Genomic DNA, 144,179 nt, shown 5'->3' with positions numbered 1-144,179 from the left:
AATATGGTCTAATGAGAGGGAGGAACTGAATGAAATCAGTATTTGTAGGGAAATGGTGTTAGGGAAATTGACGGGATTGAAGGCCGATAAATCACCAGGGCCTGTTAATCTACATCCTAGGGTACTTAAGGAAGTGGCCCTAGAAATAGTAGATGCATTGCTGGTCATCTTCCAAAATTCTACCGACTCTGGAACAGTTCCCATAGATTGGATGGTAGCTAATGTTACCCCACTGTTCAAAAAAGGTGGTAGAGAGAAAATGGGGAATTACAGACTGGTAAGCCTGACATCGGTAGTGGGTAAAATGCCAGAGTCCATTATAAAAGATGTAATAGCAGAGCACTTGGAAAACAGTGACAGGATCGGACAAAGTCAACATGGATTTACAAAAGGTAAATCGTGCTTCACTAATCTACTGGAATTTTTTGAGGATTAGGTAAGGGAGAACCAGTGGATGTGATGTATTTGGACTTTCCGAAGGCTTTCGATAAGGTCCCGCCTAAGAGATTAGCGTGTAAAGTTAAGGCATATGGGATTGGGGGCAAGGTACTGACTTGAATAGAGAACTGGTTGGCAGACAGGAAGCAAAGAGTTGGAATAAATGGGTCTTTTTCAGAGTGGCAGGCAGTGACTAGTGGGGTACCGCAGGGATCGGTCCTAGGACTCCTGCTATTCACAATATTTATTAGTGATCCAGACGAGGGAATTAGATGTAATATCTCCAAGTATGCAGATGAAACAAAGCTGGGTGGGCGTGTGTGCTGTGAGGAGGATGCCGAGAAACTCCAGGTTGGGTAATTGGGCAGATGTATGGCAGATGCAGTATAATGTGGATAAATGCGAGGTTATCCACTTTGGTGGCAAAAACAGGGAGGCAGATTATTATCTGAATGGCAATAGATTGGGAGAAGGGGAAGTGCAGCGAGACCTGGGTGTCCTTGTGCACCAGTCGCTGAAGGTACGCATGCAGGTGCAGCAGGCGGTTAAGAAGGCAAATGTTATGTTGGCCTTCGTAGCGAGAGGGTTTGATTACAGGAACAAGGATGTCTTGCAGCAGTTGTACAGGGCCTTGGTGAGACCACACCTTGAGTATTGTGTGCAGTTTTGGTCACCTTATCTGAGGAAGGATGTTCTTGCCATGGAGGGAGTGCAGCAGAGATTCACCAGACTGATACCTGGGATGGCAGGAATGATGTATGAGGAGAGATTGGGTCGATTGGGCTGATACTTGCTGGAGTTTTGAAGAATGAGAGGGGATCTCATTGAAACTTATAAAATTCTAACAGGACTAGACAGACTAGATGCAGGAAGGATGTTCCCGATGGCGGGGGAGTCCAGAACCAGGGGTCACAGTCTAAAGATAAGGGGTAAGCCATTTAGGACAGCGATGAGGAGAAATTTCTTCACCCAGAGAATGGTGAACCTGTGGAATTCTCTACCACAGAAGGCAGTAGAGGCCAATACATTAAATATATTCAAGAAGGAGTTGGATATATTTCTTAAGGCTAAAGGGATCAAGGGGTATGGGGAGAAGGCAGGGACAGGATACTTCTGTTTGGATGATCAGCCATGATCTCATTGAATGGCGGAGCGGGCTTGAGGGGCCGAATGGCCTACTCCTGCTCCTATCTTCTATGTTTCTGTACAGAAATACTATTTGAGACAAATCTAAAAATATATAGATTTATTTAAGAGCCGACATACAGTTAACAGCTTGTGAGTCAATCATGACTTTAACAGTTCAAAATACAAATAGCTTACATTTCTTATTCTCACAGATCCTTATTCTCAAATCTTAACTTCGTACATTTTTACATTTCTTATTATTTCTAATCCAGAATATCCACCAAAATCAAATAAGAGTACCTTTTTGATTCCCGAGACTCAAAGAGTTAAAAACTTACAGAGCTGCCTCTGAAGAGTGAGAGAATCGCTTTGCCCCTTTCAGTGACCTCTGACTTTCCATCTGAAAAGCTCTATTTTTATACCTTTCTTTCGTGGTTTATCGTTTGAAGTTTTCTATTGATATAAGCTAATTATCTCTATTCATTCTCCAATAAATTCTTTTCTATTCTTACTGTCATTTCAAATGCCAACTCTCAGAATCCTGTCTGTTGTTTAGATGTTCAAAACGTATCATAAAAAACGGTTATAACTTATGTATCTATTTGATGCCATTTTTATCGAAGGACTTCCATTCAATTCTAAAATCACCTAGCTGTTTAGAAGCAGACGTCGTGACTCCTATGTGTTCCAAGTTCAACACAAACACAATGTGATTGCTTGGTGTCATCTATTGAAGTCATATTTTTAAATTCATCTGTAGGTATTTTTTATAACATGTAAATCAAAAACACTTCAACCAGGGTGTTCCATGCATTTCTTATTTACTTCAATTGGTTGTATATATAATCATGTTTCCTGTCTTTCATTTGATGTTACTTTTATCAAAGGCACATGGTTTTTGAATATTCTGTGTTTCTGTTCGAAGTGTCGGTTTTTAAAACTTTTCTTGGGCATTGCTATTGTGTTGGTTCCAAACTGCAGACTCCTCGGAAGCTCCCATGGTTTGCTTCAGTAGGGCCATTGTTTTATTGTCAATAACCCATTTCCCATTTCAAAAGCTTGTATGGTGTTTACAGCTTGTGTTAACACTTAATCTTATCTCAGAAGCCTGTATTTCTGTTTACAGCTTGTGTCATTGAGGCTTTTAGATTTTTAACCCCAGTTTATCATGTCTTAATATAGTCAGAATTCTGTTCATAGGATGGTGTATTTTTCTGAATTATGGCTTTTCCTTTACATGCGTAGTCCCAGACCCTCTCAACACAATAAATTCCACGGATCTGGTAGTGCATGATAGGAAGCTCCTGCCCACAGACCCACTGGTACAGGAGACACTGTTAGGTGTCCCACCACCACTCCAGGCCCAGGGAATGGTTTAGTTGTAGTCCCGACTGGGAAAGTTTTATTCCAGGATGTACATTACGCGGCCGCGTCGGTCATCTTAAATTTAACCCGGGTGCAGCTGCCCAAGTGGTGTCCGAAGGAGACTGAGCAGTTTTACAAAGCCCTTGTTAAAGAAATGTTCCGCCAATTTTTCGAGCTCAGCTACGGGGATGTGAGTCGGGTGAAACTGTATGGCATGGATGCGTATGATAGAGGAATTCCGGTTAGACAAAGGCGAGGGACGGTTAATGACATGGCCATGGCTTTTAGCACGGGCACGACCCTCATCAATAGTATGGATGATATCCAGCTGCAAATGCAGATTAATAGTTTAAGGGACCAGCTGCAAAAGATACTGTGGGAAGGGAACGAGGTGGAAGGTTCAGAGTTAAATGAAGACCAGGCGATGACCACTCATTTAAAAGAGGTCATCGCTGAGCTGGAGACACATGCCAAGGTCATCAATGATTTGATACAGGAGGACAGGATTGCCTCGGCCCAGGCAGCCAGAAGTGATGCGTGTGTATTGTCCGGTGCATGGTTGCTAAACGAGGGACGCAGTAATCTGGAGGACTTATAATAAGGTCGCATCCCATCGTGGGTTAGCATCCGGCACCTCACAGCACTCAGCCCGTATCATAATTCGATGAGTCCGTGTCAGCTCCGATTAGCTTCCGAAGCCTACCCAGTCCCAGTTGATTGCGGACGGTCCAACCACACGGTTATGGGGATTGTGCTGTGGATGCCGGTAATGGGCGGGTCACCGCAGCCAGTGCCGGTATACCGGGTTGATAACACTGGCGTCTTGAGGGGCGGGGTGCATGAGCGGTATCATGGGGCCCCACCATTTGTTATAAAGTGGGAGCACACCATGACCAGCATTGACCTCAAGGGGTGCCAGAGCAGAGGTGCACATGTGATAATGTGTCCCCAGTGTAATGATCAGTAACCTGTCATTCTGGAATGGTACACTAGGTGGTGCTGTATGTATATAAGAGTGGGCTACCCACGATGAACTAGGCTACCCACAAGGCAGCATTCAAGATGGAGGCCTCTACAGATACTGTACCTAGTCCACATGTGCTCAATAAAGTGTCTAGCAAAAGCTAGCTGTTCTTAATGGGGCAGTAATTCCTCCCCAAACGCGTGAGTACGGAAGGGGTACTCACGCGTCTGGCCGGAGGAAATGCCGGTTTTCAGCATGCACAGCGCATGCGCTGAAAACCGGCATTTCCTCTCCTCTAACCCAAGAGGTGAAGAGGCTAGCGCGTGCGCTGTAGGGGGCAGCGCGTGCGCCTTGGATTTCCTCTGTTTTGGGGGATTTGCGCATGTGTAAAGGCTTCCGGTCTTTACGCTTGTAAAAAGCACACGTAAGTATTTATTTTTACAGGTAAGTGGTGTTTTAATGCAATTTAGAATTTTTTTCCACAGGTTTATTATTTTAAAGAATCTACAATTAGGTAAGTTTAGTTTTAGACCTTTTTTATTAAATTTATTTTTTTCAAAAAAAAAAATTATTGTTTAAATTATTTTTTTAAACTTATTTATACTTAATTTAATGATTGGGATGTTTTTTAAATTTTTATTTAAAGTTTAAATAGTGTTTTGGGCCCCCGTAGTTTTCGTGAGTTTGACAGTTCTTACTCTCAAACTCATGAATGAACCTTCCCCTCCCCTGATTGGTTGTACAGTGCTCACCTGATCCCAGCTGGCACATCGCAGTAACTACGCCACTGGATCAGGTAAGCATTGTGCACTGACATCTGAACTGACAGGAAATGCAAGCAGGTCCGGGCTTCAGATGTCAGCGCGCAGGGTGAGTGCAGATCGGGGGCTTGCACGCGCGGCAAGCCCCCGACCCTAATTTCAGGGCCAATAAAAATTACTAGTTATTAATGAACATAACATGGTACCAGGATTGGTAAGATCTGCTGAATACTGTGCAACGTGACATGGAGAATTTGAAGCCACCAGAGCGTTTGAAACTCACAGGAAATGTCGACTACAATTGGCAGACTTTTAAACAACAATTCGAACTCTACATTGCTGCCATCGGGTACAGTACGAAGCCAGATGCAAGGATAATAGCATTGCTGCTCATGGTTGCAGGCCCACAGGCGATAGAGGTATTTAATACATTTGTATTTAATCCAGAGGAGAAGAGAGAAAAATTAGACGATGTGATAAAGAAGTTTGATACACATTGTTCTCCCAAAAAGAATGAAACCTATGAGAGGTGCATCTTCCGTTCTCGGACACAGCAGCAAAATGAGACTCTTGATAGCTTTTTGACTGATCTGAAACTGAAAGCACAGACATGTAATTTCTCTGAGCTGAAAGCATCCATGATTCGTGACCAGATTGTGTTTGGTATTCATGATAAAAAAGTCAGGGAACGTCTGTTGAGAGAAACCGAACTAACATTGGAAATTGCTGTGAAAATATGCCAAGCCAGTGAGCTAGCTCGAAAGCACGCGAAGACTTTCAGTGAAATCAATAATGATGCGATTGTAATGAGTGATAATGCTGCTGTTGGTGCTGTGTCCTACAAGGGGAAGAAACGTGGGCAGAACAGGAATGAAAAGCAATCGGAGGATTAAATTTTTAATTGTAAACGCTGTGGTTACAAACACCAGTTAAGACAATGCCCAGCGTTTGAAAAAAATGTGCACAAAGTGTAATGGAAAGAATCACTTTGCCAAACAATGCTTTTCAAAAGTAAAAACAAAGAAAGGGCAACGAGTTAATGTGATTGAGGACACTGATTTAAGTGAGACATGTTTTGTAGGAATGGTGTCATGTGACAATATCAAAAAGGATACAGAAAATGTGCAGCCCTCAGGAATTAACAATGCTGAACATAAAGTTAATGCAGTAAAATAGGACAAATGGATGATCCCACTGCAGGTAAATGGAGCATTAGTTACATTGAAACTAGACACTGGGGCAAAAGCAAACTTAATCAGTATGAGTGACATTAAAAATATGAAAGAACAGCCCAAAATACAGAAAAAGTCAGTACTACTGAAGGACTATAATGGACAGAAAATAGATAGCTTAGGTGTATGCAGACTTAAAGTGACAGTCAAAGACAAAGTGCATCATCTCATGTTTTCTGTTGTGGCTGAAGGACTTGATTCACTACTGGGTGACAAAGCTTGTGGAGACTTAGAACTGGTCAAGAGAGTGTACCGTATAAACTGTGCCATAAACAGACCAGATGACTCAGTGGATTCTGTAGTAAATAATTTCCAGGATGTGTTCAAAGGATTTGGAGTTCTACCATTCACTTACAAGATCCAGCTAAAGGAGGATGCTCAGCCAGTGCATGCTCCACGAAGAGTTCCAGCACCCCTGCGTGACCGGCTCAAGAATGAACTGGACAGAATGACCACACTAGGAGTCATCAGGAAAGTCAAAGAGTCAACAGACTGGGTTAACTCCATGGTATGTGTAAAGAAAAAGAACAATGATCTAAGAATATGCATGGATCCAAAGAACTTAAATGCAAACATAAAACATGAACACTACCAGATTCCCAAGCGAGAAGAAATCACCAGTGAAATGTCAGGTGCCAGATACTTCACAAAGCTCGATGCCTCACAAGGATTTTGGCAACTAAAACTGGATGAAGAGAGCACCAAATACTGTACCTTCAACACACCATTTGGCAGGTATTGTTTCCTCAGAATGCCTTTCAGGATAATATCTGCATCTGAAATCTTTCATAGAGCGATGGAACACATAATTGAAGGTCTGGAAGGAGTTCGGGTCGATGTTGATGACATCATCATCTGGGGCGCCACACTGAAAGAACACAATGAGAGACTGACTAAAGTGCTACAGAGCATACGCCGGAATGGACTGAAGCTCAACAAAGCCAAGTGTCAGTTTGGCATCCAGGAAGTCACTTTCCTAAGAGATAATCTATCTGGTAAAGGAATAGAGCCAGATATGGAAAAAGTAAACGCCATACTCAACATGCCCCGACCCACTGATAAAAAAGGAGTGCTACGCATCATGGGGATGACAAACTTCATTGGAAAGTTCATTCCTAACTTGTCAGCCAAGACAGCCTGTCTGCGAGACCTGCTACGTAAAACAAATGAGTTTGCATGGACAGAAAGACATGAACAAGAGTGGATGAATCTCAAAACAGTGCTGACAACCACACCTGTACTCACCTTCCTTGACCTGACAAAGAGTATCAAAGTGTCAACGGATGCATCAAAAGGTGGCCTAGGCGCGGTCTTGCTACAAGCAGAGGGTGAAGATTGGAAGCCTGTTGCCTATGCCTCCAGGTCTATGACTGATACTGAGTGTCGATACGCCCAGATTGAAAAGGAATGTCTAGGCTTGGTAGTTGGACTAGAAAAGTTTCATGGCTACATATATGGACTTCCCACCTTCACAGTTGAGACAGACCACAGCCCACTGGCTGCCATCGTAAAAAAGAACCTGAATGAGATGTCTCCAAGGATTCAACGACTCATGATGAAGCTGCAAAGACATGACTTTGATCTGATCTACACACCAGGCAAATACATAGTGTTAGCAGATGCACTATCCTGAGCACCCACAATGAGTCATGTGAGCTCTTCTAAAGAAGATGTGGATGTTCATGTGAGTATGGTCACTGCTGCGCTGCCCGTGTCAGACACAAAATCAAAGCAAATAGCAGAAGAAACAGTAAAAGATACAGTATTACAAACAGTAATAGAGAACATTCATCATAGTTGGCCAAAAGGTTCCTGTCCAAAATATTTTCACATAAGGTCAGAATTGAGTGTCGCAAGTGGACTATTACTAAAACAGAACAGAATAGTCATTCCACAGGCTCTACGTCAAGACATGCTCAAAAGGATTCATGAGGGACACCTCGGAATTGAAAAATGCAAAAGGAGAGCAAGAGACACTGGCCTAGAAATTGGGTTCTGGTCTTGCCAGGGCTGCAGCGCCAGAAAGTTTGCGCCAGCGGTAATGCGGCAGCGCCCGACGAAAATTCGGGTGCGCCGGGCCCAGACGGCGGCGGGCGCTAAAACCCTCCTTTAGCGCCTCAAAACGGGCGTGAACTTGGGTTTCCCGGCGCTAATCCCCCGCTGCGGCACCCGATGCGGTGCGGCAGGCGGGGGAACTGCAGGCCTCCTCCTCCTGTTAAGGAGGAGCTGCCTGCAGCCGACAACTGTCCGGCGGATTGACCCGACATCTGAGCCCGGCACCTCGGGGAAGTGCCGGGCTCGCATGAGACACTGATCAGGGCCGCGGGGGGGGAATGCAGGAGTCCGGGAAGGGAGGTGCGGGCAGGCGGCCGCCGGGAACGCGGCCGGCCGCCGCTCCACCTTTATGCGCCGGCGCACACTGGGGGAAGACTCTGTTGCCAGAGTCTTAGTTGCGCCTGCCACGGGCGAGGCGGGCGCAGCTGAATTTCGGCTTGGGGCCGGGTTACCACGGCAACCGGGACGCTGCGCACACCGATGACGTCATCGGTGCCGGCGCAGCGCTACCGGTCTACCGCCGCGGAAGGGCCCCAGGCAATTTAGGAACAGGCGCCAATTGCAGCGCTAGGCCCTCTAGCGCCGCAAAATCGGTGCTAAGGGCACTGAATTTCTAGGCCACTGTTTATTGGCCTGGCATAAATAAGGACATTGAGAACATGATAGGCAAATGTGAAACATGTCAGAAACACCAAAACAAACAAGCAAAGGAACCAATGATAGTAGATGACATACCAACAGCACCTTGGCAAAAGGTTGGTATGGACCTTTTTCATTTAAATGGTAAAGACTATCTAATAGTGATTGACTACTATTCTAACTATCCTGAGATGACGCTGCTCTCAAGCACCACAGCAAGCAGTGTCATAATGCATGTGAAATCCATCTTCGCCAGACATGGACTTCCCAGGATTGCCGTTAGCGACAATGGTCCGTGCTTCAACTGTAAGGAGTGGCAACAGTTTGCAGCACATTATGACTTTCAACACATCACATCCAGTCCTTTGTATGCTCAGTCGAATGGTAAGGCAGAGAAAGGTGTTCAAGTTCTCAAGCAGCTACTGAAGAAAGCGACAGAAAGCAAGTCTGATCCTTATCTCGCCCTGCTGAGCTACCGAGCCTCACCTTTAGACTTTGGTTCTTCACCTGCTGAACTCCTAATGGGTCGCAAGTTGCGTACCACGCAACCCTGCTGTGCAAAAGAAAAGCAGAGTAAGGAACTGAGACAGAGACTTCAACTGTTAAAGCTGAAACAGAAATCATACTATGACAAGTCATCCAAAACGCTGAAACCATTGACAAGGGATGATGTTGTCAGGATTGAGGATCCAGATGCATGGAACAGGAAAGCTACAGTTCTTGAGGAAGTAGGACCAAGGTCGTACACTGTTAGAACTGAGGAAGGACAGATTCTCAGGATGAACCGCCGTTCCCTCCTAAAAACACAAGAGACTATCGAAGAGCAAATCGATGACAATGCCGCAACTGAATCTTGTCACTCACCACCAGAACAATCTAACACAAATACACATACAGGCTCTCATGAAAACACATCAGAATTACCTGTGCTGAGAAGATCCACACGTGAAGTAAAAAAGCCTGATAGACTTAATCTTTGAGTACAAAGAAAACTACATTGAAAATGTATTGACTGTTGAAGATGTTTATGTTGTTATTGATTGATATTGATTGATACTGATTTTGTTTAACCTCAAAGGGGGATGTAATGATCAGTAACCTGTCATTCTGGAATGGTACACTAGGTGGTGCTGTATGTATATAAGAGTGGGCTACCCATGATGCACTAAGCTACCCACAAGGCAGCAGTCAAGATGGAGGCCTCTACAGATACTGTACCTAGTCCACATGTGCTCAATAAAGTGTCTAGCAAAAGCTAGCTGTTCTTAATAAAAACGACTAGTTATTAATGAACATAACACCCAGCACCTGAACGTGTTTGATCAACCAGTGTGTGGGTTTTAATTGGAAAGTGCAGAGCCCATCAATTGCACCATGGAGGTGATGGCCCAGAACCACGTTCCACCTCAGGTAGCATACGCGGGCAACGTTTCGTACTGCTTCATGACAAGCGTGGATCAGTATCGCATTCACAACGACACTTGGTGCCCGGTCACTGATTCGACTTTCCGCTTCAAACTCCACACAGAAGTTCAGGTGGCGCAAGAGCACATCCTTCCCATTTCAGAGCCATCCACAGTACACCTCATGGTAAACAACATGGTACAGAATCTCCAGCAGTATGTTACATGGTTCGTGTATGAGATACAGCCTCTGCCCAAACACCTCACAAAAGTAATAAAAGCCATTGAGCTGTCACAAAAACATTTTTACATAATCGAACAGCAAAACCGTGACACAGGGGAGGAAATTAAAGGGATGATTTCCCCGCCCTGGCGGGACATTGGGTTAAATGTCGAGATACCTCCGTGGATCCAAATGTGTTTGCACGCTCTTGTAATTATACAGAGTTTGGTGGTAATGTACTTGTTATGGCTCTCCTGTAAAAAGCAAAGCAAGGCACTCCGAAGTCGTTGGCAAGCCCTGATTAAAGGGTAACTGGGAGTTTTGTTCTCTGTAAAAAGTTGTATAAGTATGTACTTGTGATTTAAGAACAGAACCTGGGGATTTTTTAAAGGTAATGAATGGCTTATTTGGGGCTCACGATGCTTCTACACAATAGAAGAAGACAAGGATGCTTGATATTCCAGTGGGGACATTGAAATATCAAAGGGGGGTCTGTAAGCATCGAATGCAGGCCCCAAGTTCATTTCAGACTTTTTGAATGATTGTTACCAACAGCCTGTTTGGAGAAGATGGGAGGGGCCCAGGTGTTCGTGAACAGGAGATTCCAGCCAAGCCTACAAACTAATTATGGGAGAATTTCTGGGCAGACAGAATTCTCCGGGAAGACAATGGGTCCGAGTAGGTGACTCACAGTGACGAGCACCTAGATGAGATAGCCTCAAAGGCGGGAACCAGACAAAAGAGGGCCATTGTAAATTAATGGGAAGCCACTTAACCCAGGACCAGGTGAGAAGTGCAGCCCATCATCTGCCATTAACACCAGCACCGAGATGAGATAACCCAAAAAGGTGGGAAACCAGACAAAGAAGACAAAGAAAGGTGATTAAAAACACATCACTGCAACTACACAGACCAGAGTGAACTTTTGGGATATAAAGTAGGCAGATCTGGACATTTTCTCTCTCTCTCTCGCTTGCTCGAAACCATCACGAGCTCTTTGACTGTAGGAACGAACCTCGAAACTGGGACTTGGATACTGCATCGGTGATACGGAACCAGGAGAAATGTTCTACACAGGGGAGCAGCGAGCAAGAAAACGGACAATCGGGGTGAACATTGTCCAAGCCCATGCATCCTTAAGACCACCGGTACTGTGTTATGTGTCCCAACCAAGCCAGAGGGGTTTAGTTGGGAGGGTCTGTGTGTATTTTATACTCTGTATGCAACGCAGTGTGATTTCAGGTGACTTAATACGAGACAGGGGCCTGTTCGACGGGCCAAGTTGTATTGTTGTACTGTTTGCTTCATGCCACCAGGCATTTTACGTAGTGGAGGCGGGTGTTTGTGTTAACCTTATTAAACACCGTACGGTTGAGTCTGAAAAGCTTGTCTGTGTCCCAATCCTGTTCACCGTAATTTCTGTTGTATAGAAACATAGAAACATAGAAGATAGGAGCAGGTGTAGACGATTCGGCCCCTCGAGCCTGCTCCACCATTCAATGAGACCATTGCTGATCATCCACATTCAGTACCCTGTCCCTGCTTTCTCCCCATATCCCTTGATCCCTTTAGCCTTAAGAAATATATCTAACTCCTTCTTGAATATATTTAATGAATTGGCCTCAACTGCCTTCTGTGGTAGAGAATTCCACAGGTTCACCACTCTTTGGGTGAAGAAATTCCTCCTCATCTCTGTCCTAAATGGCTTACCCCTTATCCTTAGACTGTGACCCCTGGTTCTGGGCTCCCCCGCCATCGGGAACATCCTTCCTGCATCTAGTCTGTCCAGTCTTGTTAGAATTTTATAAGTTTCAATGAGATCCCCTCTCATTCTTCTAAACTCAAGCGAGTATAAGCCCAATCGACCCAATCTCTCCTCATACATCATTCCTGCCATCCCAGGTATCAGTCTGGTGAATCTTCACGGCACTCCCTCCATGGCAAGAACATCCTTCCTCAAATAGGGTGAACAAAACTGCACACAATACTCAAGGTGTGGTCTCACCAAGGCCCTGTACAACTGCAGCAAGACAGCCTTGTTCCTGTACTCAAACCCTCTCATTACGATTTGCCTTCTTAACCGCCTGCTGCACCTGCATGCTTACCTTCAGCGACTGGTGCACAAGGACACGCAGGTCTCGTTGCACTTCCCCTTCTCCCAATCAATTGTCATTCAGATAATAATCTGTCTTCCTGTTTTTGCCACCAAAGTGGATAACCTCGCTTTTATCAAATCAAATCAAATCAACTTTTATTGTCATTGTTAGTGCACAAGTGCAGTACAACGAAATGTAGGCTTGCGGCTCCCGAGAGTGTATATTTAGATTAAGACATTTAAACATTCAACATACATTTGGCTTGTAATACATTAACATAAACATAATAAAGTGCATTGGCAGATGTGCAGGCTTTAGAGTTTATTTTTGGAGTTCAGTAGGATGACAGCCCTGGGAAAGAAGCTGTTCCTAAATCTGGTCGTACGGGTGCGAATGCATCTGTAGCATCTCCCAGATGGCAGGAGGGTGAACAGACTGTGGCTGGGGTGGGTAGGGTCTTTGATGATGGACCGTGACCTCCGTAAACAGCGTTTCTGATATATGTGCTCTATGGTCGGTAGCCGGGTGCCGGTAAAGCGTTGGGCAGTTTTGACTACCCGCTGCAGGGCTTTCCGGTCATAGTAGCTACAGCTGCCATACCATACTGTGATACAGTTTGTTAGGATGCTCTCTATTGTGCAGCGGTAAAAGTTAGAGAGGATCAGGGGTGACAGGTTACATCCCTTCAGCCTCCTTAGGAAATATAGGCGCTGCTGGGCCTTCTTCACCAGAGAGGAGGTATTGAGGGACCAGGAGAGGTCTTCCGTGATGTGGACTCCGAGGAACTTAAAGCTGTCCACCCTTTCCACCACAGCCCCATTGATGTGGATGGGGGTGTGACTTCCGCCTTTAGACTTCCTGAAGTCCACAATGATTTCTTTGGTTTTCTTGATGTTAAGGGCCAGGTTGTTATCGGCGCACCACTTCACGAGATGCTGGACCTCCTCCCTGTAGGCTGACTCATCGTTGTTGGTGATCTGGCCTACTACCGTGGTATCATCCGCAAACTTGATGATGGTGTTGGAACCATGAACAGCCACACAGTCGTGGGTGAAGAGGGAGTAGAGGAGGGGGCTCAGCACACATCCTTGTGGGGCACCCGTGTTCAGGGTCGGGGGGGGGAGGTGTGGTTGCCTAATTTGACAGACTGGGGTCTGTTTGTTAGGAAGTCCAGGGTCCAGTTGCAGAGGGAAGTGTTCAGGCCAAGAGTTTGGAGTTTGGTGGCCAGCTTGTTGGCCACCAAATTATACTGCATCTGCCATACATCTGCCCAATCACTCAACCTGTCCAGATCATACTGGAGTTCCTCGGCAACCTCCTCACAGCACACATGCCCAGCCAGCTTTGTGTCACCTGCAAACTTGGAGATATTACATCTAGTTCCCTCATCTAGATCATTAATATATATTGTGAATAGCTGGGGTCCTAGGTAGTCACTGTCTGCAACTTGGAAAAAGACCCGTTTATTCCAACTCTTTGCTTCCTGTCTGCCAACCAGTTCTCTATCCAAGTCAGTACCTTGCCCCCAATCCCATGTGCCTTAACTTTACACGCTAATCTATTATGCGGGACCTTATCAAAAGCCTTCTGAAAGTCCAAATACACCACATCCACTGGTTCTCCCTTATCTATTCTACCAGTTACATCCTCAAAAAATTCCAGTAGATTAGTCAAGCATGATTTACCTTTTGTAAATCCATGTTGACTTTGACCGATCCTGGCACCATTTTCCAAGTGCTCTGCTGTTACATCTTTTATAATGGCCTCTAGCATTTTCCCCACTACCGATATCAGGCTTACCGGTCTATAATTCCCCATTTTCTCTCTACCACCTTTTTTGAATAGTGGGGTAACATTAGCTACCCTCCAATCCATGGGAACTGTTCCAGAGTCTATAGAATTTTGGAAGATGAGAAGATGACCAGCAATGCATCTACTATTTCTGGGGCCACTTCCTTAAGTACCCTAGGATGTAGATTATCAGGCCCTGGGTATTTATCGGCCTTCAATCCCATCAATTTCCCTAACACCATTTCCCTACAAATAATGATTTCATTCAGTTCCTCCCTCTCATTAGAACCTATGTTCCCTGACATCTCTGGGAGGTTACTTGTGTCCTCCTTTGTGAAGACAGAAACAAAGTATGTATTTAATTGGTCTGCCATTTCTTTGTTCCCCATTATAAATTCCCCTGATTCTGACTGCAAGGGACCTATGCTTGACTTCACCAATCTTTTTCTCTTCACATATCTATAGAAGCTTTTACAGTCAGTTTTTAAGTTCCCTGCAAGCTTACTCTCATATGCAATTTCCCCCCTCTTAATTAATCCCTTTGTCCTCCTTTGCTGAATCCTAAACTGCTCCCAATCCTCCAGTTTGCTGCTTTTCCTGGCCAATTTATATGGCCTTTCCTTGGACCTCTGCTATCACTAATTACCCTTGTTAGCCACGGTTGAGTCACCTTTTTTGTTTTATTTTTATGCCAAACGGGGATGAACAAATTCTGTAGTTCATCCATGCGAGCTTTAAATGTTTGCCATTGCCTATTCACCGTCAACCCTTTGAGTAACATTTCCCAATCAATCCTACCAAACTCGCGCCTCATACCATCATAGTTTCCTTTATTTAAATTTATGACCCTAGTCTCTGAGTCAAATACTTCACTCTCCATCTTAATGAAGAATTCTACCATATTATGATTGCTCCGCCCCAAGGGGCCTCGCACAACAAAGTTGCTAATTATTCCTTTCTCATTACATAATACCCAGTCTAAGATGGCCTGATCTCTAGTTGGTTCCTCGACATATTGTCCAGGAAACCATTCTGTATACACTCCAGGAATTCCTCCTCCACAGTATTGTTACTGATTTGGTTAGCCCAATCTATATGTAGATTAAGGTCACCCATGATAACTGCTGTGCCCTTATTGCACGCTTCTCTAATTGCCCTTTTAATGCCATCCCCAACCTTTGATTTACTGTTTGGGGGTCTGTATACAACTCCCACTAACATTTTCTGCCCCTTGGTATTTCTCAGCTCTACCCATACAGATTCTGCATCATCTTCCTTTCAGTTGTGTTAATCTCCTCTTTAACCAGCAATGCTACCCCACCTCCTTTTCCTTTTTGCCTGTCTTTCCTGAATATTGAATACCCCTGGATGTTGAGTTCGCAGCCTTGGTCACCCTGGAGCCATGTTTCCGTAATCCCAATCATATCATATCCGTTTACATCTATTTGCACAGCTATTTCATCCACCTTATTATGCATGCTCCTCACATTAAGACACAAAGCCTGCAGGCTTGTTTTTTTTAACTCTTAGACCTTTTATAATTATTATTTACTGTGGCCATGTTTGATTTAAACCCTTGATTTCTCTGACTGCCACTTTTGCCTTTCTCCTTCCTGTCTTTTGCTTCTATCCTTGCTTCCCTTTCCTCTGTCTCCCTGCACAGGTTCCCAACCCCCTGCCATTTTATTTTAAACCCTCCCCCACAGCACTAGCAAACACTCCCCCTAGGACATTGGTCCTGGTCCTGCCCAGGTGCAAACTGTCCAGTTTGTACTGGTCCCACCTCCCCCAGAACCGTTTTCAATGTCCCAGGAATTTGAATCCCTCCCCCTTGCACCATTCCTCTAGACACGTATTCATCTGAAATATCCTTCTATTTCTACTCTGACTAACACATGGCACTGGTAGCAATCCTGAGATTACTACCTTTGAGGTCCTATTTTTTAATTTACCTCCTAACTCCCTATATTCAGCTTTTAGGACCTCATCCCGGTTTTTACCTATATCGTTGGTACCTATATGCACCACGACAACTGGTTGTTCACCCGCCCCTTCCAAAATGCTCTGCAGCCGCTCCAAGACATCCTTGACCCTTGCATCAGGGAGGCAGCATACCATCCTGGAGTCTCATTTGTGGGCGCAGAAACGCCTATCTATTCCCATTACAATAGAATCCCCTATTACTATAACTCTCCCACTCTTTTTTATCCCGTCCTGTGCAGCAGAACCACCCACGGTGCCAGGAAGTTGGCTGCTGCTGTCTTCCCCCGATAAGCCATCTCCCCCAACAATATCCAAAATGGTATATCTATTTGAGAGGGGGATGGCTACAGGGGACCCCTGCACTACCTGCCTGCACCTACTACTCTGCCTGGCGTTCACCCATTCCCTTCCTACCTGTGCAGCCTTTACCTGCGGTGTGACCAACTCATTAAACATGATATCCATGACGTCCTCAGCATCGCGAATGCTCCAGTATGTATCCATTCGCAGCTCCAGCACTGCAATGCGGTCTGCCAGTTACTGCAGCTGGATACACATCCCGCACACATGGTCATCAGGGACACAGGAAGTGTCCCTGATTTCCCACATAGTGCAGGAGGAGCATACCACAGCGCCGAGCTGTGCTGCCATGAATTACCCTTTAATTAATTCAAGTAAAATTAACTCAAATCAATCCCACCAATTACACTACAATTAAATGATATAATCAAGGGCCCTTGTTTATCAGCAGCCCCCACTACACAACAGAGACCCTAGAAACTATAAACCACAAAATTTAAGTTTGGAAAAAGCGAGAAAGGGAGAAATACTCACCATCCATTCACTTACCTGTTTTCTGGTGACATCACACTTCGATTACTTTTTACTTCTCTCTCCCACTCTCGGCTCTGTTTAAATCAGCCTCTCCCTCTCGGAGCTCTGTGCCTCTCGCAGGTCAGCCTCTCTCGCTCTCAGCTCTGTTTAAATCAGCCTCTCCTGCTCTCGGAGCTCTGTGCCTCTCGCAGGTCAGCCTCTCCCGCTCTCGGAGCTCTGTGCCTCTCGCAGGTCTGCCTCTCCCGCTCTCGGCTCTGTTTAAATCAGCCTCTCCCGCTCTCGGAGCTCTGTAAGCAAACCACCTACACCACCCCCAAGTTGGGTGTCATCAGCAAATTTAGAAATTCTACTCTGTATTCCAATATCCAGGTCATTTACATATATCAAAAAAAGCAGTGGCCAAAATCAACATAAGGAATCTTTGCCTCAAAAGCTGAGATCAAGGCATCGATTCTATTTATGGAGTTGGCCAGATGTTTTGTGCATTTCATCAGGCTTTAATGTAGCATACATTTGCCATGACTGGGAGGTGATTCAATTCACTGTGCATTTCAATGCATAAATGATTTAGTTTTGTGAAGGAAAACATCAAAGATTGATGTGCCACAATCGGAATCAAACCCCAGAACTGTTGAGAACAAACTTTACGTTTACAGTGAAATGAAAAACTGTTTTCTACTAAATAGCATTAAGTTAATTAACATTAACATAATTAATATTGGAGCTGCCAAGTTTATGGGGCAATAAACAGCCACCATGTGCTGAATTATTCATAATGTTTTTACGAGCAGGAGAGTCATTTTCACTGAATAAACTTGGCAGTTCTGATATAGGTTCCCATTATGCTGTATTATTTTATTTTGTGCTTTCCAAAGGGTTTACAGTTCAAAAGTTATAAATAAGTTAATATGTATCTTGTTACAGTATTGTTCTGTTGAGTCTGATTTGTATACCTTTTCAGAGTGAAACTTTGAAGGGTAAGAGTTACAATTTTTAACTTTCCTTATGAACTATGTGATATAAAATTAATTTAAGCTCACCTTTCCAATGGCAAGCATTTAAAATATTCCTTCTGTATATTGGAACTAACTCGGCAGCACTCTGCCATCAACACACATCATTTCAGAGTGCCACAGTGTTTGGAGAATTATCATGGGAGCTTTGCAATAGCTGTGATGGGAGTGATCTAAAATGACACATGATCCTGTGGAAGTGCAGGAGGTGTAGGATGTGCATTGGAATGCAAAAACAAATTAAAATAACAGCTTACTCCACTGGGCTCCTGATTTTTGCTGTGCTGCTTGGAAGCAGTGCCAAGTGCAGGCGAGAGGGAGGAGGAAAGATTGGAGAGTACAGTCAGCCCAGTACTGTTATTTTGCTCCTTTGCTTGGCCAGTTCAGAGCAACATTGCCAGGGGTTGCCTGGCCTCTGAGCTGCAGTTGGTGTGTGGTCGAGGGAGCCCAAGAGGTAATGGGGAGAAGACAGAAGCATTTCATATCTTAAGAGTGGAGAACAAATCTTGTTAGAAAGTTGCGCATAGATTTAATTTGGCATTATTTTACTTGGCAGTTAACAAGGGCGGGTTTACAATTGTGATTTGAGTAAACCTTTTCTCAATCCACAAAAGGTGCTGCACCTCAATATTCTTCTTCAATTCAAAAATAAAATCAGTATAGAGTGCAATAACAAACATTTAAATGTCACGTCTCTTACAGACTTTTGTCTCAGAGGATGCTGGTAGCAGGAACACTTTTGCCCTGTACACAGAAGTTCAAACACAATTAAGCATAACCTTCAGAAACATGATTCAGATTCAGATTCAGATTAGATTTATTTGCCATATGTAACAAGTACAATGGAATGCTTGTTCCCCGTAGGGACGCGTCAGCTATACATACAGCGCTGCGTTCAGAATCAATACAATGGCTTCCCGTGGCAGTGGGAGCACGATGTCCCTCAGCCGCTCCGTCCTCCTCTACACCGCGGCCTCCTCCTCACTGTTGCCGGCTCCACGTGTGGTGGCCTGCTTCTCCCGCTCTGGCCACCATGCCCGGCTCCCCTCCTCCCATCCGGACTGCGAGTTACCCGAAATGGAGCTGCCGGCCGACGTGCTGCAGCGTGTCGTGAGTCTGCTGCTGCTGCTGCTCGTTGCACTGCGCTCCTCCGCCCAACTCGCTGAACACATCGTCGGGATGTGAATGCTCCAATTCGGCCTCCTCTTCACCGTCGCCGGCTCCATGCTCCACGGCCCGGGGCCTACTTCTCTCTCTTCGCGGGTCAGCCTCTGGCCGCCATGCTCGGCTCCCCTCCTCCCAGTCGGAATTCCTTCCCGCCGAGGAGCTGCCGGCCGATGTGCTCCAGCGGGTCGGCTTGGCTGCTGCTGCTGCTCAACGCGCTGCGCTGCCTCTGCCCGACTCGCCGAGCACCTCGCTCCGGATGCAGGAGCGAGCGGCGAGAGCTGGCCGCCCGAAGCAGGGAGAGCGATCTCAGCACCGGACCGTCACGACCGCCATCTTGAGGTGTTCCATCGTGGAATGGCTTTGACCCAAAAGCAATGCTTTCCAAATAAATCCTCAAAACAAAACATACAGGTCCTGATATTAATCTGAAGGTGGCTTCTGAACGGCGGGAGCTGGAATTGCGTGGGCAAAACCCCAAAGTCAGCTCAGCGGGTTGGAATCTGTAATCACAACTCAATTGAAGCAATTAATTTTGACTTTCGGGTTTGGAGTCTCTAAGCTACACAGTGACGCACACCCATATGGCGCAATTTCAGCTGTATTTAAAGATATAATGCACAGATGGAAATTGGAGGTGCACATAGAGCATGGGCAGCACTCAGATTCAATGTCGCATCACTAGAATTACTGCTGGGTGCAGTCAGGAGCCGGAAGAACCTACTTTTCCCCAGCAATGGGAGGTAGAATTATGTGGCTCTCACCAAGAAGACATGATTGGTGGTGGCTGAGGAGGTGAGCAGAGGAGCATTGTGCCACGGTCTTGGATATAATGTGTAAGATAATTCAAATCTAACACCACATATAGTTGCAATGTAAACCTTTTATTGTGTTCGACCAAGTCCAGACACACTCAATGGGCTTGATTTTCATTGGGCCGTTGAAGCGCGATTGGAGGCGTGTAGGGGGTTAAAATCGCGAAATCGGCGGGCACGAACCCATCCCGCCCCCAGCCCGCCTCCACGCCAGTTTCAAAGGAGGCGGATACCCGAACAATGCTGGGAGCCGTCTCTTCCCGAGGTGGGAAGGGGATTAGTGCCAATTAACTGCCTGTTAACAGGTAGTTAACAGGCAGTTTTTAGCCTAATCCCTATTTTTATCCTTGAAGTGTGGGATTCCTGATGGCTCCAAACCACGCCAAGTTAATGAGGCGGACCGTCAGGCTGAAGGGCTTGGAGGGTTTGAGATGTCAGTGATCAGGTGAGTGATGGGTACATGAGTGCAGAGGTAAGTGTGTTTGGTGTGTGTAAAGTGTTCAAATAAGTTTTACTTACCTTTACAGCCTTCCTTCCTTCAGGTCTCGGGAGTCTCTCATCTCACCGGCACAGAAAGCAGAATGGCCACGAGCTGTCAAAAGTTGCAGCATTCAGCTTTCTGTTCTGGAGATATCTCTAAATCAGCCTAAGAGGAAGGAATTAACTTGGAGTACAGATTGTCAGTGTTTGACAGTTTCAAAGAGCTGTCAAACGCTGATATTTCATCTGTCAAAAGCTCTTGATCTTAAAACTATAACTATATACAACCGCCGCCCGTCTCCAGGCGGCCAGGCTAATCCCTGGTCAGACTGCGGCTCGCCGCTACCCCCGGCGTGACCGCACCGTCCTCCACTGTTGGTCCCTCGCAGCCCGAGGCTGCTGGCTGAGGACCTCTGTCCTTGGACCTCTCCCTGGCTTGAGGGGCGGCCCTTGGGAACTGGAGGGCTGGTGACCATGGTTTTCTCAGCTGGGGCGTCCGCGGGGACCTTCTGGGGGCTTTGGCGGGTGGGGCTGTCTTGGCCGCTGGGCCTTTTACCCGAGCCGCTGCTCCCCCGGGCTTGACCCCTCCCGAACCCAGGCTGGGGGCAGGTAACTTTTCACAGCCTGCTGCTGCGAGCTGAGAGTCTCCACCCTCGGGTCCCTTGGCTGGGTCCGGGGCGGGGTTTTCGACCTCAGGTCCCTCCCTCTCTATACCTGGGTTAGGGGTGGGGTTTTTGCCCTCAAGTCCCTCCCCCTCGTCTGGATCCCAGAAGAGTGGGGGCGTGTCCCAATCGATGGGCTGGATGGCCCCTCCCTTCAAGCAAGCCACAGCGCCTGCTTGTGTAGTCTGTGAACTCGCTCGTGCTGCAGGCTGAGGATCTTTATCCTCAGCCCTTACCCCAACTGGCTGTTTTCCCCTTTCAGGCTGAAACAACTTGCACTGGTTGATATGAAACCATTTTGTACACTGGGGCATCTTCATGGCGTACACTATGGGGCTGGCTTTATCTACAATTCTGTAGGGCCCCATGTACAATGGCTCCAAACTACCTACTCGGGCAAAGTCTCTTACCATGACCTGATCTCCTATCTCCCACTTGTGGTGCTTTCTCAGCTCGAGCAGCAATCGGTTACTCTGATGCTGCCTTCCCATGTTCCTGGCCGCCTGCTCATGGACCTGCTTCAGGTGCTCAAAAAGGTTTTGGGCGAACCTGTCCCGGTTTACCTCCCTGAGCTGACCCTCTGTGAGCACCGGCGCTAGTACATGGGTGGGGGTCCGCGTAACCCTGCCAGTCATTAGCTCGTACAGGGAGTACCCCGTGCTTTTAGACTGGCTGGCTCGGATCCCCATCAAAACCAATGGTAGGACTTCGGCCCATTTACAGGGCGAGTCCACCTTTTCCTTTCTTAACCTTTCCTTAAGTGTCCGATTCATGCGTTCTACGATCCCCGATGACTGGGGGTTGTGGGCCACGTGCCATTTCCCCTCGATGCCTAACAGCATGAGGGTGTTCTGCATCACCTGTCCGGTGAAGTGACTCCCTTGGTCGGACTCCACAAACTGTGGTAGTCCCCACCTCGAGAACACTTCCCGGACTAGGATCCTGGCAGTACCCAGAGCTGTGGCAGTTCTGCAGGGAAAAGCCTCTACCCACTTGGTAAACACGTCCACCAGGACTAGGCAGTACTTATAGCCTCACTGGGCGGTGGGCAGGGGCCCGATGTAGTCGACTTGTATCGACTGCCATGGTCACTCTACCCTCCTGACATGTCCCATGGGGACCTTCCTTCTGTGAGTGTCAGGGTTGTTTGCAGTGCACACAAGACAGCCTGCACAGAACTCGCGGACATTTTCCCTGAGTCCCGGCCAACATCCCGCTTGTTCCACCCGTTGCCAGGTAGTTTCAGGCCCGGGGTGTCCCGCTCCTGGACCCCCATGGGCCAGTTGAAGGAATTCCCTCCGGTGCTGCTGCGGTACAACCCACTGTCACCCCCGGAACAGCATACCCTTTTTAGCGGAGAGAGTCGCTGTGCCGTACGGACCTTCTATCTCCTTTCCCTCAGCTATGGCGCTGAAGACTGTTTTGAGGGCGGGTCTTGGGCTTGGACCATCTTAAGGTCCGGGGCTAATGCTACTGCTATCCTCCCTTGGGTCACGTCCCTACCTCTGACCACTGCCATGGGTCTGGACCCAAATGTGTCCCAGAAAGTGCCTGTGCAGGCACCCTCCTTGGCGAGCAAGTCAGCCTGCTGGTTGCCCTGGCCGCGGGGCTCTGTGGAGGAATGGGCCTTCACCTTGTGGATGAAAACCTCCCCTTCCTCCCCCACGGCTGCCAAAATCTTTTCCAGCAGGGGCTTTACTGTGAGGGGTCTCCCGTCAGCGGAAGTATACCCGGGTGGGGGGGACCAGATGGCCAGGTACTCCGTACACGAATTGCACGTAAACATACTGTCCGAGCAAATCGTGTAGGGGGTGGGGAAAATCTTGGAGTGTGTAACGACGTACACCACCGCAGACAGTTCAGCCTGCTGGGCGCTCATGGTGCTGGGGAGCTTGATCGCCAGGGCAATGTTTGCCGCTGGGTCATAAACTCCACACCCCGTGAAATGCTCACCAGCAGATACCGTGCTAGAACCGTCTACATAGATTTCGCGGCCTGTGGGATGTATCCCGGCCCATAAGCCTATGTTTACTTCCCAAACCCCTTCTATGGAACACCGATGGGCTGTTCCAGGATATACTATGTTGGCTGCGAGCTTTGGCTCACAGAGACCCTTTACCTTCAGATCCATCTGTGAGAGGAGCAAGGTCCAGCGGGCAATGCGGGCACTGCTCACTGTCCCATCCTTGATCCTCCCGTCCAGAAGCATCTGGGTGGGTGTGTGATGGGTGAGGAGGGTAATGGGAGAGGTGCCTGTGAAGATCAAAGATCATTTCACAGCCCAATGTGTGGCCAAAAGATGCCGTTCACAATTGGAATAGCTTCTCTCCACATCTGTGAGTATCCTGGAGGAGTAGACCACCAGCCACAGCCAGCCGTGCCTGTTGTGTCGGTACCTTTCTACCTAGACACAATTTAGGACTCAGAACTCAGAGATTCAAACATGAAGTGCTTTATTGGAAGGAAAGAAAGTTCTGGAAAGTTCCGAACAAAGAGAGCTAAACTTAACCGAGAGAACACCCAACAATTTATCTCCTGTGACAGCGCCACCACAGGTGGGAGGAGAACACACAATACATAACATTTCCTCCCCTCTTAAATGGAAGGTCCACATTATTCCTCAACAGGTAAGTTACTTTCAATGCACTCAACGAACCTAGGGTAGAGGTAGACTGCCTCAAACCCTGACTTTACCCTGGGGTTTATTCTGCCCCAGTCTTGTGGGTAAGTCACTAAGCTTCCAGATCCAAGTGTCTTGGAGGCTGCCGCTCTCTGACAGGATACCGGCGGTCATCACTGGCTTCCACAGCAGTAGGCATTGACACAGGCCTGGATGGAGAAGGTGCCTGTGTCAGTTGAAAGTCATGAGTTTGCACAGGTGGAACAGTCTCTTTGACTTCCTGTGTTGGAGAAGAGCACTGTGGCAAAGGATGCTGGTTTGCGGTATCATCCAGAAACAGTTCAGGCCAACCAGCTGTTGGAGCCTCTGTGGCTGTCTCTGCTCCTAGCAACAGTTGATCTGTGTGTCTTATCCAGACGACGTCCTCAGCAGTCTCAACCATGTAAGACACAGGGCCCATCTGCACGATCATCGTAGCAGGAACCATTTCGGTCCAGTGTTGTAGTTTCGAGCTAGGACGTGCTCTCCCGGATGAAACCGTCTCTCCTTGGCTCTTTTCTCTCTCTTTTCAACTTGAGCTTGTTGTTGACGATGGACAACCTGCTCTGCCCTTGGAGGTTTGACTAAGTCAAAACTTGTCTGCAACTGCCTCTTCATCATGAGCGAAGTGGGGGAAGTTTTGGTTGTGGCATGCGGCTTGTTCCCGTAGGACAACAGGAAGCTGTTCAGACGTTGGTGGATTGAGCCCATACCTTGCGATGCGTTCAAGGCGTGCTTCAAAGTTTGCACGTACCTTTCTGCCTGGCCGTTAGTAGAGGGATGATAGGGTGCAGACCTGATGTGTTGGACACCATTCACATGCAGGAAGGTTGCAAACTCCTGTGATGCAAATTGTGGGCCGTTGTCATTTACGAGTTGTTCCGGTGAGCAATAACGGCTGAACATCTCACCAAGTTTCTCAATTGTTTTCTCTGCCATGGTAGACCTCATCACAGCGACCTCTGGCCACTTGCTACGAGCGTCTACAACCACCATAAACATCTTCTCTTCGAAAGGACCGGCGAAGTCCACATGTACTCACTGCCACACTTCTTCAGGCCAATCCCAGGGGTGTAGGGTTGCCAGCTGTGGAACATTCCGGACCCTTTGACATAGGGAACATGTTTTGGCTTTCTCCTCAATATTCCCATCGAGACCTGGCCACCACAAGTAGCTTCTTGCCATTTCCTTCATCCGAACCATCCCACTGTGGCCTGTATGAAGTTGTTGCAGTATAGGTTCCCTCAGAGGTGGCGGAATGATGACACGGCGTCCCCAAAGAAGACAACCTGCCTGGACGGAGAGCTCATTTCTTTTTGAAACGTAAAGTTTCAAACTAGGAGAATCTCCTATAGCTCTCCCTCGAATGACATCGTCCATTACCTCAGACAGGACTGGATCATTGCGGGTGTACCTTCGCACCTGAACTGCAGTGACAGGTGCTCCCTCCACTTGTCTAAAGTAGAAGATGTCTATCTGACGAGGCTCTGGGGGAGTAACAGGCAAGTGTAGCCTCGAGAGACTGTCTGCGTTGCCGTGTAAGTCTGATTTGCGATATTTGATGTCGTATGTGTGTCCTGACAACAGTAAAGCCCACCTTTGCATCCTGCTTGCAGCGAGAGACAGAATTCCGGTGTGGGACCCGAAGATTGAAGTCAAGGGACGGTGGTCCATCAGGAGTGTGAACCTTCTCCCAAACAGTACTGATGAAATTTTCGAATTCCAAAAACGATTCCCAAGGCCTCGCGCTCGATCTGCGCATAGTTACTCTCGGCCTTGTTCAAGGTGCGTGATGCGAAGGCGATTGGTTTCTCTTCACCTGAAGGCATGATGTGGGATATGACTGCTCCCACACCATATGGTGATGCATCACATGCTAGCTGCACGGGTAGCTTTGGGTCGAAGTGTGTCAGGACCTCCGATTTCAGCAATGCTTTCTTTGCTTGGGCGAAAGCTTCGTTGCACAGTTCAGTCCATTTCCATGTTTTGCCTTGACATAGCAACTGATGTAACAGCTTCAGCAATGTTGCTAAGTCTGGAATAAACTTTCCATAGTAGTTAAGTAGCCCCAGAAATGAACGTAACTGGCTCACATTCTGGGGTGCTGGGGCCTCCACGATCGCCTTGACCTTTGACGGCGCCTTATGCAGGCCAGTAGCGTCAATCACATGCCCCAGGTACTCAACTGAAGACTGAAAGAATTCACATTTGTCTTTACGAACTCTGAGTCCGTACTCTTTCAGTTGTTGTAGTGTCGCATCCAAGTTCAGAAGATGATCCTCCTCATTTGTCCCAGTGACAAGGATGTCGTCCAGGTAGCACTGGACTCCTGGCAGTCCACTCAAAATCTGATCCATTGCCCTTTGGAATAGAGCAGGGGCCGACGTAATTCCAAACGAAAGGCGGCAGTACCTGTATAGCCCCTTGTGTGTCACAATTGTCAGCAGCTCCTTTGATTTGTCATCGACATGCATTTGTAGATAAGCCTGGCATAAGTCTATTTTGCTGAATTTTTGCCCTCCGGCCAGGCCCGTAAAAAGATCATCAATGAGGGGAAGAGGGTACTGCTCCGCAGACAGCACCGGGTTAACAGTCACTTTAAAATCCCCGCAGATTCGAACAGATCCATCCTTTTTCAGGACAGGAACAATGGGTGTGGCCCATTTGCTCACGCTCACAGGCTCCAGGATTCCATTCTCGACTAAGGCCTCCAAGTTAGCCTCAACTTTTGGCCTAATTGCATAGGGTACAGGTCGGGCTTTGTGAAACTTCGGCTTGCTGTCAGGTTTAATGTCCAGTCTCACGCTGATCTTTTTCATGCTCCCAAGTTCCCCATTGAAGAGTTCTGCATGTTTGTTTAACACTGCAGTCAGTCCTGACTCCCCTTTTGACATCATGCGGACTGCAGGCCAGTCCAGCGTGATTTTCTCTAGCCACGCACGTCCCAGTAGCGATGGGTAATTTCCCCTTACCACATATAGTGGCAGTTTTGCAGTCTATCCGTTCAATTTAACTGTCACCTCAATGGCGCCTCTCATGGCCACAGGTTCGCCGGTATACGTCGTTAGCACAATGTTTGTTGGCTGAAGGGTAAGATGCTTTAGCATTTTGTTGTAGGCAGTGTCTGAAACAAGGGACACAGCCGCGCCTGTGTCCACCTCCATCCGCACTGATTGTCCCTCCACCAGTGGTGACACCCAGTAGCCATTTGAATCACCTGCAACCATCAGTATGTGCACCTCTTCCTCCTCAGAGGTGTCGCTCCCCTCTGTTTTGCTTGTTCCATCATACTGCACTGAATGAACACTCTTTTTCCTCTTTTGTCCAAATACAGACATTTTGCTTCCATGCTTCCCAGCTCTGTCTGTTCTTTTTTTACCTCTACAGGCGCGTTCAGTGTGACCCTTTTTGCCACAATTTCAGCATTCCAGCTCCGTACATCAGCAGTCATTAGCGTGATGGCCCGTTTTCCCACAACGGTAACATGTGCCGTTCCGTGCACCTTTAGGCTCAGACGACACCTTGTGAACTCTCCCTGTTGAACTCAACTGGTGAGCCTCCTTTTCTGCCATCTCCATGGAGACACTAACTTCAATGGCCTTTTCAAGAGTAAGGTTGTCCTCAGTAAGAAGGCGCTTCTGTGTGGCTGCATTTTGCAGACCACACATGAGTCTGTCTCTAATGGTCATAGAGTCATAGAGTTATACAGCACAGAAAGAGGCCCTTCGGCCCATCATGTCTGCGTCGTCCATCAATCCCTGTCCAGTCTAATCCCATTTTCCAGCATTTGGTCCATAGCCTTGTATGCAATGGCATTTCAAGTGCTCATCCAAATGCTTCTTGAATGTTGTGAGGGTTCCTGCCTCTACCACCCTTTCAGGCAGTGAGTTCCAGATTCCAACCACCCTCTGGGTGAAAAAGTTCCTCCTCAAATCCCCTCTAAACCTCCTGCCCCTTACCTTGAATCTATGCCCCCTTGTTATTGACCCCCCTACTAAGGGGAAGAGTTCCTCTTTATCTACCCTATCTATGCCCCTCATCATTTTGTACACCTCAATCAGGTCCCGCCTCAGCCTTCTTTGCTCCAAGGAAAACAACCCCAGCCTGTTTAGTCTTTCTTCATAGCTGAGGTGCTCCATCCCAGGTAACATCCTGGTGAATCTTCTCTGCACCCTCTCCAAAGCAATCACATCCTTCCTATAGTGAGATGACCAGAACTGCACACAGTACTCCAGCTGTGGCCTCACCAGCGTTTTGTACAGCTCCATCATCACCTCCCTGCTCTTATATTCTATGCCTCGGCTAATGAAGGCAAGTATCCCATATGCCTTTTTAACCACCTTATCTACCTGTTCCGCTGCCTTCAGGGATCTATGTACATGTACACCAAGGTCCCTCTGACCCTCTGTACTTCCTAGGGTCCTACCACTCATTGTGTATTCCCTTGCCTTATTTGTCCGTCCAAAATGCATCACCTCGCACTTTTCAGGGTTAAATTCCATTTGCCACTTTTCCGCCCATCTGACCAATCCTCAAATCCACCAGGATCCCGTGACCTACGATAAAGTCGGATTCCCAGGACCCCTCTTCCACCCTCCACTTCCCAATTCATCAGGGCACATGTCCATTTGGAGCAGAGCGGTCCTATCCGAATGGCGAGCGGGATGGAGACCGAGCCAGCCTGTTCCTTACCCGTGAACCCCGATAGACTGTATGGGACCCCGCTGGAGAGAGGTGAGGTGGTGGGGTTAGCTGAGTAGATCATGGTGCGCGATGCCCCTGTGTCCAACAGATAGGTCCCCGCTACCTTTTCCACCTCCATCTCCAACATGGGTCTCCACCACTCATCATATCGGAGCGAACACAGATACGCAGGCTGTGCCGGCTCTAGTCACGGCTGTGGGTTGGACGGGGCTGACGGGGTGAGAGCACCGGTGGTGGCTGCTACTCTCCCCTGGCCAATCAGTAAGGACCTCATGGCATCCAAAAGCGACTCTAACTCTGCGCAAGGGGTCCCTACCCCTGCCTTTTGGGCTGGGGCTGTGGGATGCTTTCCCTTGTTATCCTTCCAAGGGTTCTTACACTCCTTCCGCCAGTGGCCATCCTTCCCACACCCGTAACAATTGGTTTTTGTGCTGGGGGGGTTACTCCCTTCCTGGTGCCACTCTTTCCTACCTGGTCCGGGTTTTACCTTATGCAGCTTACCCTTGGGTGGGTGTGCATCGGTTCCCCTACCGTTTTTATAGGCCAGAGTGAGCTGCCTAATTACCGTGATCTCTGTGGTTTAGGGATCTTTGGGGTCGAACCAGGCTTCTGCCTTGGCCCGGATCTGTGGCAAGCTGTTCGCCACTAGAAAACGGAGCCAATGCGTCAGAGAATCCCCGTTGAGGAATCCCCGGTCCCGCATCCCCGGGCAAGCTTTCCAATACACCGGCCACAACCGGTCCACAAAAGCCTGCGGGGTCTCCCCTGAGAGCTGTACCGTCTTCTCCACACGGGAGAAAGGACTTCCCTCATCCATCCCCATGGCCTCCAGAGCCAAGTCTCTAAGCTCCTCGTACCCGCTCTGTCCCCTCTTACATTCTTCAGAGAGGGATTGGAGGAGATTACTCTCCAGGGAGAATAGCAGCATCTTGGCCTTCTCAGCGTCATCACAGTCATTGACGCTGGCGGTCTGCTCTATTTCCCTGAAGTGGATCGAGGGGTCTCCCTTGGCGGAAAGCTTCGTGATATGGTTGACCATAACCCTAAGCTGTTGGGTGTTAAAGGGTAATACGAGCTGGTTTTGGAGGGGTCCCTCATCTTTGCCATTGGCGGGTGGGCCGAATCTCCGATGCCGTGCTGGGCACATCGGTTCCGGTTCCGACTTTTCATGCGGGGTTGCTCCACCACCACCTCCACCTCTGGCTCCACTCTGGGTTCCACCCCCCCTTGCTGCCAAACCTCGCTGAAACTTGCCGCTATGGGTGGTGGTCGTGAGGTCTCCTGTCTCTCAATCGGGTCGTCCCTAGGCACTACCGGTGACATTGGAACTGTTCTCCCCTCGATCCCCATAAAATCTGCCTGACCTGCCCTTGGGCTTATGAGGCATACCATGCCTTTTGCCTTCCGGAGGGCCCGGCTCAGATTTTCTATCCTCTCTTTACAGGGGCCGTGATCTGCCTCCTCAAACCGCTGTTCATTCATTAGCTTGTAAGCGGCTTTTACCTCCTGCACTTTCTCTTCCTGTTTCCTAACCTGCCTTGCCATGCGGACATTTTTCTCCCACAACCTTGACTCATTTCCATTGGCCTCGGTGACTTGGCACCGTAGGTATTCCAACTGGGCCTTGTGTTCTCTCACTAGATGCACTCTTTCTTGGTTCAAAGTCTGCAAAGCTACTAACAAATTTTCCCCGGCGAGAGCCTTATCCTGGATCTCCAGGGCTAACTCCCTTAACTTGGTTGCCTGTGCAGCAACGAGCCCGTCTAGTAGCTACATCTGCTTTTTAAAGCACACCAGCCAAACTGCCTTCTCTAAGGACTTCTTTTGTTCCTTTCCCTCTGTCCACTTGGCTGCTGCATCGACCGGACAGAGTGGTGATCCACTTCTTAGTGATATTCACCTTGCTAAACACATAATCAGAAATCCTTTCCTCCATAATGGTTCGCTCATCCGAACCATTGTCTACCATATCGCAACCCTGATGCCGGTGTCCTGCCGCGGTCGCCATTTCTGTAGGGGGTGGCAGGTGTGGCACGTGCGCACAGTCAGTTATGCCCCTGACTGTTTGTGAGAGGTTCGAATCGCTCCCACGCCCCTGGGTTCTTGACACCAGACTTAGGTACAGGCAGCGATACAGAAAACTCGAGTAGAGAGGTGGTTAGGATGCAAACAAAATCCAAGATTTTATTGAACAGGAAAAATTAATACAGTCTTAAAAGAAGTTACCACTATAACCTTACAGGCAACTAGGCTTATACAGGGAATGGGGAACACACGGCACATCGAGGGAAAACAACTATCTTAACAATCTCCTTATCCTTATCCCACCCCCTATACCTAACTAGATTAAGCATTGAGGGGTCAGAATCTATGCTCACCAATCAAAAACAGGGTTTGCTCAATTCAAAACAGCGGTGGGGTTCGGGGTTTGCTCTTGGTGCTCTCTGGAGCCTGCCATCGTCACGTGGTCTCCGGGTGCTGCAAAGGCGTTGTCCAGGTTCGAGTACCCCAAAGCCAAAGTCTCTGTTTGGGTACTTTACCTTGCAGGGATGATTCTTTGTTGACAGCTGCCAGTTTGAATTACTGTGTAGATAAACATAGAAACATAGAAGATAGGAGCAGGAGTAGGCCATTCAGCCCTTTGAGCCTGCTCCGCCATTCAACGAGATCATGGCTGATCATCCAAACCCTAGCACCTGGTCCCTACACTGACAGCCATCCCACCCAAGCCCTATCCCCGTAACCCCACGTATTTAATCCCCCCTAACAATAAGGGTCAATTTTTATCATGGCCAATCAACCTAACCCGCACATCTTTGGACTGTGGGAGGAAACCGGAGCACCCGGAGAAAACCCACGCAAACACGGGGAGAATGTGCAAACTCCACACAGACAGTCACCCGAGGCCGGATTTGAACCCGGGTCCCTGGTGCTGTGAGGCAACAGTGCTAACCACTATGCCACCGTGCTGCCCCTTGAAGGTCGGCCGAAGCTGAAGGCCCGATGATTCGAAGCCTCCCCTCGTTTGATCTTCTCCAGCCGGTCTGCCCCTCGGTGGTTTTCCTTTTTCCCCTCGTCGCGTCCCGTTTCGCCTGGCCTGAATCTGTCCGTGTCTGCCCGACCCGGTGCCGGGGCTGTTCCAGATGGAGTGGGAAAAGGGCACGGGCAGAGGCCAGGACGTAAGCGCGGGGCAGGGAAAGAGCAGCAGCCACGAGGGCGAGCGGCCCGAGGAGCAGCACCAGCACACCAACCAATGAACTCTACGGACCTCCTCCTCTGAACGAACTAGCTGCCCCAACTCAATGCTACCCAGGGCCTTCAATTATACCTTCATCGAAAACCCTTATCTTCGCGCCAAATTAGGTTTGTTCTTTGTTTTAATTTTGGTGGGCGAGTTTAAAATAATGGTAGCAATTCATACTAATGGTTTTTAGATGGCCGGTAATTGCATCTACCGGCCCGAAAATTGACTTGTATTGTCCTGAAAGTTCCTTGACGGGCTTGGCCAACCTCGATGGCTGTGTTAATCTGTTTCGATAATGCATGCAGACTGTTTGATGGCCTTAACTATAGGCCTAAACTACTATTAGATCTGTCTCCAATTCAGTCTAATGCATAATTCAGAGTCCTGTCTCGTTCCAAAACACAAAGTTTCTCTTCACAGAAAACCTGCAGCCTTAGTTTCGATTTCTCCCAAGCTGTCTGCACTGCAGAATCCATTTTGGAATACCACAGGCTTTCTGCCATGAGGCACGGACGCCATCTTGGGTACCCTTTTCAATTTAAAATGTCCATGCGGTGTCCCTTTTATTAATAACTAGCTGGAGTGCCCGGCGGTGCCAATGCTTTTTCGAGGGCATGTTGTTGTTGGAAGAGAGAGAGCGACTGGGGGGGAAGAGAGAGAGCGACTGGGGGGGGAAGAGAGAGAGCGACTGGGGGGGAAGAGAGAGAGCGAGCGACTGGGGGGGAAGAGAGAGAGCGAGCGACTGGGGGGGATGAGAAAGAGCGAGCGACTGGGGGGGAAAAGAGAGAGCGACTGGGGGGGAAGAGAGAAAGCGACTGGGGGGGAAGAGAGAGAGCGACTGGGGGGGAAGAGAGAGAGTGACTGGGGGGGAAGAGAGAGAGCGACTGGGGGGGAAGAGAGAGAGCGACTGGGGGGGAAGAGGTAGAGCGACTGAGAAGGAAGAGAGAGAGCGACTGGCTGGGAAGAGAGAGAGCAACTGGGGGGGAAGAGAGAGAGCAACTGGGGGGAAGAGAGAGAGCGACTGGGGAGAAGAGAGAGAGCGACTGGGGGGGAAGAGAGAGAGAGGGAGCGACTGGAGGGGAAGAGGGAGAGTGACTGGGGGGGAAGAGAGAGAGCGACTGGGGGGGAAGAAAGAGAGCGACTGGGGGGGAAAAGAGAGAGCGACTGGGGGGGAAGAGAATGAGCGACTGGGGGGGAAGAGAGAGCGACTGGGGGGGAAGAGAGAGAGCGACTGGGGGGAAGAGAGAGAGCGACTGGGGGTGAAGAGAGAGAGCAACTGGGGGGGAAGAGAGTGAACGACTGCGGGGGAAGAGAGAGAGTGACTGGCGTGGAAGAGAGAGAGCGACTGGGGGGGAAGAGAGAGAGCGAATGGGGGGAAGAGAGAGAGCGACTGGGGGGGAAGAGAGAGAGCGACTGGGGGGGCAGAGAGAGAGCGACTGGGGGGGGAAGAGAGAGAGCGACTGGGGGGGCAGAGAGAGAGCGACTGGGGGGAAAAGAGAGAGAGCGACTGGGGGGAAGAGAGAGAGAGCGACTGGGGGGAAGAGAGAGAGCGACTGGGGGGGAAGAGAGAGAGCGACTGGGAGTGAAGAGAGAGAGCGACTGGGGGGGAAGAGAGAGAGTGACTGGGGGGGAAGAGAGAGAGCGACTGGGGGGGGAAGAGAGAGAGTGACTGGGGAGGAAGGGAGAGAGCGACTGGGGGGGAAGAGAGAGAGCGACTGGTGGGGAACAGAGAGAGCAACTGGGGGGGAAGAGAGAGAGCGACGGGGGGGAAGAGAGAGAGTGACTGGGGGGGAAGAGAGAGCGTGACGAGGGGGAAGAGAGAGAGCGACTGGGGGGAAGAGAGAGTGTGACTGGGGGTGAAGAGAGAGAGCGACTGGGGGGGAAGAGAGAGAGTGACTGGGGGGGAAGAGGGAGATCGACTGGGGGGGAAGAGAGAGAGCGACTGGGGGGGAAGAGAGAGAGCCACTGGGGGGGAAGAGAGAGAGCGACTGGGGGGGAAGAGAGAGAGCGACTGGGGGGGAAGAGAGAGAGCGAGCGACTGGGGGGGAAGAGAGAGAGCGAGCGACTGGGGGGGAAGAGAGAGAGCGACTGGGGGGGAAGAAGAGAGCGACTGGGGGGGGAAGAGAGAGAGCGACTGGGGGTAAGAAAGAGAGTGACTGGGGGGAAGAGAGAGAGCGACTCGGGGGGAAGAGAGGGAGCGACTGGGGGGGAAGAGAGAGAGCGACTGCAGGGGAAGAGAGAGAGCGACTGGGGTGGAAGAGAGAGAGCGACTGGGGGGGAAGAGAGAGAGCGAATGGGGGGAACAGAGAGCGACTGGGGGGGAAGAGAGAGAGCAACTGGGGGAAGAGAGAGTGCGACTGGGGGGGTAGAGAGAGAGCGACTGTGGTGGAAGAGTGAGAGCGACTGGGGGGAAGAGAGAGAGCGACTGGGGGGAAGAGAGAGAGCGACTGGGGGGGAAGATAGAGAGCAACTGGGGGGAAGAGAGGGAGCGACTGGAGGGAAGAGAGAGTGCGACTGGGGGGAAGAGAGAGAGCGACTGCGGGGGAAGAGTGAGAGTGACTGGGGGGAAGAGAGAGAGCGACGGGGGGAAGAGAAAGTGCGACTGGTGGGAAGGTGGTATGGGGGAAGGGAGAAGGGGGGGAAGGGGAAGAGAGGGAAGGGGGGGTAGAAGGGATGGGAGAAGGGGGGAAGTGGGGGGAGAATGGGAAATGGGGGGAAGGGGGGAAGGGGGAGAGAGAGCGCGACTGGGGGGATGGGGAGGGGGATGAAGGGGAAGGGGAGTGAGGGGGAGGTAGGGGAAGGGGAGGGGGAGGGGGAGTGGGAGTGGAGGGAGAGATGGTGAGGGGAGGGGGTAGGTGGGGAGGGGGAGGGGGGAGGGGTGAGGGGTGGGGAGGAGGAGGGGGTTGGGGGGAGGAGGGAGGGGAAGAAGGGGGGAAGGGGGGAAGTGGGAGAGGGAGCGCGACTGGGGGGAAGGGGAGGGGGAGGAAGAGGAAGGGGAAGGGGAGGGATGGGGGATGTGGAGGCGAGGGGGGAGTGGAGGGATGGGGAGGGGGGATGGGGAGGGGAGGGGGGAGGGGGAGGGGGATGGGGGGCAGGGGGGAGGGGGTGGGGAGGGGGAGGGGGGAGGGAGGGGGTGTGGGTGGAGGGAGGGGGAGGGGAGGGGGAGGAAGAGGAGGGGGGAGGGCGAAGGGGAGGGGAGGAGGGGGGAGGGGGAAGGGGAGGTGGGTGTGGGAAGGGGAGGGGGAGGGGGAAGGGGAGGGTGGAGGGGGAGGGGGGAGGGAAGGGGAGCGGAGGATGGGAGGGGAGGGGGAGGGAGGGGAGTGGGAGAGGGGAGTGGGAGAGGAGGGGTGGGGGAAGGAGAGGGGGAGAAAGGGAGGGGGTGACAAAGGGAGGGGGGGAGCCAGCAGACCCCCTCCCCTCTGCCGGCGAAGGATCCACTGAGCTCTGTGCCGCCCCACGCACTGACATGCCGAGCGCAGCGCCCCGGTGAGCCCGAGCCCCGCCCTCCCGAGGCCGGGCCTGAGACGGCCGATTGCGGCTGGCCGGGCCCGGTTGCCTTGGTAACCCTCCTCCCCTCTCCGCCTCCCCATCTCCCCTGGGCCTGAGCGGCTTGAGAGGGCCGATTGCGGGTGGCGAGCCCGGTTGCCGGGTTAACCTTCTCTGCTCCCCCTCCCCTCCCGATCCCTGCCACCCCCCTGAATGAAGTGCCAGGAGCTTGCAGTGAGCCCAGACAGCCTTTACCAAGATGGCTGGCCGCTGGTTCAGAATCGGGCCCAGCGGGGGTGGGCGGGGGGGTAAGGGGTGGCAGGAGCTTGCCACAGAACAATTGACTAGGGTCCAACATGGCTGGCAACAGATGCCCAGGCTTTGAGACGTACCTGGAAAAACGGGGAAAGGTAGGAAAATTAATGAGATTAGATAAAAGATTTAGAAAGTAATTCACTTTTTTTAAAAACAATATGGCCTAGAAATTCAGTTCTGACGCTATTGCGGCGCTAAAGTCGGGCGCTCGTCAAATTTAGCGCCCGCCGGAAAGTGGAGGCGAGCTCGCCGAAATTCAGTAGATTTGGCCAACTTTTTGGCCGAGCGCTGCACAAGGCGTTGGAACCCTGTGTTCAGGCGCTAATCCGGCGATGCAGCCTAATAACGCCGATTCCGGGCGCAGCGCAGGTGCGATCATGTGGTGAGTGTCAGCAGACACCCTGACGCCGGCCAGCTCTTAAAGGGGGAAGGGTCAACTTTGACTGCAGCCACGCCCTGCATGCTGTAGCCCTGCAACTAGGCCTCAGGAGTGGTTGTGTGGCATATCAACGCCTGGAGGACATGGAGAGGGCCCGTGAAAGAGCCGAACGCTTCTCTGAGCATGCGCTGGGTGTGCTCCTTCATGGGGTGCGCAAAAGAAGGCGGGTCGTTTGCCCGGCTAGTGGCAGGAAGGCTCCCAGGAGCCAGTTCAGGGAGGCCTGGACCAAAATTGCCCGGAGGGTCTCCTCCAGCTCAGATGTTCCCAGGAGTGCGGACCAGTGCCGCAAGAAATACAACGACCTATGTCGGCTGGTCAAGGTGAGTACCCTTTCCAATGTCCCCCTCATCCTTGCATGTGCACCTCCCATTAGGGCCAAAGGGACATCCAAGGTCTAATGGCCAGCCCTGCTGCCGCTGCAATGGCACTTGCATGTTAATCAAGAGCTCTTTCTGCACTTACCACACTGTGCAAGCTATTCCACCATGGGAGGCCTCACACAGAGCTACAGGGCACCACACTGTGCAAGCTATTCCACCATGGGAGGCCTCACACAGAGCTACAGGGCACCACACTGTGCAAGCTATTCCACCATGGGAGGCCTCACACAGAGCTACAGGGCACCACACTGTGCAAGCTATTCCACCATGGGAGGCCTCACACACAGCTACAGGGCACCACACTGTGCAAGCTATTCCACCATGGGAGGCCTCACACAGAGCTACAGGGCACCACACTGTGCAAGCTATTCCACCATGGGAGGCCTCACACAGAGCTACAGGGCACCACACTGTGCAAGCTATTCCACCATGGGAGGCCTCACACACAGCTACAGGGCACCACACTGTGCAAGCTATTCCACCATGGCAGGCCTCACACACAGCTACAGGGCACCACACTGTACTTAGACGCCCTCCTTTCTCTTGCAGGCCAAGCTGGCGAGGAACGCCAGGAGCCTCCGTGTCACTGGTGGAGGCCCTCGCGAGTTCCAGGAGCTGACGCCTCTGGAAGAGAGGGTGGCCCGACTGCTGCGGCACCCGGTGATTGGGCCTGTGGCGATCGGCGACGCCGACCCTATACTGGAGCCCACTGGTAAGGACAGGACCGGCTGCACCTCTATCCTTGCCCTCGCGCATCAGATCTACATCCTTCCCCAGTGGCCGATAAATGCGCATAATGCACCAGTGCGGCCTCCCTCGCTGTCGGCCTGTCCTCACTCTAAAGCTACACTTGTGCCTTCCTGCTTTCAGCTGGTGAGGAGGAGGTGCTCCCTGAAGCCCACACAGCCAGGCCCTCGGAGGAGGAGGACGTGGAGGAGCAGCAGGAAGGCGCCACCTCGGGGGAACCCTCCTCCGCTCCAGGACATGCCAATGAAGGGGAGACGTCTGGCGTGCCGGAGAGCCAGGGGGAGGCGGGGGAGGGGAGCCCCGAACCTGGTCCCAGTGGCATGGACGCCCGCGGCAAGGCTCCGGCGGCACGCGACCCTTCTGCCCAGAGGGGGGAGGCGGTGGAGGGGAGGGCAGAACCTGGTGTCAGTGGCGTGGCCGCACGCGGCAGCGCTCCGGCGGCACGCCAGCCTTCTGGCCAGAGGGTGGAGGCGCCCTCCAGTCCGGACTCGGACGTCGCCCAGGAGGTGCGCCTCCTGGACGAGATGTCGGCCGCGTCGGAGCGCCGCCACGTGGAAATCATGGAGGTGCTGGCACAGATGCCTCAGGCCATCGAAAGCCTCTCTCAAAGTGTGGTGGCTTTCGGCCAAGCCCAGGCCAGGGGCCTCGAGGTTTTCGCTGCAGCGCACGCCAGGGGGGTGGAGCTCCTTGTGGCAGCGCATGAGAGGGGGGTCGAGCAACTCGAGGCAGCGCAGCACGCAAGTCGCCAGCTGAGAGGTGCTGTCCAGACAATGGGACTGCAGATGCGGGGACATGCCGGCGCAGTTGGGGCACTGACTTCTGCGACCCTCGCACTGCGGGGAGGCGTCGCCAGGCCAGGCGCCGCCCTGCTGCCGCACACCGGTCTGGCCACCCACAGTTTGGCGCGCTTGCTCCCCGGCCAGGCCGCCCGAGTGCACGTGTGCCTGGCGACCAGCGCGCGCCTGGCATCACCCACCTTGTCCCCATTGGTGCAGGCGAGCCTGCCACTCCCCCAGCCACGGTGCAAGGAGCTCCTGCAGCCACTGAAGAGGGCCACCCACAGCTGCAGCAGCCACCAGCCGGCCCCTCCCGGGCCCGCCCTCGTGTAGGCCGACCCCCAAGGGCATCTGGCGAGACGCCTTGTCGCCCTGAGGATCCTTCCCCCAGCCTCGGCACAGCCTCACGGCCCAGCTTGAGGCGCAGCAGCAGGACGGGCCGGGGCAAAAGACGCCTGTCCACACACATCGCCCTCTCGCCACACCCAATAGAGTGTGTTCACCGAGGGTTTGGGTGATGCGGGGGCTTCTGTTCTGGGGGGCATTATGTGTTTTTGTTTTATGGGGGTCTTTGTGTTGTTGGGGGGGCTTGTTTTTGTTAGGCCAGTGACGAGGCCATTTGGATGCTGATGTTATGTTAGTCCTCCCCAGGTTTTGGGAGTGACAGAAGTTTGTTACTGTTTTTTGGGGGTCTTCTCTGTTTTGCTCTTCCATGTGGGAAGGGCCCTGAGGTTTTCAAATAAAGATGTTTATTTGTTCACCATGTGCAGGTGTCATGTTTCAAGTGGTTGTTGGGTTAACCGGCTGAGGGCTTGCGAAGCGGCTGCGTTCAGTGGGCCAGGCCATTCCCTGACAGGGGGCCTAGAAGTGTCGAGCAATAAGCCCCCGGCGGACGGCCCTTGGACCTTGTCGCTCCCTCCTGGCCTGGTGCTGCTCCTCCTCAGGGTCCTCCTGCTCGTCCTCCTGAGGTGGTGGCCCAATGTCAGGTGGCAGTGCCTGAGTCCTGCGGATAGCCAGGTTGTGGAGCATGCAGCAGACCACGACGAACTGGGAGACTCTATCCGGCGAATACTGAAGAGACCCGCCCGAACGATCCAGGCAACGGAACCGTTGCTTGAGGACGCCTATCGTTTGCTCTATTAGGTTCCTTGTGGCTTAATGGCTTTCGTTGTATGCCAGCTCCGCTGGGGTCCTGGGCGCGCGGAGCGGGGTCATGAGCCATGTGCACAAAGGGTGCCCTTGTCCCCGAGAAGCCATCCCCTTGGTTGAGGCTGTGCCTGGAACATGTCAGCCACAGTAGTCTGTCGCAGGATAAAGGCATCGTGGATGCTTCCTGGGAAGCGGGCATTGACAGCTAGGATGCGCTGCCTGTGGTCACACACCAGCTGCACATTTAGGGAATGGTAGCCCTTCCGGTTGCGGTCTTGCTCGGCATTGCGGATAGGTGGCCGCATAGCCACATGCGTGCAGTCAATGGCGCCCTGCACCATGGGGAAGGCCGCGATCCTGGCAAATCCGAATGCACGCTGCTCCTGCTTGTGTTGGGTCATGGGGAAGGAGATGAATTGGTGGCTCCTCGCGAAAAGTGCTTCGGTGACCTGTCGGATGCAGCGATGCGCGGCGAACTGGGAGATGGTCGCGATGTCCCCAGCAGCGGCTTGGAAGGAGCCGCTTGCATAAAAGCTGAGAGCCACCGTGACCTTCACTTCCACCGAGAGAGACGCCCTGGACATGAGCTGTGGCTGCAAATCTGCATGAAGCCGCTGGCAGATCTCTTCAACCACCTCCCTTCTGAAGCACAGCCTCTTAACACAATGCGCCGCAGTCATGGTGAGATATGAGACCTGCTCCCGGTATTGCCTGACTGGGTAAGGCCTACGTTGGCGACGCCTAATGGCCCCTCTGCGTCTAGCCATGCCTGGGCCTGTCTCAAAGCGTATGCCAGCCCTTCGCACAAAATGTCGCAACTGAGGGTTGGCCCCCCATGCAGCCCCCATTACAAAGTTCCAACCAGCAAAATCACAAGGATGCAAATGTCAAAGCACTGGCTAGAAGCCAAAAAGACCTCTCCTATGGTGTCCAAAATCAGTAATCTCTGTGCCTTGCTCTCTGTGCAGAAATCCAAACCAGTCAAGTCATTGCAGCGAAATGGCTAGCTTTTATGGGTGAGTGGATGTGCCCTTTAATTAGCGCTCCCCGAATCCCACAGGGCCTCTGTTGAGTTCCATTTCACAGTTCTTAGTAGCGCCACGCCAACATCGGCCGGGCGCCACTGAATTTCCGGTTTGGGGGCGCACAAACGGCGTTGCACGACGGAATGACGTCATAAGATGCGCGCGCAGCTGACCGGGCGCTAACACTTTGCGCCGGCGCTAAAGCCCAGCTGAATTTCGGCGTAGGCGCAGATCCGGCGGTGCCCGGGCGCTAAGTGGATAGCGCCGGAAATCTGGCGCTAACGTCTGGCGCAAACAGCTGAATTTCTAGGCCTCTGTGTTTTAAAAGCAACTTTTTTTTTTAAAGACGCAGAAAGCGGGAAAAAGAAATGAAAAGTTTGGAATCAAGATGGCGGCGACTCACCTCGGTTCTGACCGATAAGGCCCGCCCACACACGCACCGATTGATCGACCGTCAGGTCACCGAAGCGTAGGATTGGTCAATCATCCCGTCACTCGACTCTAGGAGGGCCCGGCCGCATGCGCTAGGAACCCGCCCCCGCCACGCAGCGATTGCTGGGACCGTTGGGTCGCTCGACCGTACGATTGGTCGACCTCGACGTCACTCGATGCTAATGAGCGGATAATGAGATTCTAATCAGCGGAATTTTGAACGTTTTTTGGATACCGCGGGCGCAATTTTTGTCTCGCCGAAACGTAAATACGCTTATGACCGTTCCGGAATCGTAAGCTTTCTTTTGATGTGACGCACGTGTAGGTACGCTCTATAACTTTAGAGTGTATAGCCGGACAGACACACCGAAGGACAGACAGACAGACAGACAGATAGACAGACAGACAGACAGATAGACAAACAGACAGACAGACAGACAGACAGACAGATGTATCCTCCTTTTATATATATAGACAACCTTCGAGGATATGCAGAAATTTTGCAAATCTTACACATGTTTTCTTATTGCCAACAGATTGATATTTGTGCTTTGCTGCAGTGGAAGTTGTTTATCAAAAATCTATACAGAAGTTTTTACTGCTGAAAACAAACTTATTGTTTTCAATTTAAGCCAACACATAGCACTTTAGTGAAGCTGAGACACACATTTTGGAATGTTAAGTTTATGTTTTGTATGTTTTGGCAAAGGACTGTATGTCAGAATATGGGGGTGGGGTGGGGGGTTGGGGTGTGGGGTGGGGTGGGGGGTTGGGGTGGGGGGTTGGGGTGTGGGTGGGTGGGGTGGGGGGTTGTGGTGTGGGTGGGGCGGGGGATGGCATGGGGCGTTGGGGTGGGGTGCGGGGTTGGGGTGCGGGTGGGGTGGCGGGGGTTGTGGTGTGGGTGGGGTGGGGGTGCTGGGGTGATGGGTGGGGTTGGGCGGTTTGGGGTGTGCATGGGGTGGGGGGTTTGGGGTGGAGGTGCGGTGGGTGGGGTGGAGGTGGGGTGGGTGGGGTGGGGTGGGGGATTGGGGTGGGGGTGGGCTGGGGTAGTGGAGTAGTTGGAGTGGGGTGGGGTATGGGTTGGAGTGGGCTGGGGGGTTGGGGTGGGGGTGGGCTGGGGTGTGGGGTTGGAGGGTTGGGGTGGGGGGGTTGGGGTGTGGGTAGGGTGGGGGGTTGTGGTAGGGCAGGGATGGGGTGGGTGGTTGGGTTGGGGTGGGGTGTTGGGGGTTTGGGGTGGGGGTCGGGTGGCAGGGTTGGGGTGTGGGTGGGGTGGGGGTTTGGGGTGGTGGGTGGGGTGGGGGGGTTGTGTAGGGGTGGGGGTGGGGTGGGGGGTGGGGTGGGGTTGGGGTGGCGGGGTTGGTGTGAGGGTGGCATTTGGGGTGGGGGTGGGCTGGGGGGTTGGGCAGGGGTGGGATGGGGTGGGGTGGGGTGGGGGGTGGGGTGGGGCTGGGGGGTGGGGTGGGTGTGGGGTGGGGGGGTGGGGTGGGGGTGGGGGGTGGGGTGGGGGTGGGCTGGGGTGGTTGTGGTAGGGGGGTGGGATGGCGGTGGGGTGTGGGCGGGTTGCGGTGGGGTGGTGTGTTGGGGTGGGGTGAAGTGGGGGATTTGGGGTGGGGTGCATCCCTGCTCTTCCTGGCTCAGTAGGTAAGTGCATTGTATGACATTGTACTTTGTTTTTAATTTGTTCTTGTGTTGTCTCCGATGCTGGTAAGGCCATATTTATTATCCATCCCTCGTTGTTTGAGAATTTTCAGGCCCAAGGTTTTTTCATATTAACCTTTACATGGTGGTTTGTTGCTGACCATTCACAGAGTTCCTCTGGCTGAACTATCTCCCTAATGGCTTCAGACAGATTACTCAATTTGAACAAGACAGGCTAAGCAATACTTTACAAAAATAATCACAGGGCAACAAAAATTTAAATGTTTCTTAAACTCAAAAAGAGCTGCCAATCAATCATATATGAAAATAAAATACTCTAAATGTTTGTATTTGAACTGAATGCTTGGCTGCTTGCTTAATTATATATGTGACACAGACAAAAAGGGGGTAGTTTTAACCCACTAAAACGGGTGTGTTTGGGTTGGGTGGGAGGTTAAAATGTTAAAAATCTGAAACCGGAACCCAGCCTTCCCACTTCTGGTTTTAACGACAGCCGACAAGGGGTGGGCGACCAATCAGCTCGAAGGCGGCGGGTCGGTCATTGAAACCTTTTAAGGAGGCTGCGTGCTTCCATTTGAACAGAATTTCTATTTTTAACCCAGGTTGGCTGGGTTTCCTGGTGTTAAGTCTGTGTGTCCCAGTTGTGCTTATTATAAATCACTGGACACAGACCACAAGAATAACTTTAACAGGTCTTTACTATTCGGAGGTCAGGGCTGAACTGCCCAGAAAATCCCTACACAACACTTATATACCGGTGTGGTCACCACCGGTATTACAGTATACAGCAGCCAAGAGAAAGTAGTACATCTCTTAAGGTAGTTCCCTTAAGTTGGAAGAGGTTACATACGCCACAATCCTCCCTTTTTAGCTTAACAGTTATATCCCCATTTAACATAACATAATAACATATAGATATATATATATACAACTTCATGCAAAACAGTTCAAAGATTCAGCCTCTGAGGAGGCCTCCTGATTCGAGTTGGATAACGTCTTTCAGGGGTCTCTGATTCTCGTTGCTGGGGTGACTCATCTAGTTGATCTCTTATGAATTGGACATCATCCTCAGGTACATTCACTTCTGAGGTAGATGCTTCAGGTTCACTAACTTCTTCCACGGTTGTCTCTGCCGTAACCCTGGGTTCGACCCTTGTTCTCGATTCTACCAGTTGGTCAGCATGACGCCGTATTACATTTTCACCAATATCTACCGTGTACATCAGGGGTCCTTGTCTGGCCCGAATTGTTCCAGATTGCCATTTCTCGTTTTTATAGCCCCGGGCTAACACTGGTTGTCCTATTTCGAAACTCCGAGTGGTCTTGTTATTTATATGCTGGAACTGTTTGTTTTCAACTTCCCTCCGCACATTTGGTTTTAACAAGTCCAACCTGGACCGCAACCTCCTGTTATAGAACATCATGGCAGGACTTTAGTTTGTCACTGCATGAGTGGCGTTTCGATATGCCAGTAGGAATTTGTCCACCTTGTGTTGTAGTGGAATCTGATCTTCGCTCATGGCCTTTATTGCTTTTTTGAACGTTTGTACAAATCTCTCGGCCAACCCGTTTGTAGCCGGATGATATGGGGCAGAGGTATAATGTTTCACCCCATTCTTCTTCATGAATTTCTGGAATTCTTCTGACACGAACTGCGGTCCGTTGTCTGAACATATTTGTTCTGGCAATCCATTTCTTGCAAATATCGTTCTTAGCACCACGATCGTCTTTTCCGAGGTAGTGGTAGTCATCTTAATCACTTCTGGCCATTTAGAATGTGCGTCCACCGCAATTAAAAACATGGAGTCCATGAATGGACCAGCAAAGTCAATATGTACACGTTGCCATGGGGTTGAAGGCCATTCCCATGGATGCAGCGGTGCAATCGGAGGTGCATTTTGCACTTTTTGGCACCCTGAGCAGCTTTTCGTCAGATCCTCTATCTGTTGGTCGATACCCGGCCACCACACATAAGCCCTAGCAAGGCTTTTCATCTTGACTCCCCCCAGATGACCTTCATGCAGTTCCTTTAAAACTCTCTCTCTTAACTTAGGAGGAATAATCACCCTTGTTCCATACATCAATGTTCCTTGACAGACGGACAGCTGTTCTCGTCTTGCTGAGAATGCCGGTAACAGTGGATCACCATGTGCTGGCCATCCCTTCACTGTCACTTACGTAGACCCGGGACAGTGTCGGGTCGTTCCTGGTTTCTCTTTCAATACTTGCATTGGTGACTGGTAAACATTCGATGATGGTCGAGTGAAATAACTCAACAGGGTCAACCGTCGGTGCCTCCTCCTCTGTAGGTAGTGGCAGGCGCGACAGCCCATCAGCATTACCATGCTGCTTTGTATCTTTGAATTCGATCTGATATTGATGTGCCCCTAGGAAAAGGGACCATCTCTGGAGTCTCTGTGCTGTCATCACCAAAACACCCTTCTTAGGGTTAAAAATGGATACCAACGGCTGGTGGTCTGTCAGAAGCGTAAACTTTTGGCCCTGCAGGTAATGATTAAACTTCTTTAATCCCCACACAAGGCTGAGAGCCTCCCTATCTATTTGAGCATAGTTGCGCTCAGCGGAGGTCAATGATCTGGATGCGAACGCAACTGGCCTCTCCTGGCCATTTGGCAACTTGTGTGAGAGCACTGCCCCAATACCATATGGAGAAGCATCACAAGCCAAACGAATAGGCAGCGTTGGGTTGAAGTGAGCCAACACTTCCTCTGACGTAACCAATGCCTTGCTTTTGTGAAAGGCCCTCTTACAGTCCTCGCTCCACTTCCATGGTACTCCCTTCTGCAAAAGAGCATTCAGCGGGTGCAGCACCGTGGATAATTTGGCAGAAACTTATGGTAATAGTTAATCAACCCTAGGAACGACCTCAACTGGGATACATTATCCGGAGCGGGAGCCTTCACAACAGCTTCGATCTTGTCAGGAGACTTATGAAGCCCCTCCTGGTCAATGACATGACCACAGTACGAGATCCGCTTCTGAAAGAGCTCACATTTCTGGCGATTAACTCGAAGTCCATATTCTTTCAATCTGGTGAGCACCAGTTCCAAATTTGCAAGGTGTTCCTCGTCATCATCTCCTGTAAGCAGAATATCGTCCAGGTAACATTGTGTGCCTGGAATTCCCTGTAATACCTGCTCCATGGCCCTCTGCCAAATTGCTGGAGCCGATGCCACTCCAAAAACCAGTCTATTATACCGGTACAAGCCTCTATGCGTGTTGCTCGTGAGATACTGGCGTGACTCTTTCTCAACTTCCATCTATAAGTACGCCTGCGCCAGGTCTATCTTGGTGAAGTGTTTCCCGCCAGACAACGAAGCGAAGATATCCTCAATCCGCGGAAGCGGATACTGCACCGTGTGAAGCACCGGATTAACAGTGATCTTGAAATCTCCACAGATGCGAACCTTCCCCGGTTCCCCCGGCTTGTTGCTCGATGAACGCTTCATGACGGGGACAATGGGTGTGGCCCACTCACTCCAGTCTACCTTAGACAGTACTCCTGAACGTTCTAGCCCTTCCAGCTCAGCTTCCACAGCAGGTCGTATCGCATAAGGTACCGGTCTGGCTTTGAAAAATTTCGGGTTTGCATGTTCTTCAACCTTGATGTTTGCCGCAATTCCTCTCAGTGTTCCCAGTCCCTGTTGGAACACCTCTTTAGCATCGTCCAATATTCTGGACAATCGTTTAGGTTTGACATCTTTTTTACCGGAATCTACCATTAGTGCTTTTAAGGAATGCCAGTCCATATTTATTTTCCTAATCCACTCCCGTCCCAGTAGTGGTGGACCTCCCTCAGGTAGCACATACAAGTCCATTCCTCAGTTTTCTTTGCCCTTGTGGACCACCTTTACCTCTATCTTCCCGATGGGGTATACTCTTTGCCCAGTGTATGTTTTCAATACAATCTCCGTATCCCATAGGGGAATATGTGGGGATAACCTTTTGTAATCTTGCTTATTCATGACCGTCAATGCCGATCCAGTGTCCAATTCCATCTTCACTTGGACTCCTGCTATCTGAAGTGTGACCCAGATTGTTTGGAGGTCTGCTTCATTACCAACATTGTGTACTCTTAGACTACCCAGTTCATTACTGCTGGAGTCTGAATTTGACTTCTGTTCATTCGAACTGTTCTCTGTCATCTTGTGTACCTTTCTGTACTTTTCCTGCGGTGACTTTTTGTTGCTGGTCTTCTTTCCTGACCGGCATACTTTAGCTATGTGACCAAGCCCGCCACATTTTCTGCATTCCTGATTTTTGAACCAGCACTGGTTCTGATCGTGCGTTGTCTTTCCACAACGATAACATTTTACTGTACCCAAGACCATTTGATTGGTGCTGAGTTCCGGTGACCGTAGCTGCATTGCCGCAGTGCCTCTCGCTGCGGCTTCGTGCGATGCTGCAATAGTGACAGTTTTATCAAGCATAAGATCATTCTCCTCAAGCAGTCGCTTTTGTGTTCCTTCTTTTAACAATCCACACACAAATTTATCTCTCAGCGCATCTGCTAGTCCTGTTCCAAACTGACAGTACTTTGATAGCTTACGCAGTTCAATTAAAAATTCAGCGTTGCTTTCGTCTTTCAGCTGCGTTCTTCTGTAAAATTTAAATCGTTCCGCTATCATCAGGACAGTAACAATATTCGCGAAAGTCTGATCCGCCGGTTTATCTGGTGATAGAAGGTGCTTCAATAGCCTGTATGTCTTCGCACCCATTGAGCTTAATAAGGTTAGTGCTTTCTCATCATCTGGTACCTTATTTGCTTTACAATAAACTTCCATGCGTTCTACATACGTGGTCCAATCTTCGATATCGCTATCAAAGGTATTAATGTTCCCATGTTTAGGCATCCTTGCAAGTTTTTTAATTTTTCTTTTTCTCAAAATGGCGGCTTCCCACGCTTGTCTTCTTCCCCCGCCTACTAAAATGGCGGCTTCCCGCGCTTGGCAGTCTTTCCCGCGCTCGTCTTCTTCCCCCGCTGACTACAATGGCGGATTCCCGCGTTTGCCTTCTTGCCCCGCTGGCTGCAATGGCGATTGCCGTGCTGCTGCCGTTCTCGCCTCCCCAGCGGTTCTCAATTCCCCGACGCTGCTTTTACTCCCCCACGGTTCCCGTGGGCATTCACGCTTCCCCTGCTGTTGCGCCTCTCAGCCCCGCATGCAGCCCGGTCCTTTACACCGGCTGCGTTTGAGTTCTCCGCGGCTCTCGTGCCTTAAGCTGCCCCAGTCGCTGCGCCTCTCGGCCTCGATTGCAGCCCAGCCCTTTTCACTGGCTGTGGTCGAGTTCTCCGCCCTTTTTACCTCCGTTTTCCCTCCCCCACTCCACAGTCAACGCGGCCAACTTTCTGCTCGTGTCGCTGATCGGCTTACCCACCACCGTGGTAGAAGGGATGATCACTGCCTGTCGCTGATGGAGGGCTTCGTGGTCAGAATTTTTCTTTTTAACCCGGGTTCTCGATGCCTCCCGTGCGATGGTGCTCAGCAGGATGATGAGGGCAGATGCCTCTTCTCGACGCCCGTTCTGAGGACGAAGCTGCCTTGGATGTAAAACTGCCACAGGGTAAGTTCGGACTCGTCGCCACTGTTAAGTCTGTGTGTCCCAGTTATGCTTATTATAAATCACTGGACACAGACCACAAGAATAACTTTAACAGGTCTTTACTATTTGGAGGTCAGGGCTGAACTGCCCAGCAAATCCCTACACAACGTTTATATACCGGTGTGGTCACCACCGGTATTACAGTATACAGCAGCCAAGAGAAAGTAATACATCTCTTAAGGTAGTTCTCTTAAGGTGGAACAGGTTACATACACCACACCTGGGCTTCTGGAAAGCCGGCAAGTAAAAGGAGGTGAGAAGGACTGAATCGGGTAAGTGCCTTTACATCATCGTTTGTGGACAGTGGACAAGGAGGAGCAGGATTGTTTCCTCCAGGACCAACAAGCTAACCTGTAAACAGCCTCCACTGCCACGATCTCCCCCTAAACTCCCCCATCACTGACCCCCCCTGCAATTACCGATTCCCCCTCGCGATCACTGACACCCCATCACTGATACCCCATCACCGACCCCCGATCTCTACCGTGATCTCTGACTCTCACCCTGAACCCTCATCTCCTGCCTCAGTCTCCAACCCCCCTCCGATCTCTCCCCCGCGATCTTCCACCCCACCTCCATGATCGCCCTCGACCCTCCCAACCACGCTGTACCCACCACCACCCCTCTGCGAATTCTACCCTCAACAACTACTAAACCTACCTGCTGCTGGGCTTCAGCCTTTTCTTGGGGCTTTCCCCACCCGGCAGGCAGTCCAGGCTGTCAATCAGCCTGGCTTCCAGGTGGGGAATCTGTTTAAATAAACAGTTGAAACTCCATGGCATTCGGGGAAATCTGTACTTTCAGGTTTCCCGACCATAAGTCCTCCCCCTCGCTCTGAAACACCATCCCAGTAAATATTGGGGCCAAACAGTAAAATGAATCCATGGTTAGGAAGTCCTGGACAGTGTGCCCCAAATTTCTAAAATTAAGAAAATTACCTCCATAAAATCTGTGGGGTGGAATTTTCTGTGGGGGTGTACTCATTATCAACGTGATAATAGGCGTAAACAAGTGGAAATCTGCATAAACAATCAGGGCCCAGGGAACGCTTGGAACTCACACGTTCTTTATTATATATTCCTTCTTTAAATATGAAGATTAAAGTTTCAAGCCATCTACTCATTATTCATGCTCATTAGGAACAGTGAGCAGGAGTTTCCGTTCGGTAAACGTTGGTTTTTTCAGCGCAATTCATCCAAAATCAGCCAAACCAGCGCAAAAGATAGAGGAATTTCAAATACAAACTACGTCCAGTACAAATCGAGGTTTTGCGATCTTTTGCGCTAGTTTAAAAACCATAGTGCTAGAAAGCCAGCCCCGCCCACAAAACTGGCCCACCCCTCAGATCAAATTTATCACCATTGGGAGTTTCCACTAATTGCCCCCATTTGCAGGCCTTCGAGGAGGCTCTTAAAATTAAGCTTTTCTTTAGGTGCAAGGGCACTAATATGAATGTCTTAAAATCTTTTAAATATTTGTTTATAATTTACTAAGAACACTGTACATCAATGTAACTAGTAAATGGTCTGTATAGTTTTTTTAAGTCATTTGCAATTAGTTGAAATTGAGTTACTCTCAGGTGGTGGACTAGGCAATCTGATTAAAAATGCTTATTTTTTTGTGATAAACCTATTTTAAGCTATATTAATAAAACTGCATCAACTTACCAGCCTTAAGTATATCAAGAAATATTTTTTAATGCAAAAATTAAAATAAAATATATTCTAAAACCCTTCCTGATTGCGCTGGTTCATGACAGATTTTACGTTCAGCGCTTTGCAAATGAGTTTGAGCAGAAACTTGCGGAAATAAAGACTTCTGAAAACTAGCGCAATTTTGAGTGCAACTTGTGCCCAAATCACTGATTGCGCCCAAAGTGGAAACTCTTGGCCGGCATGTTTAAGAACCTGCACTCATGGAAATTTTTCAATTTTTAATGTGAATCATATTGATTCCATAAACATGCTTTCAAAGAAACAAAAAATACAGTGCAGGTTTCAGTGAGGATATATTTTTTAAAATGCTTAAAATATTGCAAAAAAAAATCCAAAGGACGATTTTGTTTCCTGCTGCACCTAAAATTCTGGGAGTAATTTTACACCTGTTTTGAGCCAGAATCATTGCAGGAAATTCATGCATATGGCTCTTTATGTCAGAACTTCATGTCAGCCATGGCTCAGTGGTATCACTCTCGCCTCTGAGTCAGAAGGTTGTGGGTTCAAGTTCCACTTCATGAGACTTGAGCACAAAAATCTAGGCTGGTACTGAGGGAATGCTGCACTGTCAGAGGTGCCGTCTTTCAGATGAGACATTAAACTGAGGCCCCATCTGCTCTCTCAGGTAGACGTAAAAGATCCCACAGCACTATTTCGAAGAACAGCAGGGGAGTTATCCCCGGTGTCTTGGCTGAATACTTATTCCTCAATCAACATCACAAAAAAAAACAGATTATCTAGTCATTAACACATTGCTGTGTGTGGGAGCTTGCTGTGTGCAAATTGGCTGCTGTGTTTCTGTCATTACAACAGTGGCTACACTTCAAAAGTACTTAATTGACTGTAAAGGGCTTTGGGACGTCCTGAGGTTGCGAAAGGCACTATATAAATGCAAGTCTTTCTTTCTTTCAGCCTGGGGGCGGAGTCATTATAATGAGCTGAGATGCGTTCGGGTGCAGGGAACAATAAACGGGTGTAAAAGATCGGGGAAATTTGCATGTAGAGTAAATTTGTGCTTAACGCAGTTGGCAGGTACTGTATTAGCTTTACGGTTATGCATGTCTCTGGGTGCAAATACAGAAGAAGTTCCACCTCTATAATCTGTGTGCATTAAAACAAGTTGGGCCATTTTCTTGCACGAACCTGGATTTTAACTTCATAAGTACCATAAAAGCATGAATGGAAAAGCTGAAGAAAACTTAAGTGGTCACAACAGGCACTTAAACGGATCGAGGAATGTTTGATAGAAATTTCCTAATGGCTTCATTTTCACACCTTGTAGAATTTTGGGATGCTGTTTGGTCCTTCACATTTAAATGGACCTAACCCCAAAAAGTTCACTGGGATGAGCACTGGGCACCTTAGGCAGGCAGACAGCTCGTCTCACCATATTTACACCAGTGATCCCACCATGGAGGAAAGTTTACACCTCTCTCTCAGTTCAAATCATCAATCTTCAATGCTGTTTCAGCACTCTTATCGTGCACATTGAAAGGATTTTCCAAAAGGTTCTGAAATTCTTTCTTTTAAAAGTGAAGCCTTCGAAAAGACGGCTTGAAAAACAGAAAAGAATTTTCAGTAAATTTATTAAACATGCTGAGACTATTGGGGTAATTTTCCCAGGCTCCCCGCTGGCAGCGCCAACTACAAACATGGCCCTCACGACTCTGCACCCAAATATGCACGGACCCACTCCGCAGGCCGAAGTGCGGCAGAGCTGAGACCAGCGACTTTTTCTCCCGAACCCATCAAAATAGCCAGGGTTGTGAGCGGACTCTTCATTTACATATGACTGGGGGGCACCCACGCCACTATAGGTGCCTGTCGGAGGAGGGCGAAATGAGAAATGCAGCACTGGTCAGTCGCTAATGCAGCTGCCAATACCACAGGCACAATAGGAAACTATTTACAAGGAATGTGATTAAACTTACACGGTGGCAAATTCTTTTGCGGTCCAGGCCAGGACCAAGGCCTAGACCTCCAGTGGAGTCCCACTTCTGCCATTTGGCAGCATGGTCTCACCAGGCATACCACCGCTGTTCCTATGTTGTATCCCTCTGAGAGCCAGAGTGTGGAAAGTCCCAGTGTTGGGAGTCCAGTCCCAGCGTCTCTGCCTTCTACATCACTGGACTTGTAAGGGGTGGGTGAAGACACAGCCACAACCAAGACTTGCAGAATCCCCAACATAAAGCCAGGGCCTGGTGTATCCAGGTCCCAGTCCAATCTCAGTACTGTTTGGCACATTTCCACTGGAGTTACAGCAAATTTGCACTGGAAGGGCTGCAGCTTTTTGGATCCGTTTACTGTGGAGGTGAGCTTGTCAGGTTGATACTCTAGCTATCCTATGTCCAGGTAGCAATTAACTGCAAAAGCAAATTTTGAATCTGCAAACCTGAAGTGAGTCATGAAGATTAGTTTGGAAATTGTGAATGACATTGAAAACCATGCACTGAAATGCAGGCAACTGAAAAATCTGACTGAAGAACTCAATGATGAAAATGTCCCTTCTGACCTCATGCTTCACTGCACTGCGCTTGCTATTTTGAGTTGCCCACTCCTGTGAAAGTATTCCTAGTAGAAAAGGGCAAAGCAAACCCTGTATTGACAGACCCTCAGTCAGTTTAGAATTTGGCTTTTCTAGCTGACAAGTGGCTGATTCTGGGCAAATTAAAAGTGTAATTGCAAGGAGAGATGAAGTTGTTACCTGAAGTAATGCGGTGTTTTGCTTTTAGAAATAAGCTTAAGCTGTTTCAGACTCAATTATGGAGAAGTGAACTGACTCACTTCCCACCTGTGATTAAAGCTCAAGAAAATTGATATCTGGTCAGCTTATTCAATACTCAGGACGATTGTTTGAACTCCCAATTGGTTACCATTGAAACGGGTCCTCAGACGGAAGTGATTGAAGCCAATTCTAAAAGAGAGTTTTGAAGAGCTGTACCATGTGAACAGTATCTAATAAGACCCTGCTGCCCTTTCATCTGATTTTTATTCTCACTTCCACTTATATATGCATATACATAAAATTAAAGTATTGATAGGTTCTGACTGATATTTATGTATCAGAACTGTTACATTCATGCACATCCAAGTACAAAGCAGATTTCAAGAAAATAGTGACAAGCAAAACATGTCAAAGGTTGTATTGTTCCCTGTGCCCGATTGTACCTTATAACAACAACAACAACAACTATTTATATAGCACCTTTAATGTAGTAAAATGTCCCAAGGTGCTTCACAGGAGTAATAAAAGACAAAAAATTTTTGACACCGAGCCACATAAGGAGAAGTTAGGGCAGGTGACCAAAAGCTTGGTCAATGAGGTAGGTTTTAAGGGGCGTCGTAAAGGAGGAAAGAGAGGTAGTGAGGCGGAGAGGTTTAGACAGGGAATTCCAGAGCTTGGGGCCTAGGCAACAGAAGGCACGGCCACCAATGGTTAAGCAATGCAATGATTATTTTTTTGTGGTAATAGTGAAAATATCACACTAATATTATTACCAGTAACGGTATTTTAATACTTCACAGAAATAAGTTTCTTTTTTTACATTTAAAAAAAATCAAACTAATTATTTTTAAATAATTAAAAACTATTTTAAGAGAGAAAGAAAGACTTGCATTTATATAGCGCCTTTCATGACCACAGGACTTCCCAAATTGCTTTACAGCCAATGGAGTGCTTTTGAAGTGTAGTCACTGTTGTTATGTAGGAAACACGGCAGCCAATTTGCACACAGCAAGCTCCCACAAACAGCAATGTGATAATGACCAGGTAATCTGTTTTAGTGATGTTGGTTGAGGGATAAGTATTGGCCAGGACACTGGGGAGAACTCCCCTGCTCTTCTTCAAAATAGTGCCATGGGATCTTTTACTTCCAGCTGAGAGAACAGACGGGGCCGCGGTTTTAACGTCTCAGCTGAAAGATGGCACCTCCGACAGTGCAGCACTCCCTCAGCACGGCACTGGAGTGTCAGCCTAGATTTTTGTGCTCAAGTCTCTGGAGTGGGACTTAGAATCATAGAATCATAGAAAGGTACAGCACGGAAGGAGGCCATTTTGGCCCATCGTGTTTGCGCCGGCCAACAAAGAGCTATCCAACCTAATCCCACTTCCCAGATCTTGGTCCGCACCCCTGCAGGTTACAGCATCCCAAATGCACATCCAAGTACTTTTTAAATGTGGCTAGGGTTTCTGCCTCTACCACCCTTTCAGGCAGTGAGTTCCAGACCCCCACAACCCTCTGGGTGAAGAAATTTCCCCTCAAATTCCCTCTAAACCTTCCACCAATTACTTTAAATCTGTGTCCCCTGGTTTTTGACCCCTCTGCTAAGGGAAATAGGTCCTTTCCACTTTATCTAGGCCCCTCATAATTTTATACACCTCAATAAGGTCTCCCCTCACCCTCCTCTGTTCCAAGGAAAACAAACCCAGCCTATCCAGTCTTTCTTCATAGCTAAGATTCGCTAATCCCGGCAACATCCTTGTAAATCTCCTCTGTACCCTCTCTAGTGTGATCACATCTTTCCTGTAATGTGGTGACCAGAACTGCATGCAGTACTCTAGCCGTGGCCTAACTAGTGTTTTATACAGTTGAAGCATAACCCCCTGCTCTTGTATTCTATGCCACAGCTAATAAAGGCAAGCATTCCGTATGCCTTCTTAACCATCTTATCTACCTGGCCTGCTACCTTCAGGGATCTGTGAACATGCACTCCAAGGTCCCTTTGTTCCTCTACACTACTCAGTGTCTGACCATTTAATGTGTATTCCCTTTCCTTGTTAGCCCTCCCCAAATGCATTACCTCACACTTCTCCGGTTTGAATTCCATTTGCCACTGTTCTGCCCACCTGACCAATTTATTGATATCTTCCTGCAGTCTACAGCTTCCGTCTTCAGCTGATTTTAGTATCACCTGCAAATTTCTTAATCATGCCCCCTATATTCAAGTCTAGATCATTGATATATACCACAAAAAGCAAGGGACCTAGTACTGAGCCCTGCAGAACACCACTGGAAACAGCCTTCCTGTCACAAAAACACCCATCAACTATTACCCTCTGCTTCCTGCCTCTGAGCCAGTTTTGAATCCAACTTGACACTTTGCCCTGGATCCCATGGGCTTTTAACTTCATGATCAGTCTGCCATGTGGAACCTTATCAAAAGCCTTGCTAAGTCCATATACACTACATCAATCACACTACCCTCATCCACCCTCCACATTACCTTCTCAAAAAATTCAATCAAGTTTGTCAGACACAACCTTCCATAAACAAATCCGTGCTGACTATCCTTGATTAAACCGTGTCTTTCTAAATGAAGATTTATTCTGTCCTTCAGAATCCTTTCCAATAATTTTCCCACCACCGAGGTTAGGCTGACTGGTCTGTAATTACTCGGTCTATCCTTTTCTCCCTTTTTAAACAAGGGTACCACATTAGCAGTCCTCCAGTCTTCCAGCACCACACCTGAAGCCAGAGAGGATTGGAAAATGATGGTCAGGGCCTCTGCTATTTCCTCTTTTGCTTTGCTTAACATTTCATCTGGGCCTGGGGATTTATCCACTTCTAAAGCTGCTAAACCCCTTAATATTTCCTCTCTCACTGTTTATTTCATCTAATATTTCACACCCTTCCTCCCTGATAGCAATGTCTGCTTCACCCCTCTCCTTTGTGAAAACAGATGCAAAGTATTCATTAAGAACCCTACCGACATCTCCCACCTCCACACACAGATTACCCTCAAGATCTCTAATAGGCCCTACCCTTTCTTTAGTTATCCTCTTACTCTGAATATATTTATAAAACATCTTTGGGTTTTCCTTGATTTTATTTGCCAAGAATTTTTCATGCTCTCTCTTTGCTTTCCTAATATCCTTTTTAATTGCACCCCTGCACGTTCTGTACTCCTCTAAAGATTCTGGAGTATTTAGCCCTTGGTATCTGTCATGTGAAGGAATAGCCATGTTCAGAAAAATACACCATCCTATGAAAGAAAACGCCTATTAAAACATGACGTACTGGGTCTGAAAGTCTGGAAGCCTTAACAATCAAAAGCTGTGAACAGCATACAGGTAATTGAGATAAGATAAGTTGTTGACACTGAGACAATAGCTTTATTGAAGTAAATGATTGGAGGTTCCTAAAAGTCTGCAGCTTGGAAAGAGCGCAATGGTATATACCCTGTGAAATGTTATAAACCAACCCTTTGGAAAGAAACACAGAACATTAAAGAAACATGTGCCTTTGTAAAAATGACATCAAGTAAAAGAAACACCTGCCGTCAAATAGTTTTTGTTAAACTTAGAAGACACGAGTCTGTGGTACAACCAGCTGAGGTGATTAAGAATTGCATAAATCATCCTAAATGAGGTGTTCTAAATGCAAAAGATGCAAACAGAAGACTTCGTAAGAATGACATCAAATAGATACAGCCATCACATTGTTTTTATGATAAGTTTTGAACATCTAAAGGTAGAGACACAAGTCTGCTTGCTACAAGCTGATCTAACAGTAAGAATAGCAGGGGTCAACAGAAAAATGACTGGAGATAATGAGCTTACATCAGCAGAAAACTTCAAAGGGTATACCACTGAAAAAGAGTATAAAAATTGGACTTTCACATGGGAAGACAGATTCGCTGAAAGGGGAAAAGCGATTCTCAGGCTTAAGGGGCAAGCTCTGTAAGTCTTCAACTCCTTGTATCTCAGGGATCAAGGTACTTGTATTTGATTTTGGTGGATATCCTGGAATAAGACTAAGAAATATAAAAATGTAACAAAGTTAAGATTTGAGAATAAGGATCTCTGATAATAGAATTGTAAGTTTTCTGTATTTGGAACTGTTAATGTTGCGATTGAATCACCAGCTATAAGTTACTTGTCGGCTCTTTAATAAATCTATATTCTTTTAGAATTGTTTCACATAGTACTTCTGTATCAAACTCGCAAACTCAATCTCTGTACGCTCCTTGGTGAGGAGTTGCAGAATTCTGGGGAAGGTTACAGTCTAGCTAAACTTATTAAAAGTGCTATCTGGAGGATGGCAACATCTTCAGGTCATTCCTTTCCTTTAGGGAGAGATAGTCTGGACCTTTAGACCCAATTAGGTGTCTTTAGGATTCGGCTACCTCTAACTTTAGTTGAAGGTGAACGTCTGGGGAATACACCTGATCCGGGGTAGCCCTACAGGGGCTAGGACTAGTAACAATCCTTTCAGTCATACACCTCCCTTTTTTTCTTTATCCTACCCTGTATGTCCGTAGACATCCAGGGGGCTCTAGATTTGTTAGTCCCACCTTTTTTCTTTAAGGGCACATATTTGTTCTGAACCCTCCGGATCTCCTGCTTGAATGCCTCTGACACTGATTTACCTTCAAGTAGCTGTTTCCAGTCCACTATGACAAAATCCCCTCTGAGCTCAGCAAAATTTGCTTTTCCCCAATTTAGAATTTTTATTCCTGGTCTATCCTTGTCCTTTTCCAGAACTACCTTAAATCTAACTGAATTATGGTCGCTAGCACCAAAATGCTCCCCCACTGATATGCCGTCTACCTGCCTGGCTTCATTCTCTAAAACTAAGTCCAGAACTGCCCCCTCCCTTATTGGACTTGCTACATACTGGCTAAAAAAGTTCTCCTGGATGCATTTTAGGAATTCTGCACCCTTTATACCCTTCACATTAATTTTATCCCAGTTAATATTGGGGTAGTTGAAATCTCCTACTATTACTATCCCATAGTTTTTGCGCTTCTCAGAAATTTGTCTACATATTTGCTCTTCTATCTCCTCTCACTGTTTGGGGTCTGTAGTACACATCCAGCATTGTGATTGCCCCTTTTTTGTTTTTCAATTTGACCCATATGGCCTCGTTTGATGATCCCTCCAACATATCATCCCTCCTCACAGCTGTAATAGTTTCTTTAATCAATACCATGACCCCACCCTCCCTTTTTACCTCCCTCTCTATCCCATCTGAAAATCCTGTAACCAGGAATGTTGAGCTGCCATACCTGCCCCTCTTTCAGCTGCGTCTCTGTAATAGCTATAATATCATAGTCCCAAGTATCTACCTGTGCCCTCAGTTCATCAGCCTTGTTCGCTATACTCCTTGCATTGAAGTATATGCCATTTAGTACAGGCAAATCTCCTTGTTGACTATTATCTAGCCCTTGATTTCTCTGTCTTTCCAATTTACTTTCTATGTTTTTGTTTTCCAATTCCAGTTTTTCTTCCCTCCCTACTGACTCTATTCTTAGGTTCCCATTCCCCTGTCAAGCTAGTTTAAACCCTCCCCAACAGCACTAGCAAACCCTCCTGTGAGGATGTTGGTCCCATTCCCATTGAGGTGCAACCCGTCTGGCTTGTAGAGGTCCCACCTCCCCCAGAAATGGTTCCAATTCCTCAGGAATCTAAAGCCCTCCCTCCTACACCATCTCTCTAGCCACGCATTCATCTGCTCTATCTTCCTATTTCTGGACTCACTAGCACTTGAACCCACAACCTTCTGACTCAGAGGTGAGAGTGCTACTAAATGAGCCAATCAGGTCAACAATCTTATTGTTTGGATTATTATAATTTTTGGAGATTAATTTCAATTAAAAAGTTGACGGCTGGATTTTTGTTGCCATAACTCTATTCAACAGAAACCTATGGTGTTGGTTACACTGAAAGTATTTTGATTTAAGGCAACTTTACTACATTGTGACATGGACTGCTCTTATATGGAGAGTAGTACTAATTGGATAGCTCTTTCAAAGAGCCAGCACAGGCTCGATGGGCTGAATGGCCTCCTTCTGTGCTGTATCATTCTATAATTCGATAGTATTCTCACACAGTACATTAATGGGCCGACCTCTGTACAGCTGACAGCATCAGAGGTCTACATTTGGTTTTGCTCTCCCAGGACCTGAGCTAATGTAAGTGGGCCTGAACACCTGCCGCTCTTTATCGGGTGCATAGCTCTTGAGCTTTGATAGGTTTGGCAACTCTGGTGTACTGGGACAAAAGAGAAAAAATCATACGTAACTATTTGAGCGAGTTCTTCAGGGATAGGCAATGCATTAATTCTCAATCATTTTAATTACCCTGACTTAAAATTCAACGAGGGTGGAGATCTTCCAGAAAAAACATTTTCTTTTTGAGCGAGCGCAGCATTACTTTTTGATGCAATGGCCCCGATTTTCTGCCAGCCATCGGGCGGCTTTTCAGGCAGCCGGGGGCCGAAAATTGCTGAAAAAGGGGGTCGCGACCCCACACGCCTGATTCCCCGCCCCGTCCGACTTTCGGACCGCCGTTTCTCTGCGACCCGCTTCAGTCCCGCCCGCCGCTGGCGGGACTGGCCGTCGGAACACTAATGAGCAATTATTACCTTGTTTAAGTCGATTTTCAGGGGCCGTTGCGATTTTGGGGCTTTCCCCACATCAAACACGCCTGCGGGGAACCTCGCTGATGAAACCTGGCGTGAAGCTTGCCGGCTTGCTTGCTGTCAGCTGCAGGTCATTCGGAAAAGCTGCGATTTAAAGGGACAGCACTTGTATGTTGAAGGACCTTGTTGCTGCAGGCTTGGGGCTACTTCTTCAAGGCTTAGGCACAGCTGTGGAAGGTTGGAGCCTCACACACTTCTCCAATGCGATCTCCTGGGAAGCCCCTCTCACCACCCTCACTCAGCGCTTCCTCAGCGGAGGCATCTACGAGAAGCATGGGACGCCTTTTTTTCCTTCCCTTCTTGCCATTAGAGGATCTCCAGCAGCAGAGGCAGCAGCAGCAGAACCAGGAACAGCATGATGAGCACCAGGAGCACCAGGCTGCTGCTCACTCACCTGAAGCTGCACAGGCCTGAAGGGGCCAGCGCTTGGAAGTGGCTTGAGAGCACCTTGCTACGCTTTAGGGGGCCATGGGGACCCGTTTCTGCACTGGCAGTCCTACTCAGAAGGACTTCCATGAAGATCTGGTTTCTCTGTTTAATAGATGGCCAACGCTCCTCAAGAGATGTCATTCTCTTATGAGCACTCACCATGTTTTCCGTACCCTGGCGAGTTATCTCCTCCATGGAGGTTGCCAACCTTTCCATGGTGATGCGTTCATGCGCCAATGACTCCACAAAGGCTCTGTTCATGGTCGCTATGGATTCCTCCATTCGCTCCACACTTGCAGCGACCCTGGAGACAAAACCTGCCAGAGACTCCTGCATCTGTGCATGGAGATCCATCACCTCTTCTCTTGTGGAAGGACCCAGAGGCAGAGAGTCGACATGCAGCGCAGCTGAGCTGAGCTGGCAGAGTCCTGCGCCCTCCGACGAGGACTCTCCACTGCTGTCCCTGTCTCCAGAATCTGCTGAGGCTCACTTGTGAGCTGTGAAACACCAGGTGACAACACTACTTTATGTCCCGAAGGTCCCCCCGAGGTGTGAGTATCTGCGCTGGTGCTGGGTGCGCTCACTTCTGCTGAGGCTGCTCCCTCAGATGTTGGAGCTTCCTCTGAGGAGTCTGGCTGCACAGCCTCTTCCTCCTCCACAGTGAGGACGGGGGCTCTCGATGGTACTGTGGGGGAGTAAAGGAAGGAGTTAGAGATGTAATGCCAAGATTCTTCTGGTGACTCCCAGCGAGTTGGCATCTGCTGACACCTGAATCCATGCAGCATTTTTCTCAGTGGGAGGCCTCTTCCTCCCTGACCTAGGGAAGAGGACCTCCCTGTGGGCCCTAACCCCATCCAATAATGCCTGCAGTGAAGCCTCGTCGAATTTGGAGGCAGCTCGGGGTCTGGCACTGGCCACAGCTGCAGCAGGCTCCTCTGTCATCCTCAATGGTTTGTTTGGAAGCCTTCAGAGGATGCAGTGCTTGCTATGGACCTAGAAAGCACCACGAATGATGACATCATACTGTGGGGCTTTCTGACTAGAAATGGACAATTAGCAAGGCTGCCCACACGCTGGAAATTAATTGGCCACCTGAGGGAAAATTGCGTGGAGCTGGCTGACACATTTTTTGTGTGTCAGAACCCCACATTCGGGGAAACCCGACCATTTCCCACACAATCCACAAAATCGGGCCCAATGTGTTTAGAAGCGATCACAAAGAAGGCTGGGTCTTAACTGGCATTTAGTAGTGACTGATATTGTATAAAGTCATAGGAGCCAAATTTCTTGTCTGCCACTATAGCCTGGATCAGAGTGGGTCTTTAACCTTCCCATGGTTGCACCTCCCCATGGGCCCATTACCTGGGGCTAGAGGGAGCTGACACCATTTATGGCACCAACGGGATGCCTAGCTCAGATACGTGGCAAAGGAATTTGCTGCAGTGCCTTATTGCAGCGTAAGTTAGGCCTGTGCTCTGGGGGAAGTGTACAAACAACAAATTCAAGTGGTTATTTTTGTATTAGGCCATTTTGGATCGATTGCATTACCAATATGACCTTTCAAATGTTACTTCCTCCCTAAAGCCTGAAGAGCACAGGTACCAGAGATTCACAGACACACAGTTTATCGGTAGGTTGAAAATGATGCAGAATTTGTTGCGTGATATATTTCTTGCATCTATCTATATTTGGGCAGGCATAATATGCACCCATATCATTTTTTTATGGCAGAAAATGCCAGAAGTGCCTTTGGGGGGGCAGGTGCAGGAGGAGGCTAGTGAACTGACAGTGGCTCTCTCCCCGCCCCCAGTACCCTATTTTCTGTCCCTGCCTGCCCAGGTTATGCTGGCATAACCCAACAGGAATTCAGTGCCAGTAAATCCAAGTCAGTATGGTTTTTATGAAAGTTAGGTCAAACCTAACACATTTATTGGAATCCCTTCATATGTTGGTTGCAGCTGATATTTTATATTTTTAATTTTAGAAAATATTTGATTAGCACTCTTATAAGAAGCTTGGGATCAAAGTGAATGCTCACAGGTATATGTGTTAATGAATTGACTGGACAATTAAAAACTGAGTGTAGTGAACAGTGGAAGTCATCAAGCAGTCATAAGACCTTGGCTGCTCATAATATTTATAAATTTTGCTCACAAGGGTATGGTAAATGCGATGCCTAAGTCTGAAGGAATGTTCATACAGCATAAACCCATTGGGCCATATGGATTGTTTCTGTACTGTAAAATTCTATGTAATTCTATGTAATACACTGTTCTAAAGGTTGTGCTATTGTTCAATGATTTCTATCGACACTTAACTACCAGTCCAATGAATGGGAGACAGCATTTAACATGTTGGCTAATACATAGTAGTACTGAAAATAGGGAATATATACTAGAAGTCATGTCACGACACACATTTGTTCAGGAAAAAGGGGGCGGGGGCGTTTACTGCCAAACATTGAAGTGTCATCACAACGCACAGCAGCGAGTCCAAAAGCAGTTAAAGGAGAGCGGTAAGGGAGAGAAAAGAGAATGACAAGAACACAAAAAGAAAAAGGGAAATGGAAAGGATAGGCATTTTCACAATACTCCCACTCGATGCAGCTAGCCGTTAGTGGTGCAGTCTTGCAGCTGTTGTTAATCTCCATTTTAATTCTTTCTTGGATAGAACTGTTGTGTTATCACATTCTGCTTTTTCTCTCTCACTTCCAATTCTGCTTTCTATTGTAGTAAAAGCACTGGTTCAGATACATATCTATGAGAATAAGACATCCTCAGATTGGTTCATATAAAATTGTTGCACACTTACTGGACAGTGAAAATGGGACATGCGAAATATAATTGGCAAGAAATTGCTTCGCGCTCGATTTCAGTTCCGGGGACATCAGTCATGCCCCAAGTCGTGCACTGGTCGCACAGGTATTGAAGATTGCCAGGCGGGGACACTGGCACCAGAGCATCCATGTGAGTTTGGACAGGGGGAGTAGGAGTAGATCAGGAGGGGGCGAGCGGTGGCCAGCAGTGGCCCGTAGATTTAATGTAAAGCCAAAAGGAGCATTCCCGCTATAACAGACTGAAGGTCAAACTTCGTTAAAGCTTTGGGCTCTCCTTTGCTGCCCCCTTCAAATGGAGGGCTACATCAAGTACAACTTGCATTTATATAGCACTTTTAACGTAGTAAAATGTCCCAAGGCACATCACAGGTGCATTACCAAACAAAATTTGACACCAAGCCAAATAAGGAGACATTGGGACAGGTGATAAGGTAGGTTTTAAGGAGCATCTTAAAGGAGGAAAGAGAGGTAGAGAGGCAGAGAGATTTAGGGAGGGAATTCTAGAGCTTACGGCCTAGGCAGCTGAAGGCACAACCGCCAAATGGTGGAGCAATGAAAATCAGGGATGAAAATTATACGAGACACTCTCGTATAATTGTATATTGTATAACTATAACATCTTTACTGAGAGATCTATCAATACAGGTTGATATTCACTCTGCAGTGGTAGAAGTTTCACAACTTACCTGCTATTTCCCTAGGCTGCTGCTTGCGAGTCAATGCTGCATTTTAAATTCTGCTCCTCAAGTTCCTACCCCCACCGCTCCACCACCGCCCCCCCCCCCACCCCACTCCATCCCGCTCCAAGCACGGTGCTCATAGAGGTCAGGCTCTATGAATGCCGATTAATTATTAAATTAGCTGATGCTGCATTTTACGAAGGGCCTGTTCAATTACTTTAGCAATTCAGTCGAGTTAAGAAAATACACTTGGGGTGAATTTTCATGGGAGTTCTTCCACTTAAGAGTTGTAACTTTGGCAGAAGAACCAAGAACACACTGGAAAAATGGTGTAAACAGCAAAGTAACGGTAGCTGAGCAGAAGTATCCCCACAGAACTCTCCCCCCCCCCCACTGTTACCTTCCTTTGATTCAGTGTACGCAACACCTGCGATATATACAATTACTACAAGAGTGCAATGGGTAACTCCCCATTCGCCTGAATGGGTGCAGCCACAGCAACACTCAAGAAGCTCAACACCATCCCAGTCAGAGTAGCTCACTTGATCAGTGCTCCCCTGCCACTGATCTCAGTATCCATTCCTTCAATCACTGGTGCACTGTGGTTGTGGTATGTACAATTGACAAGATTCACTGCAGCAACTCACCAGGTAAACTTCAACAGCACCTCTCTCCCTTGTGATGTCTACCACCAAGAAGGTCAAGAGTGGCAGTGTCCAAGTTCTCCTTTAAGTCACACACCATCCTGACTTGGACATATATCATTGTTCTTTGTCATTGCTTGTCAATATCCTGGCACTCCCTACCTAACACCATTGTGGGAGCACCATCACCACAAGGACTTTCAAGGCAATAGGTGAGAGCCTTACTGGTTAGGATGGTAATGGCATCTCTTGGCAGGTAACAAGATTTTTGGAGCGCCATGCTTGTTAGCTATTTAATTTAAGGAATTAAAGAATGGGGCATGCAACAAATTTCATATCGCTTTTACTTTAGGGGGGAAAAATTCAGTATCGCCACGTTTGGGGTGCTATTATCGGCCGTGCGCAAAGTTTAGCGCCTGGCACTAATTATCGCCTCCGACAGTAAACTTGGCTTTTATCGCCCCTGGAGGTGATTGGAGCGCTAAATCAGGCGCTTCACACCTGTCTTAAGGCGCAAAGGCCGAGGAGTGAGGCGCTACCTCAGAGTGCTGGCGAAGCAAGGAAGAGCAAATCAAAATGAACCTGCAAAGCACTGCTCAGTACTCAAAACTCCTCCACACAGCGTTGAATCTCTCCAGAAGTCTCTCTCTCTCCCTCACAGAATATGTGGTGCAAAAATGTCACCGGCAAAAAAAGGCAGGAAGCGGTCGCCTTTAAATAGCGCTCCTCCAGTCTCTTTCTGACAGCAAAATGCTCCCCTCAACCTGTCGTTGCTAACGGCAGGCGGTAAGGCAGGGGGCGCCACTCAATATCTGGTCCGGGGCGCAAATGGAGCATTGCGCACTCGACTGACGTCACGATCTGCCGGCGCAGGAGATCGTGGCAGTAGTGTTTAGCGCCGCCGCAAAATGTCTAGTTAATTTCACGAGGGGCGCAAACATCACCATGCCCAGCCTCTAGTTGCTTTGCGCCCCAATTGGCACCCTCTTAAGGCACTACCGGGAGGCGCAAACAACTGAATTTTTCCCCCTAGAAGTACTGACAGGGGCTGGAATTCATCTTGGAAATTCAATGGAAAAGAGAATTGGACAGAGTGTAAAACTGGCTGTTGATTCACTTTTGCTCATTTTGCGCTAGTGCCCAAAATGAATTTCACCTCCATGTGTTTTGGGGAGAAACTTAATTCCAATAGGTTATTCCCAATCTTAACACATTATAACATCTTTTTAGCACTTGCAAAGCAATTTGGAAAGTTGGTTTAATGCTTCATTCAGTGCCCAAGTTGTCAAAATTAGATATAAGCTTGGGTCCTACAGTTTGCTGAATCACTCAATGGCTTATTGGTTAAATGCATTACCTGGTGTAATACTAAGCCAGTAGGTCCCAGCGATGATCCTCAGCCTGTACTGAGTTAGCTGATTCAGTTGGGCAGGTATGGGTGCCACAGTTGGACTCATCATTCTTGGATTAGGGAGAAGGAAAAATAAGTCAGGGTTCCTGCTCCTGATCATTATCTACCGACTGCTGCTAGAATGTGTGAGTGCATGGACTTCAGGGAAGGACAGGATCAGGGTTGGCTTTGATGTCTCCACATGAGAATAGTCTACCAACACCCATTCTCAAGGCTCGAACATGAAGAAAGGCAATTTCAGTGTGGTATTAGATAGCTGTCAGCACCCATAGAGCCATCACTGGCAAGAATCATGGTCCCAGAAGAGAATAAAAGACAAAGATAGACATAATCATTAAAAAAAATAGTGCTTCACTGTTCAAGATCAACTACATCGATCTACAAGTACAAAACAATGACACTTCATTTTTAATGTCGCATGGAAAACTAAATTTTCAACTGCAGTGCAGTCAGTTTAATTCTTTTAAATAATTGACTTTTTAGAGGTCATTCCTAATGCACCCAACACATTGAAAAGTTACAAAGCATTTCTTGTTTCAATTCTGTTGGTAACTAGTTTTTTTCCCTGTCAAATTCACTATTTTTAACAACTTGTTAACCCATCAGGCAATTTTGTTTATTACGGTATAAAGATTAAGCCAAGAAAAAGTCAATTGTAAGTAATTGTAAGTCTTCCTAATATAGCCCTTGTCAACAGAACACACAGCTCTTGCTGCCAGTAAATATCTCTTGAGTTTTCTAAAAGAGCTCATCACATCTTGCGCTGCTGTTCTGCTCACAGGCCCTCAGGCACATTAAACTGTAACAGCTCTCCTGGATCTTCTGAGTCTTTGCAGCTAGCACCTGTGATACATTTTCTGCATCTGCCAAAATCTTTGATTTTTTTTCATGTAGTGAAATCCCTTGCAAACCCTGCTGATTTAAAAAAAACTACATTATCTTGTGTTAGATGATCCGTTATGTAAATATTTAGAATCAGGGATCAAAACAACCAAATTGAGTAAACGTAGGTAAGAGTCAGACAAATCCAAGATTTTTGAGAACCTGGTAACATAAAGGCCTAGAATTCAAGAAGCAACATTCTGTACATATATAAATAATACAGCATTACATAAAACATATAGATGTGTAAGTTAATTGTGAAGTTTAAAACAAAATTTCTAGTTAATCAACACTACGGGGGAATTTTAACTCTCACCGGTCCATGATGTGCCTGGGACCCCGATGGCATTTTAACCCACTCCTGAGCAAGGCACCCGCTGTGGCTATCCCACCAGGTATAGCTATCGGAGAGCCAGTGAGGTGCTCTGAGGTAAGTTGGAGAAGTTTCCTTAGAAAGGCCAGGAGGAGTAGATATGCTCCTCTGGGCCACACAGGTAAGTCTGGGCTTCTGCTGCCCTGACCTCTCCTCCCCTAGCACCCTTCCCTCAGCCGCAAGAGCCTCGCAAGACCCCTCATCCCAGACTCACCTTACTGCTGGCAGATTTCTCTTTGTGCTGGTGTGCAACTTCCAGGCCACCCAACTTTCATCCCTCCTCGCTGGCCAGCTGCCACTTGCTGCCCAAATCGAGCGAGCAAATGATCAGCGGCATTCAAATGAGGCCCAGCAGTTAAAATCTGCCGCACCTCCAACTAAGACTCCTGTGCGAGATTGCCATTTGCTCATGCTGGATTCCCAACTCGAGATAAAATTGGCCCTTATACCTTCTACTTTGTGACATATTTGTTGTAGCATCTCTTTTATTAAACTAGGCAGGTGAACCCATACCAATGTATAGCTTTTTGGATATAAATTGCTATGTACAATATACTAGTTCAGCCATGTGTAACTGAACTAGTATATTCTCAATTAATGGGATAGTCCTAGGAAGGCGGATAGCTAACATAATACCTATATTTAAGAAGAGGGAATAGAACATGTCCAGGGAATTATAGACCAGTCAGCTTAACATCGGTGGTAGGAAAAATAATTGAATCCCTACTAAAGGAGAAAATAGAAGGACATCTAGAAACCAAAAAAGTAGTAATGAATAGTCAGCATGGATTTCAAAAGGGAAAGTCTTGCTTGACCAACCTCATTGAATTTTTTGAAGAGGTAACAGAGAGAGTAGACAATGGTAATGCAGCAGATACAATTTATCTAGATTTTCAAAAAGCCTTCAATAAGGTACCCCATAATAGACTGATGAACAAGGTCAGAGAATGCAGAATAACAACAGAAAATGCTGGAAAAACTCAGCAGGCCAGGCAACATCCGTGGAGAGAAATTAGAGTCGACATTTCGGGTCGAAACCCTTTTTCAAAACTGGAAAGGAAATGAAATAGATCGAAGGATGTGGAGTCAGGGGACAAGTGGCAGAATGGATAGCTAGCTGGCTTCAAGACAGAAAGCAGAGAGTAGGGGTGAAAGGTAGCTATTCAGAGTGGCAGAAGGTGTTCCACAAGGATAACTGCTGGGACTGCTGTTGTTCACAATTTAAATTAACAATTTAGACTTTGGAATCATAAACACAATTTCTAAATTTGCAGATGACACCAAATTGGAGGGAAGAGTCAATACTGAGGAGGACTGCAACACATTACATTAATAAACTTGCAGAATGGGCATATAATTGGCAAATGAAGTTCAACACAGATAAATGTGAGGTGTTACATTTTGGTAGGAAGAATAGGGAGGTCACTTATTACTTGGAGGGTCTGGGTCTAGGTGGGGTAGAGGAACAAAGGGATCTAGGAGTACAAATACACAAATCACTATAAGTTGCGACACAGGTTAGCAAGACCATAAAAAAAGCAAACAAAGCACTAGGGTTTATTTCTAGAGGTATAGAACTGAAAAGTAGGGAAGTTATGCTAAACCTGTATCAAACCTTGGTTAGACCACCCTTAGAGTACTGCATACAGTTCTGGTCGCCATATTATAAAAAGGATATAGAGGCACTGGAGAGGGTGCAGAGAAAATTTACACGGATGATACCAGAAATGCGAGGGTATGCATATCAGGAAAGGATGAACAGGCTGGGTCTCTTTTCTCTTGAAAAAAGATGGCTGAGGGGTGACCTAATAGAGGTCTTTAAAATTATGAAAAAATTTGATAAGAGTGGATACAGAGAGAATGGGGTCGATTTTCGTTCAGGTGTGGGGAATTGGCGGTTTCCCCAAATGCAGTGATTCTGACACGATTGTAAATGGGTCTGTGAGATTGATGCAAATTTAACACAATTGGCCAATTGATTTCCAGCGTGTGGGAAGCCTTGGCAATTGAGTATTTCCAGTCAGAAAGTCGCAGAATATGACATCATCATTGCTGCTGCTTTTAAGGTCCACAGCAAGCCTTGCTTCCTCTGCAGGCTTCCAACCTTCAACATTAAGATGGCACAGGAGCCTACAGGAGGAACGGCCAGCGGGAGGGCCAGATCTGCGCTCAAATTTGATGAGGCTTCACTACAGGCATTATTGGATGGTGCTAGGGCTGACAGGGAGGTCCTCTTCCCTTCTTCAGGGAGGAAGAGGCCTCCCAGCCAGACCAAAGCTGTGTGGCTAGAGGTGGCTGGTCAAGTCAACTCCTTGGGGCTAACATGAAGAACATGGTTGCAGTGCAGGAAAAGATTCCATGACCTTCTTCGCACTGGAAAAGTAAGTACTGTATGATGTTTCCATCACCCTCAATCTGATCCCCATTGCCTTTCCTCACCAGCACTCAGCTTTAGCAATCTCTTCCTCCACATCCCACTAGACACTCACATCTATGCACCCTTACCCATTCCCTCTCTCTCTATGCTCACATTCACAGAACTATGCCACCACGCAGCCCTCACACTCCCTCTCACTCTGATGCTTTGAACACAACTGACAACACACAGGGAGGGCCCTTGGTATTGCAACCTCACTCCATCTTTGTCTCCTTCTAAGTATCTATGCTATGCAATCTCTGCACTCACTCCTTCATTCTCACTCAACCTCCACTTGTCTCCCTCATTGCAGGAAAAGAGAGCTCACAACAGGAGAGAGCGAGCCAGGACAGGAGGAGGGCCGCCCTCATTAACCCACCTCACCCGCTGGGAGGAAGGCGTCCTGAAGATTGCCGGGCCTGACCGAGATGTGGACGTTGGGGTAGGACAGGCAGGAGCATCCCCGCAAGCTGGTGACAGAATAGTTTTCCATCTCTCTCATTGGCATTGCATGAGTCGCTGATAATGATTCTGAAGCTACATCATATGGACTTATGATCATCTGCAAAATGCAATGTGCATGTAACCTTGGCATCACATCTCTAACTTTTTCCTTGACTCCCCCACAGGACCATCGAGAGCCCCCGTCCCCATGGTGCAGGAGGAAGAGCCTGAGCAGTCGGACTCCTCAGAGGAATCTGCAACCTCTGAGGGTGCAGCGTCATCAGAAATAAGCGCACCCAGCACCAGCGCTGACACTCACACCTCGGTGGGACCTTCGGGACATAGAGTAGAGTTGTCACCTGGTGCATCACAGCTCACAAGTGAGCATCAGCAGATTGTGGAGACAGGGACAGCAGTGGAGAGTCCTCGTCGGAGGGCGCAGGACTCTGCCAGCTCGGCTCAGCTGCATGTCGACCCTTTGCCTCTGGGTCCATCCGTAAGGTCAGAGGTGATGGAACTCCCGGCACAGATGCAGGGGTCTCTGGCAGGTTTTGTCTCTAGGGCCACTGCGAGTGTGGAGTGAATGGAGGAGTCCATTGCGAACATGAGCAGAGCCTTTGTGGAGTCATTGGCGCATGAACACATCAACACGGAAAGGATCGCTACCTACGTGGAAATGATTGCTGCCTCCATGGTAAGGCTGGCTACGGTAGAGGAGAGGAGGGCTATGGCCATGGAGGAGGTTAGTCACCAGGGTATGGAAAACATGATGAGTGTTCAGAATAGAATGACATCTCTTGAGGAGCGATGGGCATCTATTGAACAGAGAAACCAGACCTTCATGGAAGTCCTTCTGAGTAGGACTGCCATTGCAGATATGGGTCCCCATGGCCCCCCTGATGTGCAGCAAGGTGCTCTCAAGCCACTTGAAGGCACTGAGGGGGACCTGACTCATGAGAGGGAGGTTGGTGGCAGCCCTCAAGGAAGTGGGGGCTCCTCTCCAAGCACTCACACTTCCATGCCACTGCAGTGCCCTCGGTCAGAGCCCCGCCGGAGTACACACCCAATGGAGATAGAGGTCTCAACCCCTGAACAGCCGCAGGAGCAGCAGACTGCTGGCGAGCCCTCACAGGCTCGCCATCCCAGAGGACGCCCGCCAAAGGTGTCAAGACAGGAGCAACAGGAAAGTGAGCACGGGGCCTCCACATCTGCTGAAGCCACAGGGGAACCACTACGTAGGAGCACGCATAAGAGGAAAATAAAGCACTAATATTCACAAGGATAGTCACTTGGGTGAAATGTGTTTATTTTAAAAATGCCATCAGTTGGTTATTGTAAAAAAAAATTCTGATGGCGACGTCTGCAGCTGTGGTGCATGTCATTTCGCGAATGTGGCTGGAGGTCCTCTAATGCCAAGAGGAGAAGGAAAAAAAGGCCTCCCATGCTTCTGGTAGGTGCCTCAGTTGAGGAAGCGCTGAGTGAGGGTGGAAAGAGGGGTTTCCCAGGAGGTCACACTGGAGATGGGTGTTGTAGTGTATGTACGTTTAAGAGAGAACTACTTTTACAGCTCCTGTATACTGTAGTACCGGCAGTGACCACACCTGTATATAAGCCTTGAGCATGCCTCTGTACTGTTACTCTTTAGACTACCCTCCTCCAGTAAACACCTGTTGATTGTTAATTTACAGCCTCCATCTAGTTATTGGAAAACATCATACTTTAAGAATCACGGATTCAACAGTGGCGACGAGGTCGATTCGAATCTACCTGCAACTCTGCATGTCCTTTCAAGGTTTCGCTCCGGGAGGACGGTGGAAGAAAGTCGAGGCCAGAAGCACGGGCGTCGACCACGAGCAACTGCCCAGTCATCTGGCAGAGAGTGAATATCGCAGGGGAGGCTGTTGAGAGCTGGGCTTGGTTCTCCAGCCACGACGATCCAGCAACAGACTGGCAACAGGTACAGCGCAGACCCTTCCCGGACAGCGGCGACTGGAGCTGACCGACGCCACAGAAAAGGCCGAGCAGCGTCGACGGGGTAAGAGAGAGGGTGAAGCGCACAGGGCACAGCCGGGGGTTGAAGACCGAGCGGCGTCGACGGAAAACAAAAAAGAGAGAGAGGGTAAAGCACAGCCGGGGTTCAGGACCGAGTGGCGGCAACAAGAGAGGCGCACAGGGGAACGCGCAGAGCGCAGCCAGGGCTCAAGGGCTGAGCGGCGTCCGCGGGGAAAGAAAGGAAGCGCGGGTGATGCCATTTTGAGCCAGCAGAGAAGAAGGGAGAGCGCGGGAGATGCCATTTTAGACAGTTTAACCACACCCAGGGATGCCGAAGAGTGGCAGTGTCACTGCGTTCGACAATGAAGTCGAAGATTGGGCGACATATGTGGAACGCATTGAGGTGTACTGCAAGGCGAATGAAGTGCCAGATGCTAGGAAAGCACTGGTTTTGTTGAATTCCATGGGTGCAAAAATATATGGCTTACTGCGAAACCTAATAACCCCAGAGAAGCCAGTGGATAAGGATTTCGAAAGCATAGTGGAAATCCTACAGGACCACTTAAACCCCACACCGCTGCTGGTAGCAGAAAGATTTAAGTTCCACAAAAGGAACCAGCATAAAGACGAATGTAATGCTGAGTACTTAATGGAACAGCGCAAGCTATCGAAACACTGCCAGTTTGGATTGGGACTAGCAGATACGTTAAGGGACAAGTTTGTGTGTGGGCTTCAAAGTGAAGGAACCCAGAAACGGCTTCTATCAGTAAAGGATCTTACGCTGGACAAGGCTTTCAGCATGGCAGTATCACATGAAGCAGCCGCACGGGGCGCTGCAGAGATACAAAGTAGACCGCAAGTATATGGCACCAATGAAATGTCATATGGAGCAGGGAAGTGTTATCGCTGTGGCAGAACAACACACGACCAGAAGGATTGTTGGTTCAAGGACCAAGTGTGCAGACAGTGTGGAAAAGCAGGACACATAGCAAGAGTCTGCAGGTCAGGGAAGAAAACCAGCAGCAAGAAATCTCCACAGGAGAAGTACAAACAGGTACATAAGGTGATGGACAGTAGTTCAGACGAACAGAAAAGTGATACAGACTCTGGAAGCAAGGAGCTGGGTTGTCTGAAACTACATAAGGTAATCAAAATGGAGGATCACCGGACTATCTGGGTCATGCTCAAGATAGATGGAGTCCAAGTGAAAATGGAATTGGACACAGGATCAGCCCTAACAGTCATAAACCGAAGGGACTACAAGTGGCTATTTTCACATTGACCCTTGAAAGCTACAGAGATTGTCTTGAAGATGTACACGGGGCAAAAAGTCTACCCCAAAGGGAAAATAAGGGTGAACGTGATATACAAAGGCCAGGAAATACCCAAAATGGACCTATATGTATTGCCAGATGGAGGACCACCACTATTAGGACGTGAATGGATCCGGAAGATACAATTAGATTGGCATTCCATACAGGCACTGAAGGTTGAGGCCAAAAAGGATGACGACGTCACACCTGGACGACTGTCAAAAATGCTAACTGATGCACAAGAAGTGTTCCAGGAGTGACTCGGAACACTAAAAGGCATAACAGCAACGATTAAAATAGAGGAAAATGCAAGCCCAAAGTTTTTAAGGCCAGACCGGTGCCTTATGCGATCCGACCATTCGTCGAAGCAGAGCTGGAAGGTTTGGAATGTTCAGGAGTACTGTCCAAAGTGGACTGGAGCGAGTGGGCTACACCCATCGTTCCTGTAATGAAGAGGTCGTTGAGTAATACGCCTGGGGAACCAAAGAAGGTCCACATCTGTGGGGATTTTAAGGTGACAGTGAACCCAGTCCTTCACATGGTACAATATCTGCTTCCACGGATTGATGATATTTTCGCCTCACTATCTGGAGGTAAACGCTTCACTAAGATTGATCTGGCCCAGGCGTACCTGCAAATGGAGGTAGAAGAAGCCTCGAAACAATACCTCACGATCAACACTCATAAAGGTCTCTACCAATACAACTGGCTGGTGTTCGGGGTAGCATCAGCTCCGGCTATTTGGCAAAGGGCAATGGATCAAGTCCTGCAAGGGATTCCAGGGACCCAGTGTTATTTGGATGACATCCTGGTCACGGGCGAAAATGACAGTGATCACCTCGCCAACCTGGAGAACGTGCTCACTAGATTAAAGGAATATGGGCTACGAGCTAATCGCCACAAGTGCGAGTTTTTCCAGAAGCAGATCTCGTATTGTGGCCACGTCATTGATGAAGAGGGGTTACATAAGTCCCCTGAAAAGATTGAGGCAGTAGTCAAGGCTCCAGCACCAGAAAATGTGTCACAACTGAGGTCGTTCCTCGGGCTGGTGAACTACTACCATAAGTTCTTACCAAATTTGTCTACAGTATTACACCCACTGAACACCCTACTGCAAACAGGGGTACCATGAAAGTGGAATGACGAATGTAAACGAGCTTTCCAGAAGTGCAAAGAATTGATCACATAAAAAGAGGTGTTGGCCCATTTCAACCCAGCACTACCAATTCGTTTGGCATGTGATGCATCACCCTATGGTATTGGAGTGGTGCTGTCGCACAAATTCCCAGACGGGTTGGAGAGGCCAGTAGCATTTGCGTCTCGGTCACTAACCTCAGCCGAGCGCAACTACGCCCAGATTGACAGGGAGGCCCTCAGCCTAGTATGGGGAGTAAAAAAATTCAACCACTATCTGCATGGGCAGAGTTCACCTTGCTGTCTGACCACCAACCACTTGTCTCCATCTTTAATCCAAAGAAGGGCGTTCCGGTGATGACTGCACAACGGCTACAAAGACGGTCCCTTTTCCTATGGGCGAACCAATATGAAATAGAGTATAAGGGCACGAAACAGCATGGAAACGCTAATGGGCTATCACGCCTGCCACTGCCTACTGTGGAGGAAGCACCAGCAGTGGACCCTATTGGAATATTTTATTCGTCGATAATTGAACGCTTGCCAGTAACTAACGCGGATATACAGAAGGAGACCCGAAATGATCCGACACTGTCTCGGGTATATGATTTGACAGTGAAGGGATGGCCAACACATGGCGACTCACTGTTGCCAGCATTCTCATCCAGAAGAGAACAGCTGTCAATATGCCAGGGGATAGTGATGTGTGGATCCCAAGTGGTAATTCCACCCAAGTTAAGGGAGAGAGTGCTCAATGAGCTTCACGAAGGCCATCTGGGAGGGCTGAAATGAAAAGCCTTGCTAGGGCTTATGTGTGGTGGCCGGGGATCGATCAACAAATCGAGGACCGAACCAAGAGCTGCTCAGGATGCCAGAAGGTCCAAAATGTACCACCACATGCCCCTCTACACCCATGGGAGTGGCCCTCCTCTCCATGGCAACGGGTGCATATTGATTTTGCTGGTTCATTCATGGACTCAATGTTCTTAATAGCAGTGGATGCGCACTCGAAATGGCCTGAGTTGATCAAAATGTCCTCCACCACTGCAGAGAAAACGATTGCAGTCCTACGGACCATATTTGCCAGGAACGGCTTGCCAAAGCAGATTTGCTCTGATAACGGACCACAGTTTGTGTCCGAAGAGTTTCGGAAATTTATGAGAAGGAATGGGGTAAGGCATTACACATCCGCCCCGTATCATCCAGCCACAAATGGATTGGCTGAGAGGTTCGTACAAACCTTTAAAAAGGCAATAAGGGCCATGTGCGATGATGACATTCCACTGCAGCATAAGGTGGACAATTTCCTGTTAGCCTTTAGAAATGCGACACATGCTGTTACCAACCTGACCCCGGCCATGATGTTCTTTAACTGAAGGTTGAGATCTCGTCTGGATTTGTTCAGACCAAATGTGCGAAGGAATGTTGAGGATAAGCAATTCCAGCACATCAATGAGAAGCCGACAAGGAGCTTCAATGTAGGACAACCAGTCTTGGCCCGCGACTACCGAACAGAGAAATGGCAACCCGGAACGATATGAACACGGCAGGGTCCACTAATGTACACAGTGGATGTCGGGGAGAACATTGTGAGACGCCACGTCGACCAGATCCTAGCGTCACAGGAACGAGTCAACCCCATGACTCGCGTACCTGGGGATGAACCCGACATACCGGTAGCATCTACCTCAGAAACAGTAGTAGTGGAAACTGATGAACTAACCGACGAAAGGGGGCCAGAATCGCCTCCGCACCAAGAACAAGAACCTCAGGAAAGGCGCTATCCAGAAAGGATCAGGAAGCCGCCCCAAAGACTGAATCTATAAATGGACTATTTCAGTTTAATGTGCATGTTAAAGTGTTAACTGTTATTTGAATGTTATGGGTACTGTTAATCTAAAAGGGGAGGAATTGTAGTTTATGTACCTTTAAGAGAGAACTACTTTTACAGCTCCTGTATACTGTAGTACCGGCAGTGACCACACCTGTATATAAGCTTTGAGCATGCCTCTGTACTGTTAGTCTTTGGACTACCCTCTTCCAGTAAACACCTGTTGATTGTTAATTTACAGCCTCCGTCTAGTTATTGGAAAACATCATACTTTAAGAATCACGGATTCAACAGGTGTCAGGCTCCAAACTTCCACAGCTGTGGTTATACCTTCTAAAAGTTCGCCCAGAGCTGAGACAACAAAGTCCTGCCACCTGCAAATGATGACTGATCAAATATCCTCGTTAATGTTGGACCTGCAGCTGATAGTCAACAAGCCAATAGTGTCCACGCCAGGTTTCACCGGCGTCATCCCCACCAGGCGCGTTTAACATGTGAAAAGGGTTAAACGGCAAGGGCCTGTTAAAATGGGATTATAAAGGCCAATCAGTGCTATTTAAGGGCCCTAAAGACCAGTCCCGCCTGTTGCAGGCGGGATTGATTCGGGTCAATCAGACACACCTAGGTTAAAATGTCATGGAGGCGGGATTCGGGTGGGGGGGTCGCGACCCCTAGGTTTTGCGATTTTAACTCACCGCACGCCTAAAAGCCCACCTCACGGCCCAATGAAAATCGAGGCCAATGTTTCCACTTGTGGGAAAGAACATAACTAGAGGCCATCAATATAAGGTAATCACCAAAAAATCCAACAGGGAATTCAGAAGAAACTTCTTTACCCAAAGAGTGGTGAGAATGTGCAACTCGCTACCACTTGGAGTGGTTGAAGTGAATAGTAGAGATGCATTTAAGGGGAGGCTAGACAAGCATATGAGGGAAAAGGGAATAGAGGGTTACGCTGATAGATTTAGATGAGGAAAGACGGGAGGAGGTGCAAGTGAAGCATAAACGCTGACATAGACTGGTTGGGCCGAATGGCCTGTTTCTGTGCCGTATATCCTATGTAATCCTATGTAAGGGCTGATGGCTGAGAAGGACTTGCACAATAGCTACTCGTTCATACGTAATCATATAACTGGACACACAAAATTAGCATCGGTGCATACTTTATTAGGTTGTTTCCTTGGGGTAATTAGCAATTTACATTTATTTGGAGATATGAATTTTGTTGATAATAATTACAAATAAATTTCTCCTTTAGTAATGCTAGGGCTGCTTTTCCTTTCAAGCAATGATGAGAAGTACAATGCCTGGAGCACAATTTCAGTGCCCAAGCCTCCCGTTGGGCCTCATCATTAAAATAAAACAGGCACACACCAGGCATATAGGGTGGTGCACTATTGGTGCTTTGGAAAGACAGCAGGAAGTCGGGGCATTTCACTGTCACTTCAGTCCTTGTACTGGTGGGTAGGATACTAAATGAAACTTTGACCAATTATTAACCAATGTTTACCTGGCCCCGTGTGCATTTATTTGAGATGGTTTGTTTTTGCACACATCTTTTCTTGAGAAGTATTCTTCTGCAAATCACTGGAGTTGTTCATTTGTGTCTTAATTATTCTGTACTCTGCTTCCATACAATCCTAAATCCACAAAATTTGGTATTCCTTTTATGGGGCTTCTATTGTCCCCTGTCCCTACCACTTTGAAGGGACAAGCACAGTGGGAGCCCCTATAAAAGAAATGTTGATTTTTGTGCATTTTGGGGTTCATGGAATACTGGAGGTAAATTGATCTACACCAGTTGCCCGAAATGGGTTCATAGGGAAACAGCAGCCCGTTTTATACCTCATCCAATTTTCCTTTCCATTGACTTCCTTATCAACCTGAAGTGCTGCCTTTAATATCTTACTGTTTTATTCCAGGCAATATGGAGCAGGTGTACAGTCAGGGGGAAGGTGGATTCCTACTCTGTGACATAGGGGGACAGTAGCTTTGGAGATGTCCAGACGAATGACTTCAGCAATGGTCAAGGGGCCTTGTAGTTGTTTTCAATCTTCTGCCTCCAAATAAGCCATATTGTCAAAGGGAGGAGGGTCAAACAGGGCTGGATACAGGGGTGGTATTTAGAAGCAAAATGGAAGCATAGGAATAGAGCCCATTTCCCTCTGCATTATGCCTATTACTGGGCACTATTTGGGAAGATTGCAGAGGAAAATCAACTTTGTCATTTAATAAATTCAGAAAATGATGAAATTTAGTAAACTACAACAAATGGCAAAGGGATTATCTTTTACCTCAGTTCCCACCAATCAGTAGAAATTTTTACCTGTGCTAGACAATGCTATTGATTATTACAAGATGAATACCCCGCCATCCTGATTACTAAATGATATGATAACTTTGTGGTTTAAATCATTCTGCCGGCAGAACCTACACAAAAGTGACAAATGTGCTGCCCCTTGCAGCGCAACAAAAAATTAGTGACTCTCCCCTATCCTGTGATGATTTCTGAGATTAAATATTAATCTAGTTTGGCATTTTTGCTCCAAAGGTTGGATTGGGAGTTTAGTTAATTACTGTTGGAGATGAGGATTCTAATATGTTCAGGATTGTTAAGCTGGAGGTTATATTGCCACGGCACCTTGTAGGATTCGCAAAATTGAACATTGTCCTATAAGGGTCTATTGGCAGAAAAGGCCTTAATTTTAAAGACTGTTTTAAAAGAAGCCCAGGAAAAGGGGCACACAAAATGGCCGCCAGACCCCATGACCAGCTTTTTGGGACATTTTAAAATGGTTCCTGCAGTCCACAGACAGCTTTTGTGGATTCAGCCCACAGTAAGTTCTGGAATGCAATTCCGGAGAATGCGAAACCAGACAGAACCCCATACATATGGATTGGATGCAGATCCAATTAGATCGGCCTGCAGATAAAGGCCATCAAAATGTTTACCTAGACAAAGGGAAACAGCTTTAAATTCAAAGGGGGACATTAAGACCCATTAAAGACAGTACAAGGTCATTCCAGACCAGAGATGGCAGTTACTGGCCATCCCGAAAGTACTTTAAACACAATGACTACCCCTCTGTGCTACAAGCCCGCCAAAAATTAAACAAAGACTAACCTTGATATGGCGGGAGATAAGGGCCTCCATGAGAAGTATAACTGGAGACCTGGGGTAGCCATTAGGAGTTTGAGTTCGGAGAGAGGGCAGTGCGGGAGAGCAAGAAGAGCTTTGTAGAGATCATTTTCGAGAGATCGTTCGGGGGTCCGAAGAAGGTGCAGTTCGGTTAGGAGTTCGGGTTCCGTAGAGAGGCCGTTCAGACTCGGAAGAAGAAGACGATTTGGTAGACGATTGGGATCGGAGATGTCTTGAAGACTTTTCTAACTGGAACTGGTGAGCATGTTTCTGGCCCCTCATAATCTAATCTAGCTAGGTTTAGGGGGTGGGCATTTTAGGGGATAATTAACAATGAGTTGTTGTCCCTCGATGTTCCGTGTGTTTCCCTATTTCATGATGAACCTTGTAAAATATAATATGCCTGTGGATATATTGGTTAGTACTGTATTATGATATGTTTTTCCCTCCCATGTACCTTATTGGCTTACATTCAATTTTTCCTTTATGCAATAAAATTTCACTTTGTTTCATTAAGCTTGGTCTACAGAGTATTCCCTGCATTGTAGTTCCTGCCTCAAAGTCCAGTGTACAGAACCTAAGGGGTGAGTGGGTCGAACCACTCGGTAAATTACTGTGCAAAAGAGAGAGAGGTCTCACCAGAGAGAGAGACCTGACAAAAAAAAAACCCTTACAACCTACAGGCCAACAAGGATAATAACATCTATGAGTGGCACCACTAGACCGCCGGCCAACAAATGTATGTATTCACCACTAGGTTGCCATAAAGTTGCGTGGTAGACAACTGAAACGGACATTTCTTATCGGGTGAGCTATCTCTGGAGGCGCGACTAACTTCAGTACATTGCACCAATTATTCAGATGAGGCCCTAGGACCAATTTCCATTGATCTTCAGGCCACTTGCTTCAGGCATGCATGATGCTGGGCTCTGTTGTTGGGCCCAAACTAATTTCCACCCCATTGTATACTTACAGTGCTGGTGTAAATTTAATCAAATCCTTTGAAAGTGCTTCAATTGGCAATCTGCTGCTCATTTTGAGTCTTGAATGAAAAACAAAGAATCATGTGGCTTTTTTAAATGTTAGATAATTATGAATTCCATTCAAGAAACGAGGTACAAAATGGTTTAGGCCTGAAAGAGAATCTGGATAGGGGCTTCGAGAGTCTCCCAGTACCCCTGCACTCGGTTCTCACACAGAGCAGTGAGAGTACTGAGGCTCAGCCCCCTGAAAATGACACTGGCTTCATAGGAGAGACACCTCCACTTCTTCCTCTTTTGGAAGCTCCAGGGCAAGGCCCCTGTTGATAGCAAAGTATTTCACGGCCAAACACCAAAAGCACGACTAACCAGAGACTTCACTTAATGGCAGTGAGGATCCCTTTAAATAGTACTAGCAAAGGCTGCTTTCTGTCTGTTCCTGCCATGATTTGGTGGGCGGATATTGGAGGTGACGCGTCAGGTGCTTATGTAAGAATTCGCAATAATTTACAGTTCTGAAGATTAATTTTTTTTGATTAAACAATCCCTGGGCGTTGTGCTTTTAAATTTCCAGTGATAAAAATGGCTGTCACCACATGGCCGAAGACAAAGGACAATGCTTTGTTTACAAAGCAATTGAATGCTATTAGCATTTGTTTGTATATCGAGTGGATACATCTAAACTGCAGAAGAGACTTTTGTATCTTGAATGGGAACCGTTTAAGAACTGAATGGGTCTAAATCACCTAGCATTCTGGACAATAGAGCAGTTGTATTTCCCTTTTGTTTCAGCCCAGGGAGCTCCGGAAGACACATTAACCCAGTCTAACCACTCTGAGTTAGCCAATCACAGCTTTCTCTTGTGTATTGGAACCTTTGGGTGGGAATTTCGCACACAGCCCTGGCAGGGCAGAACAGCAGGAGCTCACCAGGTATAAAGATAGCTGCTGAGAAGCTATCACTCTCTTTACTTCGCTGGACCACAGGTGAGCAGGGTGTTCTGACTCCTCAACAAGGCAACCTAGCAGGAGTTTGGGGTGGTGATTTAAGGGAATTGCTAAGATTGTTTAAGTAACATTGGAGCCATTTTATTCCTCGTTTTCACCGTCTGCAACCCCCTGTTGTATAGTTTTACTGTAATTACTGTGTTCGTGTGGTATAGTTTATTCTTTTGATTGTAGTTTATTTAGGTAATAAAACTTAATTTTTCTCTCATCCAAACCACTTGTCCGTTTTAATATCATTAATTATAAGTTCCTCCACTCAGAACTGAAGGAGGGGTAGTGATTTGAAAACACTGTTTGTAAATTGGTTTAGAGTGCAGCAGCAAAAGGCTGCTGACCAGGTGAATTACCGTAAACCAGGTAAAAGGTTGGAATAAGTTAGAGCTCAGAGGCAAAGGCTGCTGGCCAGGCAAATTACCATAAACCAGCAAAAAGATGCCCCCCTTACAAATGGCGAGCCATGTAGGAGTGGAGGCAGTTTTTGATTTAATAAGTGGTCTGGATCTGGAGAAAGCATCAGCTCTTGTTTCTCTCATTGTTTTCAATATGTGGGTAGCCCTGCGGATGTTAGCAGCAGCGTGTAGGCTGACCTATCATGGTATAGGTGGCTGGGTTAAGGAGGGTGAGAAGAGGGTGCAGGAGGAGGTTAAAGATGCCAAGAATCGGGAGTCCCAGCTTGAAAAATGCCAGGCGGAGGTAGAACGCCTCAGAGAGGTGTATGAGGCCAGAGCTAGTGGAATGAGGGTGCGGGAAGAGAATGCACGCCTCACACTGGAGGTCACGAAATGCCAGGCATTTATAGAGCGCCTTGTGCAGGAAGTCACAGAGGTGAGGGACTGGGAGATGAGGCTACAGGAGGAAATCGCACACCTCACCCAAGAAGCTAGCGAGGGAAAAAGCCATGCAAGGAACGAGATAGAATTCCTAAAGTACCAAATTATAGAAGTAAAGAGGAGCGAGATGAGACTGCGGGAAGAGAATACCCGCCTCATCTCAGAAGTGACAGAACAGGAGGAGAAGTTTAGGGAAGTAAAGGCAGCTTATAAGCTGGCCTGCGCCCTAAGGTTTGAGGAAGCAGATCATGGCCCCTGTACGGCAGAGATAGAACGCCTTAACATGGCTTTAAATGCACCAAAGGGGATGATTTGTCTGATCAGCCCGAAGGCAGGTCAGCTGGACTTTACTGGTAGCCCAAGTAGAACCATCCCACAGGCAGCGCCCAGAACGGTGCTGGATTGGGAATTAGAGACCCCAAGACCACAGCCCACAGCTCCGAATCTTGAGGAGCTCTGGCAGCGAGGAGGGGTGGACAATGGGGTGGTAAGAGAACACCAGCAGGTCCCGCTAGGCAGGCGGGGACCAGGACCAGTGTACCCCCTCCAACAACGGAGGTACGGTCCGTCCGTGAGGAGTGAGCCTGAGAATAGGAATCCTCAGCCCACAGCAAGTTCGAGTTCACAGGCAAGCACTGTGACTTGTGTGGGGGGAGGAGCCATTCATGTTCAGAGTAAGGTGTTTAAGCCAGGGAACAGGGAAGGAGAGTTCTGGGACCCCTGTAGAGCAGGTCCAGTAGCAGAAATCCGGGACAAGGGAGGCACACAGGGGATAGTTTTGGCCCCAGACAAAAGGCAGGTCCAAAATTCCCCATTTTAAGCCACCTGGGTGAGGGAACATGAGTTTGCTGTCCATGCAAGTTCAAGTTCACAGCCTACAAAGACAGGCAATGTGGCTTGCTTCCAGGGAAAAGTTGTCCAGCCCACCAATTGGAACACTTCACTACCCCAGTGGGACACTAGTTTTGCCCAAAGTTCAAATTTAAAAGGATTATGTGGCTCAGAAATGGAGAAACAGCAGCCTGGGATTAGAAATCAGCAGGCTGCTGCCCATTCATTCACTGAAGCTGCCCGCGCATGCACAGTCACTGGTCTGGAGACAGGAATCCCCCAGTCTTCCGAACAGCAGATTCAAGCAGGTGCAGTGGCCTGTTTAAAGGGACCAGCTTCCCAGCCCGCTTCTAGAGTGGTCCCCCCCATGATGTGGGACCCTGGGGGGGCAGGGATAGCAATCCCTCTTGCAGGCGACATAGGGCGGGAGTTGACACCAGGTTTTAAACATGGGGAGGAAAATTTCCAGCCACCAGCAGCGGGTGGTGAGAGTATACCTGCCCCTAGCACAGGAGTGGGCAGGGAAGAGCAGACAAACCCAGAGAGAGTTTTGCACTGGCAGGCTGCCAGGTACATTATACAGTGCGGGCTGTTTGGACATGGGGGAGAAGGTTCCCAGCCAGCTGGGGCTGTGACCCAAGCTCAGGGTCCGCCAGCCAAAGTTTCCCCCATAGAGACACCCCTCAGAAGGTCTCAGCGGGTGCCCCAGTCTAAGGAAGCATGGTCACCCACTTTACAGTGGAGTGGGGCGGACTCCCGAGCCAGGGAGAAGCCAGAGAACAGAAGCCCCCACTCAACAGCCATAAGCTGCGAGGGACCAAAGACAGGAGGCAGTCCAGCTTCGCTGCAGCCAGCAGCAACCTGCGACAGTGCCAGAGATTAGCCTGGCCATCCGGAGATGGGCGGCATCTGTATTATAGCTTTGGTGTGAGTATAGCGTGCTTTTAAGGTGTATTTTAAGTTTTGTTGACATAACTAGTTTTAAGTTTAAGTTTAAAGGGTTTAAATTTCCATGTGTGCCAAATGTTTGCATTTTGGTCCGAGGTCGAGGGACCCGACCATGTCTCCACCTAAGGCAGCAGGTCAGTGAGACCTGGCTGCATGTCCTTTTAAGTTTTGCAGGAGATTGGAAAATGAAGCAGCCATGTTCGCCCAGCCCGAGCTGGGCATCGAATGAAGATATGGAGACAGAATGTTGGGGATCACCTCGCCACTGGACGAACCCAGGAGACCACGCAGTGATCTTCGGGAAAAACCGGACAGGGTCTGGAGGAACTTGCCTACTCCTCCTACGGGGAGGAGATGGCCCCAGCTGGGTGGGGCGCGGCCCCCATCCCAGCACTATCCTGACCGAAGTTCACTTGCGGGAGACCTCGCTGTTGAGGAGTCACGATGGGGAAGCGCGGGCGCCTTGTGATAGGGACGCATTCCTCGGGGGTGGGTGGTGATGGCCCGGGAATGATTGCATAAAGGAGGGGGAGACCCAAGAGTCACATGAGTGCGTTCGGGGAAGGGAGGAACTCACCCGGGGCCCACGGGCAAAGTTAGAGGGTAAGTGTGACTGGGAAGGATGAGTGGGTGGCCGGACCTGGGATCCAAGTTTGTGTGGGGCCAGGGAGTGCTGCCACACAGGCACCCATCATTTTCTGCAGCCAGTCAAGGGAAGACGGGAGGGGGAGGGACTGGGAGTCGTGATCCCATGCTCCCCGGTCTCGGTCTGTGCTAAGGTATATTTTAAACAGGAGGGGTACCCCGCCTCCACAAAAGGACAAGGGAACGGCTCGGGGCTGGTGGAGCAGGCTGGTCTGTAAATCCATTCTGGCTGTTTAAAAGTTTAAGACAATCAACAGCGGGGTGGATGGTACTTTTACTGCCCGGGTGGGAGGAGCAATACCCACTCGAATTTCATGACCCATCATCGGCATGTGATGGTCAGGGTTTTATTTAAGCATGTTGTTTCAAATGTTTAATGTTTTTTGTATCTTGTGTTACAGCCCCAAGTTGAGCAGAGGCGTAGGATCCTCTCCGTGCTTGGGATCATTTTGTGACAACTCCAAGTTGAGTAGAGGCGTAGGACCCTCTCCGTACTTGGGATCATTTTGATTACATTTTGTAATAAGTTATAATGTAAAAGGTGTTTGTAAATTTGGTTTATATTGTATAATTTTACAAGCATGTAGGAGTATGAGACCCCTTATTGAAAACTGAAGTATCTGTAAGATGCCTACCTTACAAATGGACGGGGGGCATCTTTTTACTGGTTTATGGTAATTTACCTGGCCAGCAGCCTTTGCCTCTGAGCTCTGACCAATTCCAACCTTTTACCTGGTTTACGGTAATTCACCTGGTCAGCAGCCTTTTGCTGCTGCACTCTAAACCAATTTACAAACAGCAGTTTTGAATCGCTACCCCTCCGTCAGTTCTGAGTGGAGGAACTTATAATTAATTATATTAAAACGGACAAGTGGTTTGGATGAGAGAAAAATTAAGTTTTATTACCTAAATAAATTACAATCAAAAGAATAAACTATACCACACGAACACAGTAATTACAGTAAAACTATATAACAGGGGGTTGCAGACGGCGAAAACGAGGGATAAAATGGATCCAATGTTATTTAAACAATCTTAGCAATTCCCTTAAATCACCACCCCAAACTCCTGCTAGGTTGCCTTGTTGAGGAGTCAGAACACCCTGCTCACCTGTGATCCAGCGAAGTAAAGAGAGTGATAGCTTCTCAGCCACTATCTTATATACCTGGTGAGCTCCTGCTGTTCTGCCCTGCCAGGGCTGTGTGCAAAATTCCCACCCAAAGGTTCCAATACACAAGAGAAAGCTGTGATTGGCTAACTCAGAGTGGTTGGACTGGGTTAATGTGTCTTCCGGAGCTCCCTGGGCTGAAACAAAAGGGAAATACAACTGCTCTATTGTCCAGAATGCTAGGTGATTTAAGCCCATTCAATTCTTAAACGGATCCCATTCAAGATCCAAAAGTCTCTTCTGCAGTTTAGATGTATCCACTCGATATACAAACAAATGCTAATAGCATTCAATTGCTTTGTAAGCAAAGCATTTTCCTTTGTCTTCGGCCATGTGGTGACAGCCATTTTTATCCCTGGAAATTTAAAAGCACAACGCCCAGGGATTGTTTAATCAAAAAAAATTAATCTTCAGAACTGTAAATTATTGCGAATTCTTACACTCACGGGCACCAATTTCTCAAAGGACTTGAGTCAGGTGGGAGGACCCTTATTAAAGTGTTTTATCAATGCCTGCGTTTGTTTCAGGTGGCTGCCAGGGATGCCTAAAGAGTGCTCCAACCAATATGGCGTTGCGTGCACTTCCGCTGCCATTCTGGCATGGGACATTGTGCTACAAATTAGACTTTGTGGCGCCTGTTTCAGACCAGAGACACAGGCAACACATATACCAGCATCTACCCCATTGTGCTTTAAGGGCAGATGGAATGTAATGTTTTTTTGGTAAAATAAAGGATACTTGATAAAGTAACTTAAATTTGAGATAACCCAAAGCTGACTCAAAGGGCTGGATTTTGTCAATGGGGAGCTTTTGGAGGCGGGACTCCCACTTGTTGGGTTTTAGTCCCGCCTCCATTGACTTGTGGCCAACCCATGCTATTTTCCCTTGATTGACCTTGTTAAGCCCGCCCAGTTGACTTAGCAGGCCAATTAAGGGAAAGCCAGTTACAGGTGACATCAGCAATGCCGTTTCATCTGTCAAGAGCTTTTGACAGATGAAATGTCATCGTTTGACAGCTCTGTGAAGCTGTCAAACACTGACAATCCGTCTTCTAAGTTGTGCCCTTACTCAAGACTCAGTTAGAAAGCCTTCCTGACCAGAAAGCAGAAGGCTGCAGCTTTTGACAGTTCAGCGGCCAATCTGCTTTCTGTGCCGGTGAGCTGAGGGACCCCCAAGACCTGAAGGGAGGAAGCCTGCAGGAAGAAGTAAAGGTAAGTAAAACTTATTAAAACACTTTATGCACACCTCACACACTTACCTCTGCACACATGCACCCATTACTCACCTGCACACCGGACATCTCGGCCCCTCCGACCCCCGCAGACCGACGGCCCGCCTTGCTGACCCTGGCGAGGTTCGGAGCCATCGGGAAGCCCACACTTCAGGGCTCAAAATAGGGATTAGCCAAAAAACTGCCTGTTAACTACCTGTTAACAGACAGTTAATTGGCATTAATCTTCCCACCTCGAGGAGGCGGGACCCGGCGCGAATCGGCTACCCGCCTCCTGGCAAGATGGCATGGAGGCGGGCTGGGGGCGGGTTGGGCACTCGCCCCCAAATTCTGCCATTGTCCCGGCAGTCCTGGCTCCAAACCCGTCTCCCCAGGGCTGGCAAAATCCAACCCAAAAAATCAACTGAATCGAGGGTAGCTTCTACTTGTGTTACACTTCAGTGCACTTGCCGCAAATTAATGCAAGTGTAAGTTAGCACAAAGGTCAAGTATTCTGGTTAAATCATTCCTGAAGTAACTAATGAGCTATCAAAAGTATTTGTTTGACATACAGCAAAATAGACTGTGATGGAAGGGAGGAATAATATGATGCAAAGGGCCTCCCATCACTGAGAAATGGAGTGTTAGTAAAGGAGGCAACTGAGAAAGATGACCGGCTAACACCAATTTTTCTCATTCTGTGCAGAACTCATCCAATTCGAGAAAAAAAAGAATATGTGGCTTTGCTTTTTCATTTACTTAATGAGAAAATTCACTTTAACTGGACAAACACAAGTAAAATGCTTTGGGATAAACAGCAGAATAAATGAACAATTAAGTGGTGACAGACAGGGAGAAAAGAAATGAGTGCTGAGATCCACACATCGTGCAATGTTTGCTCTTAAACTGGCCAGTAATTGACTTGAGGCTGGAGCACAAACTAATTCAACAGCTTTATTAGTAAGACATGTGGGTTGAATGCATTGAATGCATAAATATGTGGACTGAGGAAAAGGTATTTATTTCACTTTGTTGATCCTGTAATTTAGCACCCTCCCCCACAACTTCACTGACCATTTATCATTTCTCCCCCTCAGGTATCAGCCTTGGCAGTAGCACTCTTGCCTCTGAATCAGAAGGTTTTGAGATCAATATCCACTCCAGAGATTTGAGCACAGAATCTAGCCTGACATTTCAATTCAGTACTGATTGAGTGCTGCACTTTCGGAGGTGCCCGTCTTTCGGATAAGACATTAAACTGAGGTCCTATCTACTCTCTCAGGTGGATGCAAAAAAGATCCCATGGCAATATTCGAAGAAGAGCAGCAGAGTGCTTCCAGTATCCTGGTCAATATTTATCCTTCAACCAATAGCACTAAAATAGATTGGAGGTTAAATTGCTCAAGACACCAACATGGGTGCGGGGATCGCGATGCATGATTAACCTGCGCTCATTGACTGCGATGCAGACAGCATGGCAAATTTGTGCTGCTTACTGTTTTAAATGATTCCTGCATGCACTGTTTATTGGCTGCACACATCAGCAGGGAGCCCGATGTTGCGAGTGCCTAGCGCTACTTAAAGCCAACCTGCACCTCTTAAAGGGGAGGTGCATTGTGGCTGCTGGAGGTGCTGAGAGTATTTTCAAATGTTTGCTGTGGAAGATTCAACAATGGGTGACCATGGTAGAGACCATGACCTAAGGTTTTCAGACACTGCACTGGAGGTCTTGATGAAAGAGGTGGAATAGAGGAGAGATGTCCTGTATCTGCAGAGAGACAGGAGGCCCACCAGACATATGCTCAGGAGACAGTGGGAAGAGATAGCAGCAGAGGTTAATGACAGGAGTGTAGCTCCAAGAACATGGATGCAGTGCAGGAAGAAGTTTAATGATCTCACACGAGCTGTCAAGATCAGTGAGTTTATCTTCAAATGGCATACCCTACCAACTGCATCACTAGCCTCATCCATTGTTGAATTCTCTTTAACCCCATCACCCACCTACCAACAATCTCCATCAATCAGTACTCAAACCTAAAATTCATATGCTTTACCTCACCCTCACACACATAGCATTGTTGCAAGCCTCACACCCACAATTCACAGCTCACACAGACAGGTAGGTATTCAACCATGACAGCCATATCACCCATACATGTTGCAGGACACTCACTGACACTCTTCCCTCTTTCTTGCAGGAGAAGGTGGCGTATACAGCAAGTAGCAGCAAAGAACTGGAGGAGGACAAGCGCGCCTGAGGAAGAGACAGTGCTGGCCCTCATGGGAGGGGGCATCGCTGAGGCTGTGGTCACTAGCGGGGCTGAAGTGATCGATGATGAGGGAATCTGCACAGATAATTCTCTGCCTCTCATCCCACTTCTCCCTCATCCCTCAATCTCTTCTGATTTAGAAGCTGCAGATGGTGTAAGCACACACTTCTTACTTTCTCCTCTCCCCTCACCACAGCCCAACCCTTATCAGCTGTGGCTCAGTTGGTAGCACACTCGTGTCTGAGTCTATAAAGGTTGTGGGTTCAAGTCCCGTTCCAGGGACTGCTGAGGGGAGTACTGTACTGTTGGAGGTGCTGTCTTTCAGATGAGATGTTAAACCAAGGCCCTCTGCTCTCTCAGGTGGATGTAAAAGATCGCAAGGCACTATTTTGAAGAAGAGCAGGGGAGTTATCCCCGGTGTCCTGGCCAATATTTATCCATCAACCAACATAACAAAAACAGATTATCTGGTCATTATCACATTGCAGTTTGTGGGACCTTGCTGTGCACAAATTGGCTGCCGTGTTTCCCACATTACAACAGTGACTACATTCCAACAGTACTTCATTAGCTTTAAAGCGCTTTGAGACGTCCAGTGGTCGTGAAAGGTGCTATATAAATATAAGCCTTTCAAGTCTTTCTTTTTATCCCTTTTTCATTTCAGATACCCAAGAACTGGAGCCTTTCTAGTCAGTGGAGGAAGAGGAAGAAGACAGTGAAGATGAAGAGACACCATCACTCGATCTTACAGTTGCAGCCACTAGCTCACAAACTGACACTGTCACTTTAGAAGCTACGATAGAGGAGGGATCTGCACATGGTGAGACACTGGGCACAAGTGCACAGGAGCCAGGGTGAGGGGAAAGGATAGCACAGGTGCAAGCTCGCTGAAGGGCGAGATCGCACACTAGTTCTGCTGCAGAGGACTCAGGTGAGGACTTTGATGGGCCAGCCTACAGAAGAAGGCTGCTCAGTGCACTAGAAAGCCTGCCAGAAAGCCTGCACTCAAAGTCAAGGAGCCTTTGTGCATCCTTTCCTACATGGAATGGGTGGTCACCTCCAGCAGCACTACTGTGGAATCCACCATGATGCAGCGTCTGATGACTGGTGTCACAGCTTCCATTGCAGCACAAACAGCTTCTATCAAAGGTCTGAGTGCTGCAGTGGAAGCTCAGATGGTTGCCTTGCAAGCTCAAACTGCTGCTATCATGCCTCTGGATACCACTTTTCAAAGTGGCTTCCAGGGCTTCACAGCAGTCCATCAATCTGTTCTCCAACAGATCAGTAGGATTGCTGAAGTGCCACCCCGGTAGAATGGTAGTGGCTCCATGGAGCACAAACCTGCTGACCTCTCTCAGGATGACAGCATTCCTGCTCCCATCCCTGCCACTCCACCAGTTCCCTTGCTGTTGCCTGTCAGCCAGCCCACCATGCTGCAGCCCAGGCCAAGATGGTGCAATCTGAGCCGAGCCCTGTAGTCCCAGAGCTGCTTGAAGTCACCCTCCAAGGCCATCTGGGCTCTCCTCAGAATGACAGCAGCCTTTAACCACCCATGCAGCAGCTATTGGGGAAGCACTGCGTAGGAGCACTAGGACAGGCAAAGGCACACGGAAGACAGCCACTAAGGGAATGCACAATCATAGAATTATAGAATGATACAGCACAGAAGGAAGCCATTCTACCCATCGAGCCTGTGCCAGCTCCTTGGTAGAGCTATCCAATTAATCCCACTCCCCTGCTCTTTCCCCACAGCCCTGTAATTTTTTTTTCCAACTATATTTTGAATGTTACTATTGAATCTGTTTCCACCACCCTTTCAGGCAGTGCATTCCAGATCACAACAACTCGCTGCATAAAAAGTTTTTCCTCATGTCACCTCTGGTTCTTTTGCCAATCACCTTAAATCTGTGTCCTCTGGTTACTGACTCTACTGCCACTAGAAACAGTTTCTCCCTTTCTACTCAATCAAAACCATTGATGATTTTGAACACCTCTATCAAATTTCCTCTCAATCTTCTCTGCTCTAAGGAGAATAATCCTAGCTTCTCCAATCTCTCCATGTAACTGAAGTCCCTAATCCTTGGTACCATTCTAGTAAATCTCATCTGCACCCTCTCCAAGGCCTTGACATCCTTCGTAAAGTGTGGTGCCCAGAATTGAACACAACACTCCAGCCTAACCAATGTTTTATAAAGGTTTAGCATAACTCCCTTACTTTAGCACTCGATGCATCTATTAATAAAGCCAAGGACCCCATTTGATTTTTGAATGCGATTGCTGCCAATGAAGTTGAAGTAGTTGCGTATGCTCAGTCAGTGTTTTTTTGGCTGTTTGCTTCGGTCACGAGGTCTGGGGACAAAATGCTGGGACTATGGAGCGGGCCTTCACGTCTCATGGGGTTTGAGGAAAAATGCCGGGAATATGGAACGGGCCTTCGCATCTCATGGGGTCTGGGGGAAAAATGCCTGGAATACGGAATGGGCCTTTGGGTCTCACGGAGAAAATGCCGGGAACATGGAGCAGGCCTTCGGGTCTCACGGGCTCTGTGAGAAAAAGCAGAAACATCATCGATATCAGCTTCCACATGAATGTGCAGAATGGTTCTGCGCAGCTTCCAGTTTGTTGGTAGCAGTGGCTCCGTTGATTTTTTAACCGCTTTCTCAACTTGTCCTGCCACCTTCAAAGATATGTGTACAGACACCCCCAGGTCTCTCTGTTCCTGCACCCCCTTTAAATTTGTACTATGTAGTTCATATTGCTTCTCCTCATTCTTTCTACCAAAATGTATCGCTTCACACTTCTCTGTATTAAAATTCATCTGCCATGTGTCTGCCCATTTCACCAGTCTGCCTATGTCCTCCTGAAGTCTGTTACTATCCTCCTAATTTTTTACTACATTTCTGAGTTTTGTATCATCAGCAAACTTTGAAATTATGCCCTGTATACCCAAGCCCAAGTCATTAATATATATGAAAAAGAGCAGTGGTCCTAATACTGACCCCTGGGGAACACCACTGTATACTTCCCTCCAGTCTGAGAAATAACAATTCATCATTACTCTCTGCTTTCTGTCCCTGTGCCAATTTTGTATCCATGCTGCCATTGTCCCTTTAATTCCATGGGCCTGTAGTATGTGATACTTCATCAAATGCTTTTAGAAAGTCCATATACACAACATTGTAGTGTATGTAACTGTTCTACCTTTAAGAGAACTATTGTATGTAACCGTCCACCTTTAAGAGAACTATTTTAGGTGTGGCATTACTTTGTCCTGGCTGCTGTATACTGTAATACCGACGGTGACCACACCGGTATATAAGTGCTGTGGCAGAATTTATTGGGCAGATTCGCCCTGACCTTCGAATAGTAAAGTCCTGTTTTAAGTTACTCTGGTAGTCTGTGTATTAATTAACTAAACAACTCACAGACTTTACAGTGGCGATGAGTCCAATCGTACCCTGCGGCAACAATACTTCCGAAGCAGTTAACGAGCGTCGAGAAGAGGCAACCGCCCTCGTCGTTCTGCTGGGAGAAAACTCGAGGCTGCAGAACTAGAAAGGAAGAAGAAGTTAGAGAAAAAGACTTCCATCAGCAACAGGCACTGACTGTCCCTTCTGCCACGGTGAGGAGTGAGCCGATCAGCACGAGAAGCAAGGCGGCCACGGTGACTGTGAGTAAGGGAAAGTAAAAAGAATAACCGGAGGATAAGGGCGGTGCACTCGACCACGGTCGAGGGGGAAAGGAGCCGGACAGAAGTCGGGTCCAGAGGCGCTGAGACTGAGGCAGCGTGGAGCAAGGAAGCCGCGGTACAGACAGGCTGGGGGACGCAACGGCATCGTGAGACAGCTAGACCGCGACCGGTGAAAAAGGCCGGGCAGCGACCGAAGCCACGAAGCGCTGCGACCGGGAGCGTAGGCGCGGGAAGAGATAAACTCAGCCGCAGCCGGGGAGGGAAGCATCGGACTGCGAGAGGGCTGGGAGGCGCGATTGGGAGCCGAGTGAGCGGGAGAGGCAGAGCCGACCAAGGGGGAACTGAGCGAGAGCCAGTCCAGCGGCTGAAACTGTTCTCCGTCAACGGGGTGTACCCAGCGCCGGTAGAGCCGAGCGAGCGGGAGAGAGACAGAGCCCGAGCAAGGGGAACCGAGCGAGAGCCAGCCCAGCGGCTGAAACTGTTCGCCGTCAACGGGGCGTACCCAGCGCCGGTTGCCCTGCCGAGAAAAGGGAAAGCCCTGAAGCCAACGCGCAGGCTGTGAACCTGAAAGCCAGCGGCCGTCGCCCGTGGGGAAAGTGTACCCCTCCCGCTAGGGAAGAAACGCGGGAAGCCGCCATTAGGCGGGGAAGAAGACAGAAGCGGGAAACCGCCATTGAAGTGGGCGGGGAGAGAAGATAAGCGCGGGAAACCGCCATTTTAGCGGGAACCGCCATCTTGGAAAAAAAAATAAAAGAAAATTTAAAGAAATAATTCGTGGTGTTATTAGGAAGAGAGGAAGATGCCTAAGCGTGGTAACATCAAAGATTTTAATTCTGAAGTAGAAGACTGGGCCACGTATGTGGAACGCATTGAGATCTATTGTGAGGCCAATAAAATAGAAGAAGATGACAAAGCTATAACCTTGCTAAACTCGATGGGCGCGAAGACATACGGGCTCTTGAAGCATCTACTAGCACCAGCTAAACCGGCGGATCAGACTTTCGATGATATTGTGACTGTTCTGAAGGATCACTTGAACCCCACACCGTTGGTGTTGGCGGAACGATTCAAATTCTATGCGAGAATGCAAAGGAAAGACGAAAGCAACGCAGAATACTTGGTCGAACTGCGTAGACTAGCGAAACACTGCCAGTTTGGAAGGAATCTGACAGAGGCATTGCGAGACAAGTTCCTGTGCGGGTTGTCAAAGGAAGGAACGCAAAAGCGACTACTCGAAGAGAACGACCTTACACTTGACAGGGCTGTCCTTATTGCAGCATTGCACGAAGCCGCAGCGAAGGGAACTGCGGAAATGCAGCTAAAGGCAGCGGCACTCAGTGTGGATCAAATTACCTTGAGTACAACAAAATGCTATCGTTGTGGGAAGACAACACACGACCAGAACCAATGCTGGTTTAAGAACCAGGAATGTAGGAAATGTGGCAAACTGGGTCACATAGCTAAGGTATGCCGGTCAGGGAAGAAGACCAACAACCAAAGGAAGCCATCACAGGAAAAGTACAACAAGGTACACAAGGTGGCTGAGAAGAGTTCAGACGAACAGAATTCTGACTCAGACCCAAACGGCCAGGAGCTGGGCAGTCTGAGAATTCACAATGTGAGTAAGGAAGCTGACCTACAAACTATCTGGGTCATGCTAAAAATAGCTGGAGTCCAAGTGAAAATGGAGTTGGACACTGGATCAGCTCTATCAGTCTTAAATCGAAGGGATTACCACCGGCTATTCTCACATATACCCTTAAGAGATACCAAGTTTGTATTGCAGACATACACGGGGCATAAAGTATACCCCATGGGGAAGATAAGAGTCAAGGTGAGAGATGGGGGTAAAGAACACCCAAGAATGAACTTATACGTACTACCTGAGGGAGGACCACCACTTCTGGGATGGGAGTGGATCAAGAAAATAGACATGGAATGGCACTATCTAAAAGCCATAACGAGTGAGGACTCGGTGCAGACAATCAGCTCAGATTCTGAAACGGCTGACGATAAGACCAACCCAAATATGAAAGACAAGGCTAAAATGGACTTGCCGACTAAGGTTGGAAGAACGAAGGCATGCATAAAGGCTTATGCTCCAGAGAAGAACAAAGTTTCAGAACAGAACTCCACCGAACAACGACAACATAGTCTGACAGAGAATTCTGAGTCTGTTCAGTTTACGGACATATCCATGACTGACGAACACCAAGCTCGGACTCAACTTTATTTCAAATTACGACAGCAAGTAGAACAAGTGAGTTACCGTCTCGAACAAGAGATGAAAACAATGAAAAAGTTCTATGACACCGAATGGGAGAATCTGGAAAGACAACAGAAGCAGCTAGCTCAAGCAGAGAGCGACCATAGAGCCATTGTGACCAATTACCGATCACATCTCCCTTATGCTGTCCAGGAGTTAGAATAGTTGCAGGAAGGAGCAAATGAAGAGGAATCTTCAGGAAGCCAGGATTTTATTCCCGTTCTTCTCTACGACTCCTTACAAGCAGAGTTTGAGAAGTTGAAGGAACAGTATGAACAGGCCCAGGCTACAATCCTGGAGGGGATTAACTCGGCAACCTCCGAAAAGCTAGTTTCAGTAGAAGCATATGAGCAACTAAAGGTTGAACATGAGCAAGAAGTCCAAAGGCTGCAGGAAATTCTTGATGAGCTCAAGGCCAAGACAGACTCATCGGTAGAAGTTCCATCCATAGATGAGAAATTAGAGGTGAAAGACATGGCAGAACATGAAAGACAAGATGTCCAAGAACTCATAAAAATATTGAAGGAAACCCAAGACAAATATGAGGCGGCAATGACCGAGGTTCAACAACTTGAAGAGCAGATTCAACTGGGAATCCTTTCAGTGGAAGAAAAGGAAACTGTAAGAAACACAGAGACTGTAAGAATGGCCCCTGAACATGAGCTAGAGAGCATCAAGGCGCAACTTCTCCGAGCGCTGAAAGCCAAAGTACAAGAGGAAAAGAAGGTGAAAGCATTGGAGGAAAAGGCGGATGAAATGGAGAAGACTCTGATCCACAGTGTTCCCGTGGAAGAGTTAACGGTCAGCCAACTCCTTCAAATGCTGAGGGACAAGACTCTGCAATGGGAACAATCTGAACACGAGCTTCAATCTTCAAAGGGAAGGAGTTCGGAGCTCTCAAAAGTTATGGAAATAGCTGAGGTTGCAACACAGATTTTACTGGGATGCCAAAAGTACGCTGAATCACGTCTATGTGAACAACAGAATGTTGAAACAGCTGCTCCAGTAGAAGGATTGAATAGCCCGATCAATCAATCCCCGATGGAAGGGGAAGTGTTGAAATCACAAATGAGGTCATTAGTGAAGGATTTGCAGGAAACCCAGGAAGAGCGGGATGAATATGAACGCATGAAGAAGTCTCTTCAGGAAAGACGTCTAGGGAGGGAACAACAGTCAGCTAACATCCAGTTGGGTAAGGAAGAAGTAGCAGGCCCTCTCGCTAGACTAGTTCAGGACGACACCGAATATTACCATGACCTGTTGAGTGACACGGAATATTACGAGGACTTGGTCTGCCCAGCTTGTGATGAAAACTCCCAAAGTGCAGAAATCAGGATGAAGCACTTAAAGTCTAAGGAACATAGGGAGATGGTGGCGCTACAGCTGGCAGCTGATAAGGGAGCCCCGAAAGTCTCCAAGAAGCAGAAAAGAAAAAGACGAAGCAGAAGGTGATAACCATCTAAATCATTATCACTTCTACCAGATCATGTACGTGGGCCCTACGAAGGGAACCAAATCAGTTGGCAAGTAGGAAAAATTACCAAGGCAGTCCAGCTGTTTGTAAAAGTCAGCACTGCTGGTTCAGCAGGACGTAAGTTCAAGCTGTTAAGTCAAGGGAAAGACTATTGGATGAGTCACGCTAGCAATGTGAACCGGCTACACCACAGAGATGTTGTTCGGACCGAGTCAAGACCAGAGACTGAATCTCTGAACTGTTCCCGCAGAGACTGAATCTGTAAACTGTTTCCCGCATAGATTATACCTGTGAATTGTTTTACATGAAGTTGAATATATGTTATGTTTAATGGGGACTAAGTATGTTGTAAGCTAAAAAGGGAGGATTGTAGTGTATGTAACTGTTCTACCTTTAAGAGAACTATTGTATGTAACCGTCCACCTTTAAGAGAACTATTTTAGGTGTGGCACTACTTTATCCTGGCTGCTGTATACTGTAATACCGACGGTGACCACACCGGTATATAAGTGCTGTGGCAGAATTTATTGGGCAGATTCGCCCTGACCTTCGAATAGTAAAGTCCTGTTTTAAGTTACTCTGGTAGTCTGTGTATTAATTAACTAAACAACTCACAGACTTTACAAACATCAGCTGCACTACCCTCTTAAATCATCTCCCTTCAGGGAGATCAGTTTATTTTTGTATGCATTATGCAATGATTGAATTTATAAAATTGAATTGGAATGTGTATTTTCTAGTGGCTTTTATTTTTGTGTTATCGGAAAGAGGACGATATGATGTAGGTGATAGAGGAAATGTAAGGAGTGTGGGACTGTTGGTGAATGGGGAGGTGTGATTGAGGTTACTGGTATCACTCATCAGTTACTTCATCATGTAGAGCCTGGGCAGAAAGGGGCTGTCTATGCTGTCTCCTCCCTTCCTCTTCATGTTTCTCCACTTCCTGTTGCACTTCCTCTTTCTCCTCTTCCTCGTGCTCCTGCTCTTCAGGTTCTCATTTGAAAGGTGGCGGAAGAGCTGTTCCCTCATAATGGCCAGGTTGTACAGCATGCAGCATACTATCACAAATGTTAATACCCGCTCAGCTGATTATTGCAGGGCTCCTCCAGAGTAGTTAAGGCAGCAGAAGTATTGCTTGAGGACGTCAATGTTGTGCTCTATTATGCTCCTTGTGGCAGCATGGCTCTCATGGTTCACATGAGGTGAACACAAGGCAATATGCATGCAGTCAATGGAACCCTGCACCATTGAGAAGCCTGCAACCTATGCAAACCCTTGTGTTCACTCCGTCTGTTTGTCTCTGGCAAGAGGGAATGAAATAAAATAATTTCTGTGTCTGGAGAGCCTCCAGGATCTCCCTTATCCAACAGTGCATTGCAAACTGCATGATGTTGCTTATATCTCCAGCAGCAGCCTGAAAGGAGAAAGACATTTAAAAGTTGAGCCACGGACACCTTGACAGCTACAGCCAATGCTGTTCTTGCCCTGATCTGCAGTTATGGCTTCAGCAATTGGTAAATTTCAGTCATAACCTCTTTTATGAAGCAAAGATGTTTCAAGCATTGGTCATTGGTCATCGCTGAAGTTGAGGTAAGAGAATTGCTCCATGAAGACCCTTGGCAGATAGGGCCTCCTGCTGAGAGACCTTCTACCCCCCTCCTCCTTCCCGCTCTTCTAGCAACTTGTCCTGCTTTACGTGGCCTCTGCTCATTCTCCCAGTCATGCTCAATTCCCAGAGGAAGGCCTACCAGGCCACCCATGTCAGGAAGTAACTTGTTTCAGCACAAGCTTTTAAATGGCCAATAAATTACTTCAGCACCAGCCAGATCACTACCTGTAGACTATTTAAACTTTAGCCAACTATAGGAAAGCTCCAAAAACACATACAATTGCACCAGCATCCAGAAGAACTAATCCAGCAACTAACCTATAAATAGTTCATGATCCCTTTAAATAGTCCTGGTGGGGGGTTCTTCATTCTGTTTAATGTCATGTTCAGCTGTGTGAGATTCAGATTGGGCATATGCTGGAGTGTGCAGTTCGAAAATGGCAGCACTTGTGTCAGTGCAATGTTGCACACTGCTTCACTTCATGACCTGCCTCCTCAGCATGCTGCCAGTGGTTATTTGGTGCATGTGCGCAAACCCCGTTATCAAGATGGCATTTGGAGCACTTTCCATCGGAATTGTGCGCATGCATCCCAGACCCCATTTTCAAACATCAGGTGGCTGCGTAGTGCCGAGAAACCAGGCACCACACAGCTCAATTTTGCTCCCACAAGCCCTTTGTAGCACTTGATGAATTGTAAGATACCATGGGGGAAAAAATTCTTGTTCGCCAGCAAAGTTGCCGGTGTTACCGACAACTGCAGTTAGCGGCCGCTGGAAATGGTCGCAATGCTAACCAAGTGAAATTGGTCTGGCGGGTATGGAGATAGGTGAATCAGTGCTCACATTCCATGCAACGCTGTCCTGGTGGTGTTGCTGGAAGGATCCGGGATGAAATTTCTGTCCAGGTCCAGCATTGCAGCTTCCCACAGCCTCTGTGAGCGAAACTGTGGAGTTCACAAGTAATTGTGGGCAATGAAGAGGTCTGAGAATTAAAGGGGCCATGCACACTGTAGCAATACAAAATAAAATGCAGTGAATCAATACATTTTTCAGCCCTTTCTGCCTTTTAAGAAATATTCAATATTTAAAAGAAGATCCAAATGTGAATATTCAGCTGTTAAAGCTGAATTACCTTCCTAACCTCAACAAATGGGAAAACTGTCTCATCACTAAAACAAATGGCTCAGCAAGCCAGGGAAGAGACATCGAGGGTCTCACACGCAGCACTCCAGCTTTGTGCAGGGGGTCAACACTGCAAGAACAGCCCTCTATCCACAGGGGCAGGAGGCCCTCCAGAAAGAACGATGTTGGAGTACATCACTAAGGCCGTCACTGCCAGCAATGTCACCCCCACCACCTGGCTCCAGTGCCTAAAGAAGCTTCATGACCTCAGACCACTGGTCAAGGTCAGTGAATGCATCTTCAAAAGCCGTCTCCTACCAACTGCACCACTAGCCTCACACACTGCTCAATGCATGATTCCCAATCACTCACCTACCAACAATCTGCACCAATGACAAGGCACATCTCCCATTCCTAGCCTCACCTCATCCCCTTGGAGGAGACAGTGCAGGCCATTCTTGGCAGGGTCATGGTTGAGCCCTTGGCTGGGATTCTCCTTGGAGCAGAGAAGATTGAGAGATTTGATAGAGGTGTTCAAAATCATGAGGGGTTTGGACAGAGTAGATAAAGAGAAATTGTTCCCATTGGCAGAAGGGTCGAGAACCAAAGAACACAGATTTTTAAGGTGATTGGCAAAAGAACCAAAGACGATGTAAGAAAAAACTTTTTTACGCAGCGAGTGGTTAAGATCTGGAATGCACTGCCTGAAAGGGTGGTGGAGGCAGACTCAATCTTATCTTTCAAAAGGGAGTTGGATAAATATCTGATGGAAAACAATTTGCAGGGCTACGGGGAAAGGGCAGGGGAGTGGGACTAGCTGAGAGTCGGCACAGGCCGAATGGCCTTCTTCTGTGCTGTAATCATTCTATGATTCGATGATTCTGTGATTTTAAGCTTTTTAAATAAATCTTTGAAATTAAAAAGGCACTCTGTTGACATTATCTGAGCTGTTCATTTTTAAAATTGTTTGGGGACACTGTGATTTATATTCATCGATTTAACATTAATACTGTAGAACTGCTGCAAAGTAGTGTAGATGGTTCCATAGGTTTCAATTGTATTGTCACTGTGCTACAACAGCTCATGGTGCACACTCAGCTATTGGCTATCCATATAAACCAGCACAGATATTCCTTTCCTCCAATGTGCCAAGGCATCTGTCAAGATGAGTACACATGAGGTGCTCTGCACGCTGCAGCAGAAATGGCCTCCAGCTGTAGGGCCTTCTGCGTACGGTCCAAAAACTTTAGCCAGAAGGCCAAAAGCCCCGATGATCTTCCTGGTGCAGTAAGAGAATGTACTTACCCTCTGGTGGGCTTGAACAGATGGCATCCACACCATGTTTAAGCTGCTTCAATCTGTGCAGGGATGGGCATGAGGCCTAACGCCTGTTTCTTCCAGGAATAGCATCCAATCGATGCCTGACTGGAACTCCTGCATGTAAAATGAGGCAGGAGATGCAGGAGGCAGGGTCAGAGAAGGTTCCTTCATTCAGTATCATTGGTGGACGCCTGCACCACTCGGGGTGCATATGGACCACCCACCGTTGAAGCAAGGCCAGACTGTGTGATATAAATGCCGGGACAGATGGGAACTGGAACCCCACCCCCATAAACAAAGTATAGTCACCTACCCTGCAGGCCTCTTACAAAGGTGTTTACATTTAAAAATTAATAAAAGAACATTTGATGGCAAATCTTTGGGCTCTAATCTATCATCCTGGCATGAACTCTCAGGTAGTCCCCAAATCCACCCTGAGTCAGCTGATACACTTGGTCTCACCAGCCATACCTGTGCTGACCCTATGTCAGGTCGCAATGAAGGCCTGAGGCAAGGGAACTCTGACCTTTGGTGTCCTGGCCAGTGGGCTCTGCCCCACCATTATGTCGATAACAATGAATGAGGTTAGTGCCAGCTCTGCCCCCAACAGGCCATCCCAGAAACTTTGGCACTAGGTCACGACCTAGTGTATCCAGATCCCGGCCTAGTTTCCAGCCATTCCAGTGTACACTCTGTGATGAAATATTCCATTCATCACTGCCTGTGACTGTGGTTGGTTTCAGGTTTCCCCTCACCATTGTATTGCCTGTGACTGTGGTTGGTTTCAGGTTTCTCCTCACCGTTGTATTGTATATTGGAATGCATGGAATGTGTTGTGTGTAGGGCTCCGCCCATACCTGGCCTCTATGTAAGCCAGCTCAGTCTGGCCTCATATCCAGTACTGCAGAGCTCCAGATGGAAGATACCTCTCTCCACTGCGTGTTATCTTCTAAGTTAATAAAAGCCTTGTTTTGTTTCGCTAACATCGAGTCTCGGGATTATTGAGGCACATCAATTTTATTAACTTATTTTTCAACACAATGGATCAACTCCTGAAACCCGAACGTTTGGATTTGGATCAGCATACTCCGGACGCATCAGCACGCTTCGGACACTGGTTTATGTGTATGGAATTCTTCCTGGACAATTCCGCAGCCGTCAAAGACGCTACGGACGCTGCGAGTATGAAACTCGGAATTCTGCGGAATTGGGTAAGCCACCGGGTTTACCCCCTCATCCAAGACGCCGACACGTACCTGGCCGCCTGCGACATCTTAAACGCGCATTACCAGCAGCCTACGAATGAGGTGTATGCTAGGCATCTGCTCGCCACTCGCGCACAGCGACCTGGGGAATCGGTGGAGGAGTTCCTAGGCACCCTGAAAATGCTTGGCAAAGACTGCAAGTGCCGAGATGTAAAAGCCGCAGTGTACACGAGCTTGTTCACGATGCCTTTATCACAGGCCTCAGCTCCACTTACATCCGGCAAAGACTGCTGGAAAAAACGGGATTGGACCTGAAACAGGCTGCGGACACCACGCGATCCCTGGATGTGGCCCAGAGAAACTCGGACGCCTACTCTTCAGCCCGCGCCGTCCGCGCCACCACGTGTGCACCAAGGGCGCCGCCATCTTGGAAGGCATCTTCCCCGCCCGGCAGCCCGACACCGTCGGGGCCCCGCTCTCCCCCCAGAAGCCCTACGACAGCCGCGACGCGTCGGGGACCCAACTGCTACTTCTGCGGGCAGCCAAAGCACACCAGAAACCTGTGCCCGGCGAAAGGCACCACCTGCTTTAAGTGCGGTAAGAAGGGGCACTTCGGGAAGATGTGCAGAGGGAACCCCGCCGGAAAACCAAAACCCGCCACCGCCGCGTGTGCGCCGTGGAAGCGGCCATCTTGGACGCCATCTTGCCCGACCTCGTGGGGTCCGCCATCTTGTGAGCAGACAGCGTGGACGCCATCTTGTCTCGATCAGGGCCCTACAGTGGCATCGGTCACAGTGGACCAGACCAGGCCCCACCCGCTATCCAAATCAATGGTGGACATCGAGGTAAACGGGTGCCGGGTTAAATGTTTAATTGACAGTGGAAGCACGGAGAGTTTTATCCACCCTGAACTGGCACAACAACTCTCCCTAAAGGTGGTCCCTACTCGGGGTACCATCTCTATGGCTGATAAAACCCAGACATCGACCATTCTGGGTTACTGCACGGTACAATTGTCCGTTAACGGGACGGTATACGATAATTTTAAAGTATTAATCATGAAGAATCTATGCGCGAGCGTGATCTTGGGCCTGGATTTCCAGTGCAACCACCAAAGCATCACGCTCAAGTACGGTGGGTCCCAGCCGCCCCTCACAGTGTGCGGCCTGGCTACCCTGAAGGTAAAGCCGCCTTCGCTATTCGCGAACCTTACCCCTAACTGCCGGCCAATAGCGACCAAAAGCAGAAGGTACAGCTGGGAGGACAGGCGGTTTATCGCGACCGAGGTAGACAGGCTCCTGAAAGAGCGCATTATTGAATGCAGCAATAGCCCGTGGCGCGCCCAAGTGGTGGTGGTAAGGGGTAGCGAGAAGAAACGGATGGTGATCGACTATAGCCAAACGATCAACACGTACACCCAACTAGACGCCTACCCGCTACCCCGCATATCAGAAATGGTGAACCAAATCGCCCAATTCTCCACCATCGACCTCAAGTCAGCGTACCACCAGCTCCCTATCAGACCAGAGGACCGCCCATACACCGCCTTCGAGGCGAACGGACGCCTCTACCAATTCCTCAGAGTCCCCTTTGGGGTGACGAATGGGGTCTCGGTCTTCCAGAGGGAGATGGACCGCATGGTCGATGACCACCACTTGCAGGCAACCATCCCCTACCTCGACAACGTCACCATCTGCAGTCACAACCAGCAGGATCACGACTCGAACCTCGAGAGGTTCCTGAAAACCGCACAAAAACTCAACCTCACCTACAACGAGGACAAGTGCGTTTTCAACACCACGCGCCTCTGCATACTAGGCAGCGTGGTGGAGAATGGGGAAATCGGGCCAGACCCCGACCGATTGCGCCCCCTACGGGAGCTGCCCCTGCCCAACACTCCCAAAGCCCTGAAAAGGTGCCTGGGGTTATTTTCTTATTATTCCCAATGGGTCCCCAACTACTCTGACAAAGCCCGCCCCCTCTTGAAAGCATCCTCTTTTCCGCTCTCTGCTGAGGCCCACGCCGCCTTCAAAAGCATTAAGCAGGATATTGAGCGGGCCACGCTACAGGCAGTGGACGAGAACACTCCATTTCAAGTGGAAAGTGATGCGTCTGACTTTGCCTTGGCGGCCAACCTCAACCAGGCGGGGCGGCCCATAGCTTTCTTCTCGAGGACCCTCCAAAGGCCCGAGATCAGACACTCCTCCGTGGAAAAGGAGGCCCAAGCCATCGTGGAGGCAGTGCGCCACTGGCGCCACTACCTAGCCGGCAAACGCTTCACCCTACTTACCGACCAGCGGTCGGTAGCGTTTATGTTCAATAATAAACAGAGGGGGAAGATCAAAAATGATAAGATTCTTAGGTGGCGGTTCGAGCTCTCCACCTTCGAGTATGACATCATTTACCGGCCAGGGGCCCTTAACGAATCCCCAGATGCCCTCTCACGAGGGATGTGTGCCAGCGCCACCGGGGACCGGCTACAGACCCTCCACAACGACCTCTGCCACCCAGGGGTCACGCGGCTGTTCCACTTCATAAAGTCCCGCAACTTACCCTACTCGATTGAGGAAGTTCGGTCTCTGACCAGGAACTGCCGCACTTGCGCTGAGTGCAAGCCTCGGTTCAACCACCCTGATAGAGCCCACTTAATCAAAGCTACACGGCCCTTTGAGCGGCTCAGCTTAGATTTCAAGGGCCCCCTCCCGTCCATCGACCGCAATGTTTACTTCCTGAACATTGTGGACGAATACTCCCGGTTCCCATTCGCCTTCCCCTGCCCAGACATGACCAGCGCCACGGCCATTAAATGCCTCAACAGCCTGTTCTGCCTGTTCGGTATGCCGAGCTACATCCACACGGATAGGGGCGCGTCCTTCATGAGTGAAGAGCTACGCCAGTACATGCTGTCCAGGGGTATCGCCACGAGCCGTACCACCAGCTACAACCCCCGGGGTAACGGTCAAGTGGAGCGAGAGAACAGGACAGTATGTAAAGCAGTCACTCTAGCTCTAAGGACCAAGGGCCTCCCTATCTCCCGCTGGCAGGAAGTCCTCTCAGATGTGCTCCATTCGATACGGTCGCTATTGTGTCCTGCCACTAATGCCACGCCTCATGAACGAATGTTTAGCTTTCCCCGGAAATCCACCTCAGGCGTATCCATGCCGTCATGGCTCTCCACCCCAGGTCCGGTATTCGTGCGAAGGCATGTGAGGGGCCATAAGACGGACCCTCTCGTGGAGCCAGTGCACCTACTCCACGCCAACCCCCAATACGCGTATGTCCGGCACGCCGACGGAAGGGAGGACACCGTGTCAATAAAAGACGTCGCCCCAGCCCGTAACGACAACAACCACGGCAATAGCAGCAACAACGACCACAGCAACTCTTACCCACCCACTACTCTTTCATCACCCCCGGAAGAACATCGACCAACGGCACCCCCCACCAACTACCCCTTCAACAACCCTGGCGGCACCCCCGGCAGAGACCCAGGAGGCCACCGGGGACACCCAGCCGACACCCGCGACACCACAACAGCCACGTCGGTCGCAGAGGACTACCAAACCCCCGAACAGACTAAATCTGTAGAAGGGGTGAATGTGATGAAATATTCCATTCATCACTGCCTGTGACTGTGGTTGGTTTCAGGTTTCCCCTCACCATTGTATTGCCTGTGACTGTGGTTGGTTTCAGGTTTCTCCTCACCATTGTATTGTATATTGGAATGTATGGAATGTGTTGTGTGTAGGGCTCCGCCCATACCTGGCCTCTATGTAAGCCAGCTCAGTCTGGCCTCATATCCAGTACTGCAGAGCTCCAGATGGAAGATACCTCTCTCCACTGCGTGTTATCTTCTAAGTTAATAAAAGCCTTGTTTTGTTTCGCTAACATCGAGTCTCGGGATTATTGAGGCACATCACACTCGTTGAAGTACGCCAGAATGGTTGCAGATATCTGAAGCCAGTGTTCCTTAGAATAGGGGATCAAAAGGTGGTGGTAGTGGGGAAAAACCATTATAGACTATTACATGGATGAAATGAGCTTGATGGGCTGAAAGGCTTTTTCTTGCTCCAGGCTGTTTTGCATTTTTTAATCAACACAATTTAAAATCATTCACAGGACACACCTCACCCCACTTACTCTGCAGGACAGGGTTATACTAAAGACAATTGAGGGGAGGTGTGGGAGAACACTGTGTATGCTACGAAAATGTCTACTGAAGGAAAGTGTATGACGTTGACACACTGCAAATCCCAAGCTTAACAATATCAGGAGTGTGTCCTGAGTTTGATCTGTGGCAAAGAAATACAAATTCCAGTCTCACTGGGATTGCTGTCGAAACAAATACTGCTGTGGCATTGCTTCCGTGGGGATACAACAGTTAGATATGACAGGGATGGAAGCAAATTGGCTTTAACATCCAGGGACAGAAAGAGTAGTATCAATAAAGATAAGAAACAACAAAACAAAGAGTAAAGGATGGAAGAAATCAAAATCGCAGCAAACCAGAATGATGCACTATATTTAACTACGTATTCAAATAATCTTTTGGATAGCAGAAAGGCCAACCTGGGATTATATTTAGCAACACAGTGGCAATGGGGCGAAGTATGGGAGGGGGAGGGGGTGGATGCTGTCTCTGCTCATTCCTGAGCAGTTATTTTATTCCAGAATGTAACCATAAAAACAATCACTTTAATAAGATGAGAATCACTACTGCCCCCCAGTGGCCTCTGTGCTCATGCATAAATACATTTGATTTCAACCCTATAAATCTTTTGAAGAGGATCAGAGTAAAACAAAATATATTCCTGGTTGTTATGCCTGTAACTGCAAAATTTACTTTTAATTTTCAGGAGCATAGTGAGGCAAAGTTTCATTATTATTTGGAAAACATTCAAGAATGTAAATTGTGATTGTAAGATAATGGCGAAATCTGACTGCATTTGCCCATCCGTGGATCGTTCCTGAAGAGTTCATGGAGATCTGAAGTATAAAAGGTGAAGACATCATGACAACTTCCTGAATATCGGACATTAAAATGCAGGGTCCTCTGCTATCTGGACATTGAGGGAGTGGAATTCCTACCTGTTCACATAGTTGAGTGGGTGTTCTGTGGATGTCATCAATGTAATGTGGGTGGGAGGGTTTGGCAATCTTCTGGTGGGCTAACCCTGTGAGAAGCAAGTGCATTTCCAAGCTACAGAAATCAATGTTTAAATTCTCCCGATGCTCCAGGCTCACAAACTCCTCACTTTCACCTCGATCAGGTGATCTTGGTAGCCGATGAACCTTATAAATCTCCATCCAACTTAACTAGAGTGCAATAGCAGTGCAAACCCATGAAACGCACAGCTGCGATGCCATTGGCTCACACTCTACATTTGCAAATGAGGCCAGTGGGAACTCGGCAGGTGGATAACAGGAAGGCTCAAAAAGAGCGAGGTAACTCGGAGGAAACATTTAAAATACGCACAACACGCAAAAACATCTTCCACCTGTAGTGTATGTACCTTTAAGGGGAGAACTACTTTTTACAGCTCCTGTATACTGTAGTACCGGCAGTGACCACACCTGTATATAAACCCTGAGTAGGGATCTGTACTGTTAGTTTTAGAGTAACCCTCATCCAGTAAACACCTGTTGATTGTTCCTCTGCAGTCTCTGTCTATTTCTTGAAGGACACCAAACATCAAGATTCACGGATTTAACATTGGCGACGAGGCGATTCGAACCTACCTGCAACTCTGCAGAGGAAGGCCGATTCCAGAGGCACGGGCGTCGACCATCCGGCGGAGACTCCAGCGAGGTGGGCTGGCAACAGGTACGGCGCAGACCCTTCCTGCACAGCGGCGGCTAGAGCCGACCGACGGCACAGGAAAAGGCCGAGCAGCGTCGACAGGAGCAGAGAGAGAGGGTAAAGCAGACAGGGCGCAGCCGGGGTTCAGGACCAAGCTGCGTCAACAAGAGAGGCGTGCAGGAAAACGCACAGAGCACGGCCGGTGTTCAAGGGCTGAGCAGCGTCCGCGGGGAAAGAAAGGAAAGCGCGGGAGACGCCAATTGAGCCGCAGCGGAGAAGAAGGGAGAGCGCGGGAGGCGCCATTTTTGAGCCGCAGCGGAGAAGAAGGGAGAGCGTGGGAGACGCCATTTTTAGCCAGTCTAACCACACCCAGGGATACCGAAGAGTGGCAGTGTCACAGCGTTCGACAATGAAGTCGAAGATTGGGCGACATATGTAGAACGCATAGAAGTGTACTGCAAGGCGAATGAAGTGCCAGATGCCAGGAAAGCACTGATATTGTTGAATTCCATGGGTGCAAAAACATATGGCTTACTGTGAAACCTAGTAACCCCAGAGAAGCCAGTGGAAAAGGATTTTGAAAGCATAGTGGCAATCCTACAGGACCACTTAAACCCCACACCACTGCTGATAGCAGAAAGATTTAAGTTTCACAAAAGGAACCAGCATAAACACGAAAGTAATGCTGAGTATTTAACGGAACTGCGCAAGCTATCGAAACACTGCCAGTTTGGAACGGTACTAGCAAATACTTTAAGGGACAAGTTTGTGTGTAGGCTTCAAAGTGAAGGAACCCAGAAACGGCTTCTATCAGAAAAGGATGTTACGCTGGACAAGGCTTTCAGCAAGGCAGTATCACACGAAGCAGCCACACGGGGCGCTGCAGAGATACAATGGAGACCGCAAGAATATGGCACAAATGAAATGTCATATGGAGCAGTGAAGTGTTATCGCTGAGGCAGAACAACACATGACCATAAGGATTGTTGGTTCAAGGACCAAGTGTGCAGACAGTGTGGAAAAGTAGGACACATAGCAAGAGTCTGCAGGTCGGGAAAGGAAACCAGCAGCAAGAAATCTCCACAGGAGAAGTACAACAAGGTACATAAGGTGACGGAGAGTAGTTCAGACGAACAGAAAAGTGATACAGACTCCGGAAGCAAGGAGCTGGGTTGTCTGAAACTAAATAATGTAATCAAAATGGAGGATCACCAAACTATCTGGGTCACGCTCAAGATAGACGGAGTCCAATTGAAAATGGAATTGGACACAGGATCAGTCATAAACTGAAGGGACTACAAGCGGCTATTCTCACATATACCCTTGAGAGATACAGAGATTGTCTTGAAGACGTACACAGGGCAAAAAGTCTACCCCAAAGGAAAAATAAGGGTGAACGTTATATATAACGGCAAGGAAACACCAAAAATGGACCTATATGTATTGCCAGATGGAGGACCACCACTACTAGGACGTGAATGGATCCGGAAGATACAGCTAGATTGGCATTCCATACAAGCACTGACTGTAGATGCCAAAAAGGATGACGACGTCACACCTGGACGACTGTCAAAAATGCTAACTGACGCACAAGAAGTGTTCCAGGAGGGACTCGGAACACTAAAAGTCATAACAGCGATGATCAAAATAGAGGAAAATGCAAGCCCAAAGTTTTTTAAGGCCAGACCGGTGCCTTATGCGATCCGCCCAGCCGTCGAAGCAGAGCTGGAAGGTTTGGAACATTCTGGAGTACTGTCCAAAGTGGACTGGAGTGAGTGAGCTACACCCATCATTCTTGTAATGAAGAGGTTGTTGAGTAGTACGCCTGGGGAACCAAAGAAGGTTCGCATCTGTGAGGACTTTAAGGTGACAGTGAACCCAGTCCTTCACACTGTACAATATCCGCTTCCGCGGATTGAAGATATTTTCGCCTCGCCATCTGGAGGGAAATGCTTCACTAATATTGATCTGGCCCAGGCGTACCTGCAAATGGAGGTAGAAGAATCCTCGAAACAGTACCTCACGATCAACACTCATAAAGGCCTCTACCAATACAACCGGCTGGTGTTCGGGCTAGCATCAGCTCTGGCTATTTGGCAAAGGGCAATGGATCAAGTCCTGCAAGGGATTCCAGGGACCCAGTGTTATTTGGATGACATCCTGGTCACGGGCAAAAATGACAGTGATCACCTCGCCAACCTGGAGCAGGCGCTCACTAGATTGAAGGAATACGGGCTCCGAGCTAATCGCCACAAATGCGAGTTTTTCCAGAAGCAGGTCTTGTATTGTGGCCATGTTATTGATGAAGAGGGGTTACATAAGTCCCCTGAAAAGATTGAGGCAGTAGTCAAGGCTCCAGCACCGGAAAATGTGTCACAACTGAGGTCGTTCCTCGGGCTGGTGAACTACTACCATAAGTTCTTGCCGAATTTGTCTACAGTACTACACCCACTGTACACCCTACTGCAAACGGGGGTACCATGGAAGTGGTATGACGAATGTAAACGAGCTTTCCAGAAGTGCAAAGAATTGATCACATCAAAAAAGGTGTTGCCTCATTTCAACCCAGCACTACCAATTCAGTTGGCGTGTGATGCATCACCCTATGGTATTGGAGCGGTGCTGTGGCACAAATTCCCAGATGGCTCGGAGAGGCCAGTAGCCTTTGCGTCTCGGTCACTAACCTCAGCCGAGCGTAACTACGCCCAGATTGACAGGGAGGCCCTCAGCCTAGTGTGGGGAGTGAAAAAGTTCAACCACTATCTGCACGGGCAGAAGTTCACCTTGCTGACTGACCACCAACCACTTGTCTCCATCTTTAATCCAAAGAAGGGCGTTCCGGTGATGACTGCGCAGCGGCTACAAAGATGGTCCCTTTTTCTAGGGGCGAACCAATATGAAATAGAGTATAAGGGCACGAAACAGCATGGAACCGCTGATGGGCTATCACGCCTGCCACTGCCTACGGCGGAGGAAGCATCAGCAGTGGGCCCTGTCGAAATATTTTATTCGACTATAATTGAACGCTTGCCAGTAACTAACGGGAATATAGAGAAGGAGACCCGAAATGACCCGACACTGTCTCGGGTATATGACTTGACAGTGAAGGGATGGCCAACACATGGCGACTCACTGTTGCCAGCATTCTCATCCAGAAGAGAACAGCTGTCAGTATGCCAGGGGATCCTGGTGTGTGGATCCCGAGTGGTAATTCCACCCAAGTTAAGGGAGAGAGTGCTCAATGAGCTTCACGAAGGCCATCTGGGAGGGGTGAAATGAAAAGCCTTGCTAGGGCTTATGTGTGGTGGCCGGGGATCGATCAGCAAATCGAGGACCTGACAAAGAGCTGCTCAGGATGCTAGAAGGTCCAAAATGCACCACCACATGCCCCTCTACACCCATGGGAGTGGCCCTCCTCTCCATGGCAACGGGTGCATATTGATTTTGCTGGTCCATTCATGGACTCAATGTTCTTAATAGCAGTGGATGCTCACTCGAAATGGCCTGAGGTGATCAAAATGTCCTCCACCACCACGAAGAAAACGATTGCAGTCCTACGGACCATATTTGCCAGGAACGGCTTGCCAGAGCAGATTTGCTCTGATAACGGACCACAGTTTGTGTCCGAAGAGTTTCGGAAATTTATGAAAAGGAATGGGGTAAGGCATTACACATCCGCCCCGTATCATCCAGCCACAAATGGATTGGCTGAGAGGTTCGTACAAACCTTTAAAAAGGCAGTAAGGGCCATGTGCGATGACGACATTCCACTGCAGCATAAGGTGGACAATTTCCTGTTAGCCTACAGAAATGCGACACATGCAGTCACCAACCAGACCCCGGCCATGATGTTCTTTAACCGAAGGTTGAGATCTTGTATGGATTTGCTCAGACCAAATGTACGAAGAGATGTTGAGAATAAGCAATTCCAGCACATCAATGAGAAGCCGACAAGGAGCTTCAATGTAGGTCAACCAGTCTTGGCCCGCGACTACCAAACAGAGAAATGGCAGCCAGGAACGATATGCACACGGCAGGGGCCACTAATGTACACAGTGGATGTTGGGGAGAACATTGTGAGACGCCATGTCGACCAGATCCTAGAGTCACAGGAACGAGTCAACCCCATGTCTCGCGTACCTGGTAATGAACCCGATATACAGGTAGCATCTACCCCAGAAACAGTAGCATCGGAAGCTGATGAACCAACCGACGACAGGGGGCCAGAATCGCCTCCGCACCAAGAGCAGGACACTCAGGAAAGGCACTATCCAGAAAGGATCAGGAAACCGCCCCAAAGACTGAATTTATAAATGGACTATTTTCAGTTAATGTTGCATGTTAAAAGTGTTAATTGTTAAATGAATGTTATGGTACTGTTAATCTAAAAGGGGAGGAATTGTAGTGTATTTACCTTTAAGGGGAGAACTACTTTTTACAGCTTCTCTATACTGTAGTACCGGCAGTGACCACACCTGTATATAAACCCTGAGTAGGGATCTGTACTGTTAGTTTTAGAGTAACCCTCATCCAGTAAACACCTGTTGATTGTTCCTCTGCAGTCTCTGTCTATTTCTTGAAGGACACCATACATCAAGATTCACGGATTTAACACCACCGGATTGTCCTGGTTTGGAGAATTTCCTGTTTAGGCACCATTAATGCACTGAAAACAACAAGGAAATTTATCCACTTGTCTCTTCATGGTCTAAAAGATCAACAAAGCAATGAATTTTTCTGAGTAACTTAAGTTTCTGTGCCTCCGAATTCTTACTGGTTCAGACTTCACAGCACATTAAAAGCTCTTTGTTTTTTGCCAGCATCCACTTTTTATATGGGCAGCTTGCACAAGCCCTGCAAATGACGCTGCAACAGAAAATCAGGTCACAGGTCATGCTGAATCATAAACGTAGGCCTTTCTGAGTCTCATTTGAATCCCTGCGCCCTCTTCATGTGCAGCACTGCAAGGGCCATCTCAGATGAGTACAGGAAGTTTGTGGGCAGTCCAGTGGGAGCAAAGAGTTATGGGGTCTCCACCCAAATTTCCAGTTGGCTGCACCTCCCATTTAAACTCTCCTCGGGTATTACACCCAAGAACATTGGCCCTAGTAAACGCTAGGAGGGGGCTGAAAGATGGCAGTCCAGCTTCACAGGTGGCAAGCTGTGCCATGTTCTTGGGCAGAATAATGTGTGGGTTTTCAGAGCAGAAAAACAAAGCTGGTCAGTGGCATGATGTGTCCATTACTGCAAATAGTTCTCAATCACAGAGTTCCATACTAATCTCTCTACCTGTACAGTAAACTCACCCCCTGTTGTCCTCCTTCACTCCCACTTCCTCATCCTCTTCCTCTTGGCCTGAAGCTTCTCATTATCCAGTTGCATGCTTACACCTTGCTGCATGGCAGAATTGTGCAGCATACAGCAGACTGTGATGATTTTGGAGACTTTGATTGGAGCAGCACATGCCTCAGTGATTCAAAATTAGAATAGTTATGGCGTGCTTGGCAGTAACTCAGTAGCGGCATGGGCCTCATCGTAACTGTGTTCTGCGGCTGTGTGAAACTTTCTGATTGGGGTCGTGAGCCATGGTGGAACAATGTGGCCCGGGCTACCAACAGGCATCTGTTTGTTCTCTAGTACCTTCAAATAAGGCAGACACAATGGAATCTTTGCATAATAAAAATATCATGGCAGCTCCCTGGACGACAGGCATTAATATGTAATACCACATTTTTGTGGTCAGAAACCACCAGAATGTTTATGGAGTGATTCATGTATGCATTAGGATTGATTGTGGAGCACTGCACGTCACATGGGTTTATCAATAATGCTTGGGACTCTGTTGAAACCTGACACCTGGTAAAAGTTCTGTGTACCCTCCAGCTGGTGGCTCTTTTCTGCTGGGAAAATGATTTTGGTGTTTCCCGTTCAGTGCTGATGGAAAACAGGTGGTGTCAGATTAGCTGCCTGTTATCACCCTGTCTGACTGGCCTTTCCATTGATTTGAAAATCAGGCAGGGTATATGTAGTGTATGTACTTTGCAGAAGGAACTATATTCTGCAGCCCTGTATACTGCAGTACCAGTAGTGACCACCCCTGTATATAAGCCTGTGTAGTAACATTTGCATAGTAGTTCCAGGTTGCCTCCATTCAGTAAAGACCTGTTATAACCAACTCCTGCAGTCCGTGTCTCAATTATACACGGACATAATACTGGCGATGAGCAGATACGAACTTACCTACAGTCTGCACTGTTGTGTATGTACCTTTAAGGGAATAACTGGTCTCAGACTGCAGTACCGGCAGTGACCACCCCTGTATAAAAGGCCCTAGCAGGCTTCTGTAGTTTCAGTTTCCAGGTTGTCTCCATTCAGTAAAGACTTGTTATAATCAACTCCTGCAGTCCGTGTCTCAATTATACACGGACATAATACTGGCGACGAGTAAGAAATGAACTTACCTGCAACTCGGCAGCACCTCAGACGACGTTATTGAAGGTCAGAGCCAGAAGAAAAAAAAGAAAAAAATAATCCAAAGAAACTCGAGAAACGGGCGTCGACCGTGGGCAACCACCCTCCAAATCATCGAATTGAAAAGCGCAGGAGAGACTGTCGAGAGCCAGGCTTGGTTCTCCAGTCTGTGGTTTCCCAGCTAATCGGGCTGGTGGCAGGTAGTGCACTGATCCTTCCTGGGCTGTGGCGGGCTAGAGCTCGATCGGGTGGCTTTGCAACGGGGCCGGGCAGCAAGTCGGGAAGCAAAGAGAGAGAGAGAGGGTGGAGCACACAGGACGCGGCCGGTGCTTCGAAGCCGGGCAGCGTTCGGACCTAAGAAGAGGGAGGGAAGTGTCCCAGAGGGTCCGCTCCACGACGGGAACGGTTCTTCAATTAACGAAGCAAATATTGAAGCGCGATAGAAAAATAAAAATACCGCGGAGAGCGGCGTTGGCAGCAGCGATCGGGGAGGCGCGAAGACCATAGGGTGTCGCCATTACAGGATAGTAAAATAAATATAATCGCCAGCAACAGCGTTGGCAGCAGCGGCGGGAAAGCGCGGGAGGCGCCATCTTAACTCGGCGGGGAAGAAGGAAAAGCGCGGGAGGCACCATCTTACATTTTCAAGATGCCAAAGACTGGCGATATCACTGCCTTCGATAATGCAATAGAAGACTGGACCACGTATGTGGAAAGAGTCGAGGTATATTGCGAGGCAAACGAAATAGCCGATGAGAAAAAGGCATCGGTGTTGCTAAATTTAATGGGCGCAAGAACGTACGGCCTATTGCGGGACCTGATTACTCCAGCCAAACCGAAGGCGAAGAGTTTTAACGAAATTGTTGCTATCCTACAGGAACACCTAAATCCTACACCGCCGCTGATAGCAGAAAGATTTAAATTCCATAGGAGAAATCAGCATAAAAATGAGAGCAATGCTGATTACCTTACGGAACTACACAAGCTATCAAAGCACTGCCAGTTCGGAGCAGGACTGGCAGATACCTTACGGGACAAATTTGTCTGTGGACTCCTGAGTGAAGGAACCCAGAAGAGGTTACTCTCAGAGAAAGAGCTGACGCTAGATAAGGCTTTCAGCGTGGCAATATCGTACGAAGCAGCAGCAAGGGGAGCTGCGAAAATACAACAAAAGCCACAGGAATACGGCACCCACGAAATGACACGGGGATTTGCAAAATGTTATCGCTGCGGCAGAACAAACCATGACCAGAAGGACTGCTGGTCCAAGGACAAAATATGCAGGCAATGCGGAAAGATGGGACACATTGCACAAGTTTGCAGGTCTGGGAAGAAGACTGACGACAACAAAAAGGCTACTAAGGAACCGTACAGGAAAGTACAAAAGATGACTGACAGTAGTTCCGAAGACCAGATGAGCGATAGTGAATCCGGGAACAAGAGACTAAGCTGTCTCAAACTTCACAACATAATTGCAAAAGAGGATCACCGAACCATTTGGGTCACCCTCACGATAGCAGGGTCCCAAGTCAAAATGGAATTGGATACAGGATCAGCTCTAAACATCATGAATCGACGAGACTACGAGCGGCTATTCTCACACATTCCCTTGAGAGAGACATCCATTGCCTTGAGGATGTATACAGGGCAAAAGGTATACCCCAGAGGAAAAATAAGGGTGCCTGTCGAATACAACGGCAAGAAAATATGGAAATTGTATCTCTACATTCTGCAAGATGGTGGACCACCGTTATTGGGACATGAATGGATCAGAAAGATGAGTTTAGACTGGCACTCCATTCAGGCACTGACGGTGGCTGGTAAAAAGGATGACGACGTCACTCCTGGACGATTGTCAACAATCTTAGCTGACGCCAAAGAGGTATTTCAACAAGAACTGGGCACTCTTAAAGGCGTAACCGCCTCAATAAAAATAGAGGAGAATGCAATTCCCAAGTTTTTCAAAGCAAGACCGGTACCATATGCAATTCGACCAGCCGTCGAGGCAGAACTGGAGAATCTGGAGAATGCAGGCGTGTTATCTAAGGTAGACTGGAGCGAGTGGGCGACACCCATCGTTCCTGTCATGAAAAAAACGTTAAACAATAAGTCTGAGGAGCCAAGGAAGGTTCGCATCTGTGGGGACTTCAAGGTGATGGTGAACCCAGTCCTTCACACAGTACAATATCCTCTTCCAAGGATAGAAGATATCTTCGCCTCACTATCTGGAGGGAAGCGTTTTACAAAAATTGACCTAGCACAAGCATATTTGCAGCTGAAGGTTGAATAATCCTCTAGGAAGTATCTCACGATAAACACTCACAAAGGTCTTTACCAGTATAATCGACTGGTATTCGGAGTAGCATCAGCTCCGGCGATATGGCAAAGAGCGATGGAACAAGTCCTGCAAGGGATTCCGGGGACTCAGTGTTACTTGGACGACATCCTAGTGACAGGTGAAGATGACAGTGAACACCTTGCCAACCTAGAGCAGGTGCTCACTAGACTACGTGAACATGGGCTATGAGCCAATCGCTCCAAGTGTGAGTTTTTTAAGAAACAGATGTCATATTGTGGCCACGTGATTGATGAAGAGGGGTTGCATAAGTCCCCTGACAAAATTGAAATGGTAGTTAAGGCTCCAGCGCCTGAAAATGTGTCGCAACTGAGGTCATTCCTCGGATTGGTGAATTACTACCATAAGTTTTTGCCGAATTTGTCCACAATTCTGCATCCACTGAACGCCCTACTACAAACGGGAGTAGCATGGAAATGGAGCGATGAACGCAAGCGGGCCTTTCAGAAGACTAAGGACCTAATCACTTCAAGAGAAGTATTGGCTCACTATAACCCATCACTACCGATGAGATTGGCGTGTGATGCGTCTCCCTACGGCATTGGGGCGGCACTGTCACATAAACTCCTTGATGGTTCAGAGAGGCCGATAGCTTTTGCGTCACGCTCGTTAACTTCAGCCGAGCGTAACTACGCCCAGATTGACAGAGAGGCCCTCAGCCTGGTGTGGGCGTGAAGAAGTTCAATCACTACCTGCACGGTCAGAAATTTACTCTACTAACTGATCATCAACCTCTTGTCTCCATTTTCAACCCTCAGAAGGGCGTACCGATAATGACGGCACAACGGCTACAGAGGTGGTCCCTTTTCTTAGGGGCTCCCAATATGACATCGAGTACAAAGGAGCTAAACAGCATGGGAATGCTGATGGATTGTGGCGCCTACCGTTGCCAACGGTGGAAGAAGAACTGGCAGTGGATCCAATGGAGATATTCCACTCAACCATAGTCGAATGTCTCCCTGTGACGAATGCAAACATAGAAAAGGAAACACAAAATGACCCGACACTCTCCTGGGTCTATGATTTAACGGTGAATGGATGGCCAGCACATGGCGAACCACTGCTGCCAGCATTCTCGCCGAGAAGAGAACAGCTGTCAGTGTGCAGAGGAACCTTGATGTGTGGATCCAGAGTAGTAATTCCACCCAAATTGAAGGATAGAGTGCTCAATGAGCTTCATGAGGGTCATCTGGGAGGGGTAAAAATGAAGAACTTAGCCAGAGCGTTTGTGTGGTGGCCGGGAAGCGATAGAGAAATCGAAGAGATGACCAAGAGCTGTACAGGATGCCAGAAGGTCCAAAACGCCCCACCACAAGCCCCTCTACATCCATGGGAGTGGCCCTCATCTCCATGGCAAAGGGTGCACATTGATTTTGCTGGTCCCTTTATGGACTCGATGTTTTTAATTGCGGTGGATGCACATTCAAAGTGGCCAGAGGTAATAAAAATGTCCTCAACCCCCACAGAAAAAATTATCACAGTCTTACGAACCATATTCACCAGGAATGGGCTGCCTGAAAAGATTTGCTCTGACAATGGACCACAGTTTGTGTCTGAAGATTTCCGGAGGTTCTTAAAGAACAATGGTGTTAAACATTACACATCCGCCCCATATCATCCAGCCACTAATGGATTGGCTGAGAGGTTTGTTCAAACATTCAAGAAGGCTATCAAGGCAATGTGTAATGAAGAGATACCCCTACAACACAAGGTGGATAACTTCTTGTTTGCCTACCGGAATGCGACACATGCGGTTACCAACCAAACTCCAGCCATGATGTTCTTCAATTGAAGACTACGATGCCACTTGGATTTGGTTAAGCCAAACGTCAGAAGAGATGTGGAGAACAGGCAGTTTCAGAATATGAATGAAAGGCCGACCAGGAGTTTTAAGATAGGTCAACCAGTTTTGACCCGGGACTACCGCACAGAGAAATGGCAGCCAGGAACGATCTGTACACGGCAAGGACCTCTAATGTATACCGTGGACGTTGGGGAGAGCATTGTAAGATGCCATGCTGACCAGATTCTAGAGTCACTGGAAAACTTGAACTCCACACCACGATCTGATACACCTGGCGATGAAACCGATGTACCAATTGCATCTACCGCAGAATCAGTGATACTGGAAGCAGACGAACCAAACAACGACATTGATCCCAACTCAACCTTGCCAGAAGAACCTGATATCCCAAAGAGGCGTTATCCAGACGGAATCAGGAAGCCTCCTCAAAGACTGAACTTATAATTGCTTAACTTCAACCAATGTATCTAGCAACCATAATTGTAATTGTAATTAGTTATTATTTAGTTGTTAAATGAATGTTATGTACTGTTTATCTAAAAGGGGAGGAATTGTTGTGTATGTACCTTTAAGGGTATAACTGGTCTCAGACTGCAGTGCCGGCAGTGACCATCCCTGTATAAAAGGCCCTAGCAGGCTTCGGTATTTTCAGTTTCCAGGTTGTCTCCATTCAGTAAAGACTTGTTATAATCAACTCCTGCAGTCCGTGTCTCAATTATACACGGACATAATATGCACCACCTCATGGGGATCCATCCCTGAAGCGAAGTTATCAGAGGTCGAGGCCAGAAGGAAGAAAGAAACAGTAGAAACGGGCGTCGACCGTGGACATCCGCCTCTGAGTCAGCGGAGTTGAAGATTTGCAGGAGAGGTTGTCGAGAGTGGGGCTTGGTTATCCTGTTGATGGTGCTTCAGCTAATCGGACCGGTGGCAGGTAGTACACTGATCCTTCCTGGGCTGCGGCGGTCTAGAGCTCTAGCGGGTAGCTTTGCAACGGGACTGAGCAGCGTTGTCGAGAAGAGGCGAGAGAGAGAGGGTGGAGCACACAGGGTGCGGCCGGTGCTACGAAGCCGGGCAGCGTACAGACCCGAGAAGAGGGAGGCAAGAGTCCCACAGGGTTGTTCCGACGACGGGGAAATAATAAAAATTAAACTCGCAGATAGCCGCGAGGAGCTGCAGTTTGCCACGGGAACTGCGGAGAGCGACGTTAGCAGCAGCGCGGGGGGAAGTGCGCGAAGACCATAGGGCGTCGCCATCAAGGCATAAAACGCCAGCAACAGCGCTAGCAACAGCGGAGAAGACAGAAAGCGCGGGAGGCGCCACCTTAATCCAGCGGGGAAGAAGGCATTTTAGATATACAAGATGCCGAAGACTGGCAATATCACTGCCTTCGATAATGCAATAGAAGACTGGACCATGTATGTGGAAAGAGTCGAGGTATATTGCGAGGCAAACGAAGTCGCCGATGAGAAAAAGGCATCGGTTCTGCTAAACTTAATGGGCGCAAGAACGTACGGCCTATTGCGGGACCTGATTACTCCAGCCATACCGAAGGCGAAGAGTTTTAACGAAATTGTTGCTATCCTACAGGAACACCTAAACCCTACACCGCTGCTGATAGCAGAAAGATTTAAATTCCACAGGAGAAATCAGCATAAAGATGAGAGCAATGCTGATTACCTTACGGAACTACGCAAGCTATCAAAGCACTGCCAGTTCGGAGCAGGACTGGCAGATACCTTACGGGACAAATTTGTCTGTGGACTCCTGAGTGAAGGAACCCAGAAGAGGTTGCTCTCAGAGAAAGAGCTGACGCTAGATAAGGCTTTCAGCGTGGCAATATCATACGAAGCAGCAGCAAGGGGAGCTGCGGAAATACAGCAAAAGCCACAGGAATACGGCACCCACGAAATGATACGGGGATTTGCAAAATGTTATCGCTGCGGCAGAACAAACCATGACCAGAAGGACTGCTGGTCCAAGGACAAAATATGCAGGCAATGAGGAAAGATGGGACACATTGCATGAGTTTGCAGGTCTGGGAAGAAGACTGACGACAACAAAAAGGCTACTAAGGAACAGTACAGGAACGTACAAAAGATGACGGACAGTAGTTCCGAAGACCAGATGAGCGATAGTGAATCCGGGAACAAGAGACTAAGCTGTCTCAAACTTCACAACGTAATCGCAAAAGAGGATCACCGAACCAGTTGGGTCACCCTCACGATAGCAAGGTCTCAAGTCAAAACAGAACTGGATGCAGGATCAGCTCTAACCATCATGAATCGATGAGAGTACAAGCGGCTATTCTCACACATACCCTTGAAAGAGACATCCATTGTCTTGAAGACGTATACGGGGCAAAAAGTATACCCCAGAGGAAAAATAAGGGTGCCTGTCGAATACAACGGCAAGGAAAGACAGAAATTGTATCTGTACATACTGCAAGATGGTGGACCACCGTTATTGGGGCATTAATTGAGCAGAAAGATAAGTTTAGACTGGCACTCCATTCAGGCACTGACGGTGGCTGGTAAAAAGGATGACGACGTCACTCCTGGTCGATTGGCAACAATCTTAGCTAACGCCACAGAGATATTTCAACAAGAACTGGGAACTCTTAAAGGCGTAACCGCATTGATAAAAATAGAAGAGAATACAATTACCAAGTTTTTCAAAGCAAGACCGGTACCATATGCAATTCGCCCAGCCGTCGAGGCAGAGCTGGGGAGTCTGGAGAATGCAGGCGTGTTATCTAAGGTAGACTGGAGCGAGTGGGCGACACCCATCGTTCCTGTCATGCAGAAAATGTTAAACAATAAGTCTGAGGAGCCAAGGAAGGTTCGCATCTGTGGGGACTTCAAGGTGATGGTGAACCCAGTCCTTCACACAGTACAATATCCTCTTCCAAGGATAGAAGATATCTTCGCCTCGCTATCTGGAGGGAAGCGTTTTACAAAAATTGACCTAGCACAAGCGTATTTGCAGATGGAGGTTGAAGAATCCTCTAGGAAGTATCTCACGATAAACACTCACAAAGGTCTTTACCAGTATAATCGACTGGTATTCGGAGTCGAATCAGCTCCGGCGATATGGCAAAGAGCGATGGAACAAGTCCTGCAAGGAATTCCGGGGACTCAGTGTTACTTGGACGACATCCTAGTGACAGGTGAAGATGACAGTGAACACTTTGCCAACCTAGAGCAGGTCCTCACTAGACTACGTGAACATGGGCTACGGGCCAATCGCCCCAAGTGCGAGTTTTTTAAGAAACAGATATCGTATTGTGGCCACGTGATTGATGAAGAGGGGTTACATAAGTCCCCTGACAAAATTGAAGCGGTAGTTAAGGCTCCAGCGCCTGAAAATGTGTCGCAACTGAGGTCATTCCTCGGATTGGTGAATTACTACCATAAGTTTTTGCCGAATTTGTCCTCAATTCTGCACCCACTGAACGCCCTACTACAAACGGGAGTAGCATGGAAATGGAGCGATGAACGTAAGCGGGCCTTTCAGAAGAGTAAGGACCTAATCACTTCAAGAGAAGTATTGGCTCACTACAACCCATCACTACCGATAAGACTGGCGTGTGATGCGTCTCCCTACAGCATTGGGGCGGTACTGTCACATAAATTCCTTGATGGTTCAGAGAGGCCGATAGCTTTTGCGCCACGCTCGTTAACTTCAGCCGAGCGTAACTACGCCCAGATTGACAGAGAGGCCCTCAGCCTGGTGTGGGGGGTGAAGAAGTTCAATCACTACCTGCACGGTCAGAAATTTACTCTACTTACTGATCATCAACCTCTTGTCTCCATTTTCAACCCTCAGAAGGGCGTACCGATAATGACAGCACAACGGCTACAGAGGTGGTCCCTTTTCCTAGGGGCACACCAATATGACATCGAGTACAAAGGAACTAAACAGCATGGGAATGCTGATGGATTGTTACGCCTACTGTTGCCGACGGTGGAAGAAGAACTGGCAGTGGATCCAGTGGAGATATTCCACTCGACCATAGTCGAATGTCTCCCTGTGACGAATGCAAACATAGAAAAGGAAACACGAAATGACCCGACACTCTCCAGGGTCTATGATTTAACGGTGAAGGGATGGCCAGCACATGGCGAACCACTGCTGCCAGCATTCTCGCCGAGAAGAGAACAGCTGTCAGTGTGCAGAGGAACCTTGATGTGTGGATCCAGAATAGTAATTCCACCCAAATTGAAGGATAGGGTGCTCAATGAGCTTCATGAGGGTCATCTGGGAGGGGTAAAAATGAAGATCTTAGCCAGAGCGTTTGTGTGGTGGCCGGGAATCGATAGAGAAATCGAAGAGATGACCAAGAGCTGTACAGGATGCCAGAAGGTCCATAATGCCCCACCACAAGCCCCTCTACATCCATGGGAGTGGCCCTCATCTCCATGGCAAAGGGTGCACATTGATTTTGCTGGTCCATTTATGGACTCGATGTTTTTAATTGCGGTGGATGCACATTCAAAGTGGCCAGAGGTAATAAAAATGTCCTCAACCACCACAGAAAAAACTATCACAGTCTTACGAACCATATTCGCCAGGAATGGGCTGCCTGAACAGATTTGCTCCGACAATGGACCACAGTTTGTGTCTGAAGAGTTCCGTTGGTTCTTAAAGAACAATCGTGTTAAGCATTACACATCCGCCCCATATCATCCAGCCACTAATGGATTGGCTGAGAGGTTCGTTCAAACATTCAAGAAGGCTATCAAGGCAATGTGTAATGAAGATATACCCCTACAGCACAAGGTGGATAACTTCTTGTTTGCCTACTGGAATGCGACACATGCGGTTACCAACCAAACTCCAGCTATGATGTTCTTCAATCGAAGACTACGGTGCCGCTTGGATTTGTTTAAGCCAAACATCAGAAGAGATGTGGAGAACAGGCAGTTTCAGAATATGAATGAAAGGCCGACCAGGAGTTTTAAGATAGGTCAACCAGTTTTGGCCCGGGACTACCGCACAGAGAAATGGCAGCCAGGAACGATCTGTACACGGCAAGGACCTCTAATGTATACCATGGACGTTGGGGAGAGTATTGTAAGACGCCATGCTGACCAGATTCTAGAGTCACTGGGAAACGTCAACTCCACACCACGATCTGATACACCTGGCGATGAAACCGAAGTACCAATTGCATCTACCTCAGAACCGGTGATATTGGAAGCAGACGAACCAAACAACGACATTGATCCCGACTCAACGTTGCCAGAAGAACCTGATACCCCAAAGAGGCGTTATCCAGACAGAATCAGGAAGCCTCCTCAAAGACTGAACTTATAATTGCTTAACTTCAACTAATGTATCTAGCAACTGTAATTGTAAATATGTTATTTCATTGTTAATCGAATGTTATGTACTCTTTAGCTAAAAGGGGAGTAATTGTAGTGTATGTACTTTGCAGAAGGAACTATATTCTGCAGCCCCTGTATACTGCAGTACCAGTAGAGACCACCCCTGTATATAAGCCTGTGTAGTAACATTTGCATAGTAGTTCCAGGTTGCCTCCATTCAGTAAAGACCTGTTATAACCAAATCCTGCAGTCCGTGTCTCAATTATACACGGACATAATAATTATAGTATATATAAGGAGTGGGGTGTATATATGGGGCGGGGTGTATATAAGGGGTGGGGTGTATATAAGGGGCGGGGTGTATGTAAAGGGTGGGGTGTATATAAGGGGCAGGGTGTATATAAGGGTGGGGTGTATATAAGGGGCAGGGTGTATATAAGGGGTGGGGTGTATATAAGGGGCGGGGTGTATATAAGGGGTGGGTTGTATATAAGGGGCGGGGTGTATATAAGGGGTGGGGTGTGTATAAGGGGCGGGGTGTATATAAGGGGTGGGGTGTATATAAGGGGCAGGGTGTATATAAGGGGCAGGGTGTATATAAGGGGTGGGGTGTATATAAGGGTCAGGGTATATATAAGGGGCGGGGTTTATATAAGGGGTGGGGTGTATATAAGGGCGGGGTGTATATAAGGGGTGGGGTGTATATAAGGGGCAGGGTGTATATAAGGGGCAGGGTGTATATAAGGGGTGGGGTGTATATAAGGGTCAGGGTATATATAAGGGGCGGGGTGTATATAAGGGGTGGGGTGTATATAAGGGGCGGGGTGTATATAAGGGGCAGGGTGTATATAAGCGGTGGGATGTATATAAGGGGCGGGGTGTATATAAGGGGCAGCGTGTGTATAAGGGGTAGGGTGTATATAAGGGGTTGTGTGTATATAAGGGGTGGGGTGTATATAAGGGGCGGGGTTTATATAAGGGGCAGGGTTTATATAAGGGGCAGGGTGTATATAAGGGGAAGGGTGTATATAAGGGGTGGGGTGTATATAAGGGGTGGGGTGTACATAACGATTGGGTTGTATATAGCGTGCGGGATATATATAATGGGTGGACGATCTGCTATAGCCCATTTTCCGTCACCGTGGAAAATGAAAATCTACCCAATGGTGTCCGTCAGTTGCTTTGTACAGTTATGAACTGCTGACCTGGAAGGTTAATGCTAGTTGTCATTTCAGTCATTAACACTGAATGTAACGCAGATCATAGCAGATGGTGCAGGTCGGTCATTGCATCAGTGAAGCAGTGCTGGTGAAGACAGGTCGCCTCCGTCATATCTAAGTAGGAGTGTCATAGGGGGAGTAATTCGGTATCATCCCGTTTGGAAATTGATTTTGAAATCGTGAAAAATTAGCGGCAGGCTCTAATAATCCTGAGCTTCCCCTAAATTGGCTGTTAGTGCTCCTGGAGCGCTAAATCAAGCACTAATGTCCTAAGCAGGGCGCTACAGGTGTGCTGCCAGCAGAGCGATAATGAATTTCAGGTCCTGTGCAATCAGGAATGATCCTTCACACTGGCCCCTTCCAGCTCTTAAAGAGGAGGTTGCATCATTGCGCAGATCCTCATTTTTCAGCATTGCTGGCTGTTAAGGCGACCTACTAACAACTCAATCCACTGATCGTGATAGCTGATCCCACTCCCAGGGAGAGAACTCGTCATTTCACGGTCGAGGCATTGGTTGCAGGAGTGGAGCAAAGGAGGGCAGTGCTGTTCCCGGACACTGGAAGGAGGCCATTGCCCCAGGTCTTCAGGGCAAATATATCCTGCCTGATTTTGAAGTCAATGGAAAAGCCAGTCAGACTGGGTGATAACAAGCAGCTAATCTGCCACCACCTGTTTACCAAGGTAGTGGAGGGAAGTGGCCTGGGAGGTCTCGGCCAGTAGTGTGATCGGACGCAGCCTGACACAGTGCCAGAAGAAATTCAACGACCTCACTTGGGTGGTCAAGGTGAGTACATGCTTCAACAGCTCCTACATACCAGCATCTGAACATCAGCCTGTACACACTGCACAAACAACCACACCCACACCACTCACCCACCAAGCGTCTGCACCTACCCAAACGCACATCCACATCTCATGCCGTGCCTACAATCACAGCTATTCAACTATGGCAGGCATATCTCGCAAACACACAGCTAGAGTCTGGCTCACACACATTCGTTTCTCTTGCAGGCCAAGATGGCTCACAATAGGAGGGAGCAGCAGAGAACAGGCGGGGTTGATGCGCAGCTCCAACAGCTCTCAGACGTTGAGGAGCGAGTGCTGTGAATGATTTGGCAGCAGGTGGTAGGCTGTGTGGCTGTCGGCAACGTCGAACCCCTTGGGGGCAACAACAGTATGTTCATCCCCTCTTCTTCTCTCATCCCACTTCCCCCTCACACCACAAGCCTTTCTCATTTTCCAGCTACTGATACTGTCTGCCATCCATGAGGTGCTGTGGGGCATCATCAGCAGCAGAATTGTATTCCACCACAATCAGTAACCTCATGGCCTGGCATATCCCTCACTCTACCATTACCATCAAGCCAGAGAACCAACCCTGGTTCAATAAGGAGTGTAAAAGAGCATGTCAGGAGCAGCACCAGGTGTATCTAAAAATGAGGTGCCAACCTGGGCAAGCTGCAACACAGGACTACATCCATGCTCAAAAGCAGAAGCAGCATGCTATAGACAGGGCTAAGCAATCCCACAATCAACGGATCAGATCAAAGCTTTGCAGTCCTGCCACATCCAGTTGTGAATGGTGGTGGAGCATTAAACAACTAATGGGAGGAGGAGGCTCCATGAATATCCCCATCCTCAATGATGGTGGAGCCCAGCACGTGAGTGCAGAAGACAAGGCTGAAGCATTTACAACAATCTTCAGCCAGAAGCACCGAGTAGATGATCCATATCAGCCTACTCTTGAGGTCCCCACCATTACAGAAGCCAGTCTTCAGCCAATTCGATTCATTCCACATGATATCAAGAAACAGCTGAGCGCACTGGATACAGCAAAGGCTATGGGCCCCGACAACATCCTGGCTATCATGCTGAAGACTTGTGCTCCAGAACTAGCTGCGCCTCTAGCCAAGCTGTTCCAGTACAGCTACAACACTGGCATCTATCCGACAATGTGGGAAACTGTCCAGGTATGTCCCGTCCACAAAAAACAAGACAAATCCAAACTGGCCAATTACCACCCCATCAGTCTACTCTCAATCATCAGCAAAGTGATGGAAGGTGTCATCAACAGTGCTTTCAAGTGGCATTTACTCACCAATAACCTGCTCACTGATGCCCAGTTTGGGTTCTGCCAAGGCCAATTGGCTCCAGACCTCATTACAGCCTTGGTCCAAACATGGACAAAGGAGCTGAATTCCAGAGGTGAGGTGAGAGTGGCTGCCCTTGACATCAAGGCAGCATTTGACTGAGAGTGGCATCAAGGAGCCCTGGTAAAACTGAAGTCAATGGGAATCAGGGGGAAAACGCTCCACTGGCTGGAGTCATACCTAGCACAAAAGAAGATGGTTGTGGTGGTTGAAGGTCAATCATCACAGCCCCAGGACATCGCTGCAGGAGTTCCTCAGGGCAGTGTCCGAGGCCCAACTATCTTCAGCTGCTTCATCAATGACCTTCCCTCCAACATAAGGTCAGAAATGGGGGTGTTCGCTGATGACTGCACAGTGTTCCGTGCCACTCACAACTCCTCAGATAATGAAGCAGTCCATGCCTGCATGCAACAAGGCCTGGACAACGTTCAGGCTTGGTCTGATAAGTGGCAGGTAACATTTGCCCCACAGAAGTGCCAGGCAATGACTATCTACAATAAGCAAGAGTCTAACCATCGGACCTTGACATTCAATGGCATTACCATTGCTGAATCCCCCACCATCAACATCCTGTGGGTCACCATTGACCAGAAACTTAACTGGACCAGCTACCTAAATACTGTGGCAACAAGAGCAGGTCAGAGGCTACGTATTCTGCGATGAATTTCTCACCTCCTGACTCCCCAAAGCCTTCCCACCATCTACAAGGCACAAGTAAGGAGTGCGATGAAATACTCTGAACTTGCCTGGATGATTGCAGCTCCAACAACACTCAAGAAGCTCGACACTATCCAGAAGATAGCAACCCGCTTGATTTGCACCCCATCCACCACCTTAAATATTCACTCCCTCCACCACTGGCGTACCGTGGCTACAGTGTATACCATCTACAAGATGCACTGCAGCAACTCGCCAAGGTTTTTCGGCAGCACCTCCCAAACCCACGACCTCTACCACCGAGAAGGACAAGGGCAGCAGACGCATGGGAACACCACCACCTCCAAGTTCCCCTCCAAGTCACACACCATCCTGACTTAGAAGTATATCGCCGATCCTTCATCGTCGCTGGGTCAAAATCCTGGAACTCCCTACCTAACAGCATTGTGGGAGTACCTTCACCGCAGGGACTGCAGTGATTAAAGAAGGCGGCTCCCCACCACCTTCTCAAGTGCAACTAGGAATGGGCAATAAATGCTGGCTGTGTCAGCAACACCCAAATCCCATAAAAGAATAATAATTTTAAAAATTCCTTGCTCCATTCCTGCCCCCCTGCCCTCACCTTAACGCGAGTCTTGTGCCTTTATGTTTTCAGTTAATCAGCAACCAGATGACCAGCCTGTCCCTGAACCTCCCAGTGACAGTGAGGCAAGAGAAGAGGAGGAGGAGCAAAGCACGGCATCACTGCATCTCTCACCCGCAGGCACCATCTCAGATACTGGCACTACGCGATCTTTAGAGGAAAGTTTAGTAGAGAGGTCTGCACTGGGTGATGCACCAGGGACGAGTGGTCTGCAGCAAGACCAGGGGGATAGCATAGCTTGGGAGCCAGCTCCCGGAGGGCGAGTTCGTGTGTGAGTACTGCTACACAGGACTTAGATGAGGAGCTCGATGAGGAAGCGTTCACAAGAAGGGTGATGGCCATGCACTCCAAGATGATAGGTGCAATGGCCCGAGAGCCTGTCGGCAATGGTAAGGAGTGTGGAGGAGTCCACCTCCAACATTGCACAGAGCTCAGCGCACACCATGGAGCCCTGGTGCTCCTGATGTGAGGCTCGAGGTCTGGCTGCAGGAGGTGGCAGAGCTCTGTGATCACGCCCTTGCTGAAGCGGAGCCTTCTAAGACACTGCTCCTCAGTTAAATTGATGTAGGCGTAATGCTGCCAGAATACCCTGGGAGATTAAGGCCTCCTGTTGAGAGCCCTGTTACCCCTCCTCCCTCTGGCCACATTTTTGCAATCTTTCTCTCTGGCTCCACTGCCTCCGACATTGACGCTGGAGGGCGCAGTCCAGTGCCAGTACAGCCCCCCATTAAAGTATGGAAATGATGCACTTTAAAATCTTAACTAAATGAAAGTGATTAATTTTTCTGAGGCAGAAGACTCCTTCAAGTGAAAAATGCTGAAATCGCTCAAAATGCCTGTTTGCCTATATCAAACTGGCAAGGCAGCATTCTTTGCTGACTAAAAATAAATCGCATGTCGATGCTTTTATATAGCGCTCCTCCCACACTCATCCGACTGCATATCACCTCTAATGTTACTAACGGCAGGCGCTCAGGCAGGGGGGCCAGAGTGAATTTCTGAGTTGGGGCGCTACCGGGGCACTGTGCAGCTGGATGACGTCATGATCTTTGGCCGCAGGAGAGCATGGCACTAGTGGTTACCGCCGCCGCAAACCTCCACTTCAATTTCGTGGGCTTCAGTACTATCGCCGCGCCTGGTCGCTAAGCCGGTAGCGCCCCATTAGTGGCCCTCAGAAACGCTAATGGGAGGCGCTAAGGTACCGAATTTTTCCCCCATAGTCTAAATATGGGGCTTGGGTAGTGATGGGAGCAAACATACTGCCTGCGGTCTCATTGGACCTGCAGATTTTGGACCCTCATGAATTGATCCTTTCCATCAAATTCATGCAGCACAAACGGAATAACCAAAAAGATTCTCATCCTCCCAACTTTGTTAGCTACAACTTAAAATCAGAGCACCCTAGAATCATATGGAGCAATTTTTGGCCCGGCATTTGAGTGGGAACAGGATGGTAGCAACCCGAAAATCATGGTGCACTGCTTACCGCCCCATTCTTGCGAATGTCCTACCTGTTGTGATTTTGGAGTTGGTCTGGAAATAGGCTTGCAACAAAAGCACATTATCCCGCATTGCCCTTTTTGACCCCCCCACGACATTCGATATTGGCATTGTAATTCGCTTCTACCGTTTCTCTTTATGGTTTACCTCCAACCATTTGCCATTAAAGTTTGATGAGATAAAACTTCTTCAAATTGAAGCTCAAGAAGCCCAAAAACTCTATTTGCACTAATAGCACTAAAAACCCTTAGAACTAATTTGTTGCCCATCCCTACATGTTTACTCAGGTTGCATGCAACCTATATGTGCTATTTAACCAGGAGCTGAGCTTCCAATCTAACATCCTATCCATCACCAAGAACAGTTACTTTCACCTTTGCAATATCGCCCGCCTCCACCCCTACCTCACCCCATCTCAAAATCCTTATCCATGCCTTTTCTACCTCTGGACTCAATTTTTCAGATGGCCTCCTCGCTGACCTCCAATCCTCCATTAATACCAACTTATTCAAAAATCTACTGCGTTGTCCTGTTCTGCACTAAGTCCCATTCAGCTAATACCCATTCTGGGCCTGATACTCCTTGGCACCCGATCTTCCTGGTGAGGCTGGCACCGGATGCCCAATGCATGATAGGAAGTAAAAATAGTGTTGGGGTCTGAATGATGGCATCTCAATGAGAACCTCTCCTGCCTGGGGTGTTGGCCTCACATGCTAATCAAAATGCACATCTTAAAATGGCCCAAGGTTGGTGAAAAGATAGGGAGTGGCATGCTGCCTCGATTTTAACACCCTGGCACAGCCTGTTCTCAATAGGCAAGGGGCAGTAAAATTGGAGCTTAAGTCTCTCGTACTCAACCTGAGACATCTAGAGTGAGATTACTGGGTAGAATTAGTTGTGGAGATATATGATGTATTTAAAAGTTCTATTATAGAGCATTAACCTTCTTAGCATATTTGAGAAATTATGGCCCTGAATTTCTATGGGGGCGGGGTGCTCTCCTGCTTTCCTTCAGTGGGAGATCGGCAGAACCCATGGAGGAACAGTATAATGCCTGTTTTCAGCTGTTTACACTGTTTCTCTGGCGGACATGATGATGTGCTGCCTAGGTTATGGCAGGAGATTCAGAGAACCCACTCAGAAATTCAATACCTGCATAGTTTACAGATTCATGTCCAAGACACAATCAAGATATGTATAGTATGTTTAAACATTGCTCTGGATCTTGTTGGAGCGGAGAATCTCATGTCGCACGGCATTAGTTAGATGTTTCAGCTTGAAAAAATTTTGTGCAGTAACTTGCTGGAAGTGCGAATTGATAACAGCATGGCGAGGACAACGGGGTATCTGGGACCTCAGTGAATGCCGGGAACAACAATGAGATTTAAGGATTGAGAAAGAACAGAGGAACAACAAAGAAAGAGGGTGATTAGAGTTCAATCAGATACAGAAAGAGAAATGAAGAGAGAGAAAGATTGGATTATGAGAGACAGAAAAAAGAGACAGAAAAGAAAAGTAAGAAAAACAATTAAAAATTTAAATTTTAACACATTTAAAATCTCTAACCATTGTCTACATGCAGGAATGCGATTGAATGGTATAAATAGTTCATGTTATGGGCTAAAGAGGTTGATTGGCATTGCATTAACAATTATCACATTGTTAAAATCATACTTATGCTCTTAATTACCAGACTTAACTTTCTGTGGCGAGCTTAATGGGCAATTAATCCAACAAGTTCCTAAAAAACAACGGGGAGGCGAAGAGCAAAATGCTGTTTGTGTGAAGCAAATTGTGGAGTGGTGGAAATCAAGTTTTGGAGATTCACAGCTCATGGCATATCTCTTAGTTCCCTGAACTTGCAAGCTGATTTGTGCATTAATAACGGTGTACATCGTTAACACACCATTATTTTTCCAGCATGAAATGGCAGAATCTGACTACAACTTTGCAGGCTTTGAACATACCTATAATATGATTAGATTTTGGTCTAAAGCCATCCATTTTTGTTTGGGTTGGCTATAGAGCCGTACATTGTATGGTTAGTTGTGGCTACGCTGTTATCAAATCATTGTTGACTACAGAAAGCAAAAATGGTTAAAACATTTAAATTTTGTAATTTTTTACCAACAGTTCATTTGCTACAAATAAATGCCTTAAAATTGCCTTGATTTCATGCAAGGTCCAAAGAATCTTCATGATCTTCCCTCTGGTTAGGTGATCTCAGAGCATATGGTGAAAAGGATAAACTGAATCACACCGTTGTAAAATTAATTAGCCTCAGAAACGAAGTGAACAGATGCTATAATCAGTTCTCGTGCATCTCTACATCTAAAAGGTTCTCAGGAGAAATGTCTCATTTTTTTTTGTTTGAGAGATCCATTCCGCACTGTTATTTATTTTATATTTCAAGAATAATCATGAAAAGAAGCAAATGTGACATTTTAAAAACTAGTTCCCAAGAATGTAAAAACTCAATTGTGTTTCATTCAGAGGTTGATTAATTTCTGTCTGTCCTGCAGACTTTAAGAATAATTAATTTACATTAGATTCCTAGGTAAAGTGACTGAGGAAAGGAAACATTTTTGAAGGCTGACTGCAGGCTTGGTATTTAGTCAGTTCTTATCTGTTACTCATGTTACTTTAGAGTTTATAGCATATGGCAAGGCAGGAATCATCAATCAGCGTACACCTAAACACTCCAACCACTCCCCCGACATCTCTGTCTTACTGTCCTCGCTCACTTTCTTAAAAATTCATTCTCGGGATATGAGCGTCGCTGGCAAGGCCAGTATTTATTGGCCATCCCTAGTTGCCCTTGAGAAGGTGGTGGTGAGCCACCTTCTTGAACCGCTGCAGTCTGTGTGGTGAAGGTGTTCCCACACTGCTGTTAGGGAGGGAGTTCTAGGATTTTTACTCAGCAACAATGAAGGAACAGCAATGTCCAGGTCTGGATGGTATGTGACTTGCAGGTGAACTTGGAGGTGATGGTGTTCCCATGCACCAGCTGCCCTTACAAAAGCAAAATACAGTACTGCGGATGCTGGAAATCTGAAATAAAAACAGAAAATGCTGGAAATACTCAGCAGATCAGGCAGCATCTGTAGAGAGAGAAACAGAGTTAATGTTTCAGGTCAATGACCCTTCGTCAGAACTGGAAAAATTTAGAGCTGTAACAGATTTTTAAGCAAGTGGAGGGGCAGGGAAATGGGGGAGGGGAGGAAAGAACAAAGGGAAGATCTGTGATAGGATGGAAGGCAGGAGAGATTAAAAGACAAAAGGGATGATGGTGCAAGGCAAGAGGAGATGGTAATGGGACAAGTTAAGAAACAAAAGATGACTTTAGAGTCCTGCTGCCCTTGTCCTTCTAGGTGATGGAGGTCATGGGTTTGGGAGGTGCTGTCGAAGCAGCATAACCATCAGATACAATATATCAACACATACTCATAGCTGTACCCCTTGTCCTAACCATCGTTTGTGAGCTGTTGATTATCTCCCTTCATGTCCCTGGTTCACTCGAATCCCATTACTCTTAATCTTTCTCCCCAGAAACTCTCTCCTAGTTTCTTCACAAATTCACTGTCAAACTTCCAACTCCCTCTGCCCCATAAAACCTCTACCACTGTTGACCTGCTTAACTGCTCCATCACTTCTGCGATTAGTGCTCACATTCTCACCAAATCACTTACCGTCTCCCACTTTTGCCTTTCCTCATATGGTTGCCATCTTTAGTCCCTTAGGTTCAATGGCCTCAAACTTAAGCATATCTGCTGAATGATTGATCAAATCATTCATCACAAGAACTGGCTCAGCCATGTTAAACACTCTTGTGTCTGCTTATCCTCAGTCAAATCCTCTATTACTCCTGGAGGGTGAGGGCAATCCTAAGCTCCTTTTCTCTCTGATGAACTGCTTCCTCAAACTCCTTTAAGTATACCCTCCACCCTCACCTTCAACAACAAGTCAAAGAGCTCATAGATTTCTTCATCTACAAGATTCAGACCATACGAGCAGCTTCCTCTACTGCCACAGCCCTTCCTGTTCCCAATTACCTTTAGCCTTAAATGCCTTATGCTTGATCCTTTGTCAATCTGGGGTTTCTCTTCCCTTGCCTGCTATAACTGATTTCTGCCATATCACCTGCCACTTGCTCCCTCAATCCATTCCTCACTAAACTCCTAACCACTCATCTCTAACTTCTCTTTCCTCTCTAAAGCTCCTTGAAAAATGTGATCACCTCCCAGCTCTATGCCCATCTATCCTAAATGTCCCTGTTCAAATCAATTCAGCTCCAGAACTGAGATGACCCTAGCCATGGATGACATTCCATGTATCTGCAACTGTTTTGTGCTTCACTCTTTGTGCTCCTGCAACTTTGCATTTTAAGATTCTCAAAACTGTAATAAAATCGCTGCTACCATGTGGAGTTCAAAATTCAGAATGAATTGTGAAATGGTTAAAGAAGGAACACAGAAGAAATCAGCACGTGCTCTTTGTTTGTGAAGACACAAAATGGCGGAAGTCAGCAGGGGATCGTTTGCCTGGTTGTCAGCATGGTCCTTTGTTTGCAAGGCCATATGGACAGGAAGGAGACACCGGGATGTCAAGGAAGTCCCGTCCCCACACACCTCACAGGAACATGAACGTGTCGTGCAGAAGGAACTCCAATCAGGGAAGGTTTGGAGTGAAACTGACCTATCAGAGGAGGGCAGACATTGATATACGAGTGGGGCTGGCAGAAAGGTCCTATTACAAAAGTAACCCAGGGGCAGGAAATTCAGAACACAGAAGGGACAAAGAAGACTGAACAGAAGAACAGACGAACAGAGGAGGCTGGCCAGCCTACATTTCGAACTACAACTTTTCTGGATTGATTATCCAGAGATAAAGGAGTGTGTATGAAAGTCAGACATAGAGCTTAGATATTGTTAAAAGGGGTAGTTTTATGTACGGTTGACTTGGAATATAAATCGCCCAAAGGTAGCGCGTAAATTGCTGGGAAATACTTTTATGTAGGGGTAAATTGGGCGCCTATTGATTGCAATTGTACACTTGAATTTTGAGCTATAGTGTGAATAAAGACCAACTTTATTGATCACATACTTGTCTGTCATTGTTACGCTTATTCATAATTCTCGAAGTCCGAACCATAGTAGGAGAAAGGTTTACAGCATGAAGTTCAGCGTGGTCAACCATGCCATCCTTCTCTATTGCCTCTCATCTGTTGTGCAACTCCATGGGTCTGCCCTCACGAGGTTTGTTAATACTTGTTCCACCTCAGCAAGCACATCTCCAGTAATGGCTTCTCTTTCTGACTTGAGTGATCTCCAAAGCTCTGGAAGGATTTATCCTGGATCCTTCTTCGTCCTCATCTCCATGCTGCCCATCACTGACATTATATGTAAGCAGGGTCAACTATGTATGTTGTAGACATCCAGCTCTACCTCTCCCATGACCATCTCTCGGACTGCCTGACTGATATTGTAGGGGGTGGCGTGTGCCCAGTCAGTTATGCCCCTGACTGCCTGTGAGCGGTTCGAATCACTCCCACACCCCTGGGTTCTCGACACCGGACTTAGGTACAGGCGGCGATACAGAAAAACGAGTAGACAAGTGGTTTGGATATTAGAAAACCAAGATAGATTTTATTGAAACAGAAGTAAGAATTACAAATACTGGAAAAAGGTCACTAGGTAGTTACAAGCTTATCAAAAGAATATACTCAAATGGGAATGGGGAACACACGGCACATCGAGGGAACAACATACATTAACAAAATCCCTTAACCCTTATCCCACCTATACTACCTAACTAGATTAAGCTATGCTTATCATGCTCACCAAGTCAAAATCTGCTGAGTTATAACGGTTGTGGGGTTTTGGGGTTCGCTCTTTGCGCTCTCTGGAACTTGCCGTCGTCACGTAGTCTCAGGGCGCGGCAAGGGCGTTGTCCCGGTAAAGTACCCCGAGATTAAAGTCTTTGCTTGGGTACTTTACCTCGCAGGGATGGTGGTTCTTCTTCTTCGGGCGGCGGTTGAATATTGCATGAAGATAGTTGGAGGTAAGCTGGATTGAAGGCCCAATTATTCGAAGCGTTCTTCAATCTTCTTCGAAATCATTTCGTCTGATTTCATCTCATCTCATCTCATCTCATCTCGTCTCGTCTCGTCTCGTCTCGTCGCCTGGCCCGGCCTGGCCTGGTCTGCCCGCATTCGCCTGGTGCTGTGCCGGCGTCCCTGATGGATTTGGGGAAAAGCCACGGGCAGTGGCTAAGTGGCAAGCGCAACAAGCGCTAGCAGGCCAGATGAAGCGGCAGAAGGAGTGCCAAAAGAGAAGAGCAAGCAACGTGGCTACCAATGGGCCTATACTTATACTCCCATTGAGAAACCCTTATATGCGTGCCAAATCAGGTCAGTCTATTGTTTGACTTTTGGCAGGCTGTTTTAAATGATTATACCAACCTAAACTAACTGACTTTAGATGGCCATTTATCGCACCTAATGGCCCCAATGTCCTGTATTGTCATTAATGCATTTTAATCGGCCTGTGCAGCTTTGGTGGCTTCCTTAAGCTGAGCGGCGGTGGTTAAAAGTGGCTCCGAGACCAGGTAGGCCTCAGAGCGTACTAATCTGCAGTCTCCGAGCTCAGAGGGAGGGAGAGAAGTAAAAAGTAATCGAAGTGTGACATCACCAGAAAGCAGGTAGCTGATTGGTTGGTGAGTATTTCTCTCTTTTTAAACTTTAACTCTGTGGTTTATAGTTACTAAGGTCTCTCTGGTGTAATGGGGACTGTTGGTAAATCACTTAACTGTAGTGTAATTGGTGGGATTGATTTATTTAATTTAATTTCAAGTAATTAAATGGTAAGTCATGGCAGGACAGCCTGGCCACGTGGTATGCTCCTCCTGCGCTATGTGGGAACTCAGGGACACTTCCTGTGTCTCTGACAATTACGTGTACAGGAAGTGTATCCAGCTGCAGCTACTGACAGACTGTATTGCGGTGCTGGAGCTGCGATTGGATGCATACTGGAACGTTCATGGTGCTGAGGACATCGTGAATAGCACATTTAGGGAGTTGGACACACCGCAGGTAGAGGTTGGACAGGCAGAAAGGGAAGGGGTGACCAACAGGCAGAGTACTCAGCACAGGCAGGTAGTGCAGGGGTCCCCTGTGGACATCCCCCTCTCAAACAGATACACCACTTTGCGTATTGTTGGGGGGGATGACTTATCAGAGGAAGGTAGCAGCAGCCAACTTCCTGGCACCAGGGGTGGCTCTGCTGCACAGGACGGGAGGAAAAAGAGAGCTAGAGCTATAGTAATAGGGGATTCTATTGTAAGGGGAATAGATAGGCGTTTCTGCAGCCACAAACGAGACTCCAGGATGTTGTGTTGCCTCCCTAGTGCAAGGGTCAAGGATGTCTCAGAGCGGCTGCAGAACATTTTGGAAGGGGAGGCTGAACAGCCAGTTGTCATGGTGCATATAGGTACGAACAATATAGGAAAAAAACGGGATGAGGTCCTAAAAGCTGAATATAGGGAGTTAGGAGGTAAATTAAAAAATAGGACATCAAAGGTAGTAATCTCAGGATTGCTACCAGTGCCACGTGGTAGTCAGAGTAGAAATAGAAGGATATTTCATATGAATACGTGGCTAGAGGAATGGTGCCAGGGGGAGGGATTCAAGTTCCTGGGACATTGGAAACAGTTCTGGGGGAGGTGGGACGAGTTCAAACCGGACGGTTTGCAACTGGGCAGGGCTGGAACCAATGTCCTAGGGGGAGTGTTTGCTAGTGCTCTGGGGGAGGGTTTAAACTAAGATGGCAGGGGGTTGGGAACCTGAGCAAGGGGACAGAGGAAAGGGAAACAAGGATAAAAGGAGAAAAACAAAAGTGGCAGTCAGAGAAATCAATGGTTTAAATCAAACATGGCCACAGTAAATAATAATTCTAATAGGTCTAAGAGCGTTAAAAAAATAAGCCTGAAGGCTTTGGGCTAGAAATTCAGTTGCGTGCGCCAGCCGTTAGCGCCTTAGGAGGAGTAGATCTCGAGCGCTAGGCGCTTAGCGACCGGGCGCAGCGTGATCTGTGCCTCCCCCCAACTTCAGTAGACATTTAGCGCCGGCGCAAAGTCTTTGCGCGCGCTCAGCTGCGCGCGCAGATCATGACGTCATTTCCTTGTGCAACGCCCTTTGGGCGCCCCAAACCGGAACTTCAGTCACGCCGCCCCATTGTGCGCCTGGCGGCCCTAAGGACTGTGGAGTGGAACGGTGCACAGCCGATGCGGGCCGCGGGGAGCGCAAATTAAAGGGCACTTACCCTGCACTATAAAGGCCAGCCATTTTGCAGCACTCACTCTTTTGAGACGGATTTTTGGAGAGAGACCAAGGTAGAGAGCTTACTGCTTTGGCCCAACACTAGGACAGGTATTTCTGGCTTCAGGCCACAGCTTTGTAATTCTCTTTGCCTTCATTGAGATTTCATTGTTTGCCAGCATATTATGGGGGCTGTCAACGCTGGCTTTCAGCATTACGTCCAAAGGGCTCACAGACGCCGTGAGAGAGTGGCAGCCGTGGCTAGACGCAGAGGGGGCAACAGGCGTCGGCAAGGGAGGCCTTACCCACTCAGGGTATACCGCCAGCAGTTCTCCTATGTCAACATGTCTGATGAGCAGTGTGTTAGGAGGCTGCGATTCAGAAGGGAGGTGGTCACAGAGATCTGCCAGCTGCTTCACAGAGATCTCCGGCCACAGCTGAGGTGCAGGACGTCTCTGTCGGTGGCAGTGAAGGTGACGGTGGCTCTGAACTTCTATGCCACCGGCTCCTTCCAATCCACTGCTGGGGACATTGCTAACATCTCCCAGTTCGCCGTGCATTGCTGCATCCGCCAGGTGACCAATGCCCTTTTCCGAAGGAGACGTCAATTCATCTCCTTCCCCATGACCCTGGAGAAGCAGCAGCAGCGGGCAATGGGCTTTGCAAGAAGAGCGGACTTCCCCATGGTGCAGGGCGCCATTGACTGCACGCATGTGGCTTTGCAGGCACTGCTGGAGAATGCCGAGGATTACCGCAACCGGAAGGGCTACCATTCCCTCAACGTACAGCTGGTGTGTGACCACAGGCAGCGCATCCTAGCTGTCAATGCCTGCTTTCCAGGCAGCAGCCACGATGCCTTTATCCTGTGACAGACAACTGTGGCTGACATGTTCCAGGCACAGCCTCACCCAAGAGGATGGCTTATCGGGGACAAAGGCTATCCTTTGTGTACCTGGCTCATGACCCCGCTCCGCGCGCCCAGGACCCCTGCTGAAGAGGCATACAACGAGAGCCATCAAGCGACCAGGAACATAATCGAACAAACACATGGCGTCCTGAAGCAACGGTTCCGCTGCCTGGATCGTTCCGGCGTAGCCCTGCAGTATTCGCCGGAGCGAGTCTCCCATTTCGTCGTCGTTTGCTGCATGCTGCACAACCTGACTATCCGCAGGACTCAGGCACTGCCACCTCAGGTTGGAGCATCACCTCAGGAGGAGGAGCAGGAGGAGGAGGAGGAGGAGGAGGAGGACCAGCACAGGAGGGATGCACAAGGAGCAAGGGCCACCCGTCGGCGGCTTATTGAACGTAGGTTCTAGGCCCCCTGTCAGGGAATGGCTTGTGCCAATGAAAGAACATGAATGCAGCCGCTCCGCAAGCCCTCAGCCGGTTAAGGCAACCAAAACTCTAACGTTCAAACATGGACAATATTAATAAAGAAAAGTGTTTATTGCACAAACTCAGAGCCCTTCCCACATGAAAAACAAAAACAGAAGAAACCCCCAAAAAACATTCAGACACATTACTCGCTCCCACAACCTGGAGAGGATGAAACAAAAATGGCCGTCATCCTCGGCCTTCGTTAAAAACAAACATCACAGCCTCGGCCTCAAACAACTCACATCAAATTCTTGGCCTCCAAAAACAAACACAACTGGGCACACATTCTACTCTTTGGCCCGCGAGGGCGATGCCTTGGCCATCTTTGTGTGGCCCCTACCCGCCCTGCTGCTCCTCCTCAAAGTGAGCCCAGTGGATGCAGCAAAGGCTGGGGGAAGGCTCCTGAGGGGCACATGGCGTGACGGCAGATGCCCTTGGGGGTCGGCCGAGACGAGCTCTGGCCCTCGAGGGGCAGGCTGGTGACTGCTGCAGCTGTGGCTGGGCAGCATCAGTCTGACCAGCAGCTCGTGGCAGCTCCACTGGGGGAGTGGCAGTGGCGGCAGCAGGAATGGGGGCAAGCTGGCTGATGGCAGGCGCTCGCTGGTCGCCTGAGACACTGGCACTCGCCCGGGCCAGCACTGCAGCATGCGCAGCAATCTGCTGAAGGACAGACCGCTGTGCTGCTGCAGCGCAGCAGGTGCCCTGGTGATGCCTGGCTGACGGAGTGAGTGTGGCAGCAGTTAGTGCCCGTGTTGCCCTGGTCTGTGACCGCATCAGACCAGCCAGTGACTGGACGGCACCACTGATCATTTGGCTACTAGCGGCCTGAGCTGCCCCGACTTCCTCCAGACTCCTGGCCTGAGCTGTCCCGAATTGCTGCAGACTGCTGGCCTGAGCTGCCCCGAATTGCTGCAGACTCCTGTCCAGAGCTGCCCCGAATTGCTGCAGACTTCTGTCATGAGCTGCGCCGAATTGCTCCAGACTTCTGGCCTGTGATGCCCCGAATTGCTTGACACTCTTCGCCAATGACTCTATGGCGTCAGGCGTCCGTGCCACTATCCCCATGAGCTCCGTGTGCCTGCGCTCCGAGTCGACCGCCATTTCCTCGAGGAGGTGCACCTCCTCTGCGCTGACCGTCGCCGGACTGGAGGCCGCACTCACCCTCTGGGGAGAAGGCCGCCGAGCTTCCCCACCCCTCCCGCGTTGCTGCAGGCCGCTGGGCCCAGGAACTGCACTCCCCACTGACCCTTCCTCCAGGCTCCCCTCCAGGGAAGACGTGTCCCCTACATCGCCATGGGTTGGCGCGGCTGAGGGTGCCACTAATGGCCCGCCTTCCTCTTCCTCCTCCTCTTCCTCCTCCTCCTCCTCCTCCTCCTCCGATGAGGGGCTGACACTGGCAGCCTCGGGGACATCCTCCTCACCTGGCGCCTCACCATCTGAAAGCAGAAAGGCGCAAGAGTAGCTTTAGAGTGAGGACAGGGCATCAGCGAGGGAGGCATGAGTGGTGCCATTCATCGCATTGGTCGGACAGTGGCAAAGGATGTTGATCTGATGCGCAAGTGGAACGAGAGAGGTCCAAAAGGTGATGTCCTTACCATTGGTGCCCAGAACAGGGTCGGCATCTCCAGTGGCAACGGAGCCAATGACACGGACTCCCATGATGCGCTCCATGCGCTGGTCTAGCTCGGTCAGCTCCTGGTGCCGAGGACCGCCTCCCCCGGTGGCAAGCTGGCTACGCTTATTGTTAGCCAGCTTGGCCTGCAAGAGAAAGGATGGCCTCTAAGCACGGTGTGTAGCCCTGATCTTGTCTGCACAGCCTCCCATGGTGGAATAGCTTGGACAGTGTGTAAAGTGCAGAATGTGCAATTGATGGTCATGCCAGTCCCATAGCTGCGGGATGAGGGCTGGCCATTAGGGCTTTCAGGTCCCTTTGCCCATAATGTGAGGTGCACATGCAAGGATGAGGAGGACAGTGGAAAGGATACTCACCCTGTCAATCCTAGTGAGGTCATTAAACTTCTTCCTGCATTGTACAGGAGTCCTGCCAACCACACTGTTGGATGTCACCCTGTTGGAGACATCCCTCCAGGCTTTGCGGAAGATGCTGGTCACCGGTTTCTTGCCAGTGTCTGGAAACAAAATATGGCGTCTTCGCTCCACAGCGCGAACCAGCAGCCTCAGGTCAGCTTCAGTAAAGCGCTGCGCTCTTTCCCGGGCCTTCTGCATCGTCCTGGTCGCTAAATAGGTGCAGCAGCAGTGCTCAGGCCTAGCTGAAGGGCTGCAGTGTCCAGGGCGTGGCAGCCAAACAACTCGACCCTTCCCCCTTTAAGAGATGGCCGGCGCCAGCGTGTCTGCCGTCAATCAAGAAATGACCGCACCTGCGCTGCGCCCGGCCTCGGTGGTATCACTCAGCACCACCGGCTTAGCGCCTAAAGATAGTCGTGCATCGCCAGTTTTAGCGCTGCAGCAACCTCTTAGGGCGATGCAACTGAATATCGGCGAAGTGGCTTCGACTTTGCGCCGGGCGCAAACTTCAGCGGCCACCCGACTTTAGCGCCCCAAAAGTGGCGCGACTGAATTTCTAGGCCTTTGTGTCTTAATGCGAGGAGCATTCGTAATAAGGTGGATGAATTGGCTACGCAAATAGAGGTAAACAAATATGATTTGGTTGGGATTACGGAAACATGGCTCAAGGATGGCCAAGGCTGGGAACTCAACATCCAGGGGTATTTGATATTCAGGAAAGATAGGCAAAAAGGAAAGGGAGGTGGGGTAGCATTACTGGTTAAAGAAGAGATTAACACAATTGTAAGGAAGGATATTAGCTCTGATGATGTGGAATCTGTATGGGTAGAATAGAGAAATACCAAGGGGCAGAAAACGTTAGTGGCAGTGATATATAGACCTCCAAACAGTAAGTGGAGGTTGGGGATGGCATTAAAAGGGAAATTAAAGAAGCGTGCAATAAGGGCACAGCAGTCATCATGGGTGACTTTAATCTACAAATAGATTGGGCTAACCAAATTAGTAACAATACTGTGTAGGAGGAATTCCTGGAGTGTTTACGGGATGGTTTCCTGGACCAATATGTCAAGGAACCAACCAGAGATCATGCCATCTTAGACTGGGTATTATGTAACGAGAAAGGATTAATTAGCAATCTTGTTGTACAAGGCCCCTTGGGTCAGAGCGATCATAATATGATCGAATTCTTCATTAAGATGAAGAATCTAGTAGTTGACTCAGATACTAGGGTCCTAAATTTAAATAAAGGAAACTACGATGGTCTGAGGCGCGAGTTGGGTAGAATTGATTGGGGAATGTCACTCAAAGAGCTGATGGTGGATAGGCAATGGCAAACATTCAAAGACCGCATGGATGAACTACAGAATTTGTTCATCCCAGTTTGGCATAAAAATAAAACAAAAAAGGTGACGCAACCGTGGCTAACAAGGGAAATTAGGGATAGCATAAGATCCAAGGAGAGGACATATAAATTGGCCAGAAAAAGCAATAATCCTGAGGATTGGGAGCAATTTAGTATTCAACAAAGGAGGACAAAGGGATTAATTAAGAAGGGGAAAATAGAATATGAGAGTAAGCTTTCAGGGAACATAAAAACTGACTGTAACAGCTTTTATAGATATGTGAAGAGAAAAAGATTGGTGAAGTCAAGCGTAGGTCCCTTGCAGTCAGAATCAGGGGAATTTATAATGGGGAACAAAGAAATGGCAGACCAACTAAACATATATTTTGGTTCTGTCTCCACAAAGGAGGACAAAAATAACCTCCCAGAGATGCCGGGGAACATAGGGCCTGATGAAAGGGAGGAACTGAAATAAATCAGTATTTGTAGGGAAATGATATTAGGGAAATTGATGGGATTGAAGGCCGATAAATCCCCAGGGCCTGATAATCTACATCCTAGGGTATTAAGGAAGTGTCCTTAGAAATAGTAGATGCATTGCTGATCATCTTCCAACATTTGATGGAATCTGGAACAGTACCCATGGATTGGAGGGTAGCTAATGTTACCCCACTATTCAGAAAAGGTGGTAGAGAGAAAATGGGGAATTACAGACCGGTAAGCCTGACATCGGTAGTGGGGAAAATGCTAGAGTCCATTATAAAAGATGTAATAGCAGAGCACTTGGAAAACAGTGACAGGATCGGACAAATTCAACATGGACTCACAAAAGGTAAATCGTGCTTGACTACTCTACTGGAATTTTTTGAGGATGTAACTGGTAAAATAGATAAGGGAGAACCAGTGGATGTGGTGTGTCTGGACTTTCAGAAGGCCTTCGATAAGGTCCCGCATAAGAGATTAGCGTGTAAAGTTAAGGCACATGGGATTGGGGGCAAGGTATTGACTTGGATAGAGAACTGGTTGGCAGACAGAAAGCAAAGAGTTGGAATAAACGGGTCTTTTTCCAATTGGCAGGCAGTGACTAACGGGGTACCGCAGGGATTGGTCCTTGGACCCCAGCTATTCACAATATATATTCATGATCTAGACAAGGGAACTAGATGTAATATCTCCAAATTTGCTGATGACAAAATGCTGGGTGGGCGTGTGTGCTGTGAGGAGGATGTTGAGAAACTCCAGGATTATTTGGACATGTTGGGTGATTGGGCAGAAACATGGCAGATGCAATATAACGTGGATAAATGCGAGGTTGTCCACTTTGGTGGCAAAAGCAGGAAGGCAGATTATTATCTAAATGGCAATAGATTGGGGGAAGGGGAAGTGCAACGAGACCTGGGTGTCCTTGTGCACTAGTCGCTGAAGGTAAGCATGCAGGTGCAGCAGGCGGTTAAGAAGGCAAATGGTATGTTGGCCTTTGTAGCGAGAGGGTTTGAGTACAGGAACAAGGATGTCTTGCTGCAGTTGTACACGGCCTTGGTGAGACCACATCTTGAGTATTGTGTGCAGTTTTGGTCGCTTTATCTGAGGAATGATGTTCTTGCCATGGAATGAGTTCAGCGAAGATTCACCAGGCTGATATCTGGGATGGCAGAAATGATGTATGAAGAGAGATTGGGTCAATTGGGCTTGTACTCGCTGGAGTTTAGAAGAATGAGAGGTGATCTCATTGAAACTTATAAAATTCTGACAGGACTGGACAGACTAGATGCAGGAAGGATGTTCCTGATGGTCGGGGAGTCCAGAACCAGGGGACACAGTCTAAGGATAAAGGGTAGGCCATTTAGGATGGAAATGAAGAGGAATTTCTTCACCCAGAGAGTGGTGAACCTGTGGAACTCCCTACCACAGAAGGTGATGGAGGCCAGTTCATTAAATATATTCAAGAAGGAGTTGGATATATTTCTTAAGGCTAAAGGGATCAAGGGGTGTGGGGAGAAAGCAGGGACCGGGTACTGAATTTGGATGATCAGCAATGATCGAATTGAATGGCGGAGCAGGCTCGAGGGGCCGAATGGCCTACTCCTGCTCCTATCTTCTATGTTTCTATGTTGCTATGTTTCTGTTTCTGATTATTTATGCGGACAAACTAATGGCCTTATGCTTAGGCCTAATTAGGTTGATCTGTTTCGATCTGACGAAAATGCATATTCAATGTTTGCCTAGCTGTCTGGCTTTTCAAACACAAAGTCCTTTTCACAGAAAAAC

The sequence above is a fragment of the Somniosus microcephalus genome, chromosome 2, assembly GCF_052327205.1.
Source record: "Somniosus microcephalus isolate GS21.2 chromosome 2, FLI_Smic_1.0, whole genome shotgun sequence".
NCBI classification, from domain to species: Eukaryota; Metazoa; Chordata; class Chondrichthyes; order Squaliformes; family Somniosidae; genus Somniosus; species Somniosus microcephalus.
This window is presented reverse-complemented; position numbering follows the sequence as displayed.